Genomic DNA, 144,179 nt, shown 5'->3' with positions numbered 1-144,179 from the left:
CTGTAAGCTTATCTAAAAATCACTCACTTTATTTCCATTGATTCCGTTGCGGAAATACATTTGGTAGGAACATCTGATAAATCTTGGTCCATAGGCTCATCTCCATTTGTCAGACCAGATTCTAATTTACTCTTTTCTTCTTCGGTTGCTTGAAGCTCTGGAACTAGGAAATCCTCAGGCCTAATGTTGAAATTTTTAATTATTTGTATTAAAGTAGCACCATGGTTCTAGGTGCTATACAAACCATATTTACTATTACACTATATTACCACTGAGTTGCTTTACAATTAGAAGTATGTAAGTTCAGCAAAAATGCTTTTAAAATTCCAATCTCTAAACATGCTCAAGGATATTCCACCCCAGATTAACTATATTTCTTCCAGATTAGTATCTTTTAGATATTTCAATTTCTCACATTTAAAATCAGCCAACATTCTGCAAGATTCTCTCTCTCTTTAGTAGGAGTTCCTTAAAAGGCAGATAGAAACCGCTGGCTTCCGGGAAACAGGATGTTTTCCCTCCTTTTCATTTTAAAGTCATTTATAAATCAGATTGTGGAATTTAAACAAAAATCAGGTTCCTGTTGAACAGAAAAGAATTTAATCACTACTTTCTTCTCAGATAAAGAAAGTGCCTAGAGAGGCAGCATGATTTAAATGGACTGAGCATGAGGAAAAAGGTAGGAACTTCTTAATTTCAGTCCTGGCACAATCATTAATTCTCTGTGGGACCTACAGCAACTTGTCTTAATTTCTGTCTGTTATCCTTTGTCTAAAGTGGGGATAATACCTACTTCACAGGTCTGTCGCAAGTGCTTCAAAAACAAAACACTATACAAATAACATTACTATTTTTTCCCCCGCACATACTTGATAATCTCCCCGTATTCATCCCATTTAATTCTTTCTTCTGGGGCTGGAAACATTGGATAAGACTTCTTGGCCTGTTTGAAGAAGCTTCCTTTTCGGCTACCTTCACCTTTCATCATCAAGTCATGCTTAGTTTTATGCACTGATGGCTGATCAATATCCTCTTCAACATCACTCTCATCACTGGAATCTATATCTGCCCTGAAATGTTACCCCAAAATGCACTTTAAGGTATTTCTTTTAAGTTTCATTTTACACACCCATCCACACACACTTAAAATGAAATTTTATACTATATATCAAACATTTGCTGGCCATTGCCTGCACAAAGACTGTCACAGGCCTAATTTTGCAATTAATGAACATTTAGAAACATTTAAAAGCAGTTACTGCTGGAGAACTAAGATGGCTTACAAACTTTAGAAAGCATTTGTGATTCTCAAAGAGAGGAGTTGAAAGGGACCCATTAAAACAGAACTCCATAGCTGACTAATGAATGATCTGACATATTTTCACCTATGGAAGCTACAATATTCAGTTATTTCCAAAAGGTGGTAAGGAATCATACTGGTTACTTGGAGGCTGTGTCTTTGGCATTAAGAGCCCACTGCATTAATAGGAAATATACTTACTCTTTGGACTGTTCTAACTTTTTCGCTGCTTCTTTCTTTAGTTTCTCCTTTTCTAGGTACTCCTCAAGTTCCTTTCCTTCAAGTTTTACACGTTTCCTCAACTAAAAAGAAAAAAAAAAAAAGAGTGTGTGTGTGTGTGTGTGTATGTAAAAATATAAAAGGAGGGGAAAAATTGTATTAGGGTAAGCAACTTCAAAAAAAGAAAAGGAGTACTTGTGGCACCTTAGAGACTAACCAATTTATTTGAGCATGAGCTTTCGTGAGCCACAGCTCACTTCATCAGATGCATACTGTGGAAACTGCAGCAGACTTTATATATACACAGAGAATATGAAACAATACCTCCTCCCACCCCACTGTCCTGCTGGTAATAGCTTATTTAACTTCAAAAAAGCTGTAACTTTTATTTGGAAGTTTTAATACCCTTTCAATTGCACTGTTTCAAACTTTTACCCAGTCCTAATCAGTATCAGGATACCAAAGTGATTAAGGCTACATTCTGCACCCACATTGAGTTGAGTAGTAAACTTACTCTAAAATGGAAATAAAATCCCTAGTACTGTTAAAATTGAGCAAATATAGTATTACCATGCTGAACAATAAAATAGTCATTGTAAAACTGTATTAAAGATCAACTGATTTACTTTACAGAACTCCTAAATAGAAACTGATCTTCATTCAGTAACTTACAGTGCAGGAATTATTTTTTCCCCTGCTTTCAGTAACTGAATAGGGCAAAATTCACCCCCCAATAATATTCGGTGTTGGTATTCTGCTTTCCCTGTCTTTGCTACTGATAAACAAGAGCAGAATGCCAAAGTTGAATACTATTATAGGGAACAGCAGCAAATTTTGCTCTGGCTTTAAAGAAGGCAAACCACAGTATAACTTATTCTAAATAATACTGTGTCCCGAGGACAATAATGCATGAAGTGTCATCCTAATCTTTTAGGAAATTATAAAAGAAAGCTGTAGAATCTATATGGAAATTGCTAAAGAACCCCCTTGAAGTCAGAGTTGTACACACTCCCATACAAACCATAAAATTTCTCAGGTGGAATCAGGGGCAGATGCAGTATGAAAAATTACTGAAATCAGCTGTATAAGTCAACTGTTCCCTTTTATTTTCCACCCTTAATTTTATCTTTTCAAATTTCTTGTGTTATATTAACCTCACTCAGCTTGATTTTCTTTTTTAAGATGATTTTTTGGTCCAAATAGCTACTGCACCTTGCCATCTAAAAGTCAACAGGAAACTGTACAATTACTTTCTGTTTACTGTAACATGGGTGTGCTTCTGTGATGTGAAAGATTTTTTTAGCAATTTCCATGCTTATGCTGCAGATTTTATAACGCTGCCCTTCAGCTAATATATTATAATTCCCTACCATAAAATCTACTTTTGATCTTATTCTTGTTTGACCATGCCATGCTTAACTATAACTACAGTTTGACACGTCAGGAAACGTGGCTTAAGAGTTCTCTCAGCAACTAGACAAAATTTTCAATAGCAGAATCAAAAAAGAAATTTAAGCTAGGTCTTGCAAACATTGCCACAGTTGGTAAACATCAAAAAATCTGAATTGTAACCTATTCCTTACCTCTATATCTATAACTTTTTCAGAAGGGTTATCTATAAGAAATCGTGCTAGCGTCCCAGGTGTGGTCCTGTAAGTTAAAATTACAGAGTTTTTGGAATCCTGACACCATTGTATAAAGAGATCTCTTGAAAACCCACATTCCAAATCAGGCTGGCTGGCAAGCACGACTTTTGGGCTAGGCACTCGAGCCAGGTCAGAAAGACCATGACACAATGAGAGATGGCGGAATTGAAATGGATTGTTCCTCTTGTCTTCAAAACACCTCATCAGTTTGTCACTCATCCACTCAACCTAAGGGTGGTATTGGAAAAAAGCGTTAAGTCATCTGTAGGATTTATATGGTACTTTGTAATAACTAAAACTGATGTACGAACTATATACTTGTACCTGACAACATTAAAAAATGCTCTTCTAGAGATTCTCAAGTTGACCGGTGCAGTATGCATATACATCAAATCAGTCTCTTTACCAATACCTCTTTGTGGGCGATCACATATCATATATATAAATTAAATATTCTTTATCACACCTGTAACCGAGGCTAACAGGTCATGTGGTACAAAGAAAATGGATTTCCCTGTCGATCAAGTCATACCACTGGCAGTATTCTGGTCGTATATTACTTGATGGAGGGAATTTAGATCATGAGTGCCCACTCTGGAATAGGGAAGTCAGCCCAGTAACACAAAAAACTTTCTTCACATTAAAAAGAACTACATGCCCTTGGATAAGCCTATTGTTATCAAGCAGCATTAAGAATGAAAATAATTAGCCCATTCATAACTATTTTAATATCAGAACACACCTGTGATTTAGAAAACTCCACTACATTGTAGCTGACATTATTTAAAAGTGCTAAAGAGTAGACTCCTAATCCTGCATCTTTTGTTCTCCAAATCTGATCAAGAAGTTGGGCAAGTTCCAGAACTCTGCCTGCTGTATCCACGGCTATTAACACATTTCCATCACCTCGCAACGTCTCCAAGACATTGGCTGGAGTGGGATGGGAGAGGAGAAACAAAAAAATAAATAAAATCAAGTAGCTGCACACTGAACCACAATTAGAAGAGGAGAAAGATTTTTATTTTCTCTACCAAACATCAACTATAATCAGAGGAAAACTAAACTCAAAGATTAACTGACAATAAGCAGCACTGAGAAATCTCAGCTTCAAAGAGATATTGATGCACAATTCCCACTGAAATTAATGGGAGCTGTGCCCCCGCCATAGAGCTTTGAAAAGCTCAGCCTTAATATTTAATAGCAATTTCTTTTTTTAAATCCATTTTAATGATTTTTTTTTCAAATGAAGCACAAAGAACTATTGAAATTTACTTCCTTATCTCACAGGAACAGATCAGCTCAGGCTAGATCAAAACATGAAGTCTTTGAATCAATTTCAGCAAGCACGACTCAATCACCTTTTATCTGAAAATATGTTTATTCACAGGATCACTAGTGTTAGAAAAAATAAAAATAAATCAGAAACTTAAAAGAAAATTAAAGATTCTCAGTTTTCATGTATATTGCATTTGTTGTAGAAGTTTATAACTTAATTGAAAAACAGATATTTTCCATTACTACTGATTTGGCAAAATACATACTTAACAGTTGTTCATCTCTTTGCTTCCGTCTGGGTTGTACGTAAGTAGCATTAAAGGAATCTGTGATAAGCAGCGAAGGCCTGCTCAACATTTCCAGAGAACATCCATTTAAATGGCTGAAGAAAAAGAAGTTAGGCAACACTAGTTCAGTTTTCGTATTTCTATTGACAAGGCAAAAAAAGTCATAAGATTGAAAACTTTCACACTGAGAAGTATGTGCAGAACTGGTATTCCCCATTATCCGGCAAATTTTCAATTAGATTCTTACGGTCTTTTAACAACAAAAAACCTTGGGGGGAAAAAAAGCCCTCTATCCTAGGAATCAGATGATACTTCTTAAGAGAAAATGTACTAGAACATGGAGTTTATGATTTGGCTTCATAACTATGTACTTATGCCATGTTTAGCAAGAACAGTTTTTTGTTAGGCCAAAAGCATGGCAACTTCACCCTGCTTTAATTTTCTACTTGTCATGCCTTTCCTTACCTGAAACCTCTCAGCACCCCTTAAATTTAGTTTAAGGCAAACAAACCCCAAATAATTTATGATGTTTTAAGTCTGCAAACTTCTTCCGCTCTGATTTTATTCTCATCTCCATTTGTCCCTTTAACACATTTTAATTTAAAACAAAACCTTCCTAGAGCACCACAGAATATAAGTTATCTTTTTTGTGGGAGTGGGGGGAAGAGAGGGGAGATTTGCCCTTGTCTCTCCTTTAAAGGATCTTAAACACTTCCACAAGAATCTAAAATAATTATTTCCTCATTTTAAGCACCAAGTCACCTATGTATTTTTTTTTCCATTTTCTAATAAATGTCTGTCCCATTTGACTTATTCTTGAATTACTTCTTTATGAGACCAGCTGTGAATACTCCTACAAGCAAAAATTTCCCTGTAATCACATTTTGATCAAAGGAGAAAATAAACACTGCAATTTCCCACAAATATAAGATTCAAACTCTCCTTCCCCCCATTTCCCCTCTGCCCCCCGAAGCCTTTGGTATTTGCATTTTGTACCTAGATTACTATGCAACATTTATGTCTGTCCCCACTCCCACGCATCTGCAGTCTTGATTACAAGTTGGACCATATATTGGCATTTAGGGGCTCATTAGCATGGTTGTTTTTCCCCTGATAAAAGGGACAGTTATTTATCATTGTCTCATTCTTCTTCTCCTCAGAAGATTGCTTCTTTTTATTTTTATGAAAAAAGGACACTATTTATATTTTTATTCTCCTTTTTCAACTGGGAGGAGAGACTTCCCCCTCCTCTCCCCAGCTGTAGCACTGGACATTTTCTGTTTCAAAACTTACAATTAAATTAAAAACAGGATTTGAGAAGGAAGAAACAGAGACCTTACTGCTCTGTTGTACACTGCCAACTTCACCTCAAACAGCTGGATTTGATGGTGGCTATATTTATATTTCATGCCAATACAAGTATTTATCAGGCACTGTTAAATTACATAGCAATACTAACTGAAATTTGGGAAAAAATATCATTTGCTGTGTTGTACATACATCTCCCTCTTGTGGTTGAAGTCAACAGCATAAACAATTTCTTCTTCTCCATCTTTGACAATCTTCCAAATTGTGCCTCCTATCATATGACCAGCCGGCAGTGGTGTAATAGAAAGACCATGCCCTTTCCCTACAGGGACAGTATTGTAACCTCTCAATATTTCAGATATAGCATGCATATTACAATACATTATCCCAACCACACGGCAGTTTGAAATAAACCACTAACCCCAAGTTACTACTGACGGAGGAGATCATGTTAGGGAGGCCAGAAGTCATTATTCCCTTCAGCCTGAGTACTAACAATTGTGTAAGTACTTACATTACAAATATGACAAGTCAGGGACCCAGTTATAAGACAGTTCAAACTTTACATGACTTCTCATTGGTTTAGTTAGTGTGGACAGGACTTAACTTTGTCCCAATAAATGGGTTAATGCCTTAAACCAGAGGCTCTCAACCTTTCCAGACTACTGTACTCCTTTTAGGAGTCTGATTTATCTTATGTATCCCCAAGTTTCACCTCACTTAAAAACTACTGGTTTACAAAATCAGACATAAAAATACAGAGGTGTCACAGCACAGTTACTGAAAAATTGCTCTCTCATTTTTACCATATAATTATAAAATCAATTAATTGGACTATAAATATTGTACTTACATTTCAGTGCATAGTATATAGAGCAGTATGAACAAGTCATTTTTTGAAATTTTAGTTTGTACTGACTTCACTAGTGCTTTTTATGTAGCCTGTTGTAAAACTCGGCAAATATCTAGATGAGTTGATGTACCCCCTGGAAGACCTCTGCGTACTGCCAGGGATATGCATACCCCTGGTTGAGAACCACTGCCTTAGACTACTATAATTTGAGCAGAAATCTCCAATACTCCTCTCCATTTCCTGAAGAACTTGCTTTTCTGTTTTTATTTGTGCCCCTTTTCACTTGGGGAAAATATGTAAGCAGCTGTCAGTAATGTTGCCTTCAATTAGATAACAACAAGACGTATTTTAGAGATATGGAAGATATCAGAAAAATAAAGATGAGAACTAAAACATAGGACAGGAGAGTCAAATTCAATCTGGCATAACCCTTACCAACTTCAATGGGAGTTGGGCCTTTTTCTGAAATGTAATCACTGGGGCAGATCCTCAGCTATGGGTGGTGCTTTGACAGCTTACACCAATGAGGATCTGCTACTCTGTGGTGCTACTGATCCACTTTTAGTGAGGCAGAGGACCTACGCCAAGTACTCTCCTCAAAAAAGCAAACTCAAGTTCAAAATGAAAATGCACAGTAACTCCATTAAAAGACAAGTCAGCTACTGCATCTTTTGCTGCGTTTTTACCTTTCAAGTTCACAATCTGCGAGAACTTGAGCTGCTGTATTTTATCAAAAGCTGCATCTACATCATCCAATGTAAAGAGCGTGAAATCTTCTGTATTGTGGCGAGACTAGCACAAAAAGGAAACAAAGGAAAACCTTTAAAATCCTGAGAATCATCTTCTATGAAACAGTTTAATAAATTAAATACATGTGAAAATATGAAATAAAAATATACCTGATAGAGATCATACATAAACATTTGTCCCATTTTATATACAGGAATGGTTGCATAAATAGCACAATTTAAACCCATTTTTCCAACTGCATACGGGAGAGCACCGAGATGTAGAGGATCAGGGTGAGAAAGAAGCACTGCATCAACTTGGTGTACATATCTAGGAGAGAAAAGGAAATATACGTGAAAAAAATTTCGGGGGGGGGGGACGACGACTTTGTGGTAACATCAAGTGCAAAACTGAAATGCCAAGCAGAAAAGAAATCACTTAGTTTTTCCCCAACAGAATGGGGACTTTGAACTAAGGAAAAGTTTTAATAACCATTATAAAAAATAAAAATTAAGGATATAATTTTAAGAAGCTCTTAAGTGACTTAGGAGCCTAACTGCCCAAGTCATTTTTCAAAATGGAACTTAGGATCCCAAGTCACTTAGAGTAAGCTTTTCAAACTGCCTAATTTTCTAATTTGGCAAACTCCAGACTCACAGGAATTGCATTACGACAATTTGAGACAGGTGATAACTAGTAAAATAAGGGATTAAAATATTTCCAAATTGAAATAGCTTGAATCCAGTCTCCAAACAGATTTAGTATGCCATTTCCCTTAGCTTTTCACAAAACTAGTTTTCCAAAGCTCTTTGAAAACTATACACGTTTAATTATTCATGACTGTTTGGTTGGCTCTGGAACATGAATACTTCTAGCTGTACCATGCCAACCTGACATTTTAATGTAATATTTTCTTTCTCCTCCAGAATGATTCGCTTGTTTAGTGCTTATCTGTATTACAATTATAAATAATAAAAGTTTAGATGACTTAATATCTTTGCTACTTAATTGAATGGCTAACATTATCAAAAGATTTTAAGAAACATTACATTTATTAATTGTGAAATTAAATTAGTCTAGGACTCAGGGCCCAATTCTACAGCCTTACTCACTTGAATAGTCCCATTTTAAAAAACAGGAGTAAAGGTTACAGAATCAAGTCCCAAATCTGTAAAAGCCAAATTAAAAAAATATCTTTTTAAAGAAAGAGGAAGAGGTCAAATGTAAATATTTCAAACAACAGTAAGTGGCTGGATTGTTTTTTAAAAAGTAAGAAAATTGATTCTTTGACCCACTGGCTAAACATTTTATAAAAATAGAGACACACAGAACAACAGACAAGTGAAAAAAAATGTATTAGCTGAAATGCTAACAGCATGTATATTGCACATATCTGAGTAGCACATGTAGCAGGAAAACCCTTTTCCCGAAGAATGACTGTCTGGTTCAAGAAACTTTTCAAAACATTAAAGACCATATTGCAATTATTGTATCACAATGTGTAGCTGAACAAGATTTTAATGTGTGATGATGTTATGAACTGTGATTAAAATTGGCATTGTGAGGATTTTATGTTCTCTCAGGAACGTCCATATTTAGACCCCACTCTTGTAATCACAGGGAGTACAGGATGACCCCTCTCTACACATGCACAGAGCCATCATTGAATTAAATGGGGCTCAGTGTAAGAGCCCACCTGTATGCATTTGCTGCAGAACTGAGGTCTAACTTGCTCAGTTTAAAACAAACCCTTTTTTCCTGACAGCCGAAACACCAGATAGCAGGCGAGAGTCAAAATTTTTCTTTTTTGCTTATGCATGATCAGCAGTAAGATTCTATTATTTGTATTTAGTTAATTCTGTCGATAATTAAGGCTACGTTTTAGTCACAGGTATTTTTAGTAAAAGTCATGGACAGGTCACGGGCAGTAAACAAAAATTCACTGCCTGTGACCTGTCCATGACTTTTACTAAAAATACCTGTGACTAAAACTTGGGAGGGAGGCCTCGGGCAGTCCAGCGGTGCCGCAGGTGCTGGGGGAGGTGGCTCAGGACCCTTGCTGGTGCTGAGAAGGATTGGCGGGGATGGCAGGGGCTCCCTACCTGGCCCCATGTCCCTACAGCTCCTAGGCGACAGAGGGGCACAAGCGCTGGCTGCCACAGCTCACATTGGCCAGGAACTGCATCCAATGGAAGCTGGGGGGGTGGGGGGGATGAGAGCCTGCAGTCACAGGCAGCGCAGAGCCCTGCTTCGCTGCCTGGGAGCTGCAGGCCATGCCAGTGGGAGCCTCCCACCCTAAGGTAAGTGCCCCCCGCACCCCACAACGCTCTGCCCCTAGTCCTGAGCGTCCTTCCATACACCCAAACTGCTGCTGCTGGCCCAGGGGCTGCCCACATTGGGCAGCCCCTGAGCCAGCACCAGCCACTGCAGAAGTCACGGAGTCCGTGACCTCTGGGACAGACTCGTAACCTTATTGATAATACATAGGCCAGAATCGACCCAAACTCAGTATCTCATAGCTGTACATATTGAATCTGCAGGGCTATTAGATGTAAAAAGCGTATTTTTGTAACTAATGCAAGCTGATGTAATATATACAGAATATATACACAGAGCAGACCTATTTATTAAAAAGGTTTTAGAAAAGTGATTTTCCCTATCATATAGGCAATTTTAAACAGAAAACAAAAATTTTGGATTTTTAGTCTACATCATGAGCATAAAATCTCATGTTATACAACATGCAGTAATGTGATTTCGGGACTTTTATTAAAAAACAAAGGATAAGCAATTACTTACTTCCTTAGAGAATCAATGATATCCATTGAAAAATTCTCATCCCAGCCACAGTCCAATAAAAAACGAAACTCGTCTACCTGCAGCAGGTAGCAGAGAGCAGATTCCTCCTGCACCCCTGAGAGCGTAGTCAACTTGATAATGGAGGTCATTTTTCTGTCCAAATGTCTGCTTACCAAAACAACTATTTTAAAAAGAAAAAAAATGTAAACACCTAATACAAAAGAAGTTTAGATATTTAGACCAACTGTTATTTTATCATTTGTGCAAACATATGCATCAGTAATAATTGTGTATTATTATTACTACTAGATAATAATACCTCTAGTTATCAATTACCAGGAATTCTACTGACAGTATTATTTGAGCCACTATATTATAATACAAACCACAGAAAACAATTTCTTATTGTTCTTAAATTGGGATGGTTTTCAGATACTTCCCTAAAACCTAACAAATTTTTATTAATGTCAACAATCAAAACTGTTGCAAGTCAATGTATGGCAACTTCCTACTTAAAAGGGATTATTCATTAAAAGAGAGCTAGATGGAGATAAACAGACATACACACAAGCTTCCACTGAAGAGGAAGAGAAAGGCAGATTGACAAAGAAACAGAAAAAGCCTGAGAAACTAGATCACAGATGCGTAGGGCTGGAAGGGACCTGAATAAGTCATCTAGTCCAGTCCCTGGCATTCAAGGCAGAACTAAGTAATAACTAGACCATTCCTGACGGATAATTGTCTAATCCAGTGGTTCTCAAACTTCATTGCACCTAGACTCCCTTCTGAAAACAAAAATTACTACACAACTCTGGGCAGGGACGGGGGGGACCGAAGCCCACGCCCAAGCCCCGACACCCCGTACAGGGAGGCTGTAAGCTGAGTCTTGCTGCACAGGGCTGAAGCCAAAGCCTGAGCCCCACTGCTCAGGACTGAAGCCCTCAAGCTTCGGCTTCAGCCTCAGACCCCAGCAAGTCTAACACCAGCCCTGGTGACCCCATTAAAACAGGGTCACAACCCAGTTTGAGAACCGCTGGACCTGTTTTTTAAAACTTCCAAAATGAAGACTCCACAACCTTCCTATAAAATTTGTTTCAGCGCTTAACTACCCTGACAGGAAGTTTTTCCTAGTGTCCAACCTAAACCACCCCTGCTGCAATTTAAGCCCATTGCTTCTTGTCCTATCCTCAAAGATTAATGAGAACAACTTTTCTCCCTCCTCCTTGTAACAAACTTCTATGTCCCTTTTCCCCCAAATCTTCTCCAGACTAAACAAACCCAATTTTTTAGTCTTTCCTCATAGGTCATGTTTTCTAGACCTTTAATCATTTTTGTTGATCTCTTCTGGACTTTCTCCAGTTTGTCCACATCTTTCTTAAAATGTGGTGCCCAGAACTGGACACAATACTCCAGTTGAGCGCATATCAGCATGGAGTGGAAGAATTACTTTTTGTGTCTTTCTTACAACACTCCTGCTAATACATCCCAGAATGACGTCCACTTTTTTTGCAGTGTTAAACGGTTAACTTATATTTAGCTTGTGATCCACTATAATTTCCAAAAAGAAAAGGAGTACTTGTGGCACCTTAGAGACTAACAAATTTATTTGAGCATAAGCTTTCATGAGCTACTGCTCACTTCATCGGATGCATTCAGTGGAAAATACAGTTTCCAGATCCCTTTAAGCAGTACTTCTTCACATTTAGGCAGTCGTTTCACATTTTGTACGTGTGCAATCGATTGATCCTTCCTAAGTGGACTGTTTTGCATTTGTCCTCACCGAATTTCATCCTATTTACTTCATACCATTTCTCCAGATCATTGTGAATTTTATAGTAGAACCTCAGATTTATGAACATCTTGGGAGTGGAGGTTGTTCATAACTCTGCACAAAACATGGTTGTTCTTGCAAAAGTTTACAATGAACATTGACTTAATACAGCTTTGAAAATTTATTATGCAGAAAAAAATGTTTTTAACCATCTTAATGTAAATGAATCAAGCACAGAAAGAGTAGCTTATCCAATCTTTTAAAAAAACCTTTTCCTTTATATTTTTAGTAGTTTATATTTACCACAGTACTGTACTTGCTTTTTTTTTGGGAGGGGGGTCTCTGCTGCTGCCTGACTGCATACTTCCAGTTCCAAATGAGGTGTGTGGTTGACCAGTTAGTTTGTAACTCTGGCGTTCATAAGTCTGAGGTTCTACTGCAATCCTATCCTCCAAAGCATTTGCAACCTCTCCCCAGCTTGGTATCAACCACAAATTTTGTAAGTGCACTCTCTATGCCATTATATAAATCATTTATGAAGATATTGAATAGAACTGGACCCAGGACCAATCCCTACAGGACCCCACTAGATAAGCCCTTCCAGCTTCATTGAGAACCATTGATAACTACTCTCTGGGAATAGTTTTCTAACCAGTTCTGCAGCCATAGCAGCTCCAGCTAGGTTATATTTCCCTAGTTTGTTTATGAGGTCTTGCAAGACAAAAACCTTACTAATGTCAAAATATACCACCCTCATTCTTGAGGGAATTCTGCACAAAAAAATTAAAAATGTTGCATATTTCATCAATAAATGTACAGGCTCTAACATGGCAGTAGGGAGCACTTGCCACTGGCTGCATGGAGGTGGGAGATCACCCTGCGGCAACCCCCCCAGAAACAGATTCAGCAGTAATGCTCCTCCAGACACTCACACAGTGCAAGAGCTGGGCCTGTCCCACAAACAGCCCAGGGCCGGGCCCCTCCATACCAGACGAACCAAGATCGAGAGACGATGCCCCTCTCGCTTGCTCACATATGCACTGGTCCCTGATCCAGGTGTGGGGCAGGCAAGCGCAGCCCCGCAGGACCCAAGTGTGGAGGGGATCCAGAAGCAGGGTGAGAGAGTTCTATGTGGGACAAGCTGGATGCAGGGGCTCAGTGGGGCAGTCCCTAGCCTCTGTTTGCCAGAAGCTGGGAATGGGCAACAGGGGATGCATCACTTGATGATTACCTGTTCTGTTCATTCCCTCTGAAGCACCCGGCCTTGCCCAATATCGGAAGATAGGATTCTGGGCTAGATGAACCTTTGGTCTGATCCAGTATGGCCATTCTTATGGCCAAGTGTGGGAACGCAACTGGATGCACAGGGGCTCGTTCGGGGGTTCCCAGTGTGGGGGAATGGGACTTTGCAGAGGGGTCCAGGTGAAGGTGGTTGGGGCTCAGCAGGGAGGTGTGGGGGAGATGGGAATGAGAAGGGGTGAGGGAGGTTCAGCGAGGGGGTTCAGGTGCTAGGGGCTGGAGTCCGGGTGCAGCTGGTTGGGTCTCAGTTAGTTGGGGGTCCAGGTGCAGAGCTTGTCAGGGTGGTCCAGTGAGGGGTTCACTGGGGTGGAGGTTCAAGCGTGGGTGCTCAACAGGGGCTGGTATGGCTGCAGGGGTGGCAGTCCAGGTGCAGGGGAAGGGGCTCGGCCGGGTGGAGGTTCAAGCACATGGAGGATAAGGCTCAGCAGGTCTAGGTATGGAGAGGTCAGGATGCACGGGGGTTGGGTGGACAAGGGAGCAGGTCCCCATACAGTGACCCCTCTCCCATGGCTGAAGAAATGATGGAGGCAGGAAGTGGGGATGCGGTGCTTCCTACAGCCATGGGAGGTTTCTGGGGGTGGGTCTGACCCAACCCCGGCCACTACTTGCCAGGGAAGAGGAAGTTCTGTCCTCCCAGCCAAGACTAGCAGCTGAGCCTGGCACAGGGTAGGAGCCACCGGCTGGGGCATCCCCCCACATAGTGATTTACCTGTCTGCCGGCTGCTCCGGGCACCTGAAACGATATGCCTATGCTGGTGGGGAGGGGCACATGACCACTCCTGCGACTTCCCTCCAGAAGTAAACATCTACCATTTTCCCCCCATCCACAAGGTGTCTACTACAGCTGTTGATTAATTGCAGTTAACTCAAAAAAAATCATGATTAATCAGTTTTAATCACATTGTTAAACAATAGAATACTAATTGAAATTTACAAAAAAAAGGATGTTTTTCTACATTTTCAAATATATTGATTCAATTACAACACAGAATACAAAGTGTACACTGCTCATTTTATAAAATTATTATTACAAATATTTGCACTGTAAAAATGATAAAACACAGTATTTTTCAGTTCACCTCATAAAAGTACCGTAGTACAAACTCTTTATCGTGAAACTACAACTTACAGATGTAAATTGTTTTTGGTTGCTTAACTGCACTCAAAAACAAAACACTGCAAAACTTTAGAGCCTACAAGTCCACTCCCTGCTACTTTTTGTTCACCCAATCGCTAAGACAAACAAGTTAGTTTACATTTACAGAAGATAAAGCTGCCCATTTCTTATTTACGTCACCAGAAAGCAAAAACAGACGTTCACATGGGACTTCTTTTGTAGGCAGCACTGTGAGGTATTTATATGCCGGACATAGTAAACATTTGTATGCCCCTTCATACTTTGGCCACCATTTCAGAGGACATGCTTCCATGATGATGATGCTCGTTAACAAAACGCAAGGAAGGTACCAATTTCAGAGGGATAAGGCGTGGAGCATGCTTTCAGAAGTCTTAAAAGAGCAACATTCCGATGCGGAAACTAAAGAACTCGAACCACCAAAAAAGAAAATCAACCTTGTGCTGGTGGCATTTGACTCAGCTAATGAAAATGAACATGCGTCGGTCCGCACTGCTTTGGATGGTTATCAAGCAGAACCCGTCATCAGCATGGACGCATGTTCCCTGGAATGGCGGTTGAAGCATGAAGGGACATATGAATCTTTAGTGAATCTGGCATGCAAATATCTTGCAAGGCTGGCTACCACAGTGCCATGAGAACACCTGTTCTCACTTTCAGGTGACACTGTAAACAAGAAGCGGGCAGCATTCTTTCCCTCAAATGTAAACAAACTTGTTAGTCTGAGTGATTGGCTGAACAAGAAATAGGACTGAGTGCACTTGTAGGCTCTAAAGTTTCACATTGTTTTATTTTTGAATGCAGGTTTTTTTGTACATAATTCTAGATTTGTAAGTTCAACTTTCATGATAAAGAGATTGCACTACAGTACTTGTATTAGGGGAATTGAAAAATACCATTTCTTTTGTTTTCACCGTGCAAATATTTGTAATAAAAATAAATATAAAGTAAGCACTGTACACATTGTATACGGTTATACTTGAATATATTTGAAAATGTAGAAAACATCCAAAAATATTTAAATAAACGGTATTCTATTATTGTTTAATTGCACCATTAATCGCAATTAATTTTTTAAATTTTTTTTTGTTCTTGTCAAATCCATGTTGACTGTTACTTATCACCTTATCTTCTAGGTACTGAAGTTAAGCTGACTGGTCTATATTCCCCATTTTTATAGACTGGCACTAAATTTGCTCTCTGCCAGTCCTCTGGAATCTCTCCCATCTTCCATGAGTTTTCAAAGATAATTTCTAATGGCTCAGATATTTCTTCAGTCAGCTCCTTGAGTATTTCAGGATGTATTTCATCAGGCCCTCCTGACTCAAAGATACCTAACTTGTCTAAGAAACTTTCAACGTGTTCTTTTCCTATTTTAGTCTCAGGTCCTACCTCATTTTCATTGACATTCACTATGTTAGATGTCCAAAACTAATCTTTTTGGTGAAAAATGAAAAATTTAGCACTTCTGTCATTTCCACATTTTCTGTTACTGTCTCCCCACCCCCGCCCATTGAGTAATAAGCCTATCTTGTCCTTGGTCTTCCTCTTGCTTCTAATCTATTTGTAGAATGTTTTCTTGTTACCTTTTATGTCTCTAGCTAGTTTAATCTCATTTTGTGCCTTGGCCTTTCTAATTGTTTCCCTATCTACTTGTGTTTTTAATAAATATTCATCCTTTTTACTTTGACCTAATTACCATTTTTATAGGACTCTTTTGATTTTCAGATCACTGAAGATTTTCTGGTTAGGCCAGGGTAGTCTCTTGCCATAGTTTCTATCTTTCCTATGCAAGATAGTTTGCTCTTGTGCCCTTAATAATGTCTCTTTAAAAAACTGCTAACTCTCTCAAACTGTTTTTCCTCTTAGACTTGCTTCCAATGGGATCTTACCTACCAATTCCCTGAGTTTGCTAATGTCTGCCTTCTTGAAATCCATTATATTTATTATGCTGTTTTCCCTCCTACCAATTCCTTAGAAGCATGAACTCGCCATTTCACAATGGTCACTACAATCAAGCAGTATTTTAAAATATAACTTTTAAGAAATACTAATGAAAACAGTGAGTCACACTTTGGCCTCCTTTTTCTGAAGATTGGGCATGTGTAGTCTTGAGGAAAGAAAACAGAGGGGACCTGAAAATAGTCTTCAATTATGTCTTCAAGTGCTGTTACTAAGAGGATTATGCTCAACTGGTCTCCATGTCCACTTAAAGCAGGACTAGAAGTAAAGGGCTTAATCTGCAGCAAGAAAAAACATGGTTAGATATTAGAATTTTTTTTCTAACTCTATTCTCTTCCCAGGGAACTTGTACAACACCCATCTTTGGAGGAGTTTAAAAACAGGCTGGATAAATACCTGGCAGGGGTGGTCTAGGTTAACTTACCATGGGGCTGAACTAGAGGACCTCACAGATCCCTTACAGCCACATGTCTATGATTCTGTCATTTCCAGAAGGCTAGAGGTCTCCCCTAAGGAGATGCAATGCTAGCAGGACACACTCACACACAGATCTGGTGCATAGCTCCTTCACTCACTGCCCCCTGTCCCCAGCGGCCTCACTCTGAGGAGCACAGTCTCTCACTCCCGCCTCTCTCTGGAGGTGCCCCCCTCGCTCGGGGGTCTGCTGTCCCCAGCTCGCCCCCCTCGCTCTCCCGCGCTCCCGGGGAGGGTCCCGAGCCCAAGCCAACCCGGCGGCAAGGAAGCGCCTCCCCCGCGCTCTCGCTGATGAGGGGGGGCGCTGAGGTAAGCTCCCCAACCCAGACCAGTCCCCCGGCCTCACGCGCTGGGACGGGCAGCCTCCTTGCTCGCCAGGGGCCAGGTCGCCGTATCAGGCTCTGCCCGGGGACATGGGGGGAGGAGACACCCCAGCACCTACCTCACCACCAGCCCCACGCCGCTGCCCTCAGCCCCCTAAACTCAGTGGGGACAGCACAGGGGGAACCCCAGCCAGTCAGACCCCGTGTCTTCCACAGCCGCCGCCATTTTGAACTGAGAAGGGGAGGCGAGGCTCAGGAGCCTGGCGTAGGAGAAAGCGAAAGGGAAATAGACTGTACCATTGGCAGCCCAGGGGAGTATGGATCGGGACACTCGGGCCTTGCGGCCTCGCACCCGCATTAGTTACGGGAGTCGAGCCATAGAGACTCACAAGGGCGGCGGGGTGGAACTTCGAAATAGTTTCAACTGGCCCGGGGGCAAGCTAATCCCCCCTCTCCGCAGTTAATGGTCTGTGCCGGCAGGCTGGTGGTTTGTCCAATAGCAGCTGCTTGACTGGCCCTAGTTGTCCTTGGGCTCGACGCGGGCGGCGGCAGGCCTAGGCCCGGCAGCAGGCGGCAGGTGAGCGGGACCTGTGGGCGAGGAGGCCCCGGGGGCTGCACGTTTGTCCACAGCTGGTCGCTGGCTGGGAACACGGCTCCATCGCGCGGGGCGGGCCGGGGCAGTGGCTGTTAGTGCGGCGTGGGGCTACTTCAGTAATACAACAGGGCCCGCGTGGAGTGGCTCTCGTCCTCCGATCGTGTGGTACGGATTCCGTAATGCTATTGGCAGCAGCTGGGGCCCCGTGTTAGGTGCTGTACAAGCTCAATGGCGGACGCGGCCCCTCCCGGGGAGAGCTTACGAGCACCGCACAAACCGTCTGCAGAACTCAGCGTGTGGGTAGGTGTGTTTATAATCTTCAAACGCATCCCTGCAGGGTGAGGCTTGAGCCAGGGGTGCCTGGGCTTGTGGGCAGACCAGGAGACTGCACTCCGTTCAGACGTGAGTTTTATGTCCTTCAATACATTTAATGTAGTACTTAAAAAGCGTTTGGTTTTTCTGTTGCTTTTAAGGTACCTGGTTAATATTTCTTGGTTTTTATTCTTTGGAGTTTGTATGCAGGCAAGGTCTAGTTCAGCAATTTTAAGCTCATTGTTGGGCCGCAGCTTCCTCAGCTTTCCTCGCTTGTCATTCTAAAAAACAACTAGCATCTGGAAAAGTTTGGCCAATGTGATTGGAAAGGGCATTAGAGAGTTTATGAAGTCTGATATTACCATTAATATATAACTTCTTTTTCTAGCTTGTTGCTACTGAAATACTAACCGAGTGGTAGTCATAGCATTATAGAAATGTAGGGATGGAAGGGACCTCGAGGTTATAGTCCATCCCCCTGCACTGAGGATTGTCTTTGACACGTTTGTCAAACCTGTTCTTGATAACCCCCACCACCTCCTTTAGTAATCTGTTTCAGTGCTTAACTATCCCTATAGTTAGAAAGGTTTTCCTCTCTAACGTAAATCTCCCTTGCTGTAAATTAAGATGATTGCTTCTTGTTCTACCCTCCATGGATAAGGAGAATAATTGATCACCCTCCTCTTTACAATAGTCTTTTATATACTGTATATTTGAAGAGTGTTATCATGTTCCCTCTCAGCCTTCTCAACTCTAGACTAAATGGACTAGATTCACAAAAGGACTTAGGCATCCAGCCGCCACTTTAGGCCCCTAAATCCCAGAATCAGGCCTCATCACAAAAACCCCCACTCAGCTGCCCCTACATCTTCTAGGCACCAAAGTTGCTCAGCACCTAAATTTGTGCAGTAAAAGTTCCTTAGGTACTTAGGTTTCTGCCTCTGTGCATGCATATTGTAGACCCATGGCAGGCACCTGGACACCTAAGGCTCCAGAGTGATGCACAAACCAGGAAAAATTAGGCAGAGGAACACTTAACTTCCTTGTGGAGTTTTATTTGGTAAGTGTGTTCAGACCTCACCTGCCAGATTGGGCCTAATAGACCAGTTCACACAATGGCCAGAGGCGGGGAGGAACTCTCTTAATTTTTAGCCTGGTGGTTAGGTTACTCATCAGTAAGGTGGGAGACCACTGGTTCAACTCCCCCCTCTGCCTGAAGGGGAGAAGGAACATGAAGAGGGATCTGGCACATCTCTGGTGAGCTTCCTACCTGCTGGAGTATGGGATATTCTGTTGTGGGGCTCCTTCAGTCTCCCTGATGGAAGCTGTTCCACTGTGTATGAATAAATAAATAAGTCATTGAAGCAAGGGGACAGGATCATGGATCTTCTACCTCTGTGGTGAGTGCTCTAACTACCGGACTACAGAGTCATACTCACACATGCACTTTCTATCTCTTCTCCCCCAGCCCTCTTTCTGACCTCCCCCCAGTGTTGAAACTGTCGCACTGTGGATAAATAATGAAAGAATCATTTGACCAGAGAGAGCAAGCATGAGAATGACTTTGTGGCCTTTTGGTTAGAGTATTCACCTGGGAGGAGGGAGACCCAGAATCCAGTTCCCCGCTCCAATGACTATTTAAAATATTTACCCACAGTGGAACAGCTTCAACAGGAAAGATTGAGAGAGCCTCGGATTAGAATATCTCAGAGCCCAGTGGCTAGGGCACTCAATTAAGAGATGTCAGATCCCTGTTCAGTTCACATATTTTCCTCAAGTGGAGTGGGGACTTCAACTTGGGGTCTCCACATCCCAGGCAAATACCTGACCACTGGGCTAAGAGGGAGCTTCTCCTCTCATAGCCCTCTGTCTTCTCCCTTCATTCCATCCCTTGCACCACTGCCCCCTTCCCCCCCACCATCTTCTTGCAAAAGTGGTAGAGACACCTATCTCCAAGACAGCGTTTGCAACTGAGAGTCCCAATCAGAGGGAGACACCTCCCTGCAGTCCAGACATAGGTGCCTAGCTCTGACAGAGGGGTATGCCTTAGCACACACCCCTGGTTCAGTGCTTCCCCTTGATTATCTTAGGAAAAGAATGTCCTGGCATGCTGCCTTTTGTGAATCCCATTCTTAGGCATCTATCTGTGCTCTTTCGTTGTATAGGGAGCCTAGGTGCCAAACCTCGGTTTTGTGAATACTGTTGATTTTCTAGGTACCTAAATTTCTTTGTTAATCTAGCCTAGCGTGCCCAGTTCTTTCAATTTTTTCTCATAGCTCATGTTTCCCAAACCTCTTACCATTTTTTGTTGCTGTCCTCTGGATTCTCTCCAATTTGTTCACATCCTTCTTTAACTGTGATGCTCAAAATTGAACACAGTATTTCTAGCTGAGGCCTCACCAGAGCCGGGTAGAGCAGAACACTTACCTCCCATGTCTTTCACCCCTGTTAATATATACCAGAGTGACAGTTGCCTTTTTCACAACAGCATCATATTGTTGACTCATATTCAATTTGTGATCTACTAAAACCCCCAGATCCTCTTCTGCAGTACTGCTGCCTTGCCATTTATTCCTCATTTTGTATTTGTGCATGATTTTTCTTTCTGAAGTGTAGGTTGGCGGTTGTCTTTATTTAATTTCATCTTACTGATTTCAGACCAAGTCTCCGAAGTATCAAGGTCATCTGAATTCTAATCCTGTCCTTCAAAGTGCTTGGTGTCATATGCAAATTTTATAAGAATACTCTCCGCTCAATCATTCAAGTCATTAATGAAAATATTGAATAATACCAAACCAGTGACCGATCCCTTCAGGTCCCCATCTGATAGGTCTTCCCAGTTTGACAGTGGACCACTGATAACTACTCTTTGAGGTTTCAGAGTAGCAGCCGTGTTAGTCTATATCCGCAAAAAGAAAAGGAGTACTTGTGGCACCTTAGAGACTAACCAATTTATTTGAGCATAAGCTTTCGTGAGCTACAGCTCATTTCATCAGATACATGCAGCATCCGATGAAGTGAGCTGTAGCTCACGAAAGCGTATGCTCAGATAAATTTGTTAGTCTCTAAGGTGCCACAAGTACTCCTTTTTCTTTTTACTTTTTGAGGATGGCCTTGCAACCAGTTGTGCACCACTGTACAGTAATTGCATCTAGATTTTATAGATGAATACTATGAAAATTCCTGCTTTATAAATGTTTGTTGAGAACAAGTATTATATTTTACAGCAAGGCAGACACCTCATAAATGGTGCATTATTAGGATGATTTCTAGTGAGGGAATTTTGCCATAATTTTAAATGCACATACTCAACCTATGATCACCTTAAAATAGTTTATTAATTGGGTTGCATTCCTGTTCCCACAGGGCAAAATTCTACTGTCAGTACTACAAATTTAATCTAGATTCCAGTATCTGGCTGTTCCTAGGAATTCCATGTGGACCTGAGAGCAGCATTTTCCTCTAGTTAAAATATGTGTTAACCTTCAGATGTTCATGATTGCATAGAGAAAATTCCATTATAGGAGGTTGTATGTACTAGATATATGCAGTGGTTTCTATGTTCAGATTTTTGTCTCCTCTTCCCCCCGCCCCATGGTTGCTGTTTTTTTTCGTTCTAGCAATCATGGTGAATTTTGTCCAAGCTGTGCGTGAATACTGGGTCCATATTTTGTGTCCCATGGGATTTGTTATTGGATGCTATCTGGACAGAAGGAATGATGAAAAACTATCAGCTTTCAGAAACAAGAGCATGTTATTTAAAAGGTTAGTTTATGACACAACTTTTTAAACAAAATAATCTGTCTGAAAGGCCTAATCCTGCTCCCATTGAAGTGATGTGAGTTTTGATGTTGACTTCAAAGGATGCAGGATTTTGCCCTGTAGGTCCTGTCCTGCAAAATGTTGAGCACTTCAAGTGAGGTGATCAGTGTTCTCAACTCCCATTTAGATTAGATGGAGTTAAGAAATCTTGCAATCCTTCCCCAAATGAATGTCATAAGAATGGCTATACTGGGTCAGACCAATGGTCCGTCTAGCCCAGTATCCTGTCTTCCGACAGTGGCTGCTGCCATATGGTTCAGAGGGAATGAACAGAACAGGGCAATGATCAAGTGATCCGTCCCCTGTTTTCCAGTCCCAGCTTCTGGCAGTCAGTTGTTTAGGGACACCCAAAGCATGGGGTTGAATCCCTGACCATCTTGGCAAATAGCTATTGATGGACCTACCCTTCCATGAACTTATCTAATTCTTTTCTGAACTCAGTTATACTTGTGGTCTTCACAACGTCTTCTGTCAAAGAGTTCCACAGGGCGACTGTTCACTGTGTGAAGAAATACTTCCTTATGCTTGTTTTAAACCTGCTGCCTATTAATTTCATTGGGTGACCCATGGTTCTTGTGTTATGTCAAGGCATAAATAACACTTCTTTATTCACTTTCTCCACGCCATTAATCATTTTATGTAGATCTCTATCGTCTCTCCCTTTAGTTGTCTCTTTTGTACGCTTAACAATCAGTCTTTTTCATCTCCTTGTATGAAAGCTGTTCCATACCCTTAATGACTTTTGTTGCCGTTTTCTATACCTTCTCCAATTCTAATGTATCTTTTTTGAGATGGGGTGACCAGAACTACACTTAGTATTTGCGGTGTGAGCATACCATGGATTTGTAAAGTGGTTTTATGATATTTTCTGTCTTATTATCTATCCCTTTTCTAATGGTTCCTAACATTCTGTAAGCTTTTTTTGACCGCTGCTGCACATTGAGCCAATGTTTTCAGAGTAGTATCCACGATGATTCCAAGATCTCCTTTAGTGGTAACAACTAATTTAGACCCCATCATTTTGTATGTATAGTTGGGCTTACATTTTCCAAAGTGCATTACTTTGCAGTAGAGCTGTCAAGCGATTAAAAAAATTAATCGTGCGATTTATCGCACTGTTAAACAATAATAGAATACCATTTAAATAGTTTTGGATGTTTTCTACATTTTCAAATATGTTTATTTCAATTACAACACAGAATACAAAGTATACAGTGCTCACTTTATATTTATTTATTTTTTATTACAAGTATTTGCGCTGTAAAAAACAAGAAATAGTATTTTTCAGTTCACTTAATACAAGTACTGTGTGCAATCTCTTTATCATGAAAGTTGAATTTACAAATGCAGAATTATGTAAAAAAAAAAAAAAAAAAACAAAACCCCTGCATTCAAAAATAAAACAATGTAAAATTTTTGAGCCTGCAAGTGCACTCAGTCCTACTTCTTGTTCAGCCAATTGCTCAGGCAAACAAAATTGCGTACATTTCCAGGAGATAATGCTGCCCGCTTCTTGTTTACAATGTCACCTGAAAGTGAGAACAGGCGTTCGCATGGCACTTTTGTAGCAGGCATTGCAAGGTATTTACGTGCCAGATGCACTAAAGATTCATATGTCCCTTCGCGCTTCAACCACCATTCCCTCTCAGATTTTGGAAGGGTCGAGTGCTGTAGCTATCTTTAGAAATGTAACATTGGTACCTTCTTTGCGTTTTGTCAAATCTGCTGTGAAAGTGTTCTTAAAATGAACAACATGTGCTGGGCACAGGTGCCAATTTTCACACAGTAAATAAGCACCCTGAATTTCACAATAAGCCAAAAATCAAGCTAATCCCATTTCAAAACAAGGCCAAAACAAGCCAATCCCTAAGAACCCCAACACTCTGTGACTAGATCCCCATGGCGTGCAGTCTGGGACTCTGGTTGGCCCGCTGTACACCCCTGACTCTCTTCCTCTCCTTGCTCCGCCCGCCCCTGCTTGCCAGGAGCCAATCAAAAAAAAAAAAAAAAGAAGCAACAAGCTACAACAGGCTACAGGCCCAACAAGCTACTAGCCAAAAAGCAACTCACAAGCCAATTAAGCCAAAAACAAGCCCAATATCTGCGGTTTTTTCGCGGGTTTGGCATGTTTGGTGCTGGGTCATCATCTAAGACTCCTATAACATCAAATATATGGCACAATGTGGGTAAAACAGCAGGGGACATACCATTCTCCCCCAAGGTCAGTCACAAATTTAATTAACGTATTATTTTTTTACGAGCGTCATCAGCATGGAAGCATGTCCTTTGGAATGGTGGCCGAAGCATGAAGGGGCATACAAATGTTTGGCATATCTGGCATGTAAATATCTTGCATACTGGCTACAAAAGTGCCATGCAAATGCCTGTTCTCACTTTCTGGTGACATTACAAATAAGAAGAGTGCAGCATTATCTCCCGTAAATGTAAACAAAATTGTCTGTCTTAATGATTGGCTGAACAAGAAGTAGGACTGAGTGGACCTGTAGGCTCTGAAGTTTTATATTGCTTTGTTTTTGAGTGCAGTTACATAGCAAAAAACCTACATTTGTAAGTTGCACTTTCATGACAGAGATTGTACTAGAGTACTTTTATGAGGTGAATTGAAAAATACTATTTCTTTTATCATTTTTACGGTGCAAATATTTATAATAAAATAATATACACTTGATTTTAATTACAACACAGAATACAATAGATATGAAAATGTAGAAAAACATCCAAAATACTTAATACATTTCAATTGGTAGTCTGTTGTTTAATAGTGCGATAAAAAGGGCAATAATTAATTTTTTAATCGTGATTAATTTTTTTGAATTAATTGTGTGAATTAACCACGATTAATCGACAGCCCTACTTTACAGTTATGGATACTGAATTTCATCTGCCATTTTGTTGCCCAGTGATAGAAATCCATTTGTCACTGTTAGATAAGTCCAAAGCTGACTGCAATCTTGACTAATTTTGTATCATCTGCAAATTTTGCCATCTCACTGTTAACCCCCTTTTCCAGATAATTTATGAATATGGTGAACAGCACAGGTCCTGGTCTATGTTCCCTGCAAGCTGTGCGGCTGTGCAGTAGGTTCTCAGGAGCTGCCGGGGAGAGGAGCTGTCACCTAGCCCTGCTGTGGAGAGGAGCCCCGCCCCCGGCCCCACCAGAGCTGCCAGGGAGAGGAGCCCTGAGTTGCTGTGGCAAGAGAGGGCTAGGGGGAGTCTGCCCCAGCCCTGAGCCCCCTCCCACACCTTGAGCCCCTCCCCACTCCAGAGCTTTTACCCTCATCCTCTTCCCCAACCCGGAGCCCCCTCCTGCACTCCTCATCCCCAGCTCCTTCCCAGAGCCCACACCCCTAGCGAGATCCCTCATCCCCGCCACACTCCAGCCCTCTGCCATAGCCCTGAGTCCCCTCTCACTCCCCAGCCCCACCCCAGAGTCCGCACTCCCAGCCCGAGCCCTCACCCCCTGAACCCTCTGCCCCGTTCCTGAGCCCCCTCCCAAACTCCAAATCCCTTGGCCCCACCCCCACCACATGAATTTTGTTAGCACTAATATGAAGGTGATGTCACACATCACTACCATATTGGTGAACATAACAAAATTCGTTCCACACATGGACATAAAAAATTAGAGGAAACACTGGTCCCAGTACAGATCATACCCTTTGATTTCTATCTTTTACTCAGTTACTGATCCATGAGAGAACCTTCCCTTTATCCCATGACTGCTGACTTTGCTTAAGAGCCTTTGGTTTGGGACCTTGTCCAAGGCTTTCTTAAAGTCCAGGTACTATATATCAACTGGATCACCCTTGTCCATGTGCCTGTTGACATCCTCAAAGAATTCTAACAGATTTGTGAGACATGATTTCCTTTTACAAAAGCCATGTTGACTCTTTCCCAATAATTCTGTTCTTTAGTATAGTTTCAACCAATCTGCCTGGTACTGAAGTCCCATTGACTTCATTGGGAACAGCATATACATGAGGGATTGGCTCCTAAATCCATTTGTTTTCATACTAAAAGGGGCAGGGACTGCTGAAGATGCATCTTGTTCAGTTGCTTTCTAGCAACTCTTCTAACCATTTTATAGATGTCTTTGTCATGTTCCTAAACTCTACTTCAAGTCCTCATTAGCCACACATGATATCTAAGGCCACAATTGTCCAATGAGCTCCAGTCCAATGTGAGTGGACCCTGCCATGAAGCCCCATTTTAGTCAATGGAGATCTGCTGCTGCAGGGTCTTCTCTACAGCACTCATTGGGGTGGGGTGGGGGGAGGCTAATGTGAAAGGGAGTCCAGAGTATAATAAAGAAAGTACACAGAAAAAAGTGATCCTAACCCTTAAGAAGAGGGGACGACCAGTTGTTCAAATGATACAGTTTCTGATTAACAGTTATAAGGAAAGTCAAGAATATTAATTATTCTTAAAAGTTAAAATAGAAATCAAGATCTGTTACAAAATACCTCATAATTAAGCTAGTGAAACACTAACTTAAATCTATGAACAGTAATGTAGATTACCGTCTGCAAAAGTCCTGTGCACTACCTAATTTTACTATCCTAATTTTTTTCCCCTCCACACAGGGAATTGAAACCCGGTGAAGAAGTTACCTGGAAATAAAGGCTGTCCGTGAAATGGGAAATTCTTCCATGTAATTAAATTAACGTGTATAACAAGTGGATGATGTCTTTGTTACTGTGTCATCCGTGGAACGGGAACCATGTTTTTACACTTGATATACTTCGTTCCTAGTATTAAAAAAATATAAAGCCACTAAAAAGCGTAGTTTAGCTCTGCCAATTTAATTCCCCGTTCTCCATTTCCATTTTGAAGGACAATTTAATCATATGACTAATAAATATCCTGTTCAGAAATGTTTTTTCTAAAAAGTCTTGTTCCTAAGGAAAAAACGTACACAGTAAACAGAAAAACTATGTAAAAGGCACTCATTTAAAACTAGGGCTGTCAAGCAATTTAAAAAATTAATCACTATTATTCGCATTGTTAAACAACAATAGAATACCATTTATTTTAAGTATTTTTGGATGTTTACTACGTTTTCAAATATATTAATTTCAGTTACAACACAGAATACAAAGTGTACAGTGCTCACTTATATTTACTTTTTATTACAAATATTTGCACTGTAAAAATCAAAACAAAAAAAATTATTTTTCAGTTTACCTCATACAAGTACTGTAGTGCAATCTCTATATCCTGAAAGTTGAACTTATAAATGTAGAATTATGTTAAAAAAAAAATTGCATTAAAAAATAAACCAGTGTAAAACTTTAGAGCCTACAAGTCCACTCAGTCCTACTTCTTGGTCAGCCAATCACTCAGACAAACAAGGTTGGTTACAATTTGCAGGAGATAATGCTGCCTGCTTCTTCTTTACAGTGTCACCTGGAAGCAAGAACAGGCGTTCGCATGGCACTTTTGTAGCTGGCTTTGCAAGGTATTTACATGCCAAATGGGCTAAAGATTCATATGTCCCTTCATACTTCAACCACCATTCCAGAGGACATGTCATTGCTGATGATGGGTTCTGTTTGATAACAGTCCAAAGCAGTACAGACTGGCACATGTTCATTTTCATCATCTGAGTCAGATGCCACCAGCAGAAGGTTGATTTTCTTTTTTGGTGGTTTGGATTCTGTAACTTCCGCATCAGAGTGTTGCTCTTTTAAGACTTCTGAAAACATGGTCCACACTTGGTCCCTCTCAGTTTTTTTTTTTTTTAAAAAATACTGGTTTAGTTATAACAAAGTGTGTGTGTTTGCCCTAAATCATTATGAAGTAGAGAGACCTGTTGGTCCTCTACCTTATTGTTCTCATGTACGTATTCTGAGCAGTTCAGAGGGTGTAGCCATGGCCTGGGCACAGGTGCTTTTGTCCTATGGCATGTTGCAAATTCTCGGTCTGGCTAGGTGTCTGCCATGCACCCAGCATAAAGTGGAGCAGCCTTTGGAACTGCTGTAAGTTATGGAAACTTCCAGAAACCATTTATGGGCCATGCCGCAGGCTCTTCTTTGCACCAAGACCTGTGAGGGGTAGGGATGATGGGGCATTATGTTAGATGGTAAGTGGCTGGAGCCAGGGACTGGAGGATATTTGGTTCTGTGTTTCTACTGTGCCCAGCTCATCAGGATACTGGTCCGTGATGGGGCCTCCTTGGTGCTACAGCAATACAAATAATTAATAACTCTGTGTTCTTCAAGGAATTCCCTGTACTGGGGACATTTTTGGCTGTGCGGGAGGGGTTCCAGCTGCTTCCCAGACCTTTTATGATTATGGTGTGGTGTAAAGGTGCTTAAAACACAGCCTTGAATTCAGTCATGGAGTTTCACTGATTTTTCTCGCAGTGGTTGCTCTCCTGCAGAACATGAAAGGGTCTTTCATAAATCTTTCCATAAATCTGCATATTGATTCAATACCTCCCAGACTGGCTGCTGTGAAAAGCCTATGGTTTCTCCAACTGCTGCTGTTCCACAGTTCTCAATGGGTTTCAGTGAGTTTTGGTATCAGTATTAACTTACACCACGATCCTTGTGGTGTTGAATTTAGAATGATGTTATAGAGAGCAATGCAGGTGAGACTTTTTAGTCATTATGAAGTGGAGTCAGTACTTCCCACTTCTGTTTCTCCTAAATGATGACAGAGCAAGAATAGGACAGTAATCAGAATGTATTACCTCCCAGAAAGCCCATAATTTACCACAGATGAAGTTGTAGACTACTGGGACAGCTCAGCTGGAAAGAGGAAAACTCCAAATTTAAGCACCTAATGTTGGGGCATGCTCCTTTGGAAGACCTATTTTTCTGTACTCAAGAAATGTCATCCACCTAAACCAGGGGTGGGCAGACTACTGGCACCATGTCCCTGTGACCCTGGGGGGGGGGGCGGGGTTATTTTATATTTTATTTTATAAATGTCATTTTTAAATACTTAGAAAAAGGAAATTTAACCATTCTTCGTGAAGCAGTAGTTAGTTTTAAGCATTACGGTTTATGATCTTTTTTATAGACATGAGCATATATCAAGCACATATTGATCATTATCAGTCCATAGGCTTCTGCCTGTTTGGTGTCTTCTTTCACCTTTCATTCTATACAAGTTTCCTAAAAGATTTTGATAAACATATAATAAACACAATTTAATAAGTATGCTATTATGTCAATTTATATGGTTTTCAGATAGATACATCCTAAGTTTAAAAAAAAAAAAAGGGAAAAGGAAAAAAAGAAAAATTAGTTTGTTTTAAATTTAAAATTTTCCTAAAAAATATCAATAAACGATTATCAGCCAAGAATAAGATATGTAATTACAAATGCATTTTAATTTCCTTATTGGTCAAAATGTCAAAGACTGCTAAACTAACCTTATTGTTTTTTCCTGCGATCTTTTTCATTTGCCAATTCAATATAAACTCTGTCCAGATCTCAGTCCTCCATCGAGCTGGTAACTCTTAATACACATCAGCATGTCCAGATGATCTACTTGTAAATGATTCCATAGTTTGTTTTTTAGAGTGTTCATTAAGCTAAAGCCATGCTCACAGTCTGCACTTAATGCTAGAAATGTTCCTCCAATATCCATCAACTTTGTAAGATCCTGAAACTGTTCGTTCTGATGAGCAAACGTCATCATATCCGGGAAACTTAAAACCAGTTGGTTTTTGATTCTTTCTGCTACTGAAAATTGGAGTCATTGTACTGACTGACTATAACAATCTCTTCAGCAAGAAAGTCTTTGTATTTTGAACAGAGGGATTTGACAGATGACGCTTTAAGAAATCCAACTTCCATACATCGTTCCATGTTCTTCCTGTTGAAAATTCTCCCGAAGCTCTGGTATCTCGACAATATACACAAGCCACTTTGTTGTCCTCATCATCTGTGAATATTTCACAAAGTTTAACAAGCATTACACTATGTGACTTCGGTGTAACCATCTCTATAGTCTCATCCAGTCATCTAGCTTCAAATGAAGTCATTGTTCTTTTACACTTTAGACCTGTAGGCTGTGACATTTTGGGATTGATTTTTTACCAGATTGGTTTATTTAAAATTAAAACTTTTATGATATGGCTACTATTTCAATGCACTTAACAGTGTGACTTGACAAAAGGGCAAATGGGAGATCATTCACATCAAGATACTGGAAGTTTGTGCATAGCTCCGATCACATCCATGCATCTGCGGCAAAAAAACACGGGAAAATGGAGATATGTGGGTCCCCACGTCCCAATGTGGTCAACATTCCATATTTGAAATGCTGACGGGGAGGGGTACGATTCATTGCCCTCCTTTCCCTCCCCTCCCCCCCCCGCCCTTGGTGCCAGCTAGTAGAATCTGGCTGTGTTGATAGATGGCGGGCAAACAATGTCAAAAGTCACACGTAAATGATATTTCGGCCTGGCTCTGATGTAGTATTTCATTTTTTGTGTGTGTGCTGTTTCGGATCTGTGCGCGTGCACACAGCTTAGAGGGAACAGTGGCTGCAGGGATGTGGTGCTGACCACTTCTGGGAGCGGTGCATGGCCAGGGCAGGCAGGGAGCCTACCTTCGTCCCCTGCTGTGTGCCACTGCCCCCCCAGCGCTGCTCAAGCTGCTCCCGTACCCTTCCTGCACCCTAACCCCCTGCCCTCAGCCCCCTCCCACACTCTGCACCCCTCTGCACCCCAACCCCTGTCCTGAGCCCCCTCCTGCACTCTGTGCCCTCTCTTATGCCCCAACCCCTGTCCTGAGCCCCCTCCTGCACTCTGTGCCCTCTCTTATGCCCCAACCTTTGCCCTGAGCCCCTTCCTGCACACCACGCCCCCTGCTGCACCAGCCCTACATTTGTGGCCCTGCATGCAATTTCCCCACATAGATGTGGCCCCCCCAGCCAAAAAGTTTGCCCACCCCAACCTAAACAATACTCTGATGGATTTGTAGCATAAATTACGTGCACTAGCCCGCAGTTCCTCCTAGGAGTGATCAGTTAATGGTGTTCGGGCCATACCCATCAGTTTGGTATCTGAGTGCCTTAGTGTTCAGATATTAGAGTGATGGGTGATTCAGATGATTTTGTCTTTGCTGTTCTTTGCTGATTCTTTCTCCCTTATCCTATTTACTGAGGATGAGCATGATCAGAATTTTTCTGTCCCAGTAAACTTTTTGAGACAGGAGCTGTACCTTCCTCACGTGTGGAAAGAGCCTAACATATTTCTGATGCTACCGCAATCTTAAAAATACCTCTTCCTCTCTCTTCTCTTTTCCCTTTTGCGCTGTTCTATCCCCATCCTCCTTCTGCTGGAGCTCCTCCCCTCCAATTTCTCTGTATTCTACTCTCCCCTCCCTCTTTTTCCTCCCTTGCCTTCAATACTCATTGCCTCTCACTGCCTTTCGGCAACTTCTTCATTTGCATCCTCCCTTATATCGGTTGAAATGAATGAGTTTGCGGGAAGGAGAGAGAGAAAGAGGTTTAGGTCAGCAGAGCAGAGAGCTGGTTCACTTAAAAAATAACAATCCTAGTCTTTGGTTTTTGCATGCCACCATTTGTACTGATAAAGGAGAGAGTCGGAAATGCACTTCATAATTCATACAGACTGACATAGGGCATGCCTACAGCGGCAGACTTTTTTTCCACTTTATTTCTTTAAAATGCCCTGAAGCCAGCTGACAATTCTTCCATTCCATTAAATGGGCAGCTATGGGAAAGAGGATAATCTGCTTTGAAAGTGAATTAAATTAATTGCTGACTGAGTTCCTGTAGAATAATATATGGGCATTGTGACAAAACTGTGGCTAACTAAGAATTGTCACCATGCTGAACAGGATGGATTTTGGAAGGGCCTGGCACCTGGAGGAATAGAACAGACCCTGCTGCTCGCAAAGCACAACCCTGCCCCCTTAAAATACTATGGAGGTGTGGGCTAATATCCATCTGCTACTGGCAATACAGGGCTTGTGACAGACAGGGCGGAGGGTCTTAGGCACAGCTCTAGCCAGTTCGTTACTGGGCAGACAGCTGAGACCCCATGGGTAATCAAGGGGTTGCAGTATGCTAACAAAGCTCTTCAGATCATAGCTCTGAGCTTGGGGCGGAGGCTCTGACTGTGGCGCCCAGCCCCCGCTTCCCCTGGGAGCCGACGGGGGCGCCCGCGCCAGCTATGCCAGCCCCGAAGCCGCTTCTGGCTCCTGGAACCCCCGCCCCGCAGGACTCAAGCGCGAGCATCGATGTTGTGATCACATGACTGTCAGGGAGCTGGAGAGGCCGCGGTTTATTGGGCGGGGTAAGATCACGTGGTGGGAAGAGGGCAAGGGGGTGCGCGGGCAGCTGCGATGATTGGCTGCTGTGGGGCTGGGATGTGGTCACGTGAGGTGGAGGCTGCTGCTGGCTCGGGACAAATAAACATGGAGGCCATCTTCCACGAGAGGGTGAGTGAGCGGCGAGGGGAGGGCGTGTTTACGGTTGAGCGGGGGGCTCAGAAGTGGGGGGAGGGCGCGGCAGAGAGCCAGCGGTTGGATGGGGGGATGGGTATTTCAGAGGCCTGGGTAGGGGTTGGGAGAGGAGAGGAAAGGAAAGGAAAGGAAAAAGGGGTGGTAGCCTGTGGCGGGGAGGGGGTTGGCAGGTGGCAGCGGAGCGGCAGCCTGGGGCGGGGGAAGTGAAGGGAGTCGTAGCCCGTGGCTGGGAGCGGGGGTTGGTGAGTTTCCTCCATCCCGTGGATGACTCAGAGCAGAGTAGTACTTGGAACTGTCTTTTAAACACTCCCCAGAACAACCCCCTGACTAAATTCTCTTATCCAATTGATTTTGATGTTCTGTTGCCCCCTACTATAGCATCTGAGTGTTGATAAGGTTCCTCTCAAGTGGAAGGGGGAGAGCCAGGTGAAATGACAGTTCAACTAAATATATCTTAGAAGAAATCTAGGCCCCTTTCAGAAGGGGAAACTGATTTTCAGGCAGTCTGCTGGCCTAACTTGCTAATACTGAAGTCCCTAGCAGCTGAGTGGTTTCAAAAAATGGCTTGACAAATAAGTCTATAAAGCTTCAAAAGTGCTCACAAACAAGTATCAATATTACTTCCTTTTATAGAGCAACTTTTTGTCATGCTGAGTTTTATTTCCTGATTTTTTTTCTTGGTCCTTTAAAGATAAATACAGAAATAATTTGATCGTGCAGAATGAAGTTTTTACTCTCTTGAGACAGGCAGCATGGCTTAAATGAGAAATGAGCATAAAGATGGGAAGCAGGAAATCTGAGCTCTATTCCTGACTTCTTCTGTCTTGCTGTGCCTTGCCTTATCACAACCTCTCTCTGCCTCAGTTTCTGCATGTACAGAGTTGAGATTATGACACTTACTTCAAAGTGGGTGGTGTTAAAATTTATTTAATGTCTGTATAGTGCTTCCGAAAATGTAAAGCATCATATAAGTGCTAAATGTTTTGTTTCAGATTACAAGTATCTCTGCTACTCATGATTGCCTCCAAACTCCTAAACAATAATCTCTATATCACACCATCACATTCTAGTGTCTTGTTTATGTGCTTCCTGTAATTTAGTTTCTTTAACCATCTTTGTTATTAATAATAGTTTTTCAAATTGTCATTCTTAATAAACTTCCTTTTGTAAATGAAGGTTGCTCTAGTTACCAAGAGATACAGTAACTAAACCAAACTACTTCCTGTCTGACCTAGACTGCCATGTGTGGAAGGGGAATTTAAAAAACAAACAAAAAACCCCAACATTTTTTGTTTTAAAATAAATTACTGTGGAAAGATGGCTTTATAGGATTGGAATGATAGAAGTAATTCTGCTGAAGGTAGATTAAAGGGTGGAGTATAAATAAGAAGATCAAAGTTACATAATAAATGGCAATTATTGTGTAAGTGGTGTAAACTTCAAATATTTTACATCAGCCTGCAGTACAGGAAATGTGTTTACATATATAGAAACATACTTGCTCTTTAACAATTTAGTAGTTAGATTACTTAGGTAGAGGTAAAACATCTGGTTAGATATCTTAAGCAGTAAGCAACGTGTATTTTTATTCTGTTGTAATAATTATTTTCATAGATTCTAAATCCAGAATCGTGATAATCTAGTCTGACCTCCTGTCTAGAACAAGCCATAGAACTTCCCCAAAATAATTCCTGGAATTTATCTGTTGGGATGTTTTTCTATTTTGATTTAAAAATTGACAATGATGAAGGGTCTACCACAATCCTTGTTGAATTGTTCCAATGGTTAATTACTGTCGGCATTAAAATGTATCCTTTATTTCTGGTCTGAACTTGTGTAGGTTCAATTTCCAGTCATTGGTTTGTGTCATACCTTTGTTTGCTAGACTGAAGAGCCCATTATTAAATGTTTGTTCCTCATATAGGTACTTATAGACCAGGAATCTCAAACTCAAATCACCACCAGGGCCACATGAGGACTAGTATATTGGCCCAAGGGCCACATCACTGACACCCCTCCCCGTGCTCCCCCCGGCCCTGCCCCCACTCCACCCCTTCCATGAGGCCCTGCCTCTGCCCCACCTCTTCCCACTCCTTCCCTGCCCCTATTCCAACCCCTTCCCCAAATCTCCCCTCTTCTCCACCTCCCCTGAGCGTGCGGGTCCCTGCTCCTCCCCCTTCCCTCCTGGAAAACGCTAAGCGTCGCCAAACAGCTGTTTGGCGGTGGGACGTACCTGGAGGTAGGCAGAGGAGCAGGGACGTGGCGTGCGGGGGTGGGAGGGGAGACGGCGGGGGAGGGAAGCTTGGCAGCTGCAGGAAATAACTCGGTGGAGAGGGGAGCTTGGCGGGACGCAGCAAATAACTCCGCGAGCCGCGTGTTTGAGATTCCTGTTATAGACTGTGAGCAAGTCATTCCTTAACCTTCTCTTTGTTAAGATAAATAGATTGAGCTCCTTGAGTCTGTCACCATAAGGCATGTTTTCTAATTCTTTACACATTCTCATGGCTCTTCTCTGGACTCTTTCCAATTAATCAACCCCCTTCTTGAATTGTGAACATCAGAACTGGACACAGTATTCCAGCAGTGGTTGTGCTAGAGCCAACTACAGAGATAAAATGACCTCTCTATTACTACTCTAGATTCCCCTGTTTATGCATCCCAGGATCTCATTAGCTCTTTTGGCCACATCCTCCCCTTGAAAGCTCATGTTCAGCTGATTATGCGCCATGACACCCAAATCTTTTTTAGTCACTGCTTTGCAGGATAGTGTTTCCATCCTACAAATATGGCCTACATTCTTTGTTCCCAGATGTGTGCATTTACATTTAGCCATATTAAAATGCATATTGTTTGCTTGTGGCCAGTTTACCAAGTGATGTAAATTACTCTGAATCAGTGACCTGTTCTCTTCACTATTTACCATGCCCTCAATTTTAATTACCTTCACCGGGGAAAAATGTGAGCAAGTGTGTATGTGACATCATTTCAAATAAAGATCTACATTTCAGTTCACTGGTAGTGCCCCCATTTCCTACCAAAGTAGTCAGAATGCTGCGTAGGTATTTATAGTTAAAGTACTTTAATACACACGCGTCAAATTCTTAACCATAAAATCAAGCGTGAAAAGAAAATAATATAATTTTAAAAGGTAGGTAAGGCTACCTTTTCAGATAGGTCTAAGTGGGGCAAGCTCCATGCCTAAGGAGCCACTACTGTAAAAGACAGGAAGTTCTGCTCTAGGGTAAAATGTTGAAAGCTTTAATAAATGAATGGCCAGAGCACAAATGTATGTCAGGACAAGGTTGAATGACGAGGCTTCTAATTATGAAAGAATGCTATGTCTCCATATTTAAGGTTAAAGCTATTTTCAGTTATAAATTATGAGCCTAATTTTCTTTTCTCCCTCTGCTTGGCCCTCAATTTACCCTTAATGTCACCAAAGAAAAACCTCAGTACACCTGAAAGATGGGGGAAGCGACATAGGGGCACATGGCACTGTTGTGGAGGGAAAAGAAGAGGGAGACTTATATGGGACAAGTGCATCTGGTATGGAGAATGAAAGAGTCACGTGTGGAGGCTACTTGGGAGAGAATGAAGTCTGTAGCTGCTGTGGTTTGCAAGAATAGCTGGAGTCCCTCGGTGTCTTTATCAGTCTGCAGAGACTTCTGTCACTGGCCAATTCTTAAATTACCTTCTAAATTAAAAGTAAATTCATCAACTAAAAATGTTTACATTTCTTGTGAAATAACCCGGGGTCTGTATGCATGTGTCAGAGATGGTCTTTTTGGTATTCTAAAGCCAGACAAGTAATGCACTGTAGGAAAGCTTTGCGGGTAAATATACTCCCTTGGTAAACATAGATGATTGAAGCAATGAAGATGTAACCAAACATTAGAACAATTCTTATATATATTTTTGATCCTTTACAATTTTAGCAAGAAGGCTCATTGTGCGCTCAGCACTGTCTGAATAACTTACTACAAGGGGAATATTTTAGCCCTGTGGAGTTATCTTCTATTGCACAGCAGCTAGATGAGGAAGAGAGAATAAGAATGGCAGAGGGAGGAGTTTCTAGTGAAGAGTACAGAACGTTTTTACAGGTAACAATCATTTTAACCTTATTTGCTTGACATCTGTTCGGTTTCTTGAAACATAATTTTTGTTTTACATATTTGTCATTCTTGCTTTGTTATGGAAGTTCCATTTTCAGGTGATAATGCTTTTCAATTTTGTAGTCTTTTTCATATAAGTATGTCAAATTGGCATTTAAAAACATTAATTCACTTCTAAAGCATCACAACACTTCTATGAGAAATATATTATCCCCATCTTACAGGCATGGAGAGAAGGATGTGGGATTTGCCTGAGGTCATACAATAAGCCAGTGGCGCAGCTGGGAAAAGAATACAGAAATTCCAGTGTCCTGTCTTTGTTCTGAGTGCTAGGTATTGCTAATATAAAGGCTTGAGTTTTTTCACTAAAAGTGTATTTTGGGCAGGGCAAACAGTCTTTTTTCGAAATGGGTGTACAGAGTCTCTGCTGTAGGTGTACGTGATTGTATTTATTTTAACACTTGATGTCTCATAAGCCTTTTTAGAAGTGTGAACTGATTACAATTTTTCTTTTTCTCCTCCACCCCACATTGAACAGCAGCCTTCTGGAAATATGGATGACAGTGGCTACTTCTCCATTCAAGTAAGCATGACTCTGTGGTCAGAACAATTTCTTACAACCAGTGCAGTTGCATTATATATATATATTTTCTTCAAAAGAATTTTGATAACATTTAGTAATTCTTCTCCAATTTCTAGTGTGTAGGATTAATGCAGGAGAGTTCTGGCTTTCTAGAGCATTGGATTTAAATTATGGACTATAGAGGCCTTCCTGGTGATTACAGGGTCCATGAGAGAATCCTTCTCTTACAAAGTGATCTGCACAATGAAAAAGTTGCAGAATCTGTGTTCCAAAGGCTTTATTCCACACTTCTGAAACTTTAGAGCTATTTGGAAAAAAGTTTATTTTTAAAAAGGGAACTTACCTAACATGTAATTAATCTTTTAAATACCTGTAATAGAACCAAAAACCCCATAAAAACCCCAGACTTGTAGCTTTTACCTATACTGGATCCCTAGGTCATGCTCTGTACCTTTTGTTTCTCTTCTTGTGGCCCCCATGTATGTTGGTCAGTTTTTCTTTCCATACTTTCATGTAAGCTTCTGGTCATATTACTCTGTTTTGTAGATGCACAGGGCTCTCTTTTTATTTGCTCATTTTACTTCCCAGTCTCATTTCTGAAATATATTTTCTGCCATTGCCAGTATGGCAATTTCTTACTTCCTAATTGTGCTGCAGTGACCTTGAAGCTGATAAAAATTGCTTCCTACTTTGTTTCTACTTTCTTGCCCTACCATCTCTTTGCTCACTTGCTGCACTATTGACTGGCTGAGGTGAGGATGAATTGTTAATCTCCCCAAACCTTTGTCCCAAACAGCTTTAAGTGAGTAGTGTTAGGAGGTTTGATTCCATCCATAAATTTCAAACGTACTGAATAATGTTTAAAATGAGTTAGAACTTTAGCAAATATTAGGGAGATGCCTAGTTGGAAGTCTAGGATTTTTAGTAAGCCTTGATGCTCGGGTCTGCACAAGTTGTAATGGAGTCAGGGACCTTGTTGCAACATGATTCTAGTTTGTAGTGTAGCAAAGTTAACCTATTTGAGTTAAAAGCCTTAGTGGACATGTCTTCAAAAAAGATGAGAACAGATGATCCCTAAATATGTTAACAGTAGCCCTAATATTGTTTCTTATGTTATCTTAATGGCTGCAAAATGCCAAATGGTTTTAATAACATAGTTTTGAGGGTGAAAATAAAAAGGTAATACGCATACAGCTGGATATAAGGCTATAACATAATCAAGGAGGTGCGCTTTGCGAGAATCTCTCTGTCAAACTAGTTTTGTAATTCATCTTTGTTGTATATGCTATCTATGTTGTGTGGTGATCATAGATTCATGAAGGTTGCATTTTGAATATTATGATCCCGAGTTTTCCTTTTTATATCAACTTTTTAAAAGCACAGCTTTATGAAAACAATATAATTGTTCATAGTGGTTAAAATGGTTGCATTGCTTAAATTTGGAGTTGACTGGTTTGTCTCATGAAAAGTACTATTTTTTGACAGGTTATAAGCAATGCCTTGAAAGTTTGGGGTTTAGAACTAATCCTCTTCAACAGCCCAGAGTATCAGAGGCTCGGGATCGACCCTATGTAAGACTTTCTTTTTAGCACCCTGCTTTCATTTTACAGAAAAGTAACGCTGAAAATCTGTGATTACTAAGTTTCTTTTAAAATTGCTATTTCAAGCTCTGTTACATTTTGATGTTTCCCGTTTTATCCCCTCAGCCTTTTATTTTTCATATTTTGGGGATTAATATGATCTGTCCTCTGAGCCTTCATGACATCTCAGTATCTGTGGCATCACAGTATGCTGATTGAGTTGCATGTGATGTCATATATGCTTTATGAAATTACCAGGTTTATATAGACTTCAGTACATAGTTAAAAAGAACACTTTAAAATATTACGAATTATAATAAGAGCAATTTAAACACTCTGTAGCATCAGTAGTTGCATTGTATTGCCAAAATATTGTCATTTATTTATAAATTAGTAATAACAAAGAATTTAAAATTTAGTATGAGCTCCAATATTAGAGAATTTAATTTTATGTATACCTTGTGTTTTTCTTTTTACAGAAATGAAAGATCATTTATTTGTAATTATAAGGAACACTGGTTTACAGTTCGAAAGTTAGGAAAACAGGTGACCTTGTCTTTTTTTATTTAAAAGTTGACTTCAGAACGGGGGTGGAAAGAATGGTTGCAATGAGGCCATGTGCTAGCCTGTCATCTTTTGAAGATCTGGGTTGAAATTTGTTTTAGACTATCCCAAATAAATAGGTTGGATAAATGCTTATTTATATCATAATGCTGCTAGGCAGCTTGGCATGAATATTGGCCTAAGGAAGGACTCTGGATCAGATCCCCTAAGAATCTGCATGCTGTCATAGGAAGCAAGAGCTGCAGCTCTAGTTACAGCTCTATGTGACTTCACTACATGTTTGTCAGAAAAGAGAAGACTTAATATAACAAACAGCCAGAAAATCATACTTCTGAAAAAAGTTTGAGGTCATCTTTATACATTATAAAGAGGTACTGAGGGTCAGATTTTTTTTGTATTTGCTGCATTACACAATACGATTACATTGGCATTGTTGACACTGTAAAAATAAATTGCAGGTAGTTTCTGTGCATCTAAAATGGCTAGTCGGTATATGGGAAATGTGATTAACACATTAGACCTTTGAATATTTATGTTTGCCAACATTGGAGAGGTATTAGTAGGGATTGTAGTGGGGAAAAGTAGAAACAGCTTTTAACTCTGTAGGACTTAGGAGAGCTTTTAGGAGGGATGAATAGTAAAATAGATTGCTAAAAATAAGGGATGGTGTGTGTGTATGAAGTGTTCATAACCAAACAGCCAGATAGATCAGAAAAAGTTGGGTCTTTTTAACACACAGAGAGAGAATGCCAATCAAAGTTGTCCCTTTCTAGATGACATTCTATAATTCTTCATATTACTAAACTACATTTTTAAAATGTATAAAACACTCCTGAAGTAAGCTTTGTGAAAACATCTACAATAATGGAAAGGAGCTCACATAGCCACGAATAAGGTTTTTGGAATCTGCTGCCATGCTGACATCCAGATGAGAAAAAATAAGTAATCTTTTTGTAGATGAAACTAACCATGCCACTGCCCTTAATATGGCACTGAAGCTTTTTATTTTCTACTGAAAAGGCTCATTGAATGCACACAACATTCCAGATAAAGCCTCTTTGTTAAGAAATTAAAACTCAGAATGGTTTGACTGCAAGTGATACCTTATACTAGTGATGATTTTTCAGGCCAATACAAATTTCAAAAATGCACTTATATTGTGGTTTACTTCAAGTGGAAATGACATCTGGCGTAAATGGTGAAAATGGGGAATACATTACAGACTTTACATTCGGGATTAGTTTAAAAAGAATTATGTTAACTTTGTAAGCATTTTTTCATGTTTTATATCGAAGGGGCATTAGTGTTCACTTTAAAACTATTGTCTGCTGGGGAGAGCATTCCAGGCTAAATGTGTATGTGTAGTTCAGATTTTTTTGGTAAGCTGCTATTTCTGTCACTGACTTTTTTGTTTTGTTTTTTATTTGGGTTTAATACTTTATTTTTTTTAGGTGTTACATAGTTTATAATCACAATAAAGCACTTCTTGGTGTCTAGTCAGAGAGTAATATAGAAGGAGGATTCGTTTTAATAGTTAATAATCCATCCCTAGACAAAATAGATTAGCTCAGTGAAGCTAATGCTTCAATTAATTTGAGTCTTTCATCTCTAGTATTTGTTATACTATAAAGTAAAATTATTCTCTCTAAAAGGCTTTTTGCTCACTCCCCATTTTAAAAGCCCAACACTCATGTACATATATCAATACCTTACCTTTTTATCTCTGCCCCACACCCTTGGCCCACACACCATTTGGGATTTTTTATTTAAAAAAAGAGGAAATTTTGTGAAGTGGATGGGGTAGAATGTTGGCAGTATGATATGGATGACTCCATGACTTCTTGATGACTCCATTCCTGATGAACAGTAATCAAGACCCCAGTCCTGCTAACACATATATGTTCTACTTCAAGGACACGAGGAGTCCACAGATTTCATTTAAATGTGTTTAAAATGTTGCAGGATTGGGCCCAAAAGTATTGGTGGTTCAGTAGCATCTGAAATGAATTAATAGTCTCATTCTAGCTATCAATGGACATTAACCTCTATCACAGAGAATGTACTTCTATATTAATTACTACTCTTGTTGACAGTTTCAGCAGATTGGCCAAGAATTGTATGGAATGGAAACTGAATTCTCTTGCCATCTGGAGTGGTTCTGGAAGGTCATGATTTGAACACAATGGAAGGGTGTTGTGAAGAATTTTTCTTCAGGCACTTGCATTTATTCAAGATAGTGTCAAGAGATATGTCTGATAGTTTTAATGGCCCCTGTAATATCCATATCTCCCCAAATTGGATACACTTTCAGTCATTACCAGAATTACTATTGATGACTAATTGGACTTTTGGAGTTGTGTGTGTGTGTGTGCGGTGATTTATACGGACACATCTTTACATCCTGTCTCACCTCCTCCTAATATAGGTTGTGTTTGTGACATAAATAATAAAAACATTCCAAGTGAAGTTGGTTGATATAATTATCTTTAAAATACATGTAGCAAAACCAGTTACGTATGATTAAAGCAGTCTTTTTTTATAGTATCTGCAATTAAAGGCAGCACTGTTATGCATATTCTTAACAGAAAATACTTAGCTGTTTCTTCAGCCATCCCTTTAAATAGGAATTCTGTCCACCCTCTACTAAAAATATAAATCTATGGTGAAGTGACAGAAGGGAAAAAATCCTCAGTGTTTCAAATGACAATCTCCAAGAACAAACCATTCTGCATACCAGAATAAACAGTATCATAAAGTAACAGCAGAAGCCATGCCATAAAAATTGTTCAACTTTCTCCCCTTTAAACTCTCCTGATGTTAGTAGGGAGGGAGCCTGAAGTTACATAAATTTCCCTGTAAAGTTTCAGAGTTTGTGTCAGCTGAGGACTGTTTGAAGGGTGGCAGGTAGCAATACTTATGTTGTTGTGCTTTTGTGCTTGAAAGGAATTTTTGATATTTCCCATGATTAGTTTACAAATCGGATATTTCATCATGGAAATTGACCAGAGTTCCCAAAAATAAATTCCATGCTAATTTTTTTCTCTCAAATCTTTTTTTGTTTTTAAATTACAGTGGTTTAACTTGAACTCTCTCCTGATGGGTCCAGAACTAATATCAGATACATACCTTGCACTTTTCTTGGCTCAGTTACAACAGGAAGGTAATACTAGTTTGCAAATGTTAAACCTCATTGCTTGAAAGCACATGATTAAAATCAGATAATTAACCTTTATTTATAAGAGTGTTTGTATCCAGTCTATCTACATTAGTTTTGTGACTGAATCAGTGAAATAACTATACAATCCTTGTAATGAAAGGCAAAGTCTAATATTGAATGTCTGTATTATATTGCTGGTAATAAAGTACATCTTTTTTTATTTCATTGTATATTTAGTTGGGGGTATTTAATAATCCACACACCTTATACTTAGTATTTCTGCTTTTATTATTCCCAGGTTATTCTATATTTGTTGTAAAGGGTGACCTGCCAGATTGTGAGGCCGACCAACTACTGCAAATGATTCAGGTACAGCAGATGCAGCGACCAAAACTGATTGGGGAAGAGCCTGCACAATCAAGAGATGAAAGGTAAGGTAAATAAAGATTTATTTTTAATCGTGTTGAACATGATTTTTTTTAGCAACTGATGCCTACAACCAAGGCACTTATTTCTAAGTAAACTTACAAAGTAGTATTAGATACCTCTAATTCATTATGTATACTATTATAATTTCACCAAGTTGTAAAGCTGCTATATTTTACAACATGAATCCTTAAATGTTTCCAAATCTTAAAACATTTTAAAATACTCTAGTCAGCCTGGTATAGTTTTGTTGCATTTAATCATGGTTAAATTTTATTGCTTTTAAAGAGATTTAAGAGAGCTTTAAATTTGCAAAGGAATTACTTCATAAATGTTCCTTTCTCTTGGTATACAGGTTAACTTCCATGGCTCTGCAATAGGTAAAAACAGAGATCTTGTGGGGCAATATAGCCACAGTTGATAGAGCATGGGACTGGGAACCACAAATTTCTGAGTTCTGCCCTTCACTGTGACACTGACTAGCACTGTGATTATGGACAAATCACTTAATTTCTTTTGTACTTCTGTTTTTCATTTGTAAAATGGGGAAAATATTTAACTACCTCAGAGGTGTGTTGTGAAGATAAGACTGTTCTTACAGTACCCTGAAAATGCAGAGCTAAATCAATGCAAAATATTATTCTTTTTTTTCTTTTTTTTGCAGGGTGCAAAAAACTGACCTGGAACAAGCTTTAGACATTAACCATCCCTTTGATGGAACAGGCATGTTAGATGAAGATGAGGAGAATTTCCAAAGAGCCCTTGCTCTAAGTAGACAGGAAATTGATATGGAAGATGAAGAAGCTGATCTTCGTAGAGCCATTCAACTTAGTATGCAAGGTAAAAGACTTACTTAAAAAGAATCTACAATACTTATCCAGTGATCACTTGACTAGTTGAGTTCTTGTGAAAGGTGAAATCCGACAGCTGAAATCTGTTCATAGGGTCAAGTACAGTAGCTGTTTTCCCTGCAAATGTGTCTCAGCCCCCCTGGACAGGCCTTCTGGAAAGTCTGTATCCTAGGCATGAAGGGATACTTAAGTGTGAACTTTGGTCCTTTCCTTGTGACTCTTTAAAAATGTTGTCAGTTATGATGTGAATAGTTGATCACTAGGAAGTATACTGAAAGTTCATCTTATTCACATAGACATCTAAATAACCATTAGATAATATTGATTTTTAGGTTGGCTACTGCCTTGGGTAGATTTGAACCATTAATCTTCAGGGGAAGTTCTTTGTTCCCCAGTCCCCTGAGCCATTCGCTCCTTGCCAGATCTATTGTTTCAAGACTTTTGTCTGTAGTAATAGAGATTAGATTTTTGTATATGATGATCACGTTATAAACAATTTTTTTCTTCTTCGAGATTTGGAGAGGTAATTTTAGCTACGTTACATTTGTTAGTTTAAAATTTCCCATCTTAATTGGTGTAATGAAATGCCATGTTCTAACTTTAGGAGGCCATCGAAGTGAGTTTTCAGACTGTGTATCGCAGAATATACCACATTCATCTGGTACAAGTCAGTCTGAATCTCTTTCTTCAGAAGAGCTGCGAAGGAGAAGACAGACATATTTTGAAAAGTAAAGTATCTGGTGGAAAACTAAATTTGCTTATTGAAATAATTATATCTTAGGATAGTATAATATTCTTTCACACGAGGTCAGATTTAGCTTTATTTAGCTATTTTTTAAAAAAATGGCCTTTTTAGCACTGTATTCTGGAAATCCTGTAGCTTCTAATTAGTTCCTTGAGATACCAGTTAGGAGAAGATTGCTTGCTTGCTTGCTTGCTTGCCAGTAAGGTAAAGGTCCAGCTACGTGAATGCACGTGCACACATAGGTACTAAGATACTATTTTACATGAAGTCTTAGGAGTATTGTTATAAATAACACTAATTATTTTATAGAGGGTATGTGTCCTTCTATTGAGCCTTGCTTCTGGGGTATTGAGGACTGTATCATGTGATAGTGCTCTTCATGATTTAATGAGTGTGTTGTTTTTTTCGTGGAGTGCACTATCAATATTTAGTGGGGATATGTGCCTGAGAGGTGAGATATAAATGCAGGGAGTCACATAATTTTCATCTATTGAGTCCTTCACCCTCTGAACAAAAGGTTGAGCAGATCTTGTTCTCTGCTAACCACAGAGATGAGCGAGTAGATTCTTAATACCAATTCAGCTTCTGCTTCAGAACTATAAACCAGTTCCATCTTTTCTGTTGTTATTATTGCTTTTTCTTCTCTCAGTCTTGATCTTCTAGTGAGGAAGGAGAGGGGAACCAGAAGGAAAAGTGAAGTAGTAAGGCGATGAGACTGCCAGACATTTGAATTGAAGGGATTTGGGTGCAAAGGCATATGATGGTGCCTAACACCATCCAAATATTTCTCACTCATTGGCTTTCCATAGAATGAAAAATGACTTTTTTGCAAAGGGGAGCAGTCAGAACAGGACTTTAGAAAAAGAGACGATAAAGGCAAGATGAGGAGCTTTAAATGGAGACTGAATTTAAATTTGGACCTATATGTAAATTTTGGCGTGGGGGGAACAGATGTAAAGCATCAGATCCAGGGAAATGTTTCACACTTTTTTTTTTTAATCCAATAAAAACAGTTGTTTTTAACAGCTAAATATTTTCCTGCAATGTTTGGAACCCTAACAGTAAGGAATGGCAAGTGAAACTGATAATAATTGAAAAATATCAAAGCTGATATAAATGTTAAAATTAAATAGTATAAATTGTGACTTTCTCTGGTATTTTAAAGTTCTTTGTCTTTTAATGTATGGTATAAGAGAGACGAAGTGGGTGGGTTAATATATTTTATTGAACCAACTTCCATTGGTGACAGAGACAAGCTTTCGAGCTTACACTGTGCTCGAAAGCATCTCTCTTTCACCAACAGAAGTTGGTCCAATAAAAGATATTACCCCCCCACACCTTGTCTTTCTCATATCATGGGACTGACACAGCTACAACAACCCTGCATATAGGATTGCCAGCTTTAGTTGGATGAATTCCTGGAGGTTTCATCACATGGCATTCTCTTTAATTAAAGACTAATCTTTCATTCCTGGAGACTCCAGGACAATCCTGGACAGTTGGCCACACTATACAGTGTATGATGTTGAACATAGGTAAAGAACCTCTAAGCTCCCTTTTTCATAATTCTGACTACCCACCATGGTTCCTTAAAGTTGATAGTAGCTAGCTATCTATTTTCTGCCCCCCCTCCTTTTTTTGTGGATCAAATTATTTGCAGGGATCAGAATATAGTGGAGTGCCTAATATAAAACCCAGAGGTTCTGGATTATCTCACGGTCAGCTTTGTGTTTGCTAATATTTTCTTAACTAAAGTATAAATGTGGTAACTTGAAGTCTACCAGATACTAGGAACTTAGAAGTTTGTCTAGTTTATACTATGTTTTTCCTGCTAGTTTTGTTTTTTTTCATTAATTTAAACTATTATGGTAATTTCAGACAGCAGCAACAGTCACAGCAGCAAGGCCAGACCCCAGATATACATGATAAGCCAACTACAAGTTCAAATGCACTAGGAACAGACCCAGGTATTGTTTTATTCAACCTACGGTTTTAAACACAGATGTTAATCTAGATTTTTCCCCTGGTGGGTTCTCTCTTTGCTGAGAAGAGTTCCCCAATTTTCCTTGCCTTTAACTCCCCTAACAACTGCCCTTGGGGCTGCATGACATACCCACTATTTTTCTTGCTGGGGAGGATACAATAGGGCTCTTAGAGAGCCAGTTCTGCTATGTTAGCCGAAAGGGTCACTCTTGAGTGATATGAGATCACCTGTCCCACAGTAGTGTACTGTATTACCTGCACACTGCTCTCAGCCCTTGTTGCCTAAGAATGTAGAGATAGTGATTGAATGTAGCTCTCTCCTTCTTGGGAGTGCACAGCTCTGCTATTAGATCAGACAGGTTCTAGTTTTACTTTCTTTTGTTTGTTTCTAGTTGAATATAGTATGGTAGCTCTTGGTGCAGGTGTATGCAGCACTTCTTATTACCAACAACAGGATGCGTGCTGAAAAATAAATCTGTCTCTAAATGTCTAGTCTCAAGTTTTATAAAAAGTACATTAGGCTGGATCAGAGACATTTATTATTTTTAATTATGTGTGGAAACATGTTAACGTAATTGAGAGAGAAAATAAATCTGTAAACATTACTAATGTTAAATATCAGAGATCTAAAATTAATTATACATTATTTCATATCTTTTTATAGAATGATTACAGTGCATTGAAAAGTAAGTCTGAAATGATCATTTGATAATAGAAAACAAAAAAGCAAAAGACATCTGAAAAAACATGGAATGATAAACAAATAGAAACGAGGCAAGAAGTGATATGAAAAATGTTTACTTTTTTATAGCTGCATTCCAGAAATAATTAGACATAAATATTTTGTGTATGTTTGGCTTCTGGCAGGAGGCGATATGAGTGAAGAAGACATGCTTCAAGCAGCCATGAATATGTCCTTGGAAACTGTTAGGAACTGCCTGAATACAGAAGAAAAGAAATGACAAAATAATGTTTTTTCTTTTGTCAGAACACTCAATCTCCATTATAATATTCTTGTGTGGATGCTGTACAAGGCGGGTTCATTTCAGAGACAAGATATTGTCTTACCACAGATGAAAAGAAGGGGGTCAGAGTTAAAAGGGGATCTGAAAATAACAAAAAGATTGGACCAATTTGGAAATTATGGCCCTGATGCTGCAAAACACTTCAACACGTGCATAACTTTGCTCAGGTGAGTAGTTTCATTGACTTCAGGAGGATAACTGAAGTGAGCAAAGTTAAGTGCCTTGTAGGTTCAGGGCCTGTGTGTTGGATGCCCCAAATAAGGGGCAAGTATAATTTACCTTCCTTTCTTATTAAATGTCAGCTGCTTGGAGAATTCAGCACAAAATCACTAAATTAGTACAGTTTTCTTATCAGTGAACTCAGATACCATTCAATAATAATTTTAAAAATAAATACAAAAAAGTTAGGCTCTTAAATCATTAATAGAAAATATGGACAAATTTTAAAACCAGTAAGCACATTTTAAAATTTTAATCTTTTACCGTCTAGAACCTGAGTTCATGGTTCTATGTTTCTCCTGCAACAATTGATGGTGTTTCACTTCCCAGAACTTAGAACAGAGCTTTCTGTTCTGCTGTTTTGTGTGCTTGTGATAGGATCATTTCTGCAAAAGAAACACAAAACCATGAGGTCTTGGCATTTCAAAATAAAAATATTCAATATATTTGTATTTAACTTGAGTAGCATTATATCTTAATGATTTAAGATCTTTTACCTTTTTTGTACTTGCAGTATCTTTAGCATTATTTGAAAATCATCGTTAAAGGAAGGTTCATGTCAAAGATTTCTCCAATTTTCTTACTTCAGGTCAGATGATTTGGCACCCTCTTCATACTCTTTCCACTGAATGCTGAAGATGGCATTTCTTTCTGTGAGTGAGACATAACATGTTGCCAGTTAGGCTAAACAGTTTCTTCTTGTCTTTACTTCTCCTGTTTTGTCTTCTGTTTTTTCTCTTTGAGTTCCTCCCCTTACCTTGGCCTCTCACCATTTCTTTTTTCACACTACTAGTAAGAACAGCTATCTCTTCCCTGGTTAGTTAGTTCACCAAGCTGTGTTCAGAGTGGGGGAAAGGAGGGTGAGAGATTTAGATGCCATAATTTCAGTGCCACGTATCTAAGGTGCATTTCTGCAATCTGAAATGACCCCTGTGCAAGTAGCTTTGTTAAGATTGACTGTTTGTTTGTATGTGCGCGCATGTTTTTTCTCAAATGCTTTTTACAAATATCTTCTATTTTGTCAGAATTTTACAACTTTTTTCAGGAATGGCCTTCATTCATGCACCTTACAATTTGTTTATCATGTTGTTTCTGTTACTGAGAAAAATAGGGAGCAAAGTATGCAAGCTAGCTTGTTCAATCAGTTATAAGACTTACTCTTTGATACTCAAGATGAATGTGCGACAGAGTGACCAAATTTGGCTTTCAACTTTACTGCAACAGTTTAAACATGTTCATTTTTCATAAATGGTGCTTTAAATATAAATTCTGTTTACATATAAATTATATGGAAATATGTTTATAGATGTATGGTGTTTAAGCTGTTTTTCACTTAGTATGTAAGCAGTTGCCACAGACATTCTAAGAATAATCTTTTGAAACTATACATTTGATTTCTTTACCAAAATATTTTAAAATTATACTATTGCAACATAGTAATGTATTTAATTGTAATTAGTTAGAGTGAATCATAATTAGATGGAAATAAACATTCAGCACAGAATAGTACTGTATATAAAAGGGCCGTTAGGTTTTGGTAAAGATTTGTGTAGAATGATGGCTTCTTGATGGCTTAGAATATTACTGTAAAAAGATCCTTAGGCCAAATCCTGTTTCTTTTACTTGTATGCTTAATTTCCACTGATTTCAGTAGGATCACTTGCATGAGTAAGGCAACGTGGATTTGACCAGAGGACAAGTAATGCTCTTCAGAATTGCTTTTTTAGCTCCACCATTATTATTCTTTTTAGGCAATACTGTTGTGATTTCAGTCTGCCTAACTGACTAACAGATTAACTCTTTTGCCATGCCTTCTGCACCAAATTTTTAAAACAAAGTCACTGCTTTTAGAAAAAAAATAAACACACACACAACTTTGCAATGTTGAATGGCTGCATAAACCTATCAGTATAGATTTTGGCTTCAAGATTCACTGTTCCTTGAAAATGAAAGTGGGAAAGGACGCATATAAAGCATGAAATATTGTTTTTGTGTGGCTGGAAATTCATTATGATATTTTTCTTTTTCTCTGCCTACATTTTGCCTGTCATAAACATTCTCCTTTTTGGCATGATGCAAGCAACAGCTGGATGAACTTATTTGACTTAATTTAAAATGCAGGGTTTTATCTTTATAAATGGATACAGATTTGTAAAGACTGGTTAAAAGACTTCTTTTTTAAGATGTAATTAACTTCCTCTTCAGTTATGTTAAATTAATATTTCTTTGGCTATATACTGTAGCATTCTTATATAAAAATCTGAACTCCTATATTCTAGTGATGTGAATTATAATCACTAAAGCATGGAAGTTCATGATTAAAGCACCAAATCCATCCTCAAATCACCTCACTGCCTAATATTGTAGCATACAAGGAATGTAAGATCATATAATGCTTAAAAGGCACAAAAGGGTGAATCAGATTTTATGGATAACCATATTCCTTTCAGTAAACAGTATCATTCTAAAAATTAAGTGAGCTAAATGTGCACTTGGATTCTGAGGAATAATAATCTCACTCAGACTGGTGACCTGTTAGTGAATCAGTTGAGAGGTAGCCCTTGAGGCTACATACATGAATTGCACCGAAGGAAAAGGTGAATATGAACTAGCCACAATACACATATTACAGTGTAGATCCAAAGTACAGAATATGTGGAGCTGCCTAGAAGCCATCAGTAAAAACTGATCTCGTTTGCTCAGTGTGCATTCTTTAAGTGATAAGCACTTACTGACGTATAAATTGTGAAACCCTTTTGTAAATAAAGTTTAAACTAATTGAGTCTTTTGCTAGCAGTAGCCATCTTTTGAAGCTGAAGTTTCATCTTAATATTGTAGCATTAGTGATAGAGAACCCATTATGCAGGAGAATAAATTATTTTTGTTCCAGTCTGACATTTGTAATATCTTTAGATCCTGTCTATCCTACAAAAATTACCATGTTTATCATTATTATGGTCCATGTGATGTAGTATGGTCTTCTGTCCACAGAAGTCAGGGAAGAAAAAGTGATACCCATGTTGGGTAGCTACAGAATTAAAACACAGTTCTGCAACATGATTGTAACTTTTTTTCTGTCCTTCTAGGTAAGGAAATGATCGTGCTATAACAGTTTCACGCCAGGCCACAATCATGTTTAATTATGGTTAATTTTAGGCACTATAATATAAACTCTGCACTATAATGTTCTAACAACCTAAAATTCTTCTGACATTAAACCAGAAGTAGAAGGAAACTGGTTTCCAATCTCCTGTGTTTGGGCTTCATATGGTATCAAAACATCCTCTTTTAGCATGATAGAAGTAGTGGTTAAATGTAAATTACGGTTAAACTTCATTTTCAAATACACTTCACAGGTTTTATGTTGCAAATAAATACTTATATGAACCTCTTGGTTGCTGTACTTCTTAAAATATATATTAATAATAGTACTTATTTGGTTATTATGAATCCATAATATTCTGTGTATATGGGGTGGACAGAAAGTTATGTAAAGTACTTGCTACAGATGCATAGTAAATGCAATTCCACCTCCAAATCTCAGCCAAATATTTGTGTCATTCACAAAATGTTCTATCTTATTTAGGAAACTGCTAATCATGTTTTTAAAAGTGAGTGAACAAAAAAGCATTAAGATGATCATAAACTGACTAGGAGGAGACAGTATCCAGAATTTAGTATATTTTGTAGTGTTTCAACTGCATGTTAAAATATACCAATTTTAATCTTTTTTCTGAATTTATGTGGGCTCATCTCCAAAATTTGTATTTGCAAAGGAATCTTATTGTACAGTTCCTATCAGCAGTACATCTCCTTGGGTTTTTGGTTCTAAGGTATTTAAAATCAGAATCCATGATAAGAGGAAAAAATGTGAAATTTGATTTGTCAAATATAAGATTAATCAGATGACTTTGGTGGCTCATACAAAATAGTTGTGGATTAATTCCACTGAATTTTCATAATTCCTAATGAACAACCTTTTAAAACAAATTCAGTCTGAAAAAAAAAAGACACTTATTTCCTTAGCCAAGTAAAGACAAAATTAGTAATACCTTAAAATTGGTCCACTATAATTACTCACTTTCTGTACTTTCAAAATTGAAAGGTTTCTTACATTCCTGTTCATTTTTTACTTACAAAATTTGCTAAAAAAAGCTGTGCTTTTGCATCTTGTACTGAAGAAATTAAGTAGCTTCATATTGCATAAAAATGATAGGTTTCTAGCATAAATACATGGTTCTTTGCTTTATTCCAAATTTATGGTTTAAGGGGACACTATCAAGATTTATTAACACAACATTTGACCTGCTATTCTCTCTTCCCCCCGCCGACCCCAGTCTCTCCACACATGTAATTTTTAGTCTGGTTTTACCAACTCAAAATGTTAACGTCTTTCTTTAAATCCACACAACGACCAATGTGTATGGTCAGAGGAGGAAAACCTTAGTAAGGGGGGGAAAAGGACCAGTTGAGAAGACAATGCAAAGACAATCTGAATGTTGTCATTGGGGGAAACCTTGGCAGTGTCTTTTAAGGTTACCATAGTTTATAGTAATTGCAAACAGGCCAAAATCTGCCTTCTACAACACCTGTGCAACCCCACTGACTTCAGTAGGTTGCATAAGTACAAAGGAGAGTATAATTTAGGGCCCCTGTTTCAGGAAATTCCTCACCAAAATAAAGCCTTATTTCTCCTATTATCTCTTACATAGCACAAAGTTGTGTGTTTCTATTAAACATTTTCAGTTACAGTGTCTTAATTTACAAGAGAAGTAATACAATTACAAACTTTGAAACGTATTTGGTCATAGTGTTGAATTCATTACAGCAGGGCTACTTGGTGAAACTTTGAGAGAGATTTCCAAATGAGCACTGGTGGACAATAATATAGTGTTGATATGGATGTGCAACTGTAAGTTATTAAATATCGATCTCTAAAAGTTATTAAAATAAAGATGACTATGCTTTTTAATGTTCTCTTTTAATTTGATTTTTTTTCTGTGTGCTTTCCCTTAATATAAATGGGCCTGAGCCAGACCCCACTGAAATCAGTAGAAGTATTTCTTTTGATTTCAGTGGGCTTTGAAGCCAGCCCTGTTTCTGTAACTACTAGCACTGTGGAGCACACTTAATTACCACTCATATTTTTTTGCATCTTTTGATAAAAATTGCAAGATTACATTTGGAAATGGGTGGTTAAGTGAGAAAGTAGTTTGAGTAATATTTCAACGAGATCTAGTAAAGACTGGCTTCATTACTTTTTATTAAAAAAAATTGTCTACTCAAATACTATCACTTGCTGCAGACACATGCTGTATATTCATGGCATAATCTGTCATAAGTATAGTTATGTTAGAACTAACGTATGCTGTAATATTTTTGTATATACTGATAATAACAGTGTTGTTTGTACTATTAGGAGTGAAGCCATTCAACTAAAAGTCCTAATGTTAAACTGCCATTCAACTGAAAGTCCTAATGTTAAACTGTCAATTTCTAGCAAGTAAGGTATTTAATTAAGGTTCTGAGATTTGAATACAGTTATCTCAGTGCATGCGTTATTTGATTTCTTGGCTCTACGCTGTTTGAGGCAGAGTGATTGTTGGACTCTTCAAGACAGCTGTTCACACATTTTTGTTGGTGAGCACATCTGTCTTGGTGGTGAGTCCACCTGTTCAAGTTTGTAGTTAAAAGTAATTAATCTTAAAAAATAAAAGAAAACCTGTGATGTTTTCTTACCGTATTACCTCACCTCGGTGTTGTAAAATGAACCGTGCTCATGGGTTGTGTTTATTCATGTCAAATACATTTTTTCTTATTTTTTTAAATTAACAATGAGGCACACACTCAAATGATGAGGGATTTTACCATACAGTGGAATTAACCAAGCTGAGAACTGTGGCTTTCTAAAGTAAGATTTAGAGTAATGGGAAAGTCATGTGTGTTTTGACTTGGGTAGGTGGTCCGAGATCCTGCTGAAGTGGGAAGCTGGCCTTGATGCACAGGACTGTTGGTGTCTCCAAACTGGGGAGAGGTGTTCTTTGGGATGGGTGGTGTGCCTATTTTACCTTATTTCTGCCATTCCTATTAGTATCGGTGGTGGAGAGTTGTATACCTTGTAGTGGCCAACTCATGAAGAGCCATTGGCCATTATCTTTGAAAACTCATGGCAATCGGGGGAGGTCCCAGACGTTTGGAAAAAGACAAATATAGTGTCCATCTTTTAAAAAGGGAAGAAGGAGAACCCGGGGAACTATAGACAAGTCAGCCTCACCTCAGTCCCTGGAAAAATCATGGAGCAGGTCCTCAAGGAAGCACTTGGAGGAGAGGAAGGTGATCAGGAACAGTCAATATGGATTCACCAAGGGCAAGTCATGCCTGACCAACCTGATAGCCTTCTGTGATGAGATAAATAGCACTGTGGATATGGGGAAAGCAGTGGACGTGACATATCTTGACTTTAGCAAAGTTTTATACGGTATCCCACAGTATTCTTGCCAGCAAGTTAAAAAAGTATGGATTGGATTAATGTACTATAAGGTGGATAGAAAGCTGGCCAGATTGTCAGGCTCAACGGGTAGCGACCAATGGCTCGATGTCTAGTTGGCAGCTGGTATCAAGCAGAGTACCCCAGGGGTCGGTCCTCGGGCCTGTTTTGTTCAACGTCTTTGTTAATGATCTGGATGATGGGATGGATTGCACCCTCAGCAAGTTTGCAGGTGACACTAAGCTTGGGGGAGAGGTAGATACTTGGAGGGTATGGATAGGGTCCAGAGTGACCTAGACAAATTGGAGGATTGGGCCAAAAGAAATCTGATGAGGTTCAACAAGGACAAGTGCAGAGTCCTGCACTTAGGACGGAAGAATCCCATGTACTGCTACAGCCTGGGGACCAATTGGCTAAGCGGCAGTTCCTGCAGAAAAGGAGCTAGGGATGACGGTGGATGAGAAGCTGGCTATGAGTCAGCAGTGTGCCCTTGTTACCAAGAAGGCTAACGGCATATTGGGTTGCATTGGTAGGAGCATTGCCAGCAGACCGAGGGAAGTGATTATCCCTCTCTATTCGGTACTGGTGAGGCCCCAACTGGAGTATTGCGTCCAGTTTTGGGCCCCCCACTACAGAAAAGTTGTGGACAAGTTGGAGAGAGTCTAGCAGAGAGCAACAAAAATCATCAGGGGGCTGGGGCACATGACTTACGAGGAGAGGCTGAGGGAACTGGGCTTGTTTATACTGCAGAAGACAAGTGAGAGGTGAGATTTCATAGCAGCCTTCAACTACCTAAAGGGCAGGTTGCAAAGAGGATGGAGCTCGGCTGTTCTCAGTGGTGGCAGATGACAGAATGAGGAGCAGTGGTCTCAAGTTGCAGTGGGGGAGGTCTAGGTTGGATATTAGGAAAAACTATTTCATTAGAAGGGTGGTGAAGCACTAAAATGGGTTACCTAGGGAGGTGGTGGAATTTCCATCCTGAGAGGTTTTTAAGGCCCGGCTTGACAAAGCCCTCACTGGGATGATTTAATTGGTGTTGGTCCTGCCTTGAGCAGGGGGTTGGACTAGATGATCTCCTGAGGTCTCTTCCAACCCTAATCTTCTATGATTCTACGATCATTTTCACTCACACTCTCAGTGCATCTTGTAGTGGGTGGATGTATCCTCCAGCTTTCATCCATTGTCTACAGCCAAGCTCTATGATAGAACCGCATTTGCTCCAACCCCTCAAACAGAGACAAACACCTACAAGATCTCTATCAAGCGTTCTTACAACTGCAATACCCACCTGCTGAAGTGAAGAAACAGATTGACAGAGCCAGAAGAGTACCCAGAAGTCACCTACTACAGAACAGGCCCAACAAAGAAAATAACAGAACGCCACTAGCCATCACCTTCAGGCCCCAACTAAAACCTCTCCAACGCATCATCAAGGATCTACAACCTATCCTGAAGGACGACCCATCACTCTCACAGATCTTGGGAGACAGGCCAGTCCTTGCTTACAGACAGCCCCCCAACCTGAAGCAAATACTCACCAGCAACCACACACCACACAACAGAACCACTAACCCAGGAACCTATCCTTGCAACAAAGCCCATTGCCAACTGTGTCCACATATCTATTCAGGGGACACCATCAGAGGGCCTAATCACATCAGCCACACTATCAGAGGCTCATTCACCTGCACATCTACCAATGTGATATGTGCCAGCAATGCCCCTCTGCCATGTACATTGGCCAAACTGGACAGTCTCTACGTAAAAGAATAAATGGACACAAATTGGACGTCAAGAATTATAACATTCAAAAACCAATAGGAGAACGCTTCAATCTCTTTGGTCACTCGATTACAGACCTAAAAGTGGCAATTCTTCAACAAAAAAACTTCAAAAACAGACTTCAAGAGAGACTGCTGAATTGGGATTAATTTGAAAACTGGATACAATTAACTTAGACTTGAATAAAGACTGGGAGTGGATGTGTCATTACACAAAGTAAAACTATTTCCGCTTGTTTATTTCCCCTCCTACTGTTCTTGTAAAGTGCTGGAAATGGCCCACCTTGATTATCAGTACAAAATGTGTTTTCCCCTGCCCCCCGCTCTCCTGCTGGTAATAGCTCACCTTTCTTGATCACTCTTGTTACAGTGTGTATGGTAACACCCATTGTTTCATGTTCTCTGTGTATATAAAATCTCCCCACTATATTTTCCACGGTATGCATCCAATGAAGTGAGCTGTAGCTCACGAAAGCTTATGCTCTAATAAATTTGTTAGTCTCTAAGGTGCCACAAGTCCTCCTTTTCTTTCTTTTATGTAGTGTTTGAAGATTGAATGTTCATTTGCAGCTAATGATATTAACATTCTAAATATGGTACTTAAATTTAAACACCTATAAGGAAAAGTAGTACTGCAGTTAACTTTCAAACCCAACTAGGAAAAATATTGATACACGTTTGGACTCAAACAGCTAAGCCAAATTTTTGGGATCTTGCAGGTGGTTCAGTTAGGGGGAAAAATTGGTGATAGATATTTCTTTGATGCAATTTTTGTTAATTTGCAAAGAATGTACAAACTCTTGTTTCGCTGAACATTGTAAAAAACAAACAAGAGACAGCTCCTTCATTTGCTGTGACAAGCCCACCTTTCCAGCCAGCACTCTATACCCAAAAAGCCTTTTCTCTTAGCTTTCTCTCAGTAAAGCTTTCTTACCAGCCTTTTGTTACTGTCTTCTTGGCTTTCTCTCAGACAGACTCCCCTGCCTCAAAACAGTTCCACCAATCATAGAATCATAGAATATCAGGGTTGGAAGGGACCCCTGAAGGTCATCTAGTCCAACCCCCTGCTCGAAGCAGGACCAATTCCCAGTTAAATCATCCCAGCCAGGGCTTTGTCAAGCCTGACCTTAAAAACTTCCAAGGAAGGAGATTCCACCACCTCCCTAGGCAACGCATTCCAGTGTTTCACCACCCTCTTAGTGAAAAAGTTTTTCCTAATATCCAATCTAAACCTCCCCCACTGCAACTTGAGACCATTACTCCTCGTTCTGTCATCTGCTACCATTGAGAACAGTCTAGAGCCATCCTCTTTGGAACCCCCTTTCAGGTAGTTGAAAGCAGCTATCAAATCCCCCCTCATTCTTCTCTTCTGCAGGCTAAACAATCCCAGCTCCCTCAGCCTCTCCTCATAAGTCATGTGTTCTAGACCCCTAATCATTTTTGTTGCCCTTCGCTGGACTCTCTCCAATTTATCCACATCCTTCTTGTAGTGTGGGGCCCAAAACTGGACACAGTACTCCAGATGAGGCCTCACCAATGTCGAATAGAGGGGGACGATCACGTCCCTCGATCTGCTCGCTATGCCCCTACTTATACATCCCAAAATGCCATTGGCCTTCTTGGCAACAAGGGCACACTGCTGACTCATATCCAGCTTCTCGTCCACTGTCACCCCTAGGTCCTTTTCCGCAGAACTGCTGCCTAGCCATTCGGTCCCTAGTCTGTAGCGGTGCATTGGGTTCTTCCGTCCTAAGTGCAGGACCCTGCACTTATCCTTATTGAACCTCATCAGATTTCTTTTGGCCCAATCCTCCAATTTGTCTAGGTCCTTCTGTATCCTATCCCTCCCCTCCAGCATATCTACTACTCCTCCCAGTTTAGTATCGTCCGCAAATTTGCTGAGAGTGCAATCCACACCATCCTCCAGATCATTTATGAAGATATTGAACAAAACCGGCCCCAGGACCGACCCCTGGGGCACTCCACTTGACAGCGGCTGCCAACTAGACATGGAGCCATTGATCACTACCCGTTGAGCCCGACAATCTAGCCAGCTTTCTACCCACCTTATAGTGCATTCATCCAGCCCATACTTCCTTAACTTGCTGACAAGAATACTGTGGGAGACCGTGTCAAAAGCTTTGCTAAAGTCAAGAAACAATACATCCACTGCCTTCCCTTCATCCACAGAACCAGTAATCTCATGATAAAAGGCGATTAGATTAGTCAGGCATGACCTTCCCTTGGTGAATCCATGCTGGCTGTTCCTGATCACTTTCCTCTCATGCAAGTACTTCAAGATTGATTCTTTGAGGACCTGCTCCATGATTTTTCCAGGGACTGAGGTGAGGCTGACTGGCCTGTAGTTCCCAGGATCCTCCTTCTTCCCTTTTTTAAAGATTGGCACTACATTAGCCTTTTTCCAGTCATCCGGGACTTCCCCGGTTCGCCACGAGTTTTCAAAGATAATGGCCAATGGCTCTGCAATCACAGCCGCCAATTCCTTCAGCACTCTCGGATGCAACTCGTCCGGCCCCATGGACTTGTGCACGTCCAGCTTTTCTAAATAGTCCCTAACCACCTCTATCTCCACAGAGGGCTGGCCATCTCTTCCCCATTTTGTGATGCCCAGCGCAGCAGTCTGGGAGCTGACCTTGTTAGTGAAAACAGAGACAAAAAAAGCATTGAGTACATTAGCTTTTTCCACATCCTCTGTCACTAGGTTGCCTCCCTCATTCAGTAAGGGGCCCACACTTCCCTTGGCTTTCTTCTTGTTGCCAACATACCTGAAGAAACCCTTCTTGTTACTCTTGACATCTCTCGCTAGCTGCAGCTCCAGGTGCGATTTGGCCCTCCTGATTTCATTCCTACATGCCCGAGCAATATTTTTATACTCTTCCCTGGTCATATGTCCAACCTTCCACTTCTTGTAAGCTTCTTTTTTATGTTTAAGATCCGCTAGGATTTCACCGTTAAGCCAAGCTGGTCGCCTGCCATATTTACTATTCTTTCGACTCATTGGGATGGTTTGTCCCTGTAACCTCAACAGGGATTCCTTGAAATACAGCCAGCTCTCCTGGACTCCTTTCCCCTTCAAGTTAGTCCCCCAGGGGATCCTGGCCATCCGTTCCCTGAGGGAGTCGAAGTCTGCTTTCCTGAAGTCCAGGGTCCGTATCCTGCTGCTTACCTTTCTTCCCTGCGTCAGGATCCTGAACTCAACCAACTCATGGTCACTGCCTCCCAGATTCCCATCCACTTTTGCTTCCCCCACTAATTCTACCCGGTTTGTGAGCAGCAGGTCAAGAAAAGCGCCCCCCCTAGTTGGCTCCTCTAGCACTTGCGCCAGGAAATTGTCCCCTACGCTTTCCAAAAACTTCCTGGATTGTCTATGCACCGCAGTATTGCTCTCCCAGCAGATATCAGGAAAATTAAAGTCATCCATGAGAATCAGGGCATGCGATCTAGTAGCTTCCGTGAGCTGCCGGAAGAAAGCCTCATCTACCTCATCCCCCTGGTCTGGTGGTCTATAGCAGACTTCCACCACTACATCACTCTTGTTGCACACACTTCTAAACTTAATCCAGAGACACTCAGGTTTTTCTACAGTTTCGTACCGGAGCTCTGAGCAGTCATACTGCTCCCTTACATACAGTGCTACTCCCCCACCTTTTCTGCCCTGCCTGTCCTTCCTGAACAGTTTATAACCATCCATGACAGTACTCCAGTCATGTGAGTTATCCCACCAAGTCTCTGTGATTCCAATCACATCATAGTTCCTTGACATCACCAGGACCTCCAGTTCTCCCTGCTTGTTTCCAAGGCTTTGTGCATTCGTATATAAGCACTTGAGATAACCTGTTGATCGCCCCTCATTCCCAGTATGAGGCAGGAGCCCTCCCCTCACAGACATTTCTGCCTGTGCTTCCTCCCGGTATCCCGCTTTCCCACTTACCTCAGGGCTTTGGTCTCCTTCCCCCGGTGAACCTAGTTTAAAGCCCTCCTCACTAGGTTAGCCAGCCTAACAGAATCAAACAGCCTAACAGCCTAACCCAGCCTAACAGAATCAAACCCATAGGGCCACATGGACATTCTGAGCAAAAGCTGATCATGTACCTATATTTTGGGTGCTAATGCTATTGTTTCAGCCATCTGGTTACAGTGGCTTCTTTACATTTATCCTATATGTAAGGTGGGGCCATGCCCAACCCATAACTACACAGTTTAACTCAACAAGTCCATTTACTGAAAAGCTGATTCCACTTTGATAGCTATTTCTGTTTCTAAGGAAAGTGAATTTCCTGAGAGGGTGAAGTTCTTTAACTTCACCAAAGGTATAGTGCAGGCATTTTTTTTCACAGCACTGACAGCATGCCTCAACCCAAATCAGCCACCCAGAAGTTCACTCTGTGCCTATTGAGTTCTTGACCTCTCTGTACGGTTAAGATTTCAGTTTGTGCTGTGTGTGTGTGTGTGTGGGGGGGTGATGTTTGTCTCATTTTTCAGCATCACTTAACCCCCTACAGCTGTCCCTGAGTAATAACCTGATAACCACTAAAGTGGCTGAATTCAAACCAGTCCCAATAAGCCATCCAAACCCCTGGCTAGTTTAGTAACAATATGAATATAAATCTTATACTTGCACCTTATATTGATGCATTGTCTGTAAGACTGTGACTGCTCCCCAATTATGTTGTTTCAGGAATGTCTTTTTATTGCCATGGAAAAGCTGAATGGATATACAGTTTCTTTGGGGAGAAAGGCTGTGATTAATTTTTTTTTAAAAAGTCCATGCTGTCTAGGAATTTTTTTTTAAAGCTTAATCTTAAACTTAAAAAAAACTAAATACTTCCTGAAAATTTCTGTTAGTGTTAGAATTTGTAATTTTTTTTCTTATACTACCTATATTTAAGGCCTAAATTTCATGAAAATATACTGTTAATAGGTAAGCATGTGTATCTGGGATAAGTTTCACATTAATCATAGGGTTTTATTGGCCCAGTTTATGCTTTTGGGTGACACGTCTGTCTGAATGTGGGGTAATAGCTTTGTTTATCTGCATGCCTCTGATGCAGCGTCATTTGCTGACACATCAGTGAATGAACGAGGAGACTAATGAAGGTTGCTGTCACAATCTGATTTGTGAGCTATTCATAGAACAGTACCCAAAAGAACTCTCAGTAATTTTGCAATTATACAAAATGGTACCCAAACAAAAAAAGTATAGTTAATGGAAATGATGATCAGGCTAACATACACTTTCTGGTGAGAGAATGATTGTAATGGAAGAAACAATGAAATTAGTGCTGGTCAAATTTGCAGATGACACAAAAGTTGGTGGAATTGTGGATGAGTCAGGTCTACTGCCTAATCAAGATCACTTGCTAACATGAGCTGATATGAATAACACACGATTTAACACAGCAAAATGAAAGGTCATACATCTAGGAACATAGAATGGAGGTCACATTTATAAGACGGGACTGTGTCCTGGAATACACTGACTGTCAAAAGGACTTACTTTAGGAGTCACAGCAGCTAACCAACTGAATATGACCTCTCAGAGCTATGCTGTAGCTAAGAGAGTTAATAACAATCCATGGCTGTATAAGCAGGGGAATATTAAGAGTAGAGAGGTGATATTACCTCTGTATACAGCATTACTGAGACCCTTACTAGAATATTGTGTCAGTTCTGCAGTCCAAATGTCAAAAAGGATGTTGAAAACTGGAAAAGGTTCAGAAAAGAACTACAAGAAGTTGAGAAAACATGAGTTATAGTGAGAGATTTAAGAAGCCCAATCTATTTAGTTTGTGTAAGAGAAGGTTAATAGGTGACTTGATCATGATACACTACACACACTATATGGGGAAGAGATTTCTGAGAGGAGATGACTCTTTAAACTAGCAGAAGACATGATGAGACCCAGTGGTTGGAAGCTGGAGCTCAGAAAATTCAGACTATTTAGGTGCACATTTTTAATGGAGAGGGTAACTATTGGAACAACTACCTAGAGAAGAGGTGGGCTAACTATGGCCTGCAGGACTGTCCTGCCCAGCCCTTGAACTCCTGGCTGGGGAAGGTAGTCTCTGACCCCACCCCTGCTGTCCCCCTCCCCCGCAATTACACCGCCGCGCAGGCAGCGTGGCTGGCTCCATCAGGGCAGCGGGGCTGCGAGCTCCTGCCGCTCTGAGCAGCAGGGTAAGGGGGTGGTGCGGGGCGGTGACATTGGGTAGGGGTTCCCAGGGGGGGAGGCAGTCAGGGGACAGGGAACAGAGGGCGGTTGGATGGGGCGGAGGTTCTGGGGCGGGGCGGTCAGGGGTCATGGAACAGGGGGGTTGGATAGGGTGTGGGAGTACCGGGGGGCCTGTCAGGGGACGGGGGTGTGGATAGGGGTCGGGACAGTCCGGGGACAGGGATCAGGGATGATTGAATAGGGGGTGAGGTCCTGGGGGGCCTGTCTGGGGGCTGGGGTGTGGATAGGGGTCAGGGGGACAAGGAGCAGGGGGGGTTGGATAGGTGTGGGAGACCCGGGGAGCCTGTCAGGGGGCACGGGTGTGGATAGGGGTTGGGGTAGTCAGGGGACAGGGAGTGGTGGATGGGGGTGGGGGATGCCGGGAGGGAGCGGTCAGGGGACAAGGAGTGGGGGGTGGAGGGTTGGATGGGTCGGAGGGGGGGCAGTCAGGAGGTGGGAAGTGGTGGGGGTGGCTAGGGGGCGGGGGCCAGGCTGTTTGGGGAGCACAGACTTCCCTACCTGGCCCTCCATACAGTTTCACACCCCAGTGTGGCCCTCGGGCCAAAAAGTTTGCCCACCCCTGATCTAGAGAGTCTAGTCAAGAGTGGATATTTTTTAAAGGATATTCTATTGTTCAAACAGAAGATATGGGCTTGATACAAAAATTATTGGATGAGGTTCTCTGACCTGCGTTATGCCATGTGTTTGTGTGTAGCTGCTCTGGTGTGAGAGGACTCAGGAACTCCACAGGGGCCAGTGTCTGTGTGTGACTGGCAGGGTGCCAGGGGCCAGGTTTGTGTGTTGCTGGCTGGATGTGAGGGGCTCAAGGACTCCCCAGAGGCCAGGTTTGTGGGTAGCTGGTGGAATGTGAGGGGCTTGGCTCAGGGACTCCTCAGGGATTGGGTTAGTGTGTAACTTGAAAGGAGTAAGGTCTCAGGGACCCCGGCAGCCAGGTCTGTGTACCTGGCAGGGTGCAAGGGGCTTGGGGATTCCCCAGGGGTCAGATTTGTGTGTAGCTGGCGGGATATGAGGGGTTCCGGGACTCTCCTAGGGGCCAGGTTTGTATGTAGCTGACAAGGTACTAGGGGCTCGGAGACTCCCCAGGGGTTTGTGTGTAGCTGGCGGGATGCGAGGGGCTGGGGACTCCCCAGGGAGCCAGATTTGTGTGTAGCTGATGGGGTACAAGGGGCTCGGGGACTCCACGGAGGCCAGGGTTTTGTGTAGTTGGCGGGGTGCAAGAGGACTCCCTGGGGGGCCAGGCTTCTGTGTAGCTGACGGAGTACAAGGGGCTCGGGGACTCCCCAAGGGCCAGGTTTGTGTGTAGCTGGCGGGGTGCGAGGGGACTCCCCAGGGACCAAGTTTGTGTGTAGCTGGCGGGGTGTGAGGGGACTCCCCCGGGGGCCAGGTTTGTGTGTAGCTGATGGTGTACGAGGGGCTCAGGGACTCCCCGGAGGCCAGGTTTGTGTGTAGCTGGCGGGGTGCAAGGGGCTTGGGGACTCCCCCGGGAGCCACATTTGTGTGTAGCTGGCGGGGTACGAGGGGCTCGGGGACTCCCCGGTGGCCAGGTTTGTGTGTAGCTGGCGGGGTGCGAGGGGCTCGGGGACTCCCCGGTGGCCAGGTTTGTGTGTAGCTGGCGGGGTGCGAGGGGAACTCCTGGGGGCCAGGTTTGTGTGTAGCTGGCGGGGTGTGAGGGGACTCCCCCGGGAGCCAGGTTTGTGTGTAGCGGGCGGGGTACGAGGGGCTCAGGGACTCCCCCCCCGGTGGCCAGGTTTGTGTGTAGCTGGCGGGGTGCGAGGGGACTCCCCCGGGAGCCAGGTTTGTGTGTAGCGGGCGGGGTACGGGGGGCTCAGGGACTCCCCCCCGGTGGCCAGGTTTGTGTGTAGCTGGCGGGGTGCGAGGGGTTCGGGGACTCCCCCCCCCCCCGGTGGCCAGGTTTGTGTGTAGCTGGCAGGGTGCGAGGGGACTCCCCTGGGAGCCAGGTTTGTGTGTAGCTGGCAGGGTGTGAGGGGACTCCCCCGGGAGCCAGGTTTGTGTGTAGCTGGCGGGGTACGAGGGGCTCGGGGACTCCCCCCCCCTGGTGGCCAGGTTTGCGTGTAGCTGGCGGGGTGCGAGGGTTTCGGGGACTCCCCCCCCCCCCCGGTGGCCAGGTTTGTGTGTAGCTGGCAGGGTGCGAGGGGACTCCCCCGGGAGCCAGGTTTGTGTGTAGCTGGCGGGGTACGAGGGGCTCGGGGACTCCCCCCCCCGGTGGCCAGGTTTGTGTGTAGCTGGCGGGGTGCGAGGGAAACTCCCGGGGGCCAGGTTTGTGTGTAGCTGGCGGGGTGTGAGGGGACTCCCCCGGGAGCCAGGTTTGTGTGTAGCTGGCGGGGTGCGAGGGGTTCGGGGACTCCCCCCCCGGTGGCCAGGTTTGTGTGTAGCTGGCGGGGTGCGAGGGGACTCCCCCAGGAGCCAGGTTTGTGTGTAGCTGGCGGGGTACGAGGGACTCAGGGACTCCCCCCCGGTGGCCAGGTTTGTGTGTAGCTGGCGGAGTCTTCGCACAAATGAGACGAGACCAAGGGCGCCTGGAAGTGGAAGCAGCCAAGTTCAGACGCCCCGTGCGGCTAGTGCTGGTGTGGCGGTGCGGGTGGCGGTGGCGGACCATCAGTGCACGGGAGCCGCGGACACTTAACATTCGCCTGGACACAACATGTCATTCGACCGCCGCCGCTATCCCGAGTGCCTTTGCTGCCTTGTACACGTCCTTGTAGTCGTGACGCCGCTCTAGCCTCACGCAGCGATTCTCTATGGTTAAGCAGGGAGTCTTTGTGGGCTCGGAGGTGTCATGGCGTCCGTCGAGGTGGCAGCCCCTGAAGCTGCCGGGAGGAGCCGCTGACGCTGCTCTCCGAGCCGGGGAGGGAGTAATGGTCGGGGCGCTGGGACTCTTTCTCTAGGCTTCAGCCGGAGCCCGGTCTTTCCTGAGTGTGCGAGCCGGGCGGGGTGGCAGGAGCCGGCTCTCCGAGCCCAGGCTGCCCAGCCTTTGGGGGAGATAGCGAGCCGGGGCTGAGCTGTTCTGGGGTCCAACGCCCCCCCTGGTGTGGGTGCTGCCTCGGGGAGGCCTTTAGCCAGCGCTGAGGACAGTTGGGGCCCGTTGAGCAGCAGCAGCAGAGATGGCCTCCTGGTTAGGGGGCCTGGGCTCGGGGCTGGGCCAGTCCCTGGGGCAGGTGGGGGGCAGCTTGTCCTCCCTTACCGGCCAGATCTCCAGCTTCACCAAAGACATCCTGCTGGAGGGCACCGAGGAAGTGGGAGGTAAGTGTGAGGGGTGGGGAGGAGTTGCTGCGGCCACGGGGTGCCAGCCCTCTGCGATTAGTGTGGGATCGGGCGGCACTGAGTGCTGGAGAAAGGTTGTCAGCTCTATGGGCTGTGATGCTTTCTATATGTGTGTTTAGTACCCTGTACTCATCTGGTAGCACATTAATGATAATTAATAACTAAGATGTAGCATTTTTTAAAGTGGGAAACAGCTTATTTAGGACTGTGCCCAGCTAGACCACCTGAATTTAGAGATAAACATGACTGAGCTTTTAAGAGTCTTACTGGAATATACCAGTTTAACAAGAGAATTGCTACCTTCATTTTCCCTTTTTAAACAATAATAAAGAGAAATAAAATGTTTAGTGGTAGTGGAGTTTGTTGTTACACCTGTTGGATTTGGTGTGGGGTAGCATTAACACTGGTGATCAAAACAACCAAAATTTGCTGTAACAAATTACTTCTGTGTTTTTTTCCGGAAGGGCCATATGCTTGCTCTCTCTCTTTCCTCTCAAGGTCTTATTGTGTGCACACCACACTATCTGGGCTCTGTGGAGAGTAAACTTAGCAAAGCAAACTATGTATAGTATAAACTTATTTAGAGGTATATTGGCATGTAGTCTTATTTTTGTTGTCCTGAAGTGTTGGAATTGCACTAGGGTACTCTGTTGATCAGGTTTGAAAGCATATCAAACTTGTCTTTAGCTTATTATGTTTATTCAGTTTATCTACAGCTTGGTTTAATCTGTTCCATTTAGAATGGGGGAGGCTTTCTAAAACTGCAAACAAATTGCTAGTTCCATATTTTCCACATATGTATGTGATTGTAAGTCTGACGTGTCATCCAGGCAAGGCTTTAATATAATTGAAACTTTTCTTATTTATATTACAGTAGTGCCCAAAGAATCCAGTCAAGATCAGAGCCCATTGAATAAGTACAACAAAATAGGAAAACACAGTCATTGTCTGAAAGAGCTTTCAGTCTAAAATGATAAAAAGAGGCAAAGGGGGGAAAAAAGGGATGCACTGTACAAGGAAAGTGATCAATTCAGTGACAGTCATACACAGTGTTAATTCTATGTCTGTTTTAGTATTGGTGTCTAATTTTTCCAAGGCATTTAAGCTTTTTAAATTAAACGTTGGACTTTGCCTGGTATAGCTATCTGCATAACATTGTGAAAATATACATACATTAATATAGTTAACATAATTTTACATCTGAAAATGATGGCTTTGTTAGAGAAATACTCTTTAATTGAAGCCTTTGTGATTTTAATGGTTGTGTCATTACCAATAGTAGGCTCAGAATTTGGAATTAAATAACAGTTTCACAAGTTTGATGTTATAAAGGTGGGTAATCAGCAAAGTAGGTCTCTCTGCTCACGCAATCACAGACATGAAGGTCGCTATCTTAAAACAAAAAAACTTCAAATCCAGACTCCAGCGAGAAACTGCTGAATTGGAATTCATTTGCAAATTGGATACTATTAATTTAGGCTTAAATAGAGACTGGGAGTGGCTAAGTCATTATGCAAGGTAGCCTATTTCCCCTTGTTTTTTCCTACTCCCCCCCCCCCCCTCCCCCGATGTTCTGGTTAAACTTGGATTTAAACTTGGAGAGTGGTCAGTTTGGATGAGCTATTGCCAGCAGGAGAGTGAGTTTGTGTGTGTGTGTGTGTCCCTGGGAAAAAAAAAAGGGGGGGGGTGAGAGAGCCTGGATTTGTGCTGGACATGGCCCACCTTGATTATCATGCACATTGTAGGGAGAGTGGTCACTTTGGATGGGCTATTACCAGCAGGAGAGTGAGTTTGTGTGTGTGGGGGGGTGGAGGGTGAGAAAACCTGGATTTGTGCTGGAAATGGTCCAACTTGATGATCACTTTAGATAAGCTATTACCAGCAGGACAGTGGGGTGGGAGGAGGTATTGTTTCATGATCTCTGTGTGTATATAATGTCTGCTGCAGTTTCCATGGTATGCATCCGATGAAGTGAGCTGTAGCTCACGAAAGCTCATGCTCAAATAAATTGGTTAGTCTCTAAGGTGCCACAAGTACTCCTTTTCTTTTTGCGAATACAGACTAACACGGCTGTTACTCTGAAACCAGCAAAGTAGGAATTCTCTACAGGTAGGCTGTTCCAATATTAAGTGGGATAAAGATATTTTGGTTTCAGGACTGCCTATATAAAAATGCTTCAAAAGAGAGAGGAGTTTATTCTGATGGCTGCAATGTACTCTGAGAAAAGATTGTCTATTTCCCTCTACTCTGAAAGATCTACAGTTTTAGATTTAATAATTTTTAAAATTCCCAAGCTTATATTACAGTACAAGCTTTGTTATCTGGCATGTTGGGGGAATGCGGGGGGGTGCCAGTAAGTCAAAAATTCAGGTTAACTAAGAGGGAGAGAGTTTGGATGTGGGAGGGGGCTCAGGACTAGGGGTTGGGTATGGGAGGGGGTACGGGGTGCTGGATCCGGGCGGCGCTTACCTCAGACGGCTCCCCGCAAGCAGCGACATGTCCCTGCTGCTCCTAGGTGGAGGTGTGGCTAGGTGGCTCTGCATGCTGCATCTGTGTGTTGCTTCTGCCTGCAGGCATCGACCCCACAGCTCCTGTTGTGCAGAGCCAGCACGCGGGGCAGCGCACAGAGCCGCCTATCCATAGCAGCAGGGACATGTCGCTGCTTGTGGGGAGTCGCTGCTTGTGGGGAGTCGCTGCTTGTGGGGAGTCGCTGCTTGTGGGGAGTTGCCTGAGCGCCGTCCAGATCCAGCACCCCACACTTCTTCCCGTGACCCCATACCCTCCCACAAGTCTTCTCCCACACCCAAACTCCGTCCCAGAGCCTGCGCCCTGCGTCCCTTCCCACATTCTGAACCCCTCGTGGCCGTTTCTCCACCTAGGAGCAGCAGGGACATGTTGCCGCTTCCGGGGAGCCATGTGGAGCCAGATAGGGAGCCTGCTGGCCCCACGCCAACCAGATTATAAACCGGATTTTCAATGAGGATCAGAAATGCCAGTTCATAGAGCTTTCCAGTTGGTAAATTGGCAGATAACACAGCTCTTACTGTAATTTGGTTTTGAACCATATTTCACTTAAATGGATGCATCATCATGGACCATTCTTCCGTTACCTGGAAGTAGTACTAAGGGAGATGCAGGATTCAAACTTTCTTTGACTAAAGAGTTGATAATTCTTTTACTATGTTTGAATGCTGTCTGTAGTGATGTCAGTGTGTGTTGCTGTTGCTCCTGTTCTTCTGCCCAGTGATGCCTTTGGAAATGTGGTGTTTCAGCTCAGTGTGAATTCTTTCCATAAATATTTATATAACCCTTCTCCCACCTGAAGCAGCAACCAGGGCCAGGTTCAATATCTAGAGGTTCCTTTTCAACAATACAACACAGAACCAGCTCGAGCCCCCGTCGCGTAACCGGGGGAAACTATACACCTCCCCTGGGCACCTCTGAGAGGCAATATTCCTCCACTCCCAAGCACAGAGTCTGAGTGTAGAAAAGAAACTTTTAATGAAAAGAGGGAAGTCACGCGATAGTAATTAGGGAAAATGCCACAATCAGGATTCATAATCATAAAATTGTGAGCAGGACACCTACCCCAGAGTGCGTGGGGCAGTGCCTTCTGCCTCTTGGTTGTAGAAGTCAAGAACATAAGTTCCTTATCTGTGCCCCTCACTGCTCCCTCACCATACCCCACTCACCGTGGTTGTCCTTGGGAAGTGGGGACCCAGGGTTCAGAGGTGCATCTGTCTGAGTTCACCTCCCACCCAGGGAGGAAAGCACCTTGCTTGCTCTGCCATCTGAGCACTTGCTCTGGTTGGCTGCCCCGCCAGTCGCTCATTCCTCTCGGGTGGCCACCCTGTCAGCTGCTCTCCCTCTCCGGTGACCCCCTCCTTTTTCCGCTCTGCTCACCAGCTGGTCACCATTCCACTTGCCGGTCACCTTCTGCCACCTGCCTCTCTTCTGTGACCTCTGCAGGTCAGTCTCTTGAGGTTTCACCCAGCTCTTTGTGATAGTCAGCTCTTAGGCTGGGCAGAAATGCTGTTCTACCACAAGTGATTGTAAGGTCTTTTGAGCACTTAAAATAACCAAAGCCTCCTAATGGAGCCTCTGTCTTTGAACAGTGGGGAACAACAGGTTACACCAGACCAGGAACCCTTAGGGAGAGTCCACTTCTCTTGGCTGAGGCTACCTGTCCCCACCCCTCTTACTTTCACAGGGATCTGGTATTCGAGCCCCTGGCTTAATGAGGTCCTTTCAGCTGAGGGTGACCCTCCTCATTTGGGACAGGTTAAGCACAGTTCTGTTCCCCTTTATTCATACAATAAAGACAACAACATTGAGAGGATTTCACTATCCCTGCATTCTGGACTAAAGTGATTTGTAACCCAACACCAGCCAAAGTTGATCACTTTGAGCCACACTGCTCTATATGTTGGATATCTAGGCAGAGTAGGTGTGTTTATGTAAGTACAGTTTGTTCCTGAAATCTATCCCACTCCCAGCTAGCTGTGAGGGGAGAACTCATTCAGACCCTGCTTACATCTAGAACCAGGTACTGGTTGTAATTGGCAGCAGGGTCCAGGCCTGTCTGTATGAATCAGTGTAAGTCCCTTTGTGTATGTACCTCACAGTGAACAGCTGCCCCTCCAAACAGAGACATGGTAATAATGGGTCATAGTCATAAGGAAATTTTACAAATGCTAGGGGGAAGTGGGCTAACGGAAGCGAAGGATATTTTCGATTGCATATGACCTTTGGTAATGATACAGAGCACGTTTCCCAATTGCTGCAAATTATTTTAGTTAGTAAAAACTATGGAAGATTGTGAGCAGCTCCAGTTGAATTTAGACACAGTGGTTGCAGGGTGCAGAATTGGTAACATGATGACAAATTACGTTTAATTTGGATAAATGTAAGTTAGTGCACACTGACAAAAATGGTCTAAATTTCTATTATATGGGTAATGAGCTCTGAATTTTACAAACTCCTTTGGGGAAGATGATCTAGTGGTCATGCTCAATGAAGAAGCATGTCCCCCATCACACAACTGTAGTAAAGAAAAAATACAAATAGAATACTGGAGTGCTTTAAAATGGGTTTAAAATCATGCAGAAAATATTATCTACAAAAGGGTAACGGTGATGTACCTTTAGCTATAATACTGTGCTTTTTCTGATTTTGGTTGTCTCCCTTCAGGAAAGATATAGCAAAATTGAAAAAAGCTCAAAGTGGGACAAAAATTTAGAGGCAACTTGAGATTTGTGTTGCAAAAATATGATAGGGGGAATTTCATTGAGGTGTTTTATAAAGGGTACAGTAAAATAGAACATTTAAATAATTTCAGATTAGAGTAGTAGTTTTAGATGCAACAGGAATAGATTTACAGTTTAAGTTACAGTTTGCCATTGGTTCCAAGAAGTTTCTTAAGAAAGCCTCGGTAACAGAAAATATTCCAAAATCCCAAATTGAAGAGGTTTTTTGCACTGTAGTGCATAAAATGTTTTTAAAACATAGAAAGGAAAATAACTAATAAATGTATGGAGTAATAATATGTAACTAAACCATATAAAGACTTTAAAATATTCTCTTTACCTGAGAATGCTATTTTGTGTCTCGTCCTGTGGAACTGTTACAGCCAATTCAGATGAGCACCATGTGAGTGATTTTTTAACTCTTTCAGATGCACCAGCGGAACTCCAAGTATCCAATTCTAGGCTAAGAGAAATAGAAAGTACTCATGCAACACAGAGATTGGAGGTAAGCAATTCTGGAATGCAGGTAATTAGGAGAAATAAAGAGATGCTGATCAGGGTGATTTTGTTTGTTTCTACATGCATTAGAAATATGATTTTAAAAAAATGCTCACTCTAGAAATGAGAGTGACAGTGATGTTTAAATCCCAATTTTTCAGCCTGGTGACCATCCATCATCACATTCAGAGGGCCAGATTTGTTTAGTGGGCATGGACATGTGTGTGTTGTAGATTTATCACCTCTTACATTGTTCATGTCAGACAGGGGGACCTTGAAATGTAACAATAGCCCCTGGCTCTGAGATAGTCTCAAGTCCAGGTTTCTTGAAAGTTTCAGCATTTTTCTGGCTGATAAGGAAATAAGTAGATGCTTTATGAATGACTGGGTTTGCATTTCAGACTTGGCCACAAATCAAAACTAATCTAGAAGGTGTAATTTCTGTCTTATAACCCTCAATCCAGATTTTTATACGCAGTATTTTAAATTTCAAAGAGGTGTTTAAGTTTTAAAGAGTAAAGTAGGACAACATGGAAAGACTGCAACGTAGCTATTTTAATTTTTTCTCCCATTAGCAAATCGCTTAGGAACATAAGATTTAGTTTTACATTTATTAATAGTCACTTTGTGCTTTTCTAGAATGAGAGACTGAAGAAGGTTTGCAGTGATCTAGAAGAAAAGCATGAAGCAGCAGAGCTTCAGATAAAGCAGTTGTCCATAGAGTACCGAAATCAGCTGCAGCAAAGAGAGGTACAGTGCAGCGTAAATAATTTCAGGCAATATATGTCTGTATTCTTTAACAAAAATGTACTACATTAAGTTTGTATAATAGCTATCTTTATCTCTTCAATTACTATACAATCTCTAAAGGTGAGAGGCAAGCAGACTGTTCATCATGGTACAAAGTACACTATTGCTCATCCTGTCATTTATGCTGTTGCACGTTTATAAATGTACAGATTGTCTCAATCATTCACAAAATGCTTCCAAATCACGTCACATCAGTTTACACTTACACCTGCCAGATGACTTAATATAATGTAGCTACTGATCTAAATAGCCTCAGAAATATCTTGTCTGATGTCAGAGTTTCTCCCTATTTTATTACCACGAAGGAATAACAGAGTAGATTAATCACCACATATTATTATAAATCATTAGATAGTTCTAAATCATGATTTTTGGAAGGATAGGTAAGAAAGGAGAGAATTCTCTTTAAAAGTGTTTACTTCTGTTGTTCTTTCAGATGTTTATTTGGTTTAAGAGTAGACTTAAAATGGGACAGAATCAACATTCGCAGCTCTGGAAAGTGGATTTTTGGGCATAAAGTAATCCTCTATGCGTGCAGTTGTATAATGTGAGATTTTTAGAGTCTTCTAAACAAGGAAAACTAGCAGTACATTTGTAAAACTTGCTTTTACAGAATAGTTTTTTAGCAGAAAGAATATCTTTGAGACGTGTGTTGCATCCATTGAAGTCAATACCACATCTCCCATTGACTTCAGTGAGAGCAGGATCAGACCCTTGATTTGTATGTGCATAGGAAAGGACATACTGAAGTTGGAAAAACAACATCTGGATATTGTAGTATTTTGTGCATTCTGTATCTTACTTAATGTAAGCAATTTTCTTTTGATCTAAGTGACTTCTTTAATATAGTGTGTTATGAATGCAAAACCAGCAATACATTGAAAAGTTGGAGTATAAAATAAACTCAGTTTTAATATCAAAATATATAACTTGAGGAACCCTGTACTGGTTGGTTTTATTTTAATATTTAATTAAAAAATCCACCACTTTTATATTTAACTGAGTCGTGGGACTTGGCACTCAGAAGCCTTGCTGTAGAATTTAGGTACATTTGCCTGCTGAATACCGTAAAACCTTTATTTACAAGGAAAGCATTCTTTTTAATGGGCAGTGCAGATACTTTGCTTATATGTTGCCTTTAGCTGACTAGTGCTTAAATGGTAAAGGAATAATTTTTAGAAGCAGTTCTACAAGAGTCCTTGCTTTATAAGAGGCCAGTCAAGAACATTCCTCTCCATTGAACTGGAGAGAAAACAACCCCTCCTCCCCCGTGCACACGCACGCGCACACACAGTGAAAGAACAAGGAGACCTCAGTAATTTTATGTCAGATGAAAATACAAATAGTAGATTTAAATTTCATCTATTTACAAGAGATAAAGTGAATATACTTTGAGATTTTCTTCTTACTAAAATCATGCACTGTATTCTATATATTTAGGTTGAAATCAGCCATCTAAAAGCTAGACAGAATGCACTGCAGGAACAATTGCAGAAGTTGCAGACAGCTGCTCAGTCAGCACAGTTAGGAGCTGGTGTTTTGCCGCCAACCACTACATCAGCTTCCTTTGTCCCTGTGGTTAGACATCATTCTTCAGGTTTTCAAGGGGATGACATGGACTTTGGAGATGTAATCTGGTCCCAGCAAGAAATAAACAGATTGTCCAATGAAGTTTCTAGACTTGAATCTGAGGTTTACCACTGGATGCAGATAGCACAGGTGGGTGATTTTTCCGTATATTTAGTACATTGAGTAAATTGGTCACTCTTGAAACCAGTCATGTGCAAGTTCATGTTAGGCAATTATATGTAGAGAAATAGCATTTAGGTTGACATAGCTGCTGTGCTCAAGGGTGTTACAAATCCACAGCCCTGAAGACCACATAGCTATGCTGACCTAATCCCCAATGTAGGCACGGATAGGATGATGGAAGAGTGCTTCCAACGACCTAACTACTATTGCCAAGGGAGGTGGTGTTCCTACAGCAACTGAAAAACCCTTTCTGTTGATGCAGGCTATATCTACACTGCAGGGTTATGCTGGCATAGATGTGGCACCTTAGTTGTGCTGCATTAATCCCCACGGGCACTAATACAATTCTAATGCTGTTTTTTCTGGTTGGTTGACCCTGGGTACCTTTCAGTCACTGGTGTCCATTTGTTAAAAAAAAAAAAAAAGGTAATACATAAAGACCTGCCTTGCAGAAGTGATGTAAGGATTAATTAACCTGTAGATGGTGCTTTGAAAAATAGCTAGTACTATATAAGTTCTAAATATTATTTTTACTTTCTGAGAAAAGGCGCCATAGTAAGACTTAGTTATGGAGACGGAATTTCTTTACTCTTCAGCGTTATATTAATAGTACAGCCTCCCCACCCCTTTAAAATCTGTTAAATTGTTTTATAAATAGGGCTGTCAAGCCATTAAAAAATTAATCACAATTAATCATGCCATTAAAAAAATCAGTCACACAATTAAACAATAAGAGAATACCATTTATTTAAATATTATTCGATGTTTTCTACATTTTCAAATATATGGATTTCAATTATAACAGAATACGAAGTATACAGTGCTACTTTATTTTTATATTCATTGCAAATATTTGCACTGCAAAAAAAAAAAAGAAATAGTATTTTTCAATTCACCTAATACGAGTACTATAATGCAATCTTTTTATCATAAAAGTTGAACTTACAAGTGTAGAATTGTATACAAAAAATAACTGTGTTCAAAAATAAAACAATGTCAAACTTTAGAGCCTACAAGTCCACTCGGTCCTACTTCAGCCAATTGCTCAAACAAACAAGTTTGTTTACATTTTCAGGAGATAATGCTACCTGCTCCTTGTTCACAATATCACCTAAAACTGAGAACAGGTGTTCGTTCTCATGGCACTGTTATAACTGGCCTCACAAGATATTTGTGCCAGATATGCTAAAGATTCATATGGTCCTTCATGCGTCAACCACTATTCTAGAGGATGTGCGTCCATGCTGATGAAGGCTTCTGCTCGATAACCATCCAAAGCAGTGTGGGCCGATGCATGTTCATTTTCAGTATCTGAGTCAGATGCCACCAGCAGAAGGTTGATTTTCTTTTTTGGTGGTTTGGGTTCTGTCGTTTCCTCATCGTAATGTTGCTCTTTTAAGATGTCTGAAAGCATACTCCACACCTCTTCCCTCTCAGATTTTGGAAGAGATTCTTAAATCTTGGGTCAAGTGCTGTAGCTATCTTTAGAAATCTCACATTGGTACCTTCTTTGAACTTTGTCAAATCTGCAGCAAAAGTGTTCTTAAAATGAACAACGTGCTGGGTCATCATCCAAGACTACCATAACATGAAATATATGGCACAATGTGAGTAAAATAGAGCTGAAGACATACAATTCTCCCCCAAGGAGTTCAGTCAGAAATTTAATTAACGCATTATTTTTTTAGCAAGCCTCATCAGCATGGAAGCATATCTTCTGGAATGGTAGCCGAATCATGAAAGGGCCTACAGATGTTTAGCATATCTGGCATGTAAATACCTTGCAATGCCAGCTACAAAAGTCTGATGCTAACGCCCGTTCTCACTTTCTGATTTTATTGTAAATAAGAAGTGGGCAGCATTATCTTCTGTAAATGTAAACAAACTTGTTTGTGTTAGCGATTGGTCGAATGAGAAGTAAGACGGAGTGGACTTGTAGGCTCTAAAGTTTTTTGCATTGTTTTGTTTTTGAGTGCAGTTATGTAATCAAAAAAAAAATCTACATTTGTAAATTGTAGTTTCACGATAAAGAGATTGCACTACAGTACTTGTAAGAGGTGAATTGAAAAATACTGTTTCTTTTTATCATTTTTACAGTGCAAATATTTGTAATAAAAATAATTCTATAAAATGAGCAGCGTACGCTTTGTATTCTGTGTTGTAATTTAAATCAGTATATTTGAAAATATAGAAAAACATCCAAATATTTTAAATACATTTTCAATTGGTATTCTATTGTTTAACAGTGCAATTAATCGTGATTAATTTTTTTGAGTTAATCGCGTGAGTTAACGGCAATTAATAGCCCTATTTATAAGCCTATCCTATTTGTTCAGGCAGAGTTTCATAAACATTTACAAGGGTTCTACCCAAAATATTGTAACGTCTTTGGGGATTTTCATATGTAGGCTTCTAAAAAGTACTTTTGCTCTTGTTGTATGTGCTATTGATTGTAAATTACTACTCTGTCAATACACAAAGTGATACCGTAGTTGCAAATTTTTATTAGAGATTTTACCATCTGTAATTTTCCCTTACCACTTCACTTCATTTTCTGTCAGTTACAAAAATTCTCATTGCTGTGATCAGTCCTGCAAACTCTTACTCATGTGACTGATCTTTACTCAAGTAACTAGTGCGTTGGATTTCAGTGATATTACTTGTGTCCATAGCATCTACAGTTATGTATACTGGAAATAAAATATAGTATATATGTTGGTTTTCTTTAAATGGAAGAAACTGTTAAATTTGCTAGCATGTCATAAATGCAATCAATATACTGTGAAATTTGCGCACAAAGAAATCCAATAGCTGTTTTTATGTTTCAACAGAGAAATGCTATTTTATATTTTTTTATTAGAAATAAAGCTATTGTAGCTTTAAACTTTACATTTTAATAGCCCCTCTTTATAATCAAAGTACCTACATTTGAGTGTTGTGGTAGACGCTTACTTACTTTTAGTAAGTACTTTTAGCGTACTTGTATTTTCTATTTTATTAAGAATTATTTGCTGTTGAAATGCTCAAAGGAAAATAAACTGTTGTTTATCTCAATTTATTTCCCAAACTAAAGTATTATTTTTCTTCTTGTATCTAGTCTTCCAGAGTACGAGGAACAGATAACGCTGATCAAAGTGAAATCTGCAAGCTGCAAAATATTATTAAAGTAAGGTGACAATTTTGACAAATCAACCCACATACATAATTTTTTTATAATTTGCAGCTAAGCCCCCAGTCCTGCAAACATTTACATGTTTAGTCCCAATGACTTCAGTCACGTTTCATATTAATCAAGTTAAGTGTATGCATTAATGTTTGCACAGTCGGGGCCTAAGTCCTCTGTACTAAATGAAGTGTATTGGCATATAATATAATTGTGTTTATAACTGAAATGTTTCCACACCTTCTGTATTTTAAAAAAGATTCTGATTGATCAGATGAACGAGTGTCTCTCAGGTTGGTCATACAACAGACTTGTTACAATATTATAGGCTTGAAAGTATAAAGTTTGTAAGATTAAGGCCAACGCATCAAAAGTAGCCAGTGATTTGTAGTGCCTCAATTTTTGGCTGCCCATCATGGGATACCTGGAGGTTGCTTTCCCCCCCAACCCCTTGCCCCAGTGTGCTGAGTCTCTACAACTCCAAGTGAAATCAGTGGAAACTATAAGTGTTAAGCACTGCTGAATTTCAGCTCTTTGATGGCTAAATTAGACACCATAAAAATGTTTGTCTTCATTTGTATGGTACATATTTTGTACAGGTGCATATCTGGATGTAATTTTGCTCTATTCTGAGTCCTGTTTCTTAAAAGCTAACCATTCTAACTTATTAATGTACTATATAGGTGTGAAGGCATATACTGGTAATGTTATATGGTATACGTATATAAATACATATGTAAATGGTGAAATAAGACAAATACATTTTTAGACTTAAAATTGATTTGATTTTCCAGCTTCATTGTATCTTCAATACATGGTAAGGTGAGAGTAAGTGTATTATCTAGTGTAACTTAAATTTTCTAGTTTGCTTTCCTCTCATATTTGTGTGTTTTAACATAAGCTATAATGAATGATGGAGAGGAGACTTCCTGGTAATTATAGGGAATGACAGGAAAACTCCTCTTGATCACACATTGCTGCTATTAAATGTTAGTTATTGCATCCTTATTATTTATCCTAAGTAAGTAAAGAGTGCTCATCTTTTTTTCTGTATGGAAAGTGGAAAACCTAATTGCACTTTGCCAGGGATGCAGAATTCTAGTTACACTACTAGAAACAGCTATTTTTTCTAGTTCCAATAAGCTTATACCATTTAATTTATAAATATGATTAGAAGGCAGGAATATTGTTGCAGTCGTCTCTTCCCCACAGTCTAGGATACTTAAGGCAACTTTCAGATTAGGAAAAGCTCTAAATCAGTAACTCTCAACCTTTCCAGACTACTGTACCCCTTTCAGGAGTCTGATTTATCTTGTGTACCTCAAGTTTCACCTCACTTAAAAACTACTTGCTTACAAAATCAGACCTAAAAATACAAAAGTGTAACAGCACAATATTACTGAAAAATTGCTTACTTTCTCACATTTACCATATTATAAAATAAATTAATTTGAATATACATACTGCACTTACATTTCAGTGTACAGTATATAGAGTAATATGAACAAGTTGTATGAAATTTTAGTTTCTGCTGACTTTGCTAGTGCTTTTTATATAGCCTTGTAAAACTAGGCAAATATTATCTAGATGAGTTGATGTACCCCCTGGAAGACCTCTGCATACCCCAGGGGTACTCATACCCCTGGTTGAGAACCACTGCTCTAAATAAGTGTAACCGAAGTCTGAGTGAACTCTGCAGCCCTTTTTACGTGTACTTTTCATTGGGGACCAGCCTTTTCCTCAACTTATGTGACACTTTGCTCTGTGGCTGGTTCAGAAAGTTAGTCTTTCTTTTGCCTTCTGTGATGTACTGTTATGTTGCATTTGTCTACTAAGAGGTGTAAATAATCCATACACTGTAACTCTTCCCAAAACAAGTGCCAGCCTCTAGTCTTATGGCCTGTTCATGCTCCAAAAGAAGTCTGTTGCAGGGCTCTCATTGACTTCTGTGGGAGTAAGGTTTAGCCCTCTGTGAGAATCTCAGGGTTGTGGAATCTCTTCCAAGATGAGCCCAGGTTACAGAATTGAGCACACTTTCTGTCAAAGAAGGAGCAATCCAGTAGTTAAATTTTTTTATCCATTTGTTGCAAAAGTTGTGTTTTTTTTCCACCAGTATAAGTAAATTGACCATGATCCTGATTCTTCTTTCAAGAATAGTCCCAGCTACTCTCCTCAGTGAGGCTGAATTTTCTTGTTGCTTAAAGAGGACAAGGTTGACACTAAGGTTGTGGGCTTCATTCTGGCTTTTAGTAAATTCCTGTGTTTGCATAAGGTAAGGGCTTGTCTACGTGGAAAGTTAGTCCCCAGCAAGCCATGATGTGAATCTACATGCTGTCAGCTTGCCACACACTAACTCACCATGCGGACACTGCTACCACACAGTAAAAGTCCTGGAGTGTAGAATAGTACTTTGGCGCTTTCACTGCACTGCAGTAATGTCCATGTGGCGAGTTAATGCATGGCAAGCTCATGCCCTGTATATTCACATGCTAGCTTCCCAGGCACTAACTTGTCATGTGCACAAGCCCTAAGTTACTTTTTTGGTGAAAGAACACTGCCAACTATCCCTATAGTTGATAAATGTTTTTGTTTTCAATTTTGCATTACGGTCAAGCTCCAAGACAATATTTTTTCCTTTCAGTATTTGTAAAGTTCTTAGAAGATGAGACATGCTGTATAAGTGCTAAGTACTTTTGTTATTTAAGCGATAATGTTCAGAGTGGGCACTTGCAGGGACTTGAGGATCTGAAGAAAAGCTAAGGGGACTTAACATAGATGGTTATTAACTGCTGCTATGGATTGCTTTACCTGGGAGTGTAGGGGGGGTTTTGGGTTAAGTGTCACTATTGCAATACTTTGTGCTGAAAAGATCAGAGTAGAAATGCACTTCCATGGGACACAGCATGGTGTTTGACAAAAGTGATCAGACAACATGTACAAATAGGAAAGTAGCATTTTGTGCTCATGATTCCATTAAAAACACACACGCACACAGATTTTTATTACTTTTTGTATACAGACAACAAGAAACTTGTTCACCTGTTTACTTGGCAGCCCTGATGTATCAATGGTTAGAGTTTCCTAATTAACATGAATTCTCCATCCAAACAAAAATTATATTATCTGAACTTTCATTAATAGAGGTTATTTGACATTTGAGACAATATTAACCTGATTATAATTAAACTGTGTGGGTGAGAGTGAAGTGTGTATATGTGAGGGGTGAGATGGTGGTGGAGGAGAAAGAGAATCCAGTCATATACCATCTGGATGTCCTGATGCAGGGATCGACAACCTTCGGAATGCAGCCTGTCAGGGAAATCTGCAGGTGGGCCGGGACACTTTGTTTACCTGCAGCGTCTGCAGGTTCGGCCGATCACAGCTCCCACTGGCCGTGGTTCACCATTCCAGGCCAATGGGGGCTGCAGGAAGCGGTCGCCAGCATGTCACTTGGCCCATGCCGCTTCCCACACCCACCATTGGCCTGGCGTGGCGAACCACGGCCAGTGGGAGCTGCGATCGGCCGAACCTGCAGACGCTGCACGTAAACAAACTGTCCCAGCCCTCCAGTGGATTTCCTTGATGGGCTGCGTGCCAAACGTTGCCGATCCCTGTTCTAATGTATACATTCTCCTGTGTGTGTGAGATCACAAGTTCTTTGAGGTGGGGCTCTTTATTTTTGTAATTTGTACCATGCCAACCACATTGTTTGTATAAATAAATAATTTTTAAAGAGGCATGTTTTATTTTTGGTGTAAAATATTTGGCAGTATCTCTGCAGGCGCAGAAAAATATCCTTTTAAAATGTATACATACTATGTATCTGCATTCTAAATACATTTTTTTCAATTACACTTTTTAGGAGCTGAAACAGAATTTAAGTCAAGAAATAGATGAACATCAGCATAAGCTTTCAGTGTTACAGGATGCACATCGACAGAAACTAGCAGAGATAAGTCGTCGGCACCGGGAGGAGTTAAGTGAATATGAGGAGCGAATTGAAGAACTTGAAAATCAGTTACAGCAAGGTATTTATTACCCTGCGATCATTCTATTTTATTGGGTGTTACCCTCAGCTTTTATATGGAATGAATTTTATTCAGAATATCAAATACACATACAAATGAACAGTATAATCGACATCCAGTAAATTCATATGGATTTAGCAAATCTTTAGTTTGGTTATATTTGACGTGAACACATTTAATTGCATTGTTAATGGCTGCTCTTCAGAAGAAAATGCACATGTAGACTTTCAGGTGTCCACCATACAGATTCTGGTCTAGATACTGAGAAACTCTTCAAGCCTGTTAAATTAATTTTTCAGAGCTAAGGGGTTACTACCTGTGGAAGGCTTCTCTCCTACTATTCCCAAACCACTAGAGTTGAAAACTGTCTGAGAAACAGATATATCTCTTCACTTGTATTCATTGTGTGATATTTTTTTAAACTCCTGGACAATAATTTGTCCCCTCATAATCTATTTACATCCATTTAGAGTGATGATATCCTCAGGCAGGTGGTATGCACTAAATCCATAAAACCAACACATGTTTGATTTCAATCCAATATTGATTTGGAAAGAGACTGCAGAATAGAGTGAAAACTTTTCAACACAAAAAATATTTCTGGAGGCAAGTAGTAGGTACTAAATGGGTCACTCACTGAATGATATGAAGTCAGATGTGATGGTGATGAGGGCTGTATAAGTTCCTGGTTGGATAGGTTTGTAGATAGAATACTTTCTAGCAAGAAGTGCCTTTATCTATTTTTCTTGTACTGGGATATCTTTGGATGCATAGAAGTGAAAGTTTTGTATGTCATATTAATTGGGTCTCTTTTTGAAGGGGGCCTCATTTACAAGTTCATTTCTAAACTTAATAAGTTTCGTTTGTAATTGATTCATCAAAGCTATGCCACCCAAAGAGCGTGTGTTACCCTTTGGGAAAGAGACATACTTCCAATGACCAATGTCCCTTCTCAGAATGAAGGAGAAACTCCATCACAGACCGTGTCTCCTCAGATATAGAGTAGGCAGAAGCCCCATGTAAGAACCTTTTTGAGGTCTCAACCAGAGGTGGTAGGGGATTGATTCATGGTGTCTTAATGCCTGTTAAAATTGTTCTGTCTTTTGACTTCTTTCAAGACAATCCTTTTAAAGAGTCTTTGGTGAAATCAAAGGCATGAGCCATGCATCTTTTGCATCATGACTTGGCTGTAAGACAAAATACTTCTCACACTTCTTAGCATGATATTACTTACCTATGACCATACCCTTGCTAAATTGCATTTTCACTCATCTGGGATCGTCTGGATGCCGATCCTAGAAATTCTTGTTTTCAGAGTCTGCGTAGTCATGAATGGACAAGCAACGTGTCTTCTTTTAACAGCTTCTGTCTAAAGTTTGGCTTTCTGCCTTCTTGAGCTCTGTAACTTGTATAAATGATTTGCATTATAAGTTACGCTGGCTATACGGAGGCTCCTAAAGTTTTAGGGACATTATATGTAGTACCTATAAAAACCCAGTTTCTCTTGAATATGACCTTTAGGTTTAAAGTCTGAGAGTTTTATTGCAGAATAATATATCTTCGCTTCTGTGCTTGGCAATTTACATTTTTAATTTAAACCTTTAAAGGAAAAGTAATGCTGTTTACTGTACATTGAATTATAAATATAAGGATTTATGTATAAAATGGCAAAACCAAATAAAATGAGAATTTGTGTTCATCTATAGAATATATGATTGTCATGAAAACATTCTTTAATTCTTGTAGGAACTTAAAATAAATCTAATATGTTTGTATTGATTACCAATTTCCAGCCACAATCCTGAGAATTTAAATATGGACTAAAATGAATACATGTGAAATATGCAAATTATTATAACCTGTGACAACAGTTCATTAACTGTTACATTAAAACAACAAACCACAAAACCTCATGTCCTTTGATCTGAGATGAACCTGGTAGGCTAACAGTATTTTGGTCAAATAGTTTTAGGAACGTATGAAGGACTGACTAGACAACTTTATTTTTGATACTCATGTTAAGTTTTTTGATTATTTTTCCCTTTTAGTCAGTTTTTTAACTATTGGTGATTAGAACCGTATCTGCCTCACTTCACGTGTTTCAAAATTTCCATTTTATAATTATCAGTATAAGGAGCTGTGAGGTGTATCTCTTCTAAAGCAAATCACATATTTTTATATACTTCAAACATTTGTTCTTCTAAATGTCTCTCTTGCTTTCTATAGATGAAGTGAGTGCCCCCATTTCACTAAAGTTATTGTTTAACATTGCCAACCTTTCAAGAATAAAAATTCTTAGTTGGTAGCTGTTCCAGGAGAAAATTCTATAATGCTGACTTTGAATTTAGACTCGTAACCAATCTCTTGTGCTTTTCAGGTGGTGCAGGCATTGAAATCAGTGATCATTCTAAAATTAGTGACCTGCAAAAGAACATTCAAATCCTACAATCTGAAAAACCAGAGGACACGCAGACTATGAAGGAACTGGAGGATAAAGTAAAAAATTTAAATCAGAAATTATCTTCTGTAGAAAATGAGAACAAAATCCTGCTGAACGAAAGAGAACTGGTAAAGGTGGAAAACAGCCAAATAACACAAGAATATGAAAGACTGAAATCTGAGGTTATTAAGCTTCAAAATTATGTTGCAGAACAGGAGACCATTCTGAAAGAAGAGGGGAAAAAACTCCCACTGATGACCTCATCAGAGGAAGAAGTGCTCAGACTACAACAAGCACTGTTGGGTATGAAGCAATTGAGATTTTCAGATCCTATCCAAAAGATTTTACACATTTAAAAATAGAGAGAAGCCATTTTAGGAAAAGTAGTATGAATAAATATGAGATTGTGATTACTATGAATAGAGCCATCTTAGAAAAGGGTTTACCCCTGAAATGATCAAGTAAAACAAGATCTGAAAGGACTACCTTGGCACTACTCTGATAGTGAGGTAGAAGTCTCTGGATAGCTTAGTGAAGATGCCTGCCTAGAACCTGGCTGAAAGACTAAACCTAGCTGTTTTGCTGAAAGACTAAAATAATAATGCCAGTTTTATGATGATGTTTTCTAAAATTGTTTGCATCACTCTAAAGATATAGCTAAGATTAAAACGTGTAGAGAGAGGCTGACAAATGTTAGAAATATGGCTGGTCTTAAAATGTTGTTGAAAATACTAAGATTAGTTACACTGGAAAGAAGAGAAGCTAAAGATGACAGCTGAACAATTTAAAATTATGGCATGACATATTAAAAAATGACCTTTCCTGTTTGCTTGGTTTGCCTTCCCTTATCAATCTGGACTTGATTTCTTTTACTATCCTGCTTCGGATCCATTTGCTGTCTTGCTCTGACACTTTGTCTTGTTTTACTTCTATTGCCCGCAGCAAATCCTGGGCTAGGTATGGAAAACTGTAGATATCTGAACACAGAGGCCCTCTGAATATGCATTTCCCCATCTGCAGTATTATTTGCTTTTTCCCACAGAACCCACAGATAGTTCTCTGCAGGTCCAGAGATCTTCTCACAGAGTGTGGGGGGGAGGGCTGCAGCTCCCCAAAGTAGATCTGCTCAAGAATTAATACTGTCTGAGCCCTATCCATTTTAGAGAAGCTACCATTCAGGGGCTTCCAGGGCATTCAGTCTGGGAAGTCCTGGCAACATGATGGTCCAGCCAGGGAGCCTCTGCAGTAGTTTCCCTGACTGCGGAGTCCAGAAGAGACTGAGGGGAACCTCATAATGCTTCTTGCCCCCTAAACTTTTTCTACATAGGGCTTTTTGGGGTTTCTTGTGAGGGAATTGCTTTCAAAACGAGACTGTTAGCCATGAGTTTCTCACAGTAATGACCACTTTTAAGTAACAGAAGCATATGCTTTTGCTTGTAGCCATTATAGAAACTCAGTAGTAAGAGTTACATTTAAATGAATATTTTTCCATTATAACAAATTGGTTTTTGGTGTTATAGGAGTGTAATTCACAAAAATAAAATGTTGTATTTGTGATTTATAGGCAGTGTCTGTGTTGTGGTAAAATATTTAGTTGTTTCATTTTGAATATTTTCTTTGGTGTTTTATAAAAGTCTTAAGTACTTAGTCATTCAGACCTAAATTTCAGTAACTACTGATGGACTGTGTCTGAACTTCACTTGTGTTCTAACATCTTGGCCTGAATCTAGCTGCGAAGAGATGAAAACTGGATCATACTGTTGTGTTTTTACATTATGGGTTTTTTCCCACTGATTGGAGCATGCTGATGGAATATAGCAGTTTACTGCTTGGAGACGTTAATTTGGTTTTAGTTACCTAAGATTTTTCTACTTAATCTGTATAGCAATTTAAATGACTTAATCTTCTGGTTGTCAACATAAATAATTTAATTTTGTTGCTGTTTTTACAGATGCAGAAAAAGAAATAATGAGACTTAATACCTTAAATCAGGTAAGCTGATTTCGAAATGATACCAATGCTGAAGTCATAATAGTAAGAACTAAGTGAATCATAGAATCATGCAAATGTAGGACTGGAAGGGACCTTGACAGGTCATCTAGTCCAGTCCCCTGCACTGCCATAGATCGAAGTATTATCTAGAACATCTCTGACAGGCGTTGTCTAACCTGTTGTTAAAAACCTCCAACGATGGAGATTCCACAGTCTCTCTAGGTAATTTGTTCCAGGCTTAGGTATCCTTACAGTTAGACATTAGGGAAAACTTCCTAACCTAAATCTCCCTTGCTGCAACTTAAGCCCATTACTTCTTGTCCTTTCCTCAGTGCCTAAGAGAACAATTTATCACCCTCCTCTTCATAACAACTTTTTATGTACTTGAAGTCTGTTATGTTTCCCCTCAGTCTTCTCTTCTCCAGACTAAACAAAGCCATTTTTTTTTTTTAATCTTTCCTTACAGGTCATGTTTCCTAGACCTTTAATCATTTTTGTTGCTCTCCTCTGGACTTTCTCCAATTTGTCCACCTCTTTCCCGAAGTATGGTGCCCAGAACTGGACACAATACTCCAGTTCAGACCTTCTCAGTGCTGAGCAGAGTGGAAGAATTGCTTTTCATCTTGCTTACAACTATTCTACTAATACAACCCAGAATGTTGTTCGCTTTTTTTGCAACAGTATTACATTGCTGACCCGTATTTCGTTTGTGGTCCACTATGACCCCCAGATCCTTTTCTGCAGTTCTTCTGAAGGTGGTCATTTCTCATTTTGTGGTTGTGCTGTTTGCATTTGTCCTCATTGAATTTCATCCTATTTAATTCAAATTATTTCTTCAGTATGTCAAGATCATTTTGAATTTAATCCTGTCCTCCAAATTGCTCACAACCCTCTCCAGCTTGATGTCGTGCGTAAACTTTTAGTGTATTCTCTGTGTCCATTATCCAAATCATTTATGAAGATATTGAATAGAAACGGACCCAGGACAGATTCCTGTGGGACCCCACTCATTATGCCCTTCCAGCTTGATAGTGAACCATTGATAATTAATCTAAGTACAGTTTTCCAGCCAATTGTGCACCCATCTTATAGTAGATTCGTGTAGGCTGTAGTTCTCTGAGAAGGTCATGTGAGACAGCATCAAAAGCCTTACTAAGAATCATGACACCTCCCTCCTCCCCCCCCACCCCGCCCCCCGGACTGGTGGCCTGAACCCGGGGCTGGCAGTGGGCTGAGCGGGTCCAGCAGACAGAACCCCAGCTGGCAGAGGGCCTGCAGACAGTACCCCAGGCCGGCAGCGGAGCCCCCAGGACTGATGGTCAGGACCTGGTCAGTGAGAGTGCCACTGAAAATCAGCTCGCATGCTGCCTTTGGCACGCGTGCCATAGGTTGCCTAGCCCTGCTTTAGAGATTTTTATTAAAATCAAGGAAAAAGTCCTAAAAGCTCCAAACCATAGAATCAGAAAGAAATAATATAGTTCTATGGGTACCTGTGGTATCATTCCTTACAAAAGTTACTCACACCCTTCCTTGGGGACCTGGTGATAGGAGACCAAGGATCAACCTTGTCTCTGGCATGCTAGATGAGTCCGATGGTTCAGGTTCCTCAATGCTGAGAAAGTGGATAGAAGGGTCAAATGTAGAGTAACTAAGCTATACTGCAAAAGCCAACGTGGTAGCTAAACAAAAGAGGAACTTAAAAGAACTAACTCCACTTAGTTATCCACTTAAAATGCTCTGGTTGACTAAATATAAAGCCTGTTTTTAAAACAGTGTTTAAAAACTTGAATAATAATATAAAATCCAATTTATGTCCAATATAAGGAAGAACTTCAGAAGAAACTGGCAAATTTACAACATAAAGATGAGGATATTACATCTGCATCTATTGAAGACCAGAACTTGGAATTAAATCAGTTAAGGCAGGAATTGGAAAGGAAAGAGCATGAACTCAAAGAAAGTATTATAGAAAGAGCAACACTAACAGCAGAATTAGAAGAATTGGACAAGCAGAATCAAGAAACTATGCAGGTAACAAATATTGCTGAGAATTAATGGACTTCTTTACTTTTTAGACATTCAGTGTGTAATGTTAATCTTTGCTCACAGATATCAGGACCTATTAGGTTCCTAATAATCTCTTCCTGCCATACTGGATAAGACCAGTGGTTTATTTAGTCCATCCTCCTTCCTGACAGTGGCTGATACCAGATGCTTCAAGGAAATGCAAGAAATCCTGTAGTGGACTGTCAGGGTTCCCTCCCCACTCTGAACTCTAGGGTACAGATGTGGGGACCCGCATGAAAGACCCCCTAAGTTTATTTCTACCAGCTTAGGGTAAAACTTCCCCAAGGCACAAATTCTTTGCCCTTGGAGGGTACACTGCCACCACCAAGTGATTTTAAAAAAGAATCAGGGAAAGGACCACTTGGAGTTCCTGTTCCCCCAAAATATCCCCCCAAGCCCTTACACCCCCTTTCCTGGGGAGGCTTGAGAATAATATCCTAACCAATTGGTTACAAAGTGATCACAGACCCAGACCCCTGGGTCTTAGGACAATAGAGAAAAATAGACAACAGTCAGGCTCTTAAAATAAACAGAACTTTATTAGAAAGAAAAAAAGTAAAAGAAGCACCTCTGTAAAATTAGAAGGGAAGCTAACCTCACAGGATAATCAGATTTAAAACACAGAGGATTTCCCTCTGGGCAAAAACTTTAAAGTTACAAAAAGAAAACCAGGAATACACCTTCCTCTCAGCACAGAGAAAATCACAAACCAAAACAAAAGTAAACTAACGCATTTCCTTGCTAGTACTTACTAATTCTAATGAAGTTGGATTACTTGCTTTCTTGATCTCTCCCCGGCGAGCACACGGAACAGACAGCCTCCCCTCAACCACCCCTCCCCCCCCATTTGAAAGTATCTTGTCCCCTTATTGGTCGTTTTGGTCAGGTGCCAGCCAGGTTACCTGAGCTTCTTAACCCTTTACAGGTAAAAGGATATTGTGCCTCTGTCCAAGAGGGATTTTATAGTACGCATATACAGGAAGGTTGTTACCCTTCCCTTTGTATTTATGACGGACAATTATGGAATAACATACCCGCTATCCACAATGGAAATTTCTTACTAATTTCCGTCAGGTAGTGGTTATCATGTGCCCTCTATCATGAGGGTTTATTCCCCTTTTTAGGAATGTTGCAGTACCCAAGGATATGTTTAGGTTTATATAATCCTAATAAAATCTTGACCTCCATAAATACTTGTGACAATGAGTTCATATGTTAACAATGTGTTATATAAAAAGTATTTCCTTTTATCAGCTTTACATTTTATTAGTTTGTAGTAGCATAACATCTTAATTTTTTTTTTAAAAAAATCAGATTTTGAGCAAAATATGTGAAACTTAGTGGTCACAGATTATTTTTAATCAAAATCAAATATTAATAGATTTATATTTGTCACTATTTTAACTGCTATTAAGATTTTAAAAATGTATTTGAAATACATTTGTTTCAGATTAACTACTTGACTTTTCAGAAGGAAAATGGCCAATACCACAATAATTAGGTCCCTACCAAATTCAAGGTCCATTTTGGTCAACTTCACGGTCATAGGATTTTAAAAATTATAAATTTCAGCTATTTAAATTTGAAATTTCATGGTGTTGTAATTGTAGGGGTCCTGACCCAAAAAGGAGTTTGTGGGGAAGGGAGGTCACAAGGTTATTGTAGGGGGAACCGCAGCCAATGGGAGCTTTGGGGGAGGTACCCGCAGGTGAGGGCAACATGTAGAGCCCTCTGCCCCCCTCCAGGGGCCACAAGGACATGGTACCGGTCACTTCCAGGAGCGTGGCTGGGCCAGGGGAGGCAGAGAGCCTGCCTTAGTCCGGCTGCATGCTGATGCCATCCCGGAGCCGCTCCAGGTAAGCAGCGCCAGGCCGGAGCCCACACCTCAAAAACTTCCTGCACCCCAAACCCCTGCCCTGAGCCCCTTGTGCACTCCAACCCCTGCCCTGAACCTCCCACCCCCTACCTTAAGCCCCCTCCGGCACCCCGCATCCCTGCTGCACACCAACCCCTTGCCCTGAGCTCCTTCCTGCACACCACACCCTGCCCCACCTCCCGCACCCCAACCTCCTGCCCCAGCCCTACATTCATGGCCCTGCATGCAATTTCCCCAGCCAGATGCGGCTCTCGGGCCAAAAAGTTTGCCCACCCCTGTGCTAGAGCCAAATATACTGATAAAATGACTTCTCTACTACTACTCGAGATTCCCCTGTTTATGCATCTCAGGATTGCATTAGATCTTTTGACCTCAGCATCTCACTGGGAGCTCACGTTTAGCTGAATATCCACCACAACTTCCAAATCTTTGTCAGGGTCACTGCTTCCAGGATAGAGTCCTCTGTTCTGTAAAATATGGCCTACATTCTTTATTCCTCTTCATTATTTACCACTTCTCCAATTTTTGTCATCTGCAAACGTTATCAGTGATGATTTTATGTTTTCTTCCAGGTCATTTGATAAACATGTTAAATAGCATAGGGCCAAGATAACAACCCCAGAGGAACCTCACTGGGAACAGACCTCTTTGATGACTATTCCCTGTTTACAGTTCCATTTTGAGACCCATCAGTTAGCAGTTTTTAAACCATTTAATCAGTGCCATGTTAATTTGATATTCTAGTTTTTTAATCGGAATGTTGTGTGGTGCCAAGTCAAGGGCCTGACAGAAGTCGAAGTATATTACATCAGCACTATTATATTTATCAAACAAATTTGTAATCTCTGTAAAAGGGTGAGCTGAATCAGGAGCTGACTCAGCATCCGGTCTCTCAAATCCCCACCAATATAGATTGATTGAGAAGGGTCAATCAGCTGAGTAGAGCTACAGCTGAAGGGCTAATTAGAGGGGGATGCAACCCTAGTATCTGGGAGCCTATAATTGGAGAGGAAGGAAGCCATGGAAGGGGGAGCTGAGAACCAGAAGAAAAGCACAGCTGGGCCGGGTTGACTGCTGCCAGCTCTATTCCCTTCTCCAGAAGCAAGTGGTGGAGCTGGCCTAGGGCTTGTAAATTATAAGGTAGAGGCTGCTGTAACAACAAAATAAAATATGATGGTGGTAAAGGAGACATGAAGTGGTTTGGGCTTTACTTAAGGCCTGAAAGGACTCACAGGGGATCCCCCCATAACAATTTCATCAAGAACAGATATCAAGTTTGTTTGACAGGATCTGTTTTCTATAAACCCATGTTGATTTGCCTAAATTACATTGCCTTTCTTTAGTTCTTTATTAATTGCATCCCAAATGAGCCATTATATTCTCTTCCCAGAATTGATGTCAGGCTGACAGGCCTATAATTAACTGCGTATCTCATTTACCCTTTTTAAAAATTGGCACATTAGCTTTCAGTCTTCCGGAACTTCCCCAGTATTCCAAGACCAATTGAAAAGCAACATTAATGGTCCAGCGAGCTCAGCGGCCAGTTCTTTTATAACTCTTGAGTACAGGGTGGCTGGACCTGCTTATTTTAAGATGTCTAACTTTAGTAGCTACTGTTTAACGTTCTCCAGAGATCTGAGTGGAATGGAAAGTGTGTTCTCACCATATGATGAGACTATATAATCTGTTTTTTCCCCAAATATAGAACAGTTATATTTATTGAACACTTCTGCCTTTTCTGCATTATTATTGATAATTCTACCATTTCCATCTAGTAATGGGCCAATACCATTGTCAGGATTCTTTTTGTTCCTAATATATTTTAAAAACTCCATCTTATTATCCTTAATTCTCGGGGCCATAGATTTCTGCTTCTGTCCATGGGCTTCCCTTATCAATTTTCTACAGTTCCTAACTCTGATTTATATTCATTAGTATCAACTTTCCCTTTCTTCCATTTGTCACGTATTTTTTACAGCACAGCCTTCTTCCTTGATTGTGAGATTGTGCCTTTTGGGACATCTAGTAAGGTGTTGTTAAAGGATTCCCAAGCATCATTCACATTTTTCTGATTAAATTCTTTCTCCTGTCTGTGATCATTGCACACACCAGCGACTCCTTGCATTCACTCCAACAAGCCTCTTGTGTGCCACCCTTCTATTCCCCTTTTACTTCAGTGACTCACTGCACACACACAGCCCAGTACCAGAGGATCTTTGCTTTCTGCCCTCCATTCTCACCTCCACCAAGTGTTCTGTGTAACTCCCCATTCCAGGGGCTCTGTGTGCTGTCTCATTACCTCTTCCCCCATACCAGGGTCCCTCAATCTCCCTCCCATGCAAGAGGCTATGTGCACCACTGGACCTTCCTTCCAAACTGTACCAAGGTTCCCCATTCTCTTCCCCCCCCCATTAGGGGTTCTTTGTGACCCCTCCATTTCCCCTCATGCCAAGAGCTGTGTGTGGCCCCAAATTAGGGTCTTCCCTTTACCCCCTCAGTCAGGGATCTATGTGCTCCCCATTTCTCCCTCCTTCCCATGCCAGGGCTTCTGTATGCCCCCATTTCCAGGTCCCCCTTTTTCTGCTGCCAGAGATTGTGCCTGCCCCTATTTCTTCATGCCCCTGTACCAGGATCCATCATTCTCCTTCTCCGTCTGTGTGCACCTCCATTCCCCACCACCATTCTTAGTCTTCTTTCCCTTTCAGTGTGTCAGCAGCGTTGGGGGGATTGGCAGAACTCAGATGAGGGGGTTTGTTATGCTAGAATATGTTAATGGGTGTGATAAATAAATTCTTCAATTTATAGACAATTACAAGGGTGGTTGGAGGTGTTAGCTCTGCAAGCCAGATGCTTAATGTGTCCCCCATTTTCCCCTGAAGGTTTTCATATTTTTCACCAAAATGTTTAGTGTTCTGTCCATTAATGCTTAGAATATTCCCTTAATTTTTGGAATTGATTGGATGCAATGGTCAGAAGTTATTGCATTACACCAAAACAAAGAAATGGCTCAAGCTTGACCAATAATACATCTGCACAAGGAGGCTGAATTAAGGTTGAATGGGCAACCTTATTCAAGCACTTTATAGGCTTTTTACTTTGCTACCTCAGTGTTTTCTTAATTTTTAAATTAATTTAAATTTAAATTCTACATATATTTTTTTAAATGTAATTTCTTATGTTTTTAAAAAGCTTGAATTTTTTTTTTTCAGTTATATGGAACCATGTTGGCCCCCGTGTGGGTTATCTGTAGGATTGGGATCTTTAGATCCATAGCATAGACCTCTGCCATGGATCTTTAGATTTGTTACATAGACTTCTCCCACATGACCTAACAGAGTAACTGGTAGCAATGGAACGCTGTCACCTTCCTTGTGGACCTGCTGTTAGATGAGGAGTGAAGACATGCAGTCAGGTGGATTTCACTGCTGTTTGCTAAACAGCAAAAGAATATTGAGGCTCAAGAATAATGGTTTAAATTCTAGGTCCTGTTGGGGAGTGTGTCCCAGCGGTTATAGACCCTTCTGCCCCTGTCTTTCTGCTCCTATTCCTGCCTTACCCTCACCCTTATTCTTCATTTGAGTCAAGTAGCTTCTTTCTCTTCTACTTTGCCTGCATGTCCGCAGAGAGAGCATCAAGAGTTGCTCTCAGTTCCTGTCCTTGTTACTACAACAGCTCCTGGCAGGCAGGAGGAGCAATTGCAGTGAAGGTCCTGTTCAGTCCCTGAAGATGGTGCATGCTCCAGCACGCTGTGGGAATGGCTCATGTGCAGTCTAGTCAGCACATAAGCACTTTGAGGAGTGGAGCATGCTCAGTGCAAATGAAATCTTCAGAGAATTAAGCTGAAAAACTGTAGTGTGTCTCTACTGAGCATGTGCAAACAGACTTTTTTCCCCAAAGGATTAGAACTTTGCCAAATTTGGATGAATTTTCTCAGGGACAACAAAAGCACATCACTAGTGTTAGTGGGAGAGACTCCTCCTCCTCCTCCCCCTCCCCCCCCACCCGTCCCATTCCCCCACTACAAAATTTCAAGTCCCTGCTCCAACGTATGGAGGTGCTAGAGATGCTAATTGAAACTATTGGAAGGAGTTTTTTAATGCGGGCAAAAGTGTGTGTTTCACTAATCTCATTCTCAAAAATGGCTGAAGCATTTTAATTGGAACTGTCCCCAAAACATCAGCCTTGGGCACTTGGCATGGGAAATTTCAGCCTAAATGGTTGGTTTGGCAAAATTAATTGAAAACAAAGTCTTACCATGGAAGGTGTCGGGCAACTTAACGGTGTGCATCACTGTGCGGCCTATAATAAATGAGCTGTCTGTCAAATTTTCAATTGTGTTGTTACTGCTGTGTTAAGAATTTTAAAGTTCCAAATGTTCATTTGACCTAGTTGAAAAAAGTTTTTCTTTGTCTTAACCAAATCTTATATACACCTGGGGTTTCTTTGATGTTAAGACTTCATGGCTTAAGCTATCTTGTAGACCAAAATGTGTTCTCTTTTAAATGTAATATGCTATTTCCTTCCAGAACATCACTTGAAGTCCAGTGGTTTGATAGAATTATTACGGTATATCTGAAAACCTTATGCAGTCTGCTTTTGGGAAGCACTGACCCCTCTTAGGGGCACTCAAGCAAGTCCATAAAAGGACAGTATGTTTTGTTAATTATTGGATTTTTTTAACATAAAAGTGTTCTGAAACAGAGCTGTCTATTGAAAAGTGAATATTCAATAAATTTGTCGTTGCTGTTGTGTGCTAATGTCATTGTGTTTTGACCATGATTTTAAAATACAGTAGTTTTAAATGTTCCATATTTTCCATAGGCTTTTGAAATGGAAGAAATATTCCTATAGTTTCTAATAACATGATTAACCTCTGTTTGAGTCCCAAATATTCTGATATGGTCTATATTAGGCAGGCATGCTATATCAATTTATCAAGTTTTGTGCAATTCAAATATAAACACTTCTTGCATGTGTTACAGACTGTATGTTAATTCATATTTATGTATTCGTGTGAATGAACATTAATCACATTTACTTACTTGTGACTTGATTTAATGCCTCACTAGTTTTAAATAATAGCTCAAAATATTAGTTCACAGCTAAAATGGATGTTTATTTATGCCAATTTAATTATCCTGAGAAATCCTGGACATTTTTGACTTTTACATTTAACTTATTGTTTTGGAGAGTGATTCTGTAGGTTTGATGGAATATATTTTTAATAATTTGAAAATGACTGCTCAGTCAACTCCTTAAAAAAAAAAAAAATCCTTTACATTCTTTTGTTATCCAGATGATTAAATGAATGAAAGCTCTGTTTTTATCCTGATGAATGCTTGTTTCTGTTTGTTTTAGCATATGATTACCCTGAAAGAGCAGCTATCAAAACAGCATACAGAACCTGATAGTACCATCAACCAGCTGAAACTTGACATAAATTTTGAAAGAAGGAAAGTGTCTGAAGTAGAAGTTGAGAAGATGGAAATGAGTAAGGAACTAGAAACCCAGAAATTAAAAATGAACCACTGTACATTTGCACTTAATGATTTGCATATGAGTAATCAGCAGCTTCAGCATAACATTAAGGATTTACAAGAACAACTAAAGAAATCCCAAGATTGTAACTTGAATAATAAAAAGGAAATTGCAGAATTGAAGCAAAGTCTGAAACAAAAAGAGGAGGAACTTTCTGTTTCCCAGAACGAGTTAACAAAGATAATGAATCAAGAATCTAACAGTAACTATCAAGATCTTTCACTTAAAGAAAGAGAAGCAGAAATTGCAAAACTAAATGAACATATTTCAGAAAATAAACAACTAAATCAAAATTTGGAGAAATCAGTTTGTGATCTTAAAATAGAAAATGGAAAGCTGCTGACAGTCTGTGAAGAACTAAAACAGCAGTTGCATGAAGCCTTTGCTGAGAAAAATAAGGTTTCCCTGGAAAAAGATACTATGTTGGAGGCTTTGAAAATGGAAAAAGGACAGTTGGAAACTGAATTAAGCCAGACCAAAACGCAGCTGTTGGAACAAGCAAAAAAATATGAACAAACCACTGAGGACCTGTCAAATGCACGTAACATGAACACCACTGCATTACAGCTTGAACATGAGTGTCTAGTGAAATGCAATCAAGAAAGGGACTTTGAGATAGCAGAACTCAAAAGGAACATTGAGCAGATGGAAGCGGACCATGAAGAAACTAAAGAGATGTTGACAACTAGCTTAGGAGGACAAAAGCAGTTGACAGAACTCATAAAAGAGAAAGAGGTGTTTGTTGAAAAATTTAAAAATAGAGCTCTAGAGTTGCAACAGGAACTTGAGGAATATGTTAAGGATTCCAAAAAGCATGAGATTTTAAGACAAAATTTAGAAGAAAAGGACAAAAGTCTTGCAGCCATGAAAGAAGAAAACAATCATCTGAAAGAAGAGATTGAAAGACTAAAGGACCAGCAAAGCAGATCTCCACCTGTGGCTGAGCCTAAAACACTAGATATTATTACTGAACTTGAAACTGAGATAACACAGTTACACGTAATAAAGAATAATCTTGAAGAGGAAATAAAACTTCACAAAAAAACAATTGAAGATCAGAGTCAGAAGACTGTGCAACTTCAACAGTCTTTGCAGGAGCATAAAAGGGAAATAGGTGAGTCTAAATTTCAGTATGAGCAAATGAATGTCACACATGAAAAGCTTTTCTTGGAGAAAGATGAGGAAATTAAAAGTTTGCAGAGGACAATTGAACAAATAAAAACTCAGTTGCACAATGAGAGGCACGTCTTTCAGACAGACTCCTCTGATCTCTTTCAAGAAACCAAAGCCCAGTCGCTGAATGGAGAAAATGGTAATGAAAAACACGACTTGTCTAAGTCTGAAATTGAAAGACTAGTAAAAGGTATCAAAGAGAGAGAGAGGGAGATTAAGCTTCTGAATGAAAAGAATGTCTTTTTAACTCAACAAATTGATCACTTGTCTAAAGATCAAGTTGGTAAACTCACTCAGATCATCCAAGAGAAAGACTTAGAGATACAAGCTCTCCATGCAAGTATTTCCTCTTCATCATATAGACAGGATGTTCTGTACCTTCAACAGCAACTTCAAGCCTATGCCATGGAAAGAGAACAGGTGCTGGCAGTTTTGAGTGAAAAAACTAGAGAAAACAGTCAGTTAAAAACAGAGTACCATAAAATCATGGATATGGTAGCAACTAAGGAAGCAGCTCTGATGAAGTTACAAGAAGAGAACCAAAAATTATCTAATCGGTTTGAAAGTAACAGCCAAGATATGTTTAGAGAGACTGTTCAGAATTTGTCCCGTATCATTCGAGAGAAAGATATTGAAATAGATGCCTTGAGTCAAAAATGCCAAACCTTATTGACTGTCCTACAGACATCCAACATAGGTACTGACAGTGGGTCAGGAGGTGTTAACAGTAATCAGTTTGAGGAGCTTTTACAAGAGCGTGATAAATTAAAGCAACAAGTAAAGAAGATGGAAGAGTGGAAGCAACAAGTAATGACTACAGTCCAGAACATGCAGCATGAGTCAGCTCATCTCCAGGAGGAGCTACACAAGCTTCAGGCACAAATTTCAGTTGACAGTGATAACAATTCTAAATTACAGATGGATTATAATGGCTTGATCCAGAGTTATGAGCAGAATGAGAAAAAAATGAAAAGTTTTAGTCAGGAGTTAGCACAAGTTCAGCATAGAATAGGACAGCTTCATAATACCAAGGATCTTCTTCTGGGAAAACTTGATATGGTAGCACCACCGCTGCTGATGGCTTCTTCAGTTTCACAAGCATCAGATATTCCAAGCAGTACTCCTCCTGAAATAGTCAGTGATGCGTCCAAACTCCTTCAACAGGAATTGGAGCAGCTTAAAAATATGCTACAAGAAAAAGATGTGACTATCAGAACTCTTAAGGAAAATAATCAAAGATTGTCTGATTCTATGGCTGCAACATCGGAGTTAGAAAGAAAGGGACAAAAGGACACTGATCCAGAGATGAAGCAGATAAAGGGAAAATGTGATGTTTTCCAGAAGTCACTTAGGGAAAAAGACCTCTTGATTAAATCTAAAAGTGATCAGTTACTTTCTGTAAGTGAAAATCTCAGTAACAAAGAAAATGAAAATGAGCTTTTAAAACAAGCTGTCACTAATCTTAAAGAAAGAAATCTAATTTTAGAAATGGACATCTGTAAGCTGAAAGAAGAAAATGAAGAAATAGTAGCAAGGTGCAGGGAGAAAGAAACCGAATTCCGGGCATTACAAGAGACTAACATGCAGTTTTCAATGATGCTGAAAGAAAGAGAATTTGAATCCCACTCAATGAAAGAAAAAGCTCTTGCCTTTGAAAAACTATTGAAGGAAAAAGAACAGGTATGTGAGGAATTTTTATTTGTTCTATTAGTTATAAATATTTAAGGGAGAAAGTACAAACTTTTAAAATCATACATGTGATGGAATTCTCACAAATATAATCTGAAGGTATTTGCCTGAAAGCAGCTTCTCATTTACTGAATGAAACTTTGCAGAAGTGAATGAATTTCAAAGTTTTGAGTGATCTTACTGCAAGATTCTGTTCTGTTCAGGATCTCTTAGAAACCTATATTTGTCTTCAAAGGTTATAAGTATTACTGTTAATAAGAGTAATGTTTAAATAAACCACTGCAAAGTGACCTGACATAGTTTAGTTACGATAATATATTTGGCATCAGTTAGAGCATTTTGTATCTACCAAATAGAATGTAGAGCACCATTTCTCTGAAAAAGAACATTTTCATAGATTTTAAAAATGTATTTGAATTTCATAAAAAGTAATTTAATCTTTATGGCATAGTGTTAATGGCAGTTAAAATTTTGTGTGTGTGTGTGTGTGTGTTTTTTTTAATCCATGACATCTTCAGATACCTGTGAAGTACTCTGCCAGTCCAAGTTTCTTACTCTGTACTATTGTAACTAAATACTATGAAATTGCAATGATAAGGCACTTCAGTGATTTTAAAATAGATTGGTTATGTAAAAATTATAAAATGTCATTGTGGGGTTTCATGTTTACTCTTGATCACTTCCATATCAAATACAGTTACAAATAAAAAAATGTGTTTTTTTTTTTTAAAGGCCAGCCCTGCAAACTCAGCCTGGGCTCTTACGAGTCAAACTTGTTTCTTTCCATTTCTTGCATAATCCTCAGTAATAAAAGTCATGCAGACTAAATTAGGCCTCTTGGTGTCACCAGTGCAACCCAAATGTTTTCAATGGGGTTTCACAAATATAACTGACGGGAACTTAGGAAACAACTTGTTTGATGTTGCACGAGATAGTATAGCTCTCTCTTAGCTATGTTGGATGTGCAGAGCTAATAAGAGTAGTAACTAAATAAAAAGAAGTTTCTAGTGTTTCTATTAAAGTCAACTGATATGATTTTGAATACATGCAGAGAGCAGATCTCTGTAGATGGAAGATTCCATTTTTTACATAATCATTTTATTTTTATTACTGAAAGTTCATAGTGTGCCTAAAAACATTAGTAGCCACTATTTGTTTTTTTATTTCATTTCTACTCATCTGACTTTATACCTTTTGGAATGTGTTTATTTTTATATAGCTATCATAAACAAATAACATAAATAATAACATAAACCACATGCCTAAAGAAGATTCGAATCACATTACTTAGAAATAGCTATCTTAACAGGAAGTATAGCTTCAGAAATTGTGTTTAGGGGAATTGCAATTTTGAAGTACACATGTCTGAAATGGAAGGGTGCTAGATATCTATTTTACTGCAGTTAGTGAATACATTGTATTTGTGTAGGATGACTTTAGAAACCATTTTTAATCTATCAGACAATATGTCAATAAAATCATTGCAAAACAGACAACTGTTTCTTTAAAGGATCTTCTGTGCAGTAAGCACTCTCTTCTTCCATATATGTCTGTCTATTTCATCTATTTTTGGAGTGCAGGTTCTTTGGGACAGAAACTGTGCCTCCTTTTATACAATGTCTAGCATGTTTGTGCAGAAATGCCTAATAAATAGTAATAATAGACTTGTTTAAGCATATATTCCTCCAAGTTTTTATACATTTCCAACCTTTCTTTAATTGTATGTCCTTCTTCCAAAGGGCAAGATGGGGGAGTTGAATCATCTGTTAAATGAAGTTAAGTCAATGCAAGAAAAAGCTGTTGCTTTTCAGCAAGAAAGAGACCAAGTCATGTTAGCACTCAAACAGAAACAAATGGAAAGCAGTGCCCTACAGAATGAGGTATGACATTAAACAAGACTAAAGCACAAAAAGGGTGAGTGAATAAGAAAAATCAGAGAATTTACCTTGCCTTAAGAATGATCTTCGATAAGTACCAAAAAAGGCATCTAAAATGTATATCTATGCAATATAATTAGGGCTGTCCATTAATTGAACTTAACTCAAGTGATTAACACAAAATCCCAGTTGGGGATTGGTCCTGCTTTGACCAGGGGATTGGACTAGATGACCTCCTAAGGTCCCTTCCAACCCTGATATTCTATGTTTCTATGAAAACAAATTAACTAAATTTTAAAAAGTCGTGATTAAGAGCCGTATTAATCATACTGTTAAACAATAATAGAATACCAATTTAAATTCATTATAAATATTTTGGAAGTATTTCAACATTTTCAAATACACTGATTTCAATTACAACACAGAATACAAAGTGTACAGTGCTCACTTTATATTAATATTTTTGATTACAAATATTTGCTCTCTTAAAAAAAACCCCAAAAGATAGTATTTTTCAGTTTACCTCATTCAGGTACTGTAGGGCAATCTCTTTATCGTGAAAGTGCAACGTACAAATGTAGAATTTTTTTTAAGTAACTGCACTCAAAAACAAAACAATGTAAAACTTTAGAGCCTACAAGTCCACTCAGTCCTCCTACTTGTTCAGCTAATTGCTAAGGCAGACAAGTTTGTTTACATTACAGGAGATAATTCTGCCTGCTTCTTACTTACAGTGTCACCTGAAAATGAGAACAGACGTTCGCATGGCACTGTTTTAGCCGACTTGCAAAGTATTTATGTGCCAGATATGCTAAACATTTGTGTTCCCCTTCGTGTTTCAATCATCACTCCAGAGGCCCTGCTTTCATGCTGATAACGCTTATTGAAAAAAGAATGCGTTCGTTAAATTTATGACTGAACACCTTGGGGGAGAATTTTGTCTCCTGCTCTGTGGTATCGCATTCCACCATATATTTCACATTCTGGCAGTTTTGGATGATGACCCAACATATGTTGTTCGATTTTAAGAACACTTTCACTGCAGACTTGACAAAATGCAAAGAAAATACCAATATGAGATTTCTAAAGATAGCTACAGCACTTGACCCAAAGTTTAAGAATCTGAAGTGCCTTCCAAAATCTGAAAGGGACAAGGTGGGGAACATGCTGCCAGAAGTCTTAAAAGAGCAATGCTCTGATGTGGAAACTACAGAACCCGAATCACCAAAAATGAAAATCGGCCTTCTGTGGTGGCGTCTGACTCTGATGATGAAAACGAAGGTGCATTGGTCCGCACTGCTTTGGCTCGTTATGAAGCAGAACCGCCTGTTCTCACTTTCGGGTGACATTATAAATAAGAAGCGGGCAGCATTATCTCCCATAAATGTAAACAAACTTGTTCGTCTTAGCAATTGGCTGAACAAAAAGTAGGACTGAGTGGACTTGTAGGCTCTAAAGATTTATATTGTTTTGTTTTTGAGTGCAGTTACATAAAAAAAAAATTCTACATGTGTACATTGCACTTTCACAATAAGAGATTGCACTACAGGTGAATTGAAAAATACTATTTTTTTTTTCACAATGCAGATATTTATAATAAAAAATAATATAAAGTGAGCACTGTACAGTTTGTATTCTGTATTGTAATTGAAATCACTATATTTGAAAATGTAGAAAAACATCCAAACATATTTATAATTTAAATGGGTGTTCTGTTGTTTAACAGTGTGATCAAAACTGCGACTAATCATGACTATTTTTTTATCTCACTGTTAATTGCGATTATTTTTTAATCCTTTGACAGCCCTAAATGTAAATCAAAGGAAATAATTTGATTTGCTTATGGTATCATGCGCAAAGAAGTATGAGTCATTGAACGTAAAATATATTTACCCAGGTGCAGCATTTACGTGATAAGGAGCAGCGTCTAAACCAGGAACTGGAGAGGTTGCGCAATCACCTCTTAGAAATGGAGGACTCCTATACACAGGAAGCTTTAGCTGCGGAGGACCGAGAGACCAAGCTAAGAAAGAAGGTCATGGTTTTGGAGGAAAAACTAGTATCCTCTTCTACTGCAGTGGAACATGCCAGGTAATATTTGCCTCCATCCAGCATTAGCATTTCATTGAGTAGTTGTAGTATTCTAGAGTGATGGTGATGTGATTTTTTTATTAGCTTTAAAGAGTGTAGATGTGCTAAGCACTTAGTAAAATCAAGACATGGAATATTGATATTCTTCAAGTGCTTGTTCACGTCCATTCCAATCAGGTGTATGCGCGCTGCGTACATGACAGCTGGAAGATTTTTTTCCCTAGCAGCATCTGTAGGGTTGGCCTGGGCCCTGCCGACTCACCACCCCCCCAGTTCCTTCTTCCTGCCAGTGACGGCTAGCTTCTGCAAGCGCCTTTAGCAGTGTCCCATTGTATTTTGCTTATAGTTAATAGTTTTCGTCTTAAGTTAGTAGTAGTAGCTGCAGCAGCAGCAGCGTTAATAGGTTAAGTTTTCATTGTGGGGCCTCTCTGCCCCCCATCCCCACTTCTCCCCTGCCACTGGGGCATGCCTTGGTTGCCGGGGGTTCAAACTCTGTTAAGTTTGCGGAAAGTTGATGCGAAAAAGTGACCCACACGCTTCTTGTTTGAAGTGCCTTGGCGAGAGTCACCAAAAAGACAAGTGCCGCATTTGTAAAGGGTTTCAGCTGAGGACCCTTAAGGATTGCAAGCAGAGACTCAGACTTATTCTCATGGAGGCAGCCCTCCGCCTGCAATCCAACCCTGGGTTGGCGGAGCCCATGCCAAGCACCGCTGCCTCCGTGTGCAGCGCAACAGCGCCGATGGCGCATGAGTCAGTTCCTAGAAAGGAGACTAAGGACTCCCAGCACTGACACGTCACTGAACATAAGACTTCTGGTACGTGCTGATCTGTATCCCCGGTGCCCCAGAAGACAGAGGCAGGAGGGAGGGCTCTCTTCCCCTCCTAAGCCTAAAGAGACAGCAGCAGGGAGACCTCAGCCCACCCAGCCTACTTCGGGCCTGGCAGCTCCCAAGGGCTCGTCAATTCCTGCACCAAAAGGGGTCCAGTCAAGTCCATCCCACTACCGCTCTCCAGACCGTCATGGCCGGGACATTCAACTCCCCTCCACTCCGGAGACTTTTGATCTGGCACAGGACCTTATTCGCCTGATGGCTCCGTCTTCTCCAAGGAGGGACAAGGCACCGCTGGTAGCCAGTCCGCCTATTCCATCTAGGGGAAAGCCAGCGATGATGTCACGCCGCTCCCCATCTCTGGTACGCCTTCCCTGGCACTGGCCGCCCACATGGGGGAACCGTATCAGTCCCCAGAGGCTCAGCACTGCTCTTCAGCATTACTCAGTACCGCTCCTCCATGGTCGTCTTTTTTGGAGACCTCGGAGTCCAAGGTGGAATCCTATCGTTCGGATAGGTCCAGCGGCAGGAGGTCTAGATCTAGGCAACACCGCCAGCCTCCTCAGTCACCATGGCCACCTCTACGGAAACCACCAACTCAGTGGCCCTTTTGAACTCCCTGGGCTTACCGTCAGGCCCAGGGTCAGAACCAGGCGTCAAAATCCAGATCAGTGTTGATCGTGTCAGCATCCATTGCCCCTCTCCAGCAACTGGCACGAGGTCCATCTCCGGCGACGACTCCTGCGCCACCGTCTGCCACTTTGAGCTAGTCACCAGCAGCCTTGGCACGCCAGCCCCACAAATACCGCGACCCTCTTGGCACCGCGAGCGATGACCAGGGCCATGGGCTGTGTTTTCGTCCTCCCCAGATGAGGCTATTGTGGGCATGTCAATGGCCCCAGCCTTGGAGGATAGTAGGGTCCTGCCACAGTTGTTGCGCAGGGCGGCCCAGAGCCTGGGGATCCAGGCAGAGGAAGTGGTAGAGGATTCCGATCCCATGGTGGACAGCCTCACCCCCTCTGGACCTTTGCGTATCGTGCTGCCACTTATTAAAACTATAAGTGAACCCATGAAAACTTTGTGGCAGACCCCGGCCTCCTTGCCCCCGACACCAGGGAGGAATGAAAGATGCTATTTTGTTCTCTCAAAGAGGTACAAGTACTTGCATGCTCACCCTCCACCCGATTTTCTGGTGGTGGATGCTGTGAACCAAAGAGTGCCAGGGTTCCAGGGGCCCTCTCCTAAAAACCGGGAGGCCAAAAAGCTTGACTTATTCAAGTATACTCCCACTGGTAGTTTGCAGCTCCTGATTGAAAACCAACAGGCCATCATTCGTAGATATTCCTTTAATACCTGTGAAGTGATGGCCAAGTTTGCCAAGCTGTTACCACCAGACTTCCGATCTGAATTTAATGCCTTGATGGACGAAGGCAAACTCATTTCTAGGGCCTCCTTGCAGGCGGCTCTTTATGGCGCGGATGCAGCCGCCTGTACAATGGCTCCACGCCTCTGGACTACCTCACAAAGTCCAACAGACCATCTAGACTACCCTTTTGAAGGTCAGGCATTGTTTTCTGAAAAGACAGAAGACTGGACAGTTTAAAAGACTCAAGGGCTACCATCAAGTCCCTGGGTATACACAACATAGGCATTTCAGGCCACAACCTCCTCTGCGGTTTTACTAGCAAAACCAACAAGACTGTTCCTGGAGGAGGAATAGGAGTGGCAGGAAGAGGCCGCACCCGTCCTCAGGCCAGGGCTCTGGCCAGACCAAGCCTTCTGTGGGCCAGAAACAAGCCTTCTGAAGGCACACAAGAGGACGGCATAACAGATCAAGAGCTGGATCTACCCCGCCTTACCTTTTCATCCCAACTATCCCCTTTCTACCGTGCATGGTCCCATATCACTTTGGACCGCTGGGTGCTCTGCACAATAGAGAGGGGATACTCCATCCAATTCTGTGCCCTCCCGCCCTTCCACCCCCTCTTCCCTGTCCTCCTTCAGGGACCGCTCTCACGAGCAGCTCCTTTTGGTAGGGGCAGTGGAAGAGGTTCCTCGGGCTCAGAAGGGCAAGGGCTTCTATTCCCGGTATTTCCTAATGCCGAAAGCCAAAGGAGGGCTCAGGCCCATCTTAGATCTGTGAGAACTCAACAAGTTCATGAAGAAACTTAAATTCCGCATGGTCTCTTTGGCCTCCATCATCCCTTCACTGGATCCAGGAGACTGGTATGCCGCCTTTGACTTAAAGGACACCTACTTTTACATAGCGAAAACTCCGTCCTGCAGAAAATACCTCGGGTTTGTGGTGAACACCACCCACTACCAGTTCACAGTCCTCCTGTTCGGCCTGTCAGCGGCACCTCTCATATTCACCAAGTGCTTGGCAGTTGTGGCTGTGTTCCTGCGCAGGCGACGGGTACAGGTGTTCCCATACCTCGACGACTGGCTAATCAAGGGCTCAAGTAGAGATGCAAGTTGCCTTTGTAAGAGCATCTTCTGATGAACTCGGCCTGCTACTGAATGAGGGGGAATCAAAGCTGTCCCCGGTTCAGAGGATAGAATTTGTTGGGGTGGTACTGGACTCAACACAGGCAAGGGCATTCCTTCCTGAAATGAGATTTCAAGCCCTCAGCAACATCATTCAGGGTCTAAGGCAGTTCCCCACCTACACAGCATGGAACTGCCTGAAACTTCTAGGACACATGGCTGCTTGTACCTACGTAGTACAGCATTGCCAGACAGGCACCAGCAAACAGAGCTGTAAACAGGGGAGTCTGAGTGGGAATTCTGTTGGAGGAGAAGGTATTTTTATTTGGTTTTGTGTTTGTATTATTTGTATGTGTAGAGGCTTGTAGGGCTTTGTGCTGGGAGAAAAGCTGAGCCCTGATCAGGGGGCGGGGCTTCTCTGAGTAGGGGTCCTATAAAGGTAGCCAGCCAGTCAGGCAGCAGTGCAGACAGTTGCAGCGGCACAGGAGCCAGCAAACAGAGCTGTAAACAGGGGAGTTTGAGTGGGAGTTTGTAAGGGGAGTTGGTATTGCGGTGCTTGTTTGGGGTTTGTTTTTGCTGTGGGTGCTAGTGTTTTGGTGTGGTTTGTGTTTCCCAGATTAACAGGATTTAGGTGGGAAGGCTATGACAGACACAGAGGCAGCAGTGGGAGTGACCCAAGTAGTGGAAGACACAATGAAGATGACTGGATGTGGCAGCTGCGGTATGTACGTGATCCTGGAGCTGGGACCTGGAAAGAGTTTCGGCTAAATGAAGTGCCGCCTGATAGAGCTGATGGAAGAAAAGATCTGAGGATTGGAGATGCAGGTGGAAAGTCTGATTGAGTTTAGAAGGGGGTTCGAGCGGATTATGGAGCAAAGACATGAGGCGGCTGAAGGGAACAGCTCAGGCTTGCAGATGGAAGCAGGATCAAAGAACTCTGAGGGGAGACTGCTGGGTGAAGAAAATGGACAGTGGAAGCATGTGACTAAGAGAACCAGGCAGAGGAAAAGATGGGCTAGTGAAGGAGAAACAGAGCTCAAGAAGAGGTTTGCAGAGTTGGAAAATGAAGAAGGGGCTCAGCAGGTGGTCAGTGAAGGTGGAAGGGCAAGGAAGAAGAGAAGAGTGGCTAGTCCTATAGGAAAAGGGGAAGAATCAATGGAGACTACACCAAATATGAGTCCCAGGAGGATATAGGATGGGTTGAAGAGGATTACAAGGGAGAATAAGAATGGAAAAAACTTGCAGCCAGAGGGAACAGGGGATAGACTGGAGAATCGCACTGTCACCAGGAAAAGGCAGGTCTACGTGATTGGGGACTCCTTACTGAGAAGAATGGACAGGCCTGTAACCAGAGCTGATCCAGAGAATAGAAGGGTGTGCTGTCTTCCAGGTGCTAAGATACAGGCTGTGGACCTGAGGTTGAAAAGGATCCTAAAGGGAGCAGGAAAGAATCCACTGATCGTCCTTCATGTGGGAACAAATAATACCGGTAGATTCTTGCTGGAACGTATCAAGGGAGACTATGCCAGGCTGGGGAAGACGCTTAAGGAAATCGAGGCTCAGGTGATCTTCAGTGGGATTCTGCCTGTTCCTAGAGAAGGGCAACAAAGGTGTGACAGGATTATGACCATCAACAGATGGCTTAGACAGTGGTGCTATAAGGAGGGCTTTGGGATGTGTGGCCACTGGGAGGCATTCATGGACAGAGGGCAGTTCTCTCGGGATGGACTTTATCTGAGTAGGGAAGGAAATAGACTTCTAGGATGGAGGCTGGCACAACTGATTAAGAGAGCTTTAAACTAGGAATTTGGGGGAAGATGGTTGGGAGATGTCCAGGTAATCTCCACGCCGGATTTTAACATTGAGAGGGAAGAAAACAAAGAAAGTAAGAAAGGATTCAGTTGTGGGTAGGAGAATGGACATAAGGAGGAAGGGCAGTGTGGATTCCAGTCTGATAGGCTGTAGAATGTCCATGCCTAATTGGGGAAAGAACGTGAGCGAGGCCAAACAGCAAAACTTAAGATGTTTGTACACGAATGCAAGGAGCCCAGGTAACAAAATGGAGGAACTAGAGCTACTGGTGCAGGAAGTGAGACCAGATATTATAGGGATAACAGAAACATGGTGGAATAGTAGTCATGACTGGACTACAGGTATTGAAGGGTATGTGCTGTTTAGGAAAGACACAAATAAAAGTAAAGGTGGTGGAGTAGCATTGTATATCAATGATGAGGTAGAATGTAAAGAAATAAGAAGTGATAGAATGGATAAGACAGAGTCCATCTGGGCAAAAATCACATTGGGGAAGAAAACTACTAGTCTCCCCTGGGATAGTGCTTGGGGTGTGCTATAGACTTCCGGGATCTAATTTGGATATGGATAGAGCCCTTTTTAATGAAGTAAATACTAATGGAAACTGCGTGATCATGGGACACTTTAACTTCCCAGATATAGACTGGTGGACGAGTGCTAGTAATAATAATAGGGCTCAGATTTTCCTAGATGCGATAGCTGATGGATTCCTTCATCAAGTAGTTGCTGAACTGACAAGAGGGGATGCCATTTTAGATTTGGTTTTGGTGAGTAGTGAGGGCCTCATAGAAGAAATAGTTGTAGGGGACAACCTTAGTTCAAGTGATCATGAGCTAATTCAGTTCAAAATGAACGAAAGGATAAACAAAAATAAATCTGTGACTCGGGTTTTTGATTTCAAAAGGGCTGACTTTCAAAAATTAAGGAAATTAGTTAGGGAAGTGGATTAGACTGAAGAATTTATGGATCTAAAGGCAGAGAAGGCCTGAGATTACTCCAAGTCAAAGCTGCAGAAGCTATCAGAAGCCTGCATCCCAAGAAAAGGGAAAAATTTATAGGCAGGAGTTGTAGACCAAGCTGGATGAGCAAGCATCTCAGAGAGGTGATTAAGAAAAAGCAGAAAGCATACACGGAGTGGAAGATGGGTGGGATCAGCAAGGAAAGCTACCTTATTGAGGTCAGAACATGTAGGGATAAATTGAGAAGGCCCTTGCAAAGGGAATTAAAACCAATAGTAAAAGGTTCTATAGCCATATAAATAAGAAGAAAACAAAGAAAGAAGTGGGACTGCTAAACCCTGAGGATGGAGTGGAGGTTAAGGATAATCTAGGCATGGCCCAATATCTAAACAAATACTTTACCTCAGTCTTTAATGAGGATCTTAGGGATAATGGTAGCATGACAAATGGGAATGAGGATATGGAGGTAGATATTACCATATCTGAGGTAGAAACGAAACTCGAACATCTTAATGGGACTAAATCGGAGGGTCCCAGATAATCTTCGTCCAAGAATATTAAAGGAATTGGCATATGAAATTGCAAGCCCATTAGCAAGAATTTTTAATGAATCTGTAAACTCAGGGGTTGTATGGTATGAGTGGAGAATTGGTAACATAATTCCTATTTTTAAGAAAGGGGAAAAAACGTGATCCGGGTAACTACAGGCCTGTTAGTTTGACATCTGTAGTATGCAAGGTCTTGGAAAACATTTTTAAGGAGAAAGTGGTTAAGGACATTGAGGTCAATGACAAATGGGACAAAATACAACATGGTTTTACAAAAGGTAGATGTGGTGTTCATGTCCATTCCAAATTTCCAATCCTCCTACCTCTCTGTCAGAGTATCTGGCAAGAAGGAACTGAGAGGGTGGCGGGTCAGCAGGGCCCTTTACTGGGTGCCGTGTGCTTAAAAAAATTCACTTTGCTGAAAAATTCTGGTCCCGGCAGTGGGCGTGCCGCCTGAGGGAGAGACTGCACCACAGCCTCCTGCCAGCAGGGCAGGTGAAGCAGCCCCCTGTGGCAGGGGAGGAACTTAGCCAGCAGCCAACCAGCAACCTGCTGCTTCCTCCCTCCCATCTCCCGGCACTGCAGGAACACGCTGCCAGGTGTCCGGTCAGCATTGTTGACCAAACATTAAAAATCTGGTTACCAAGGGCAGGGGGAGGTGCTGGGTCATCAATCCGCACCAGCCACAAGTTCTCTTCCCCCTCCCACCCCGCAAATTTCTCTGAGCACCTAGCAGGGCTGGCACTTCTCAGCCTGTTGGGGAGGGAGGAGGCTTGCTCAGGGTCTGGCAGCTCCAGGATGCTGCCTCCTGGGTCTAGTGCCCTTTGTTGCTTTCTGTGTATGCTGAGTCCTGTTTCTGTACAATGGTGAGTGCCTGTGGGGTGGGGCAGGACAAGGGGTTCGGGTGGGAGGGAAGAGGCAGTGGGGAAGGAAGAGTGATGGGAGAATATGGCAGGGGGGAGGGTAATGGGGTACGGGACAGTATGGAGAAGATAGAGAATGGGGAGGGGATGGGACAGGGGGTAGAGAAGGGGATGACTGACAGTGCTGCTGCCAGGGGGAGCGCTGCCTCCTTGCTTCTGGGCCAGAGACGTATGGAGAAATGGGGGGAGCATGTGCCCCCAGCCACAGCTACATGTCGCTTCTTGGGGGGATGCACATGTCCTGGGCTGCCTGGAGCAATGAGCCCACCTGCTCATTCCCTGCTGGCCATGTCTGGACCCGGAGCTCGCAGCCAGAGTAGGAGGCTGCCCTGTAAGTCCCGTCTCTGGAGGTAGAGCTGGTGTGGGGTGGAAATTTGTCCCGTGGGCAGCTTCCTTGGTAGGGACCCCCATGGTTCAGTGCATGAGATCACCCCTACCCCTGATTGTCTGGGAACATGCATCGAGGGATGTGTGCCTGACGAGGCAGCCACAACAGGCAGGGTGATAGATAGATAGATAGATATATGTGGATGTGGCCCACATAAGAGAGCTGCATTTGTGGACACAATGGTAAATAGTTGAGAACCGCTGCTTTAATACATGTCATACTCTTGCTGTTAAAGTATGACTATCTTTGTACCAGATTCAGAGATGTAAAATTATCCCGTGATTGTCTTAAAACTCATATGTTAATGTAATCTAACATAAAAGAATGTCTGTCTTATTTTAAAAATATAAAAATTTGCTTTCCTGTCTAATTCCAGCTGACCAAACAAATAAACAAGTGGTCAGGGCTATGGATGGGTGTTCTTCCTGTCTGATATATTCCCATACCTTCTTGTTTTAAAATAAATTTGGAAAATGGGGATTACTGTTCATGAATGATTAGTTTAATAAAAAGCAAGGGCGGAAACTGTGTCCAAATGTTGTTAAACTTAAAAAATGCTTAGCTTAAGTACAAATTTTGGTGACCTCTTGTTTATAAACAAGTCTCTTGTACAATTTATTGTTTTGCTGTTACCTCAGTCATCACTATAAATTGTGTTAGCACAAAAACAGGGTCTTTGCTTTGCAAAAAATTTTCTGCTGCTTCTTTCTAGAACTGTTGGGAATGACTGAAAGAAGTTATGGGCCTGTCTTCATCAAAATGTTTTTCCAAACTTTTCATAGAAAACTTCAAATAGCCAGCTCTAGTTACTTTCCATAAATTCTAGTCCTAGCATAAAATGGGAGTAACACAGTAATGAATCAAATTGATAATCTTCTGGTTGTAATAAATAGAGGAATGTGACGTCAAATGGAGAATAAGGAACAAGATCAACTGAACTCGTGACACTAATAACTCACATGAAATTTGATGGAAAGATACCCGTTGATTTCAGTGGGAAAGAGATCGGGCCTTTGAGACCAGAATGCTATTTCTGTGAAAATATCTTCAGTCATGAATAATAAAGGAAGAAAATAGATACAGTAGAACAGCAGTTTGCAAACTGTGGGTTGGGACCCCAAAGTGGGTCGGGACCCCGTTTTAATCAGGTCGCCAGGGCTGGCTTAGACTTGCTGGGGCCTGGGACCAAAGCCCGAGGCCCACTGCCCAGGGCCAAAGCTGAAGCCCAACAGCTTCAGTACTGGGCAGCGGGGCTCAGGTTACAAGCGAGTCAACAACACATCTCATTTGGGTCCAGAAGTACACAACCAGGCAGCAGCAGAGACCAAAAAATGGTGGAGTACTGTGTTAAATGTAAACTACGACAGAATTAAGGGAAAGCAGTATTTTTCTTCTGCGTAGTAAATTTGCAAAGCTGTTATGAAGTCAGTGTTCAGTTGTAAACATTTGGAAGAACCATAACATTTTGTTCAGAGTTACGAACATTTCAGAGTTATGAACAACCTCCATTCCTGAGGTGTTTGTAACTCTGAGGTTCTACTGTATTCAACAAGTAGTTGACATGCTATACTACACTACATTCTCATTCATCCGAATGACCTGGGGGACATCCCAAACTTTTGGATAAATGGAAGTGCTATTAATTAATATGGAGAATGCACTCTGGATTCAGATGACTATCAGCTTATTGGATAGAGGGAATTCAGATAACTGGAATTTTATGGGGGTGTTTCTATGTATGTATATAAAAAAATATTTTCTTTTGATGAAGCCATCAAGCTAGTCTGCAGGTGGAATCCTTGCAAGAGCAGCTGAACCTAGTATCCAGGCAGAGAGATGAAACCTTGCTTCAGCTTACCATGTCACAGGATCAGGTGAAACAGTATGCACTGTCACTGGCCAACCTGCAGATGGTACTAGAGCAATTCCAGCAGGGTAAGTTGCATCAAAAATCTTGAAGAAAAGATTGCAATGAAAATTTTCAGTCAGTATAATAGGTGTGGTTTGGTGCATTGTTTATAATTTGGCTATCACCAATTGCCTTCAAGTAGATTTTAATTTCAAAATCTCTGTTTTACCTTTAATACACTTAGGGTGAAATTCTGGCCGCATTGAAGTCCATGGTGAAAATCCCATTGATTTCAGTGGGTTCAGAATTTCACTGTTAGTGGTGCTGTATTTGGATTTCCATACCTAAGGTTTGATGTTATACATCACAACCTAGAGGATTAGAAAGTGTGAACTGATTGTGTGATTTTTTTTATTTATTTATTCCTCCCCTCCCCCTTTCTTTTTTAGAGGAGAAAGCCATGTATTCAGCGGAACTAGAAAAACACCAAAAACAGACTGCAGAATGGAAAAAAAAAGCTGAAAAGCTAGAAGAGAGGGTTGAATCTTTACAGGTGGGCTGAAAAGATTTTTAAATTACTGGATTAAATAATCCTGATTGTTGAGTTTTAAATACGTTATTACACAGGAATATATTAGATAACACTGTTTATAAATGATCAGTAGAATTTTTGACTAGTGGAAGGGAGGAGAAAAGGAGGGCAACCTAGCCAATAAGATGAAATTGTGCTGCTTATCCATTTTCTTCTGATGTTTACAGTCCAAGTATTTAAAATAACAGTGATTAAAATCTTTGAGTCTGAAATATTTTATTTTTGTCATCACAATAGATTATTGTGATAGTGACTTTCCTCTCCTTACAGGAAAGTTTAGAGGAAGCAAATGCTGCGTTGGATGCAGCATCAAGGTTGACTGAGCAGTTGGATCTCAAAGAGGAGCAAATTGAGGACCTTAGGAAACAAGGTAAACAAGTTGATTTTTTTTAAAGGTGTGCAAAAAATTGAGGAGATGGTGTAGTACTCCTGAAAAGTTAGCAAAGGTGTGAACTAGTAACTTCTTTGAGTGTTGGTCCCTATGTGTATTTCACTCTGGGATACAAACATTCTCCATGTATCTGGGACTGGAAGAATCTTGTCCGTTGGTCACACCTGCTCCCTTGCTCTCCTTGTGATTCAAACCACAGGCATAAGGGGCAGTGCAGACCAACCCACTCTCCAGTTCCTTCTTACTGCCACATGATCTGGGACGGACCCTCCAGTATCCAGAACTGATCCTTTCTCTTCATTCTGTAAATATTCAAAATTACATAAAGTTTTGTGGGGTTTTATAGAGTTTCTGCTAGCTAGTATTAGTTAGCCATTAGTTAGAATCCCTCTCCCAGCCTCACCAGTATAGGATTTAGATTATGTCCAGGATACCAGGCTTCAAAAACTGTGTCTCCTGTCCTTGCTCCTTTTCAATCAGTGACAACCAGCTAACGATTCCTTTATTTCCTCAAGGAAGCCCATATCTCCACTAAGTTCAGTATCTGCTAAAGCTAAAGACCCTTCGTCTGAGTGGTCTTATGAGAGATGGGGACATTCATAAGCATAAAAGCAGATGCCTTTGTAAATCCACTGCAAGAAGGAGGGATCCCTCCCTGGTCCTGTCAGAGTGGGGAGAGTCACTGGATCCAGGCCCCAGAAACTTAGGCCCTCCTAAGCCACATGACCATGATCAAAAGATGCAAAGGAGCAGAGCTCCTTTGGTACTGACCTCTGCACCAGTTCAGACACTGACAAAATCTAAGCACTGGGACTCTATAAGGATCCAGAACCGTTGTTGTCCATGAAGAGCACTCAAAGGGAGATGCATTACCAGCAGTACTGCTGCACCCCTTTAATGATTCACCAACCACTAAGACTCAAGCCATGCTGACTCTGACAGTGCTAGGTGATAAGACTCCATTATTCTCAAGGAGGGTAGAGACTTACACCGCTCTGGAGGATATCTTCCTTCTCCCAGGTCTTCAAACTCCCCTATTGTCTGGGCCATCCTGACTCGGGAGATGCTGACTTCAGGAGGAAGAAGCGTCTCTGAAAGAAGTTCACCATCCTGTTTGCTAGCTGCAGATTCAGAGGAACCGTCATCACCTCCACTGAGAGAGAGCAGCCCAGATAGGTGATTGAAAGTCTCTTGCAACCAGCCTCATCCACCCAACCTAGCACATCTTTCTCGGGAGCAGTAGTACCCCGTGCCTTTGGGACCTCCACAACCTACCTTTGATCCCTTCTATTGGCCCTACAGGTACCCAGAATCCATGCGAACAAGTAGGGAGTCATGTTACCCCTCTCCTCCAAGGGGTCAGTCAGAACCTCACCTGGAACCCATGGAAGAGGAAAAGGATGAGCTAGAATCATCAATACCAACAGTGAGATGGTCACTCAGACTTCACTGTTTCCTCCAGGTGTTCATAGAAAGTTCCAGGAGCTGCTATGGAGAGTGGCAGAGGAGTTCCAGATCTCCTTAAAAGAGATCCAGGACACAGCATAAATTTCTGGATATCCTACAATCCATGATATTCAGTTGAATAGTGCTCCTGATCAGTGAAGCCATACTTGAATCGGCAAGACCCATATGGTATATATGACATGTGCTCCTACCCCCAAGAGGGAGCAGAGTTCTTCACCCATTCTGCCCCAAGCTCCTTGGTTGTTCAGGCAGCCACTGAAAGATCCAGGCAGCATCACCCCTGCAGGATCACCCCTGCAGATAAAGGGGCCAAATGCTTAAACCTTTTCAGGTGGAAAGTATTTATATCTACTAGCCTCCAATTTGGAATATCAGACTACCAGGTTCTGCTGTTCAAGTATGACTTTATAAATTACTCAAAGTTTCTGGACTTCAAAGAGAAACTCCCTCAAGAAGACCAGGCTAAATTTCAAGTCCTTACAGATGAAGGCAAGTTGGTGGCCAGAACCTCTTTGCTTGTTGCAGCCGACGTAGCATCAAGATAAATGGCAACTGCCATAGTGATGTGCTGTCAGTTATGGCTACATGCTTTGGGAGTCTCTAGAGAATTCAGAAATACCACAGAGGACTTGTGCTTTGACAAAACCAGCCTTTTCAATGAAAAGATGGATAACTCCTTGCACTTGTTAAAGGACCCCCAGGGCAGCCCTCTGCTCCCTATATATACACCAATCCTGTAAAGATGATTTCATAAGCAGCCATATAAACATATGCCCTTTCCACACCCTTTTATTATTAGTGTTTATATGAGCCACCTTGCGAACAGCAAAAGGTGCAATGATCTAGATTCACTGCTCCTTCTACATCAGCTGCATCTACTCAACCTCACCCCCTGCTCAAAAAATATTTTTGACAGAACACTCAGGAGCTGTGAACTGATGTTGATGCCATATCCACCCAATTCCAGTGTTCACTTTGGTGGTCACCTAGCCCGATTTTCCCCATAATTGGAGAATAACAACAGACGGCTGGGTAGTGGATATTATCCCTCCCAGCTATACCATTAAATTTCTCTCTCCAGCCCATTCAAAACCCTGTTCCCTATCTCTCTTCAGGGATCGCTATCACGAGGGGACTCTCCTGCAGGAGATTATTTCCCGTCATAGGAGAGAGACTATCGAGGGGATGCTACCTCGGCATCAGAGAAAAGGATTCTATTTGAAATATTTCGTGGTCCCCAAGAAGAAGGGAGGGTGGAGGCCTATTCTTGACCTACATCAACTCAGTGTTTGTATCTGTAAACAGAAATTTTGCATCATCACAATGACCTCAGTAATTCCATCCCTGATCAAAGACACATGGTTCATAGTTGTTGATGTGTAAGATGCTTATTTTCATGTGGACATTCACCCTTCTCACAGAAGGTTCCTCAGATTTGTAGTGGGTCCTGACCACTACCTGTATAGAATGTTTCCATTTAGCTTGCAGCTGCACCCCAGGGTCTTTACAAATGTCTTTGCAGTCGTAGCAGCACAGCACAGTTGCAACAGCTCCACCATCTTCCCATACTTAGATAGCTGGCTTCTGAAAGGCAGGTTGTCATGGAGTCACCGGGCCAATGCTCTGGAACTACTCCATACGAAGCCAGTCAGGACTCTGGAGCAGCATGCCTCCTCTCTCTGAGCATACTGTTGCCAGGGCAAGAAGCTTATACAGCTTCAACTGTCCTGGGTCTGACTTTGGAGCATTCAGCATCCCCTTCCACACCGTGCGCTTCCCTCAGCGAGTCTGCCTGGACGGGGCTCCTGGGGAAGCCAGAGGGCCCTGCACCCCAACTCTTCAGTCAGCAGTGACCCTCAGCCAGCACGCAGAACGGAAGGGTTTATTAGTTGACAGGAAGACAGTGTAGAACAGAGCTTGCTATCACAGAAATCAGTGACTTTCAGCGAAGTCCATCTTGGGGAGTCCTGGGCCAGACAGCCTGGACTCCCCCTCTTCCAGTCCCCCAAGCAGACTGCCAGCCTCCAGCTACTCGACCTCAGACATCCTCTTTGCTCCTCCTTGTCTTTGTCTCGCTTCCTGGGCAAAGAGTCACCTGGTTGCATCCCCTCCTGGGTCTCGGGTTATGAAGGGCACCAGTCATAGCATATGTGCAGGCAGCTAGAGCAGCCTCACTTGCCCCAGAGGTCTCAGCCAAAGTCACTCACCCCTATTCCTACCACAAGGTATTGGTGCAGCACACAGAGAAACTGAGGCACACACAGTATTCATGCAAAACAGTAAAACTCATAGGCTCAATAGTAAGACTCACATACACCATAACAAGGGGAAATCCCCATTTTGTCACACAGGTGATGCCAGAAGTCCTGGCATCAACTCCATTGCTGCTCTATATCTTAACATTCCTGGGTATCTGCCTGAATTTGGAAAAATTTACTCTGACCCCGGCACAGTCCATAGAACATAGAGAAGTAACTCTGGACTCAGTCAGGGCAAGGGCTTATTTTGCTACAGTCAGATTCCATGCCACAATTGATCTGATAGACCAAGTCATGTGCAAGCCTCAGACATCAATTTGGGTATACCTCACTCTTCTAGAGCACATGGCATCATGTACTTATGTGATGTGATGCCGTTTGCCAGACTACAGTTCCGTTGCCTACAAGCTTAACTCTGAACAGTATATATACCCTCACGGAAGGCTTCGCTGCCATGGTGGAAAGTTCCTCAATGTGTATGCATAGAGCAACACAAAACAATAATTACAGATACTCTCCTGCTAGGCTGGGGAGTTCATATAGATGATCACAGAGCACAAGGCACTTGAACACTTCGGGAAACTAGAATGCACATAAATTTCCTGGAACTAAAAGCAGTCTGAAGCCTGCATGGCACTCTTACCACTCATATGATCCTGATATATCCTGATACTGTCAGACAAAATTATGGCAATGTTCTATGTAAACAAGCAGAGAGGGGCAAAATCCACCCACCATGCATAGAAGCGGTCAACTTACGGAATTGGTGTATTGAGAAGCACATTATGCTGTCCTACTAGGTGCCCACAATTCACTGGCAGACAGCCTCACCAGACATTTTGCCACTGATCATGAATGGGGACTACATGACTCAGTGGTGAACAACATCTTCACTCAGAGGGGAACCCCTCCTTGAGATGTTTGCATCCCAGGTGAGCAGGAAGTGTGACACATTCTGTTCCAAGAGACTTCAGGGATGCAGCTCTGAAGGAAATGCTCTCCTGTTGTCTTGGACAGGCCACCTGAGGTATGCTTTCCTCCCATTCTGCTATTACCTCAGGTTCTGTGAAAGATCCGACAGGACAGAGCGCTAGTCATTCTCATTGCTCTCAAATGGCCCAGGCTATTGAAAGCTGTTCATTTTTTCATTCACCTGGTGACATCAAGGGTCTGATTAGAACCCTCCCACCAGTGATGAAACCAACCCCACAATGGGAACTCGTCTTCGTATTCTCGACATTGACTAGGCCAGGGGTAATTAATTATTTTTTTAATCAAGGTCCAAATTTATTGGTTAAGGTATAGTCAAGGTCCAAATTCCAGAGAAAATAATACAAAAATAATAACAATAATGATCATAAGTAAATAAAAAGATTTTGTAGTCCATTCAAAAGCATCTAGCGGTCTGAATTTGGCCCATAGTCTGCCTGTTGACTACCCCTGGACTAGGCTATTTGGGCCGCTAGCCATGTCCCGCTTGTCCATAAAAGTTGCCTTCCTGGTTGCCCATCACTTCTGCTAGAAGAGTAGGTGAACTCAGGGCCCTGATGGCTGATCCACCATATGCAGTATTTCACAAAGACAGTCTCGCTATGGCTGCACATAAAATTCACCCCTAAAGTGGTTTCAGATTTCTACGTAAATCAGGCGATACACTTACCTTCGTTTTTTTTCTGAAGCCTCATATCACCAATGAAGAGACCCGACTTCATTCCCTCGATGTGAGACATGCATTAGCATTTTACCTGCAAAGAATAAAAAGTATCAGAATGCCACCTGGATTATTTGTTTCTATAGCAGAATGAACCAGAGGGCAAGCTTTATTCTCCCAAAGAATCCCTGAGTGCATCTTGGGTTGTATCTCCCTTCCTACAAAAGCAGCCTCAGTAGTCACTTCATGAGGTGTCCTTCCTTACTTTTGCAAAGCAGCAATGTGGAACTCTAGCCATACTTTCATGAGGTACCACACCCTCATTCAAGCCTCCACAGATGATTAATTCTTTGGGGTGGCAATCCTACAAGCATCTAAACTGCTTGTAGCTTTGCACCCTCTTCCTACCTCAGTATTGCTTGTGAATCATCCACAGCGGAATACAAACAGGGATGAGCACTCGGAGAAGAAAAGAAAGTTACCTTACTGTCACTGGAATTCTTTGAGATCTGTGGTCCCCAACTACGTTGCACAACCCACCTTTCTTCCCCTCTGCTTCAGATCTTTAAACGATTTGCAGTAGAGAAAGAACCAGAGGTGATTGGTCTGCACCATCCCTTACGGGGTTCTCACACTTCATTGCACCGCCACCCGCTTCAGATAACAAAAATTACTACATGACCCCGGGGCGGGGGGAGGGGAGGCAAAGCCTGAGCCCCGCCACCCAGGGTGGGGGCAAAGCCAAAGCCCTACTGTTCCATGCAAAGGGCTTCAGCCCCAGGTCGGGGGCCTGTAACCTGAGACCCGCCACCCAGGGCTGAATCCCTCTGGCTTCGGCCCTGAGCAGTGGGGCTCAGGCTTCAGCTTCAGCCACAGGCCCCAGCAAGTCTAACACCAGCTTTGGTGACCCCATTAAAACAGGGTCACGACCCACTTTGGGGTCCCAATCCATAGTTTGAGAACCACTGCCTTAATATCATTGTTACACATTGTTACAAAGCACAAGGAGAGCAAAGACATAGGCATGGACCAATGAACACTGCTTGCAAATTCTTCAGTCCCAGGTGTGTAGAGTGTATGCATACCCCACAGTAGAATGCAAGTAACAGCCATGCATATTGAAGAACTCCAGTTACAATATGGGAAATTCCCTTTTTTTCTTCTGTGAAGTAAAAGAGCAGATTTGTGCCATCCTTGAAGATCTTCAATTTTTTCTTAAACTGATTATTTGAAGGAAGTTTATAGTTTTTATTCATGATCTCCTATCAGGAGAAGCCTTTTGTATTCAGACTTCTTTCTAAGATACCTGTGCCCTTGAGTTAGTTTTGTCACCTTTCTTTAAAAGCATGTTTCTAAGGTGCTCAGATAGGACTGTGATGAGTGCCATAAAAATATCTTAACTATAATAAAATATGGGTATGCAAATAGCTCTCTCCTGGAACTTCAGCTTTTTCTTGAACGTTCACTGTTTTTCTGTTGTGTTTATAATCCTGGGTCTGTGTTTCTATCCTGTTTTAAAAAATACTGTGTCTTTGAAATAAATTGTATTTGGAAGTTTTGGTCTGAATTAAATAGTTACAAAGTTAGTAACAGCAGAAGAAAAATGAAAGGTAAGTATAGAGACAAGGGATGAAGATGTGTTTGGCTGAGATTTGAAATGAGTTGAAGAGGCAGTGAGGCAGAGAAGTAGAAGATGTTCCAGCTAGCAGAAGTTGCACCAGCAGAGGTGAGAGTGGATGGAGGGGCATACAGAAAGGTAGTGATGGACATTATAGTGGAAAAAGGATATGAAGTGTTATGGCAACAATTTCTTAAAAACTTTTTGACATCTGTGTGGCAGTAGGCAAAAAGCAATTTATATTCATACTTTCTGCTTGTTTTTTTAAATCTTCATAATAAAGCGTCCGATCACCTCACATACACATTGACATCAATGGGAGTTACGTGTCTGTATCAGAGATTAGTTTAAAGACTATATTTTCGGATCTGATTTCACCTGTTTTGGAATGCAAGATTCTTGATTGCCCTATTGTTTAGAAAGATGCCTTGGACATATTTAGAGTACTTAATCTAAGAATGTTGATAAATGTTGTTACAGTGTACTTTATTTTTAAGACACAACTTGGCCAGACAGTGAAGAAGTTTGCCAGGAGAAACAATTTTGAAAAAGATAAATGGTTTTTGCTTTATGACTGCACTTAGACATGAATCATATAAAGAAGAGTTGTGTGGCTTTTTCTTTCATAAACAAGCTGGAGATTAATGATTCATTGACATAGAGTTTTAACATTAAAACAATGTTAGGAAACCTTAAAAGGCACAGTAACATTTTAGTAAAAATGATCAGCTCTGCTTTTTCATATCTGTATCCGCACATTGTATGATACAGTCTCAAGTTCACAAAGTGAAAACTTAGTTGTGAAAATTTAGGTATTTGTATATGGCAAACATCAGTAAGGTTAGATTGCGAGAATATTAGTTTTAAAACAGATGCCTTTGATGCAATTCAAATAATGGCTATATGAAGAACTTTGGATTTGTTTTATTTTTATTGTTGAATTCATTGTAGTTGTCATCAGAGTGGTCTGAGAGCATCAAACATTGTGCTAGCTCTCCTACACAGTTCTGTCAATATAACCCAGTCCTGACTTGTTATCTCTTCTAATTTAGTCATGTTCCTTTCTTGAGGCAAGATTTACAGTTATGCTATTGCCTCACATTTTATGGTGGTTTTGTGATCTGAAATACCCACAAATAATTAAGAGTACTGAGCTTGTTAAATAATCTAGTCAAGTTTTAAACCCTTTTTTCCAGGCATGAGGGGATGTTCTGCACCTGTCTTGTTACCTTTTCCTTCTCTTCTCCTTCGCTCTCCTGACTATCCCTCCTTCTGCCCCCCATTTAGGTGACCTAGTCCAACCTGCTTTGCCATTACTCCACTTGCATGCCTTGCTTTTAACCTACCCAGTCCACTGCATGGATTCAGGCTTGATATGAGGATCTGGGAGTAGGAAGAGAGCCAGAAGGTGTCCATGTTAATTAGTGTCTGAAGATGAGGGGATGGCAAAAGGTCACTTGTGCCCTGCAGTCACTAGCAGCTCTTGGTTTTTGCTCATTCTCTTCCCCCTGTCAAAGGGAAATTATTGAGGGATCCTTCTTTCCCTGGGGAAAGGAGCCCAGAGTGTCTCGTTGCCCCCTGTAATGGTAGCTTCTGCTGTTGAGCAATGAACATATTCATCTGATTCCTACCGTTCATTTTAAAACTTTTTTGGTGTTTTTATTTTTTTGTTCCTCATCTGCATTGATCAACTCATTCTTGTCCCTTAAAACAAACTTTTCCTTTTAAAGCAAACAGATAGGAAAGCTTGGGGTCAGAGAGGAAGTAAGGGTGCAAAGTAATTTGGCAACTCTCAACTGTTTCAGCAACAATTCTCCAGAAAAGCTGCGACTCTTACTAGTTGATTGAATGAGTGTTTACTCAAATTCCAGTTGTGTGTGCAAAACTTTGGCCTCCCATGGGCAAAGTTTGGGGTATTTTCCCTAGTTCACATATGACTTCTACAACGTAAATTAAACATCAAGCCGCGACATGAATGTGCAGCTAGTTACCTTTTTTAGTGAGTTGAACCATCTGTATAGCTTGGTTTCAGTATAGTCGTTCCCTGTGAAACTCTTCCTGACACCAAGGACCAAATTGAACCTTGGTGTAAGCAGACAAAACTCCATCTCTTTTGTGAGAGGGTGTGCTCATGCCAGAGTGAACTGAGTCCCATATTTTTGCATTTGGTGATTGTGATGGTGGGAAGGTTGGTAGGTCTCAGTAGGTTTGAACTTAGAGGTAAGGTTGGATCTTAGTATGGTTTAAAACAATAATGTGATATTTGCAGTGTTGTTTTAGCCATCTTTGTCCCAGGATATGAGAGACAAGGTGAATGAGGAAATATTCAGATCTCAGGAAGAGCTCTGTGTAACTCAAAAGCTTGTCTCGTCCACCCACAGAAGTTGCTCCAATTGAAGACACTACCTCACCTACCTTGTCTTGCTTAATGTAATGTAAGCAGTTTAATTTAAAAACTTGATGCATAAGGGAAACAACATTTCACTTGGTTACAAGTATCTATCAAATAGTAGATTTTTTTTTTCTCAGAAAAGGCTCTCAGGTTTTTAACATGTTATATATTCAAGACAACATATGATGTCCTGTTGAAAATGGGCCAGATACATTCCCAGACGCAGCTTTTTTGGCCAAATCTTTTGAAGAATTTCTTTATGGATTTTTTTGGCAGTAGAACTGATATTTAATGGGAAAATATAAGACGTACCAGATGCAGTTTTTTGATTTGCCATAAATGGTTAACAAAGTATTGGAGACTGTCATAAATGTCTCATTTACAGCAATCCATGCTGAATTTTGTCTCCGGTCTCGTCTGCTATGCACTCTTTTCATACCCATGAAGTAAATGATTAAATTGTATTCAACTGTGAAATTATACTTGTGATGTCACAATACTTTAGAAGGAAATATATTTCTGAGATGTGGACTGATTAGAAAACTGTTTATTCACTCTACAAATGAGAGTAGATTGACCCTTATTAAACTTATGATGGAATATAGCCATTAAAGTGACCCTTAATGAGCTCATGATAGAATAAATGTTTTGGCAAAAGTAGAATAATATATTTAGCAAGAATATTTTCACTTTAAAAATGTATTGGTAATGTTTGTATTGACTATGAGGAATAAATTTTGAGATGGTCAGTTGAAAAATAGTGTAGGCTAAAGCAACATCATTAAGTTGAAATATGGTCAATTTTTTTTAAAAAAGGGAGGGGAGCTGTTAAAAGGTACTTTCAGATACTACAACTGCTCCTGAGTTTCCTTGTCAATTTTTTGGTTTTCTAATCACATTTTCCCATTTTTTAAAACTATTTTCTCTTCCCTGTTGCTCTCTGAAAGACCTACACAACATACCATATCAACTAACATATATAGGCCCCCCAGAGCTGTCATCTTTTCTTAAAATTTCTTCCTTTAAACTTTGGTCTTGGGGAATCCCACATATTAAGTTATTTTATATACATGCTAATTTATATCTTTAAAACCTTGATTTTAAAAGCAATGTGATTTTTCTCTCCCCCATGCCCTTTAATGTCTAGGATTTGCAAAACTTTTGTAATTTTCAAGTGTGTTTTTGTATTTAAGCAGCCATTCTTTGGCACTTTACGCATCAGGATGGTTTTCTGATCTCATCGCACCCTCAAAGTTTGTTAATGCTAATATGTGGGATTTCTCAATATACCCTTGTATTCAGAGTGTAATTGATACTGATGTACAATAATAAATCTGATTATTAGAGGGGTGTATGTAATTGCAAAGAGAGAGCAATCAATCTATAAATAGTGTATAGAACAGTTTTTGTTTTGAATAAAAAGCTTAATCCTTATGCCCCTAGAGTATGATTTTCCCAGCATTACACTAGTTACTTTCCTTCCGCTCTGTATTCTATAAAATTCAGTTTGTGAAGCAAAATTATTACAGTTATACTTGGAGTCCTCAAACAGGATACATTAGAACATATCAGTTTCACAGCTAAGCTCTTTGATGTATATAGAAAGTCCTGCTGAGGGTGGCATGGGAGTTATTACTGTTAATTGAGAAAACCCCACTGTGCCAACATGATTGTGGGCTGAATATTACAAAGGATTACAAGCCATGTGGAAATTAGAGTGACGTGTTTTTCCATGTATGTCAGATGATTTGTTACAAAAAAGGTAAATGAAGTTACCCCGCAAATATATATTTACTTATTGATAGTTCTTCATAGGAATTCTACTTACATATTTTAGTGATTGGGGCTAGTAGATGTCCATATCTTATGGTCAGCTTCTTAATACAGAGAATATTGGATTTAAATTTAAAAAGTTTACTTAAAATTTACAAGTATAATTTGAAATTCTGACATATACACACACATGAGCGGGGGAACCTTCTGGAAGGGTAGATTAACTTGACAGACATTTCCTACAGGATTGAAGATGATAGCCACTCAACTCTGCAGAGGAAGGGAAGGAAAAGCTCCTGGTCTCTGTTAGTGTTAGTTTATTTGAGAGTGAAATCCATTTTACCACAGAAGCTCTGCACGAAGCTCCTGTGTCCCAGTTAAGCCTTATATGTGGTACATAGATATTTGTACCTGCCCTTTGCTTTAGGGTAAATGTAACCCTGAGGGAATATGTCTTGCAAAATCCAAACTTGGCAATCATTTTAACCCTAGTCAGGGGAGAAGACCTCTCCAGGGTCGTTCATGTCATGAGGGTGTTTGTCAAGGTGGTCAGCTTCAGTATAATCTAGGCAATTGTCCATGTAGCTGAAGTGGCTAAGGGATTCTCTGCCACTGAGGTGAAACTGACTAATGAAACCTTCTGAAAGGGCCATTCCGGTATCCTGCATGTTGGTGACAAATGTAAACTAGACAAAGATTGATCCAGGTGGTGCTCAAACTGCAAAGAGGCCATTTTCCTTTGGGATTTGCCAGGATGATGATAGGAAAAGAAACCACCATAGTTTAGCATTTAACACTACCGTTTAGCATCTGATACTACCCTGGAAATACCTTTTAGTTCAGGGGTCGGCAACCTTTCAGAAGTGGTGTGCCGAGTCTTCATTTATTCACTCTAATTTAAGGTTTCGCGTGCCAATAATGCATTTTAACGTTTTTAGAAGGTATCTTTCTATCAATCTATAATATATAACTAAACTATTGTTGTATGTAAAGTAAATAAGGTTTTTAAAATGTTTAAGAAGCTTCATTTAAAATTAAATTAAAATGCAAATCTTATCAATTTAGTGTGATCCTTGCCCTTGCTGAGTTTTCCAATGTCTGGCGCATATTTGGATACTTTAAGCTGCACACAGGCTTCTAAGTGATCAGTTGTTAACCGGCTCCGAGAGGGACAGAAGACAGATTTCATGTGTGAAAATACCTGTTCACACAAGTATGTGGATCCAGATGCTGAAAGCATTGCAAATGCAATTTTCTTCAAACAGTTAAATTTCACTGGCAGGGACATCCAGCAGGTCAGAATAGAGGCCCCATGATCTCTCTCAGTAGCTTCAAGCGCACTCCGCAGATCTCCAAACTTTGATGCCCACAATTCTGAGCTTTTTAACTGAATGAACTGCTGTCTGTGCTTTTGCTCACTTTGCACTGAATGTGCTGGATATTTTAGCTCATATTAAAATATTAAATACCTTATTAAGTGAACACTTTCCAAATACATCTTTATTTTTAAAAAAAGCTTATTTTAATAATATTGATGCATTTTATTTGAAAACATAAACGTGTATATGACGTTGAAGTGTACATTATCTTAAAATTTTCTATTTTAGTTAATTTACAGTGAAATTACATATTAATTCTCTAGGTGAGCTCAAACAAGAAATGTTAGAAGATGCACAAAACAAACTAATGAACCTTATAAACAGCACAGAAGGGAAAGTGGACAAGTAAGTGACTCTCTTTAATTGGTGTATTTATAATTTCTTTGCTCTTCATCCTATACATCCCTTCTTAAAACTACAATAACAGCATAAGAATAGTAGTCATGGTGTAGAATTAGGTTTCTGCATAAAATCTTTCAAAAAATAGTGAATACATGATATTTTCTATTGTACAGTCATTTTAAAGATTAGTTTTGAAAATTGAAATTAAAATGTTTGTCTAAACAAAATTAGTATTATAGATGCTTATTTATAATTCTAGTTTGACTCTAATTTCTTTACTTTCCATCTGTAGTTCAATGCATATACATTGTAATCTGTATAGGGCCTTCTCATATAGCTGGTATCATCTGGATATCAGACTCTCATTTGGTTCCCCTCTCTTAGAATTGATATTAAAACTATAGCCACACTACTGTTTCCTCCCTTAGGACTGGTTCAAGACAGTACTTCGCTTCTTGTTTACATGCTATCGTAGGTAGGGATGATTTCCTACTCAAACGAATGAACGTTCTACCAGTTTGTCCAGTTTACGTCAAAGCTAACTCATGCAACTTCAGTTTAGTTTCAGTGGAATTTTCAGTCTCTCTTTCTCGCTCCATCTCCATGAAATATATCACTTCCTCAGCATGTGAATTATTGTTCCCTCAGTCTCCGTAGATAATGCCGTTTGCAAGCGTCTCCAAATTATAACCCACAGTATAGGAAGTGTTTTGGGAGCTTAAAGGAAATTTGTGAGGTTCCCATTTATTTCTTGAATCATACATTTTGACTTTGGTGTATCATGATGATAAATTAGAAAAGAGTATGTGAAATCATTTCAGGAATAAGGATTAATATGTTAATATTTTGACGCCTTGAGTTCTGTAAAAGCTGAATGGATTAATTAGCTCTTTCTCTTCATTTTTGTAGGGTCTTGATGAGAAATCTCTTCATTGGGCATTTTCATACTCCAAAGAATAAGCGTCTTGAAGTCTTAAGGTTAATGGGAAGTATTTTGGGGATCAAAAAGGAAGAGCTAGATCAGGTAATACTGCATTAAAAACTAGACTTCCTCTTTCATTTGACATATATTTGTGATGTTAGTAAAACAGAATGTTGTTGTTTTCTGCTGCTACGTTAAATGTCAAGGCGAAGCAATGTTTATGGAAAATAAAAAATTTGGCCTTTCATCTGTGTTCATTCTTAAAGAGGGGCATGCTGATCCTACTGGATCTTATGATGATTTTAATAGAATAATAGATGCAGGATGTCATTTTCTCTGATGGATGTTGATGTAGTGGAAGGAAAGAGCTTCACTTGGTTGCTAGTACAGTAGCTGTAATATGACAGTCTCAGAATGTTTACTTCAGTTAGTCAAACTAGTTTAACTCATATATACAGGCTTATTTAAATAATGGTTTTATGCATAACAGGATTTTAGATCAGGAGGATATTTCAGAGAGGTGGAGAACAGTTTTCAAGCTTTTGTCAGTAAATAAGGGTTCGCTGTTCATCAGTAGGATGATCTGGATCAGTTCCCTTTGCCATTTGTGAGCAAATGTAAGGGAGCCAGGCCATAAGCTGATTGTTTTGTTTGCTTTTTGTTGGTTGGTTTTGCTGTTTTTTCTTTGTTTCAGCATTTCTCTTTTTTTAAAAAAATTCTCTCTAGTTATTGTCTGAAGACCAAAAAGGTGTTACAAGATGGGTGACTGGTTGGCTCGGTGGAGGAGGAGCTGGATCAAAGAGTGTCCCGAGCACACCTATAAGACCAACTAATCAATCGGTTTTCAGTAGCGTAAGGATTAATTATACAGTTCTCTGCATTTTAATGCAAAAACCATGACAGTTACATATAAATGCTAACATTTTTAGTTTTGGTATTTTGGTCTTGATTTAATGTTGGTTTTATTGATAACAGATCTTGAATTAATTACTTGTGTGGTTAGTGCAACTACTTTGTTTTCCAACCTTTTTTTAAATGAGTAATAAATAGAAGGTTAAAAATCATATTGGCCTGAGGTCCGTGCTAAGTGCTGGGCTACTACCAAAATATTACAGCTCTTCTAGGGACTGATGACACCATTGTCCACCAGGGACCTTTATTGTGTGGACCTTCAGAGTTAGAGGTTAAATATGTTGTTTGAAAGCTGGGAGTTTTTTCAGCAGGCTGCAGGATATCAGACCATGAAATCATACTTTGATTACAATTTTGTCCTTCCCGTTCCCCAAGTGCCCCCCCACCCTCCTTTCAATTTTAACTTGAAAGCTGGAATTCCTAGCTTTTCTGTGCTGTACATCATTGGTCTTAGGTTCAGAAGTTCTTGAGAAAGCAGCCACTTTTCAAGTTGTATAAAGTGGTGATTCTGACACAGTAGAATGGAGCTGGCCTTGGTGGTCGGCAGAATGGGATGTTTTTGGGGTTGTTTTTTGTTCACTGTTCCACAGAATAAAAATGTTGGAGAATTGATGTAAAGCATTAATCTCTAACTGTAAGGTTATGGGAGGATACTGGCTACTAAAATGACCCAAGCAATGAAGTGGAGTAGTAAAGTAAGTCACCAGCCAGAGTTGTGATTTTTAAGGTGTAGATGTCAATGAATTTAGTTTAGAAAATGTTTTTTCCAGTGTGTTTGCTAATTATAAAAATTGACTCAGTAGCTTCACAGGCATAAAGAGGAAGGTTAATAATTTTGTATCTGCAGTGCTTTTGTATCTCCTAGCAAAGTCTGAGTCTGATGCTCTTGCTGACATCATAAGCAGTTCCTGTTCCCATTGCCATGGCATAGTGTCTCAGGTAAACAAAGTGGAGAAAGTAATGGCCTTAAAAAAAAAAAAAAAAAAAATCTGGCATTTTCTCCTCTTTATTAAGCTGTTGTAACTTGAGTGACAATGTTCCTGTGTCCATGTTCTTCTGCTTATGATGTCAGTAACAGCATGGGATTCAAGAAACAATCAGACTTTGGTGGTGGAGGTACAAATGTTACCTTTGAAATTATTAAAGTTTTAAATTATATTTTTGCTGTGTCACTGAAGGTTAACTGATAATTTTTTAAATAAATTCCATGATCACCACATGTTAAGGTCTGATTTCTCGTGACCTTAGTACTAGAAAAATTCTAGTAGCCTAGTAAAAATCTTTTCGGGACCAGTCATACTTTCTAAATCCTGGCCTGAAGCAGTTACTAATTAAAGAAAATTATGTTCCTTAGTGTACCCATAAAATTATTGAAAATGTTCTAATTAGTGGGCATGTTCTTTCTAGTCCTTTTCAGAACTGTTTGTGAAGTTCCTCGAAACAGAATCACGTCCAAACCTTCCCCTACCCACACTCTCTGTTCACGACATGAAACCTTTAGGAGCAACAGGAATTTGTAATCCTAACAGTACCAGATCCAGCAGCCTTACAGGTAACAGCATATCTTGGTGGAAAATTTTGAAGTTCTGTGTTAAACTTTAAAGGGAGAGGGAGAGACTGTGTGTGTGTGTCCGTCCATCCGTCCGTCCTTTCATTCTGATTGGATATTCTAAAGGGCATATGGGAGTTAAGCTCCTAGCTCCTTTAGACCACTTTGAAATTCTGTTTCTCCCTTCCCCCATCCCCCAAAAAGTCCCCTTAATCTCTGAGTGAATATATTGCTTTTGATGGTGAGAGCCAGCACTAGAGCCAGACAGATGGTGGTTAATCTTCCCTGCATGTGGTTATGTCTGTGCTCTAGTCCTGATTTGCAGCATCCCTGCTGTTCAGCCTGGGTCTCATAGAGCTAACAACGCCAAGCTTGTGGTGGTTTGTGATGTGTAACACCAGTTCACTTCCTAAGTATTAGGCTAAAACTAGCAGATTAGCTCACATTTTTAAACAATCTGAGATTGATTTTTGATCTGAGAAAGGATCTCTAATTTGTTCTCCACGTTGGTAAAGTCAGAATACTTGAACAATTATGCCTGTGCTTGAAATACTTCCTAGCAGGTATGTGCAAAAATATCAATTGACTTTCCTTTAGATTCTGATCCTGTAAGACACTGAGCACATGCTGCTGAGTTATATATGTTTAGGATCCTCAGCACCTTGTAGGATCAAGTCCTTAATTTAATTAATCAGAGTTTTGCATATGGAATGATTTTTTTTAATATGCTTTTTAGGACTTCATCTTTAGATGCCAACTGTTGCTGATCATAGAACCTTTTTAAATTAAAACTTCAACAACTGTAAGCTGCAATATTAAGTTTTAAATAACTGTTTCATGCTACAAGTAAATTGGAGAAACATAAAGAATGAATTTCCAATTTGCCCTACCAGCTTATCTCTGAAAGTAATATTTTCAGTAAAGCTAAATTAGGTGTCATATTTCTTTGTACTCTTGTCATTTATAATATAATAGGCAGGGTACCCTATTTTATTTGGCAAAAGCCCATTTTCATCGTATGGAAGAACTAAGTTCTGAGGTACTTTATTCATTCAGGAACCATATTGTTCCCTTATAAAACGAGACACCCATCCTATATCCCTTAATTGTTTTGGTATCTAAGTTTTCAGTTGCTAGAGAGAAAACATATGGAAGAAGCATAAGATAAGGATGTAAATCCCATACCAATGCAAAAGGACTTGAGTAGCCTTGCTGTATTTATAGGAGTTTGAGCCAGTTGTGTGGTAAAAGATCTTCTTTTAAAAAAAAAAAAACAAACCTATTGAATTATTATGGAGTGGCAGTAGCAACTTAGTTTCCACTATAAACCTGATTATTTTTGCCTGCTTCCTCTTCTGATATTTGAACTCAAAAGAAAAACATAGGTTATATCTAGGGCCCTACCAAATTCACAGTCCATTTTGGTCAATTTCAGGGTCATAGGATTTTAAAAATCATAAACGTCACGGTTTCAGATATTTAAATCTGAAATGTAAGTGTTGTAACCTTGGGGATCCTGACACAAAAGCGGGTCATGGGTGGGGTCGCAAGGCTATTTATTGGGCGGGGGAGGAGGAGAGCGCTCGTGTTATTTCCACCCTTACTTCTGCACTACTCGTGGTGGCGCTGCTTTCAGAGCTGGGCAGCTGGAGAGCAGCGGCTGCCGGCCGGGCCCCCAGCGCTGCAGGCAGTGCCGCGGCCAGCAGCAGCACAGAAGGAAAGGTGGCATGGTGTGGTGTACTATTGTAGGGGGCCTCACGGTATTGCCACCCTCGCTTCTGTACCGCTACTGGCAGGGACGCAGAAGAAAGGGTGGCAGTTCCATACCATGCCACCCTCACGTCTGCGCTACTGCTGGTGATGGTGCTGCTTTCAGAGCTGGGCTCCCAGCCAGCAGCCATGGAGCTTCCTGCAGCTGGGGGGGGTTCCCGGAGGTGGGTCTGACCCAGCCCCAGGAGTGGTCTCATCCCTCCCCAGCCCAGCTGGGACTAGCAGCTGGAGCCTGATGCACAGTAGGAGCCCCCAGCCCTGCCGCTCCACTCCACTAGACAGATTTCATGGGGGAGATCAGACTTCACAGTCCGTGATGCATTTTTCTTAGTTATGAATTTAGTAGGGCCCTAGTTTTATCTGGGACTGAGAGAATTTTTATACTGAATTTGAAATTACTTGAACACAAGCTAGTATGGGCAGGAGTTTTGTATAAGAGGGGCAGATTGTGAGAAGTTGATACATGGGCAATCAAAGCTGGTATAATTTTACCATTGGGATGTAATAATAAAGCAGATAAGTTGAGAGGATGCAGAGTTGTGAAAGGCCTTGAAGTGTAGGGCAAGAAGATTCAATTTGATGCAATGGAGGAGGAGGAGCCAGTTGAAAGCCAGCTGCTTTCTACACATATGTGTTGAAAATTGGTGGATTGTGAATGTTTTCTAATGTGATTTTTTTTGTTTTTTGTTTTTGTTTTTGTTTTGTTTGTTTGTTTTTTGTTTTTGTTTTTTTTAAATCTCAGAAACTACAGGCTCAGGAACCAGTAGAAGACCAGATGTGAATCCATTCTTGGCACCCCGATCTGCAGCAGTGCCCCTCATCACCCCCACTTCTCTTGGAGCAGGTGGATCGGGGCATCTGCTTATGAAACCTATTTCAGATGCCTTGCCTACTTTTACACCACTGCCAGTGCTGCCTGATGCCAGTGCTGGTGCTGTACTAAAAGACCTCTTGAAACAATAGATGGTTTTGAATCAATATTGATGATGATAGCACTTTAAGGAAAATGAGAACTCTATATTTTAGATAATTTATCACAAAGAGGCCTTTTGTAAAAAGTTGTGTACTTGTTTGCAGATGTACATCGTTTTTCTTTTAAATTTAATTATGAACTAAACAGTGCTTTGGAAATTGTAGGAGTCACGGGAATAACTGTCCTCTTTATTCATATTGGTTCTGAGGTAGGTTTTAAACTGGAGAAAAATTATTCTATCTCAGTTGTAGAATTGTAAAACAAACTGTTGGACTCATAAACACTAGCTATACTCTTGAGTTGTTTCAGGAGTGCAACAACAATATTAACTCTTCAGTATTGGGGTCAGTTTGTCAAAGAGCACAATCTGTTGACAATGGGCATGTGAGGAACCACCACTGCAAATTAATTAAGATTTTTAACCAAAATTTATACAATATTTGGGGTGTGCATTCATGACACAAATTCCAAAGAACGAGGTAGGGAGGCATGTAGGAGCTTGATTATTGGAGATGACAAAAATACTTGCAGTTACTCAACTATATTTATGTAAAAAGGTATCCCTCTCTTAATAAGAGGATAAGTTGCACCCCAAATTTTGGACCACTTTGAGGCACATCAGTCCTTTTTGCACCAGGAGCTACATTTTTCCCAGTCTAATAGCCGCTTATGGCAATCCAAAGTCACTGGCACCGAGGTGTTAATTCTGGAAACAAAGGAGTTGGAGAATATCTTTGATTTTTTTCTAAAATCTTCCATGTGGTGCATAGCTATCAATGGAGAATTTAACAGGTCCATGGGAATATTAATATATATACACATGCTGCAGTACAGTAATGGTTTAAGATGTATATTTAAGACTTTTATCTTGCAGGATTTGATTTGAAACAGGTTTAAAGTTTGAACATATGTATAGAACTTAAAGGTAAACAGATGTTTACTTATCCCAGATTTGTAAATAGGTCTGTATAAGACCATAGCCAAAGCCAATTATTATGTAAATTTTGCTGTGATGACTTGTACACTTTATACTACATGTTGCAGATAAAGTATTGAATTGCATACTGAAAGTTAAAACTGACCTTCTTAGAAAAACAGTTAAAATCTGCAACAAAGTTTCTTCATTTAAAAATGTCTAGTTTCTAATCCTGTTTGTCATTCCTTGTTTAGTCAGTGTTAAAGGTGATTATTGTGCAAGTTCTATATTAGAACTGTCAGCCTTTGATCCTCTCCATTTTTATTACATACCCTTAGTTTAAATCATTGAGAGTTATGTTTAAATAAAATTAATCACAGAATCTTGTATAGAATCTGCCAAAATAATGACTGCAACAAAACTTTTCTTTCTTTATTTATAGATAAAATGGTAAAATCCCTTCATTTCCTTTAAACTCTTCTCTAGCAAAATTTCTCAATTTGTTACTCCGGTCATCACGAAGAATTCAACTTCGGAATCACTTTCATACAATGACATTCCCCAATGTAGCAGTGTTTTATGGATTTGAAATGGAAGGTTAATGCAAATTTAGAAGCAGATCAATCATGCTAAATTTTTGTTTCAGATCACTAGTATCTGTTATAAAATCTCTGTTATGGATAAATTAATGAATGCTTTAAAGTCCTCTGAAATTTGATTTCTGAAAGGTCAGCAAGAATATTTCATGTATGAAAGCAAGTATTATGTTGTATAAGAACTAAATTTTAAATTCCTATTAAATTTTTGGATACCTTGGTTGAGAATATTCAGGTAGGTTACTTAAAATGTGTATTGTCATTGAAAAACCACCATCATGGAATGGTTATTTTTTGTCCAAAAGACTCTAAAGAAAGTTTAAACCATGTGGTGTGTCTGTGCGATCTCTTATATTCGTGTAATTATATTTATTTCGGGGTGAGCAATCACTTCAAATAAAATCCTTTTGATGAGCTGATATATACAGAAATATTTACCTTTTAAAAATAATGTATTTTACAGATTATTAATACAAGTGGACATAGGCTGGCAGCTGTCTCCTGAATATAGTGGTTGACAGCCACATTTTGGCTGATTACTATTTTTCACAAAAAAGTCATCTTGATTTTTAAAAACTGTATAGAACTTAAAATGCACAGAAGTGAAACAAGTTAGCTTCATAGCTACCAGGAAATACTGCATATTGGGGACCATTGACTTCAGTGGACTTTAGATCAGGTCTTTTATGCAATAGCTTGGTAACTGCCACCTAAATCTTCCCATGCTCTGGAAAACTTGGGCAGGGGGCAAAAATAGTCAGGAAATGTCAGAGTCCCTAATTCATGTTTCTTTTGGAGAAAGGAAAATGTATCAAATTCTGAGAAGCCTATGGAATTGTAGAGATTGCTTCTGTAGGCTTGGGAGTATCTGTTTAGAGGGAATGGGGTTCCCCCACTGCATTCCTCCTTGGGAAATAATGGCCATTATTCAGCCGCTAGGGAGTACAGAAAGGACTGAGTTGACTTAAGTACACTTCCGTCTGAGAATGTTTTGCCTGCTGCTATTGTAAGTAATGCCCAAGATTGCTGTTACTGAAAGATCAGTGAAAATATCTTTTTTCTTCTGATCTTTTCTCTTTATTTGCTTTGTGCATTTGATGATTCTTTATACATAGTCTGTTTCCCATATTTACAGTCAATTAGTTAATCAGTTTTTCCTTTTATTTGTGTGGGTCTTTCCCACAGTAGTGGCTGGAGAGAAATCTTTTACATAGCAAAAAGATGAGTATAAAATCACAAATTGTCGGTGGGGCTTAGGAGCAGGTGCAGTCCTTGAAACTTCTTTTCACTTAATGGACTAGATTTTACATTTTTAATTTGACTCTGTCCCCCAAACCTCCTTTCCCACAGGAAGAGCTGCATAGTGAGTGCTCCCCAGGTTTGATCTGGTAGGCCCATGTATTATCTGCAGTGAGAGAACTACATGATATTAATGTGAAGAAGCTTTTGGTAGGCTCGATATAAAGGGAAAATCAGACATTGCACCATTTTGGGTTCTTTGCTCAGCTCCAGGCTACACAATTGAAGGGAAGTATCTGGCACTTCATAGTAGTTCTGTTGGAAACCAGGGGCATTATGCATTAACGTACATCTTGCATTAAAGCTCTTCTGTGCAACTGTATCTGCAACTGGCTTATATCACTGGTGTAAAATAAAAATGAATGCGACTCGTTTATCACAGTGTAAACAAACTGTTGGCAGCAACCTAGGTGGACACAACTAAGTCAAATGGCAACTCATAATCTGATTCTCATTTACCTTCCTGATAATTTATGCACTTGACAATGATATTTCACTAATAATTTGTAACAAGGCAGGCGACTTGAAAGAAGAATTTATAAAGCAATAGTTGACTGATATATTGCATTATTAGTGCAAAAGAAAATGTAATTTAACTCAAAATGTTTCTTTCACATTGTAAGTAGGCTTGGAAGAAGGATTAGTTTATCGGTAAATGTTTATTTCATTGTTTACACACAAACCCGATGAAAATAAAATGTCTTGTCAATGATAATTGAAATTTACTGAGAGGCAAAGTAGTTTTGAAAAACACTACTTGAGAACTTATTGGACTCAAAACCCAGTGATTTAGACTTCTGAATTAGGCTTATTGCAAATGGACTAGCAATTGATTAGTAAAAATAAGTGATATGTTGATATAAGAATATTTAATTTGTATATTTTCACATATGATGTTGACAAATTATGCTTTAACAGTTTATAAGGCTTAAATAATTCTGACTTCCCCCAGCGCATAATTTCCAACAACTGTGAAAATTTAAAATGTTTAAAAACGGGGAAAATGGTTAAACCCATAATTTCATGCAACTGAGAAAATTTAAATCAATAAAATCTAAAACAATGCTTAAAAAGAAACATCAATATTATGCACTGAAATTATTTTAAAAAATTGAATCCTGCCAAGCCTGTTGCTACCACAGTTTTCCAAGTAGCTCAGCTGCTACTTTACCACTGTCTTAAAGTTCAAGACTTATATTTTCAGTCAGTTGCAATAAATCATTTAATATGTTTAATACCCATTTGTTTAATTATGTGTTGTGGTTTTCTAGGTATCTTGACAGTCCCAGTTCGGGAGAAGATTTAGCTGTAACAAAATGTCAGTAAACTTTTATTTAAGAAAAAAATGCAAATTTTTAATTTACTTTGGAGAGAAAAACTTTGCTGTGAAAACAGCAGTGACAGCTTAAAGAATCAATTGCACAAATTCAAGCAGGACCTAAATTTGGAAGGACAAGAAGTATTTATAAAAAGAATTTTGAAATCTGAGCTCAACTTACATTCTGATACAAATAATACCAAGAGTGTTAGATTTATGTTTATGTTCAAAGCCTTCCTTTTATCAAAGTGCAGTTTTTGGAAATGCCTAAATATCAAATGCAAATTGAGAAATTTAATTCTGTCCATATAAATGAGAGAGCATGCCAGCAGGATGTCTTTAAACATTTTAAAAAAATTCTGGCATATTTTGATATGTCTTTACAGCAGGAGATTTCTTATTTTGCCACACCTGATAGTTACTAAAATCCTTATTAGCTGTTAGATAAGTGAATATCTGTAAGGTGAAAATCTACAGCTTGTGGCATTTGTTTTGTGCTGCATTGTGCTATATAAGTTTATATACTTTTCCATTTTTTTTGCAGCATTGCAAAGCTTAAAAGCTAACAACAAAAATGATACATGTAAGTTGGCAATGTATGTTGCACAATAAAAAAAAATTAGCAAAACAGCTGCTGGCTTTTATTTAAAAAAATAACTTGCACATGTTGTTTACAGCAGCACAAATGTCATATGTTGGGTGAGCTGTTGCATGCAATTTCCACAAACTTACACTTAAGGACAGTTTTTGGGTTTTTTTTGTTTTTTGCAGTTAAGATTTAGAAACCTTAAGTGTGTAATATCAGTAGAATACTTTTTGTATCAAATAATTTAGTGCCCCAGAGAACTGATATATTAATAATAGCTAGGGATAAAAGAGGAAGCAAGATCAGAGAAAATATGCCTCTTCTATGGTGGCTGTATTAGTTGATATTTTAGAATTGTAATTTGACCAAATTACTAACGCTTTCAGATTTGGTCAAACAAATGAGAAGTAAAAGCAATTGATCAAAGAAATAAATGTGCTTGTTGAAATAAAGGTTAATATCAATTAGACATAAATACCAGAGGACACTTATCCAGTAAGTGCACACATTGCATGATTTGGTATTGTTCTGTGCTTCCTTACTGGCGCATGTGACATGGACTATTAATTTTCATTTTTTTTTTAAGGATTGCTGTTTGTGTCAACTTTGAGCGCACTCTTTTAATGAATTTGTTCGCAGCCAGTGTAAGGTTCTTATTGAATGGCTTCTCACAGTCTTGATGGGGTTTAATGGCATATTTGCTCAGAATTTTCTGACAGCCCATGTTTTCCTGGCTTTGAGAGGTGACCCTCTATTGGTCTTTGATGGACAACCCATAAATATTATTGTGAATTTCACAGTAACACTAATAATGTTTCCTCAATTTTCAGACCTCTCTAAACAAGCAAAATGGATACTACTTTGTAAATTTCCCTCTCTGCCAGCAGACACTTTGATTTGATTGTTTTATCTTTTTTTTTCCTACTTGCTCCTACAGAGCTGCACCATAGTTATCTGCTTGATAGTATTTTATTTCCTCTAGGAAAAGACACTGAATCCCCTGATGATATTTTAAGCTAACACTCAAATGAAGTGTTTACATGATGGGTAGAGATTAGGCCTATTTTAAAAAATAATAATAAAGGGAGATTCTCTTTGAAGAAAGACGTTCATCCTTTGACTCCAACTTGCTGCTATATGTGTCTATAATAACTGTGTAAACAAAGGGTTACTATTGTGATTGCATAATTTCCTTGGCCACCTCCCTCTTTTTCTGAGAAGATGCTGTCTGTTATTTTCCCCAATCCTGTCTTTCTCCTGCCACAGTTCTAGCTTTTTCCATCTGGCTTTGAAAATACACTCTTCACAGTGCTCCCGCACCAGTAGAAGATTAGGACACATCCTGCTGCAACAGTCAGCGTGACTTTCCTGGTTGCAGGTGCATAAGATATAGATCCTGCCAAAGAAACCACCATAGTCCTAGAGACTGGAGAGATCCTCTTGGTGCCTTCATGCAGCTGGGATGTGTGGAGTGGTGGTGAAAGGATAATAATCGGGTTTTCTTGTGGCCAAAGAAGAAAAGATACAGCCTTTCCAAAGAATGGAAGTGAAGAAAAGCATCTTGTACACCACTAGTCCTAACTGACGAGAAGTCACAAGTGCTTCTCTGCAGCCACATATTGGGAGTAGAAGAGTTTTGGCAATATTAAGTGTCCGCAGCAGTCCTTGCAGTGAATTATCAAGTCCCTTGTGGTGTAAAATATATGTAATCAGTGACATGGTCCCTGAAGGTCTGCCTTCATAAGTCCAGAAAAAATAAATTGATCTGTATGTCTCATTTTCATCAACCCTCAAATCCAGCTACAGGCTATTTACATATGAGCCAACTTGGCACTCATCACCTTGCTCTATTTTAAAACTATATTCATGTTTGCTGATAATAAACAATAAAATATTCAACTTTATAGCCATCACATCTGCTGCTTAGGGAAAAAAATCCTGACTGAAACATTGATACTTGGGAAAACGCCTGTATAAACTGATGAACCCTACCTTCTGTTCTCAAGTTGCAAAAGCTGGGCTGACAGACCACAACAAGGAACAAATTCAACAGCTAAGGATCTGTCTTTTAAGACTGCCCAGCTACAAGCCTTCAAGAGAAGAACCCTGGGAATTGAAGACCAAAGTACCCCTAGCTGACTTCTGCAGTTGCAACAGGCAACTTCTAAACTAAGTCCCTGCATCATATAGCACTATCAAGAAGTTCTTCAGTGGTCTTGAAGGATAGCCTAAAGTAAAGCACATTGCCATAGTCTAATCTGGAAGTGATAGAGGTTTGAGAGAGGGGTGCATGGCTGGGGGGAATAGCTTAGTGGTTTGAGCATTGGCCTGCTAAACCCAGGCTTGTGAGGTCAACCCTTGAGGGGGCCATTTAGGGATCTGGTGCAAAAACTGGGGATTGGTCCTGCTTTTGAGCAGAGGGTTGGACTAGATGACTTCCTGAGGTCCCTTCCAACCCTGATATTCTACGAGAAGGCTGCCATTTCTTGGTCAACCACAGATGAAGAACTTTTCCAGGCCACAACTTTTATCTAAGATCCTAGCAACAGTGATATATCCAGTAGGACTTCAAGATTGCCGTCTGTTGACAAAGCCTCTGCCACATACTGTCACAACCAGCCAACATCCTCTTATCTTTTCTGGATTGTGCCCCAGACAGTTTGTTCTCATCCAAGTCTCAATCTCCTGCCAGATATTAGGAAAGCAAAGAGACTACAGAGAATATAGAGACTATAGAGTATATAGAGTACCATCTACATTAAGATTTCACTACAACCCTAAATGTCTCAAAATCTCCTTTAGTGACCTCAAATACACATTGAACAGGAAGGGTCCCAGGAAGAAACAGTGTGACCCTGCACAAGAAAGCCCCCACACATATATTTCTAATGTCCTTTTTCTACTGAACAGTTGCTCTGGAGAAATCCAACCTGCAATTGGAACTTAAACCCCTGTTTTAAAGAAATGTTTACTGCTGACCTTCAGCTGATTTGATTGCATTTTTCTTTGTGTTTTCTGAGATCCTATTTTTATGGATTTTGGTAAAAGTTACAAGCAAGGTACTGTAGAACACAATAGAACAGACAGTGAATGTTTTGGAGTACTAATAGTTACAGAGAAACATTTTAAGGAGTCCAAGCCACAAATTGGCAAGAATGCGACTTAGCGAGGTTGAGAATGTTGATCAACAACAATGAGGGCCAGCTATTTTGTATGTGGAGTGGGTAGGGGTGATGAAACTGCATGGTTTCCTAAAAGGACGCTTATCTTTTCTGGCCTATGTGATTCTTGAGTCTGCTAAACTAATCTAGCGATACTGAAATATTTGGGGAGAATTCATGCGCGTTCTACAAATTTAAAAAAAAAGAAATTTAATAGATACACATTTAAAAATACATCTTATAGCATCTGGTACACACTTTTTTTTCTATCCAGCTAATGATTTCAGATCTGACACAAGATGGGTAGCTTCTTTAAAAAAATCTCCTTTGCTAGTTGTTATTACAAGACCAAAAAGTCATGTTTTTAGGATATGCATCACTGTTTAAGAGCGTGATTAGAAAAGACAGATGTATCTGTAATGTAATACAATGCATACAACCTGTGAGTAGTTCCAAGGAAAAAATTAATAATTTACTCCAAGTGAAGAGTATTTTGCAACCCATCAAAATGCTTTCACATTCATGCAGCTGTAGATGCAGGCTGTATTTCTAATTTCAAAACCTTAATGGAAGGAACTTACTAGAGGAAGATGGTCCTCGTCATGGGTTTGATTAGGAGAGTATTTGCTTTTATAATATAGCCAATGAAAGCTTCATCCAGATCATTGGGAATACTTGAAAACAGCCCTTCTCCATGCTCTGCCTGCTTCTACAATATTTGAAGTCTGACTGTTCTGTAAACGAGATATAACAAGTGAAGTGAAACTGAGGTACTTGTACTAGATTTGTGAGACTCAGAACTCATTCTGTCAGTGTATTAAATGCTTGTGAAAGGTGCCAGATTGAAAGCTGTAAAGGGTGACATCCTGAGCCTATCCACAGAACAAGAACAATATTGACTGCATGGTATTCCCTCAGTGCCTTGCCAACTTCCTTCAGTCCTGGAGAGGATCACTTTTATGGGCGAGAGGGTGCTGTGATTTAGTCTCTATAGTAAATCAGTGCTTGGCCTGACTGCTGAGCTTTCCAGCAGTGGTTAGTTTTCCATGTGTGTCCACTGGGAAATGAAATTAAACATACTTGTGTAGTGTGTACCTCTGTACATATGGCAGTTTTTGAGAGGGAATGGATGATAAAATCAGTGTCTCCAAAACCCTAGTTTTAAATGCTTTTGATTTAAACATTTGTCTTCATGAGAAAAACACCTCATTTTTCAACATTGTTTGGAAAGAAGCAAGAAGACTTCTAAGATTAGAGTCAGGGCAGAGTTGATAGGGGAGAGGCCTGCGTCTGTATTCACCGACAAAAACTTACTTAACGCAGATTTGAGGTTGCCTAGAGACATTTCATCATTCCAAAATGTCGACTTTAGTTAAACTTGGAGCTCTGAAAACCAGGAAACCTTAATTTTGCCCTTCTGGAGTTGGTAATAGCCACTGGGAATGGTTCAGTAAGGGTGACGCAAAGGCTAACAAACTACCATGGGACATCAAAGATGGGAATGGTGAAGAATTGTAAAAGGGGATGAAGAGGTTATACAATTTAACAAGTGTGAGCTTTTCTGTTGAGTAGCCACCCTGAGTGTAGAGCAGGGGTAAGTGGCTTCTGTTGAGTACACCTGACCTAAACACAAGTTTTGCCTTGCCAAATTAAAGGTGTTAGGTTCTGTCCTACAGTGCTCATGTTCCCTATTTCTTTAATGTTCTGTAGTATCTGCAAGAACATTGTGATAGTATGTGTGTCATGAGGGTATTGGGGCCTGCTCAAAGAGGGCAGCATTAAGGTTGCATTGCACAGTTGTGTAGCTTAACTGTATTGCCTAGTTTCAAGAGTTGAGGAACAATTAGAGCCATAGTTCCAAACCCAGGTATGTGCCACAAAATGTATGAAAGAATGAGGTAGTTCTGTAAAATGCTGTTTTTAGGAGAGTGTATCTTGGAAATACCTTGCTCACATGACCCCAGATTTGTACTAACAACCCTACTCCAGGAGCCACAGCAAATTTCAAGACATTCCAAGTAAGTGTGCAGATTTTAGAGAATTTAGAATAGTCAACCTTTAAACAGAAAGCAATACCTCAACTTGAACTTGAGCAGAGCTCCTGCTCTGCTGTAATATATGTAAATAGGTAATGTGTCAGTAGATGGTGCTCAAGAATATTCTGAATTGTCCACAGGTTTTTTAAGATGAATAAAAGTAGTTGTGTACTGCAAATGGTTCCCTTTGCGCAGCTCTTTACAGCAGATTTTAACCAGAGTGGTGAGTGTGAAGGGCAGATTGAGAAGGCTGTGGAAAGTGGTATTGCAGAAATTCCACTAAGGCAAACACCCATTCCTTTTTTCTGGAAATAGGTTTCTTCATTGTACTCAAGACCAGCCCAGACAGTGGGTGTTATACACTTCTGTCAGCATATGGAAACAGGAAAAATAAAAACTTTTGTTATGTAATTCCCTCTCTAAAGGGAGCTGGTTAGCTGGAGAGTGGTCATTTCTCCTCTTGTACTCAGCAGATAGACCCTCTTCAGATTAGAATAATAGAAACATAGGGCTTGAAGGGACCTCAAGAGGTCATCTAGTCCATCCTCCTCTGTTGAGGCAGGACCCAAGTCAACCTAGATCATCCCTGACAAGTTTTTGTCTAACCTGTTCTTAAAAATCTCCAATGATGGGGATTCCATACTGGCTGATGAACCAAAGCTTTTAGCCTCAGGTGTTTTTGTCAGCGGCCTTGCTCTGCCTCCTTTTGTTGGCACTCTTAGTGAGTGTGAAATGTGATAATGACCAAAATCAACTGAGCCAGAAGGTTGACCACCAGTCATATGAAGTGCGCCTCTCCACTACAAACATGGGTATTCATGAGCACAACTTAACTGCAGAGATGTTTATCTTGTCTTGACCCACCTAAATAACTTGTCAGACACCCCTTTAGTCAAATCCTTTAGTGGAGAGAGAGTTCAGTAATCAAAAAGACCAAAAACACAATATAATTTTTTTTGTAGATCTCATAACTTGGGGGCCAATCTCATGGTTTTTGGGGTCTGATTTATGATTTTTGGACCCTTATTGAAAATATTGTAACTTTGGTTAATTTGCAAGTTTAGCTACCTCACTGCTCACCCCCTTTCCATATCATTAATATATTAAACAACATGGTACCTGACATACAACAATGATGCACTGCTGTTAACCTTTTGCCATGATGATATCATTTAATCCTACTTGCTTTCTGTCTCCTAGCTAGGTTTTGATCCATGACAATATTATGTCCCTCACCCCTTGCCAGCTAAATTGCTTTAGCAGCCTGTTTTGTGGGACCTTGTTAAGGGCTTTTTGGAAGTCTAAATAAATTGTCAACTGGTTTTCCTTCATCCACTAGTTTGACATGCTCAAAGAATTCTAAGAGATTAGTGAGACACCATTTCCTTTGCCTCGTGACATCAGCAAGTCACTAAGAGACAAACTTTCAAAAGTGGCCACTAGAGTTGGGTGTCACAAATTGGGAGCCCAGCTGTAGATGACTAGGGCCTGATTTTTTAGAGGTTCAAAGCACAGGCAGTTTCCATTGACTTCAGTTGGACTTGTGTTGAGCACCTCTGAAAATCCTAGCCTTTGTGGCTAAAGCAGAGCACCCAAAATTAGAGACTGCTTTGGAAAGTGCTGGTCTTAACCTCTCTGTCCCTCAGTTTCTTCATCTGTAAAATAGAGACAGCTTCTAAACTCTCTGGGAAGATGATAGCATTAAAGTTTGTAAAACACTTTAGCTCCTCAGATGGAAGATTCCATAAAGTATAACACATTATGTTATATCTGTATTTAATTTCTATATGCATTTCTGTAGTCAGCATAAACTTCCTTGCATCTGCTAGTAACGTATCTCTGTAGTGTCTGTGCTGACAAATGCTTGAGTCAGTCCTAAGTGGAGCACAGGATCTGATCCAAGAGGTGAATATAGCTGAACAGCTCAGTAATAGCAACCATAATGTAATTCAATATAACATCCTTGAAGGGTGGGGAAATGCATAAAATCCCACCACAGTAGCATTTAACTTCAAAAAAGGGAAATACAGAAAAATGAAGAAGCTAGTTAAAAGGAAATTAAAAGGAACAGTCACAAGAGTGAAATGCCTCAAAGCTGCATGAAAACTTTTTAAAAACACCATAATAGATGCTCAAACTACATGTATACCCCAGATTTAGAAAGGGGGGGAGGGGAATAAGAGGACCAAAAAATGTCACCATGGCTAACCAGCAAAATAAAAGAAGTGATTAGAATCAAAAAGGCATCCTTTAAAAATTTGAAGTCAAATCCTACTGAGGGAAATAGGAGAATAACTCTGGCAAATCAAGTGTAAAAGTATAATTAGGCAGGCGAAAAAAAAAAAGGAATTTGAAGAGCAACTAGCAAAAGACTAAAAATTGCTGTTCGTTTTTATAAGTATATCAGAACCAGGAAGACTGCTAAACAATCAGTTGGGCCACTGGATGATCAAGCTGCTAAAGGAACACTCAAGGAAAACAAGACGAATGCAGAAAAGCTAAATAAATTCTTTGCTTTGGTCTTCACTTCAAGCGATGTGAGGGAGATTCCCACACCTGAGCCATTCTTTTTACATGACAGCTCTGAGGAACTCTCTGATTGAGGTGTCAGTAGAG

At 40.6% G+C, this 144,179-nt stretch overlaps 4 protein-coding genes across 17 annotated transcripts in view; 3 read left to right on the top strand and 1 right to left on the bottom strand.

Annotated features, from left to right (window-relative positions):
• CPSF2 (cleavage and polyadenylation specific factor 2) overlaps positions 1-17,647 on the bottom strand; it is a 27,141-nt gene extending 9,494 nt beyond the window's left edge. The window contains exons 1-11 of the mRNA XM_077819279.1: positions 17,500-17,647; positions 10,417-10,597; positions 7,788-7,947; positions 7,575-7,680; positions 6,228-6,357; positions 4,707-4,822; positions 3,908-4,095; positions 3,103-3,393; positions 1,502-1,602; positions 870-1,070; positions 28-180 (exon numbers count right to left, since the gene is read on the bottom strand). Coding sequence (XP_077675405.1) covers positions 28-180; positions 870-1,070; positions 1,502-1,602; positions 3,103-3,393; positions 3,908-4,095; positions 4,707-4,822; positions 6,228-6,357; positions 7,575-7,680; positions 7,788-7,947; positions 10,417-10,565 — 1,595 coding nt within the window. The 5' untranslated portion in view covers positions 10,566-10,597; positions 17,500-17,647. The remainder of the gene's footprint in view (positions 1-27; positions 181-869; positions 1,071-1,501; positions 1,603-3,102; positions 3,394-3,907; positions 4,096-4,706; positions 4,823-6,227; positions 6,358-7,574; positions 7,681-7,787; positions 7,948-10,416; positions 10,598-17,499) is intronic.
• Positions 17,208-26,809, top strand: NDUFB1 (NADH:ubiquinone oxidoreductase subunit B1). 6 transcript variants are annotated; one of them, XM_077819291.1, is made up of 4 exons: positions 17,208-17,366; positions 18,313-18,377; positions 21,908-22,052; positions 26,714-26,809. In XM_077819291.1, exons 3-4 carry the CDS (start codon positions 21,913-21,915, stop codon positions 26,748-26,750), a joined length of 177 nt encoding a protein of 58 aa, XP_077675417.1. In that variant the 5' UTR covers positions 17,208-17,366; positions 18,313-18,377; positions 21,908-21,912; the 3' UTR covers positions 26,751-26,809. The 6 variants fall into 6 exon arrangements, with proteins under 6 accessions (XP_077675417.1, XP_077675420.1, XP_077675418.1 ...); XM_077819290.1 differs by lacking the exon at positions 17,208-17,366 and adding an exon at positions 17,695-17,950; XM_077819289.1 differs by lacking the exon at positions 17,208-17,366 and adding an exon at positions 17,695-17,957.
• Positions 26,810-26,961: 152 nt separating this feature from the next.
• On the top strand, positions 26,962-51,210 carry ATXN3 (ataxin 3). Of its 9 annotated transcripts, none has more exons than XR_013346418.1 (12): positions 32,466-32,554; positions 36,514-36,678; positions 37,229-37,273; positions 38,759-38,844; positions 39,333-39,399; positions 42,490-42,577; positions 42,873-43,005; positions 43,665-43,840; positions 44,456-44,579; positions 46,475-46,563; positions 47,244-47,353; positions 47,447-47,463. XR_013346418.1 is itself a non-coding variant. In XM_077819282.1 (12 exons), exons 1-11 carry the CDS (start codon positions 32,483-32,485, stop codon positions 47,246-47,248), a joined length of 1,050 nt encoding a protein of 349 aa, XP_077675408.1. In that variant the 5' UTR covers positions 32,466-32,482; the 3' UTR covers positions 47,249-47,265; positions 47,447-51,210. The 9 variants fall into 9 exon arrangements, 8 of the variants coding, with proteins under 8 accessions (XP_077675411.1, XP_077675414.1, XP_077675413.1 ...); XM_077819282.1 differs by having other exon boundaries at positions 47,244-47,265; positions 47,447-51,210; XM_077819285.1 differs by lacking the exons at positions 32,466-32,554; positions 47,244-47,353 and adding an exon at positions 26,962-27,588 and having other exon boundaries at positions 47,447-51,210.
• A 13,929-nt stretch (positions 51,211-65,139) lies between these two features.
• Positions 65,140-133,490, top strand: TRIP11 (thyroid hormone receptor interactor 11). The gene is made up of 20 exons (XM_077819278.1): positions 65,140-65,605; positions 71,301-71,377; positions 72,010-72,120; positions 73,621-73,899; positions 77,030-77,098; positions 80,958-81,123; positions 83,501-83,866; positions 85,515-85,555; positions 87,380-87,586; positions 94,857-97,889; positions 99,638-99,778; positions 101,673-101,866; positions 111,585-111,748; positions 112,112-112,215; positions 112,525-112,624; positions 125,447-125,528; positions 126,435-126,549; positions 127,174-127,299; positions 128,767-128,911; positions 131,421-133,490. Exons 1-20 carry the CDS (start codon positions 65,467-65,469, stop codon positions 131,639-131,641), a joined length of 5,880 nt encoding a protein of 1,959 aa, XP_077675404.1. The 5' UTR covers positions 65,140-65,466; the 3' UTR covers positions 131,642-133,490.
• The last annotated feature ends 10,689 nt before the right edge of the window (positions 133,491-144,179 follow it).

The sequence above is a fragment of the Eretmochelys imbricata genome, chromosome 6 (assembly GCF_965152235.1).
Source record: "Eretmochelys imbricata isolate rEreImb1 chromosome 6, rEreImb1.hap1, whole genome shotgun sequence".
In the NCBI taxonomy this organism is placed as follows: Eukaryota; Metazoa; Chordata; order Testudines; family Cheloniidae; genus Eretmochelys; species Eretmochelys imbricata.
Note: the sequence above shows the minus strand (reverse complement) of the source record. Positions and strands in the feature narration are given on the sequence as shown.

Coding starts and splice junctions, on each gene's coding strand:
- NDUFB1 (XM_077819291.1), top strand. CDS start 21,913: ATGGTGAATTTTGTCCAAGCTGTGCGTGAATACTGGGTCCATATTTTG. Junction 22,053..26,713: donor AAGAGCATGTTATTTAAAAG/GTTAGTTTATGA, acceptor CCCTCCACACAG/GGAATTGAAACCCGGTGAAG.
- ATXN3 (XM_077819280.1), top strand. CDS start 32,483: ATGTGGTCACGTGAGGTGGAGGCTGCTGCTGGCTCGGGACAAATAAAC. Junction 32,555..36,513: donor AGGCCATCTTCCACGAGAGG/GTGAGTGAGCGG, acceptor TTACAATTTTAG/CAAGAAGGCTCATTGTGCGC. Junction 39,400..42,489: donor TTCGAAAGTTAGGAAAACAG/GTGACCTTGTCT, acceptor TTTAAATTACAG/TGGTTTAACTTGAACTCTCT.
- TRIP11 (XM_077819278.1), top strand. CDS start 65,467: ATGGCCTCCTGGTTAGGGGGCCTGGGCTCGGGGCTGGGCCAGTCCCTG. Junction 65,606..71,300: donor GGGCACCGAGGAAGTGGGAG/GTAAGTGTGAGG, acceptor TAACTCTTTCAG/ATGCACCAGCGGAACTCCAA. Junction 73,900..77,029: donor ACTGGATGCAGATAGCACAG/GTGGGTGATTTT, acceptor TCTTGTATCTAG/TCTTCCAGAGTACGAGGAAC.